Here is a 142,292-nt window from a genome sequence, read left to right as displayed (position 1 = left end):
GCATGCTATGCTACAATGTATATTCAGTTCATGAACATTTTCTGTGTAATCAACTTGTGCTAATAGTTTGGTGTTGATAAGTTTTCAGTCATGAACATCTTTATGTATACTCTATTAAACAATCATGTGTTTTTAAGTATTGCTTCAGCAATTTTCAAAATTTTCAAAGATTTAATATATAGTAATTTAGATCTATATAGTTTAGGTTTAGTAATCGTGTGGATCAAGGTGGACAGTTTTGTTTTCAAGTTGAAATCCAAACTTTGGTTTTAGTGAAGTTACTAGCAAAATGTGTATATATCGAATTTAGAGAGAACAAAAATTTAAGGAGAAATAAAGTGCCAGGAATGGGAACATAATCTGTGGAGAACATCAAAATAGATCAGCAAACTCCTTAGTCTTTTTGTCACCAGTCGATTTAATTATTTATTTCATAATTTTATTGCAGCATTAAATCCAGTTTATGTGTACTGGAGTTTGTATCATAAATTCAGAATTGTTAAATTCTTGTAGCATATTTAACTATGATAGTGTGCTTAGATGGTTTAAAAAAAAAACCAAACTCATGTGATTCTAACATAATACTAACTGAGCGTCCTACCATATATTATTCAACAAATTTAACGTGAAATTATTCATCACTGTACAGCACTGGTTTCATCACCAGATTCATATGATTTTTAAATAATATTCATACTAATATTCTCGCATTGTTTCATCACCATTCTGCTTTTCTACTGATATTACTCTGTTACACGCCACTAATCATACATGTAATAGTAACTTAATATCCAAAATGCAAATTCCCACGCTGCATCACAAATGGTTGGTCTGATTAATTAAAAATGTATGCAACGGTAAAGTTCGAGATCGTGATATCAAAACACGGAACCACTAAAGAAACTGGTGGCCATATAGACACAAATCTTTTCGAAAAGATAAAAGAATTACGTAGTTTGGATGTATTAACAAATAATTTGCAATAAAAACTCAAATGTTATAAATCAGGGGGGAAAAAGTAATACAAAATTTAAAATGTATTACAACTTTACATGGCGTTTTATTTATATGTATCTAAATAAAATAAATAAAAAGGAAGAATAAATTAAAGAAAGACCACTTTAAAAAGATGCTCTTTCCCTCCTCCCAACCTCCCATGAGCTCTTTCTCAGTCTCTCTTGAAGTAAGTAACCACACAAAGACAGAGAGAGAGAGATTTTCAGACACATATACACAGATACATACACCGTTACATACACACACTATGGATTTGCATGGAACCGAATCAAGAACACAAGCTATGTCCAGCGATTGCGACGACGATTACATAGACATGGAGGTCAACCTCTCCTCGTCCTCTTCTTCTCGCTTCATCAGCTTCGCCGTCACCTCCTCTCCGCCGCACAGCAGAGAGTTCGAGTTCCAAATGTGCTCCTCCGCCGCAGCTTCCGGCGAGTCCACCACATCTCCGGCCGACGAGCTCTTCTACAAAGGTCAGCTCCTCCCTCTCCACCTCCCTCCTCGTCTCCAAATGGTCCAAAAGCTCCTCGCCTCCTCCGCCGCCGTGGCAGTATCCGCTCCCATCTCCCCACGCGCCGCCGCATCCGCATCCTCGCCGAGGAGATTCAGCAGCAGCGAGATCGACGTCAGCGGGGGAAACGAGAACTGTTACATCGAGATTTCGACGGAGCTGAAGAGCAAAAAGATCAAACAGTCGTCGATCACTCAAAAGCTCAAAGCTTCACGCGCTTACATAAGATCTCTCTTCTCGAGACCAGGATGCTCAGATCCATCGGAGATCCACCCAAACCTCAAGAACTCCAAATCGTCGAAAAAGAAGAACCCTCTTGTCAAAACAGAGTCTTTAAACAAGAACAATCCTCCGTTGATTCACAGGAGATCGTTCTCCGGTGTGATGATACAGAGACACTCTCAGCCAAAGTGTTCTGTTTCTTCGTCTTCTTCGTCTTCTTCCTCCTCTTCGGCGTCTTCGCTTTCGTCTTCGTTTAGTTTCGGATCAAACGGGTCTTTGGATCTGCAGACGCTGATGAGAAGCAGCAACGCGTGGTCGGAGATAGATAACTCCATCGAAGGAGCGATTGAGCATTGTAAGCAGTCTTTTACGACGAGGAAGAGCAATGTTGGGGACTCTGAGAACTCTTCTTCGAGAACATCTGTTTCTACTTGTGGTGATATTGAAAAAGGTTGAGACTTTTCAAGAAACGTGACGTTCTTTGGCTCTGATTCTCATTCCAAAATGAAAAAGGACATAGAAAGTTCAAAAAAGGGAACTTTTTTCTTACACTCTGTTTTTTTTTTCCTTTTTGTATTTTTAGATTCTTTTGTGTGCTTTTTTTCTTTGTAGAAGTTTGCTGAAACTGAGGCTTCTTTCTGTGTTAATGCTATAAAAATTTACTAATTTTAATGTTCTTGGATTTAAATTTGGCTTGTGAACAGATTCTTCTTCGTTTGAGACGTTAATTCGTTAACTTTAGTAATTACATACCTGGTTAGTGACAATTTTCTCGTTTTTTGTAACTTTGTTCTTAATATAAACTATTTAATATTATTCAAAAGATAATGACAGTTACCAAAAACATTCTATGAAGGAAATTTTGACTTAAGATGAACTGTTTTGACTGTTAAAAAAACTATTTTGCGTTTGGATGAGATTGTAGAAAATCTCCAATATAAAAATATGCTAAAAGATATTTTACAACTAAAATATTATTATTTTAAAAAATATTTTATTTAATCATCAAATTTAATTTTAAAAAGAATTATAATTTGATACATTGAAAAAGAGTTTCTAGTATCTCATGGATTTTCATTTGAAATAATCTTCCTTTTTCTGCTTTAATATTGGAAAAACTCTTTGATATGTTTTCATAGAGTTGCTTTTATGTTCCGTTAATGCATTTATGACATAGTGGAAGATTTTAGGTAAACATCATTGCACCAACGTGTTATTACCAATTGAACCAATTTCAATCCCCTGGATGGATTCAATTTCAATTATTTCGGATTTATTAGCAATAGTAATTTCGTGTTCTGCTTGATCTATGGTGCTAAACTCTACGACCTTCTGCATTTATGTAACTCATCAGCTAGAGCGTAGAGATCACATGTCACTAGTTTTCCTTTGGCATTTATTATGCTATTATTGTATAAACCATTGCAAATGCAATAAATTCTTATCGAATTATACAATTAGTATAATCTAATGGTTTGACTCAGTAATTAATTAATTATTTAAAAAATAATATACGAAAAAATAAATTTATATAAAAATTATTATAAAAAATAATATACGAAAAAATAAATTTATATTCTTGATTGAATTAATATTTTGGTCTTTAAACAAATTTTTTTAACTTTTTGTTAATTACATAATTTGTTTACTGATGAGTTGATTCTAATTTTTTTTAAAAAAAATAGGTCAAAAATCACTTACCGTATAAAAACCTAACATTTAGGTTGAAAAATTTCGGGTCTATTTGATTACAATGAAACTATGCCAGCTCGGTATTATATCATGAATTAGTAATTTAAAAATTAGTCATGGTTATGAGAAGTTTACGTTCATGTGTCAATCCTATTTATCTTCAATATTTTTTTCTTTTTCATTTTGGTTATTGTTCGATATAAATATTGATTTTGAAGTTTATTCTCATTTCGTTTGTTTGTTTTGACCTGAGATTTAGAAAATGCTTATGATTTAAAATAATTAAAAAGATACATACTTAGGTTAAGATATGTACCTTTTGCTGAATAAATATTATATATTTTATATTTATTTTATATTTTTCTGCATATTATGAAATAATAAAATAACAAGTATATATATTAAATAACTAAGAAATTAATTACTATTATGTAATAAATTGGCGTGTGCATATAAATCAAATTATCATTCTTGTTTATTCGCAATCATTTTAGGGTAAATAAATCAAAACAATCAATCTTATCTATTGTATATGATATATAATTAAATTTAAATGATATTAACATATATATATAGTACACTTTAAATATGGATTAAATAAAGTTTCTACTCATATGATTTTATGATTATTTGCATATTTGTGTAACAAAATTTTACACCAACGAATTTTTTTAATGTGGGATAATTTCAATAATTTATAATCATTAAAAAACAATGAAGATTTCAAAATTAAAATATTAACTTTTCAATATATGTTCAATGCAAATATCAAAATATAAGTATACATTTTCATACGATGTATAGTTTAATTTAAACGATACGAAATATATATATATATATATATATATAACCTATTAAAATAAAATTATTTCTTCATATGGTCTTATAATCTTTGTACCTTAATATAGAAAAAAAATTAAACCTTAATCATAAAATTTTATGTGAGACTTTTAGCAGTTTTAGTAATTTATACTCGTTTTGAAAAATTCAAAATACAACATATACAAAAAAATCTAGATTTTTAATATATGATTAATGTAATTATGTAATTTATTTTAATAATAAAGAAATAAACAAAAATGATAAAAGTATACAAATTGTTATCAAATCTTTATTGTTTAAAATCATTAATTGCTATATATATATTTTAATCACATTAGGTAATTCCGTATGTTTTATTTAAGGAAAGCATGCGAAACAATAAATAGTTGATATATGCGATCAACTATAGCCTGCGAAATATTATTTTGCTAGAGAGTATAATTTTTAGACTATAGTTTATATAAAGTGCTCTAGAATTCTTTAAAATAGGATTTAGAAGGCATACACAAATGCCACATAAGATGAGATTTTTTTTAATTTTTACAAAATTTAGGTTATAACTTTTAAAAAGATCCTCAATTAATATATAGAGGATACCACCATTCGAGTTTAGATTTAGTATAAAAAGTCTTGCCAAACAAACAAAAACGTCACCAAAATAATAGTATGTGCTACTGAATATTTACAACCAAAAAAAATTACAACCAATTTGCGATTCATCACCAAAATAATGATACGAAATAGTTGTGTATTGTGATGGTCACCAATCACTATAAAAAAAAAAGTCTCTATCAAATGCAAAATTAAGTAAAATAAGTACATTTGTTATCTTATAAACTAATTTATATGTACGTTCACTCATTGCTCAAATATTTCAAACGAGTTATGCTTCTCAACCCAAAATCGGGAAATCCTACACTATCTAATTTATGGCTTTGAATAAATCATGAATGGGACCATATCTCTTGTAGTGCAAAACTTCAAGAAGCCATTGAAATATTTATACATATTTGGCCTGTTAAGAAAATATTTATATTTTTGACCCAAAAAAAAGAAATATTTATATTTGAAATTATTATTTTTTTAATAAAAGATTCTTTTAAGTTTGTTTGTGGGGTTAGATTTAAGATTTATATGAATGTAAAGCTGGACCCTAAAAAAATGGGCCTGTTTTCTCTTTTTTCCTTCTATATGTACTCACTAGACCATTTAAATAACGATTTATTAAAATAATTATAGTATATGGCCTATATTTTTAAGAATATTTTCAGAGAGAGATTGAGATAGAGAGAGTCCTCACTATTGCTGTAAAGTCACTTTTATTCAGTTTGCTTCCTCCTTTTTCTTTTGAGTCCACTCATTTTGACAAATTGATGAGAGGAAAGAACACAAAAAAGTTATATTAGACTCTCATAAAAATAATGTTACAAGATGCATGGTTTATATAGAAAATAAATCAACTTAATTTTCTAAACTAATATGGAATAGTATATATTATAGATAATGATAAATTTCTTATTCTAATATATTAATGTATATCCTAATATTGACCGTTGGATTAGGTCAATCTTCTAGATCTCCCAATACCCTCCCTCAAGCTCATACGTGGTAACACGTATAAGATTGAACAATCTTAAAATTGGGAGGTAGAAGTAGCTCATGCACTAGTCATTGCGGAAGCTTGATGAATGTCCCATAACTTGCGATTTTGCAAGCAGAGATAGATGATCTGATTTTTGGTTTGAATGTTTGTTTTATCTATCCTATAATGAGATGATTTTTTGCTGTCCAATCTTCACGGTAGGGTGAATCGGCTGCCGGTAGACTGCCGTCAAGAAATCTGAATCTTCGTGAGCTAATAGCCATACGAAAGTTGATGAATGAATGCTTGAATTGTTGAATGAATTTTTCTTGCTTCAAACTGAGAAACAAAGGAATAGAGAATAAGTTTGCTGATTTGCGATTTTGCAAAGACAACAAGACTACGATTGAAGGAAAATCTTCTTCTTCAAATCGTGAATAAAGAAGTTATGAATGAAGTTATTGTTCTGTGATTTTTGCAAAGCAGCACGAGAATAAAGATTTTAAAAGTGTTTAATGTTTTTAGTTTTGTTCTTGCTCTGATACCATGACAAATTGATGGGAGTAAAGAACACAAAAGTGTTTATGCAAGAATTATATTAGACTCTCGTGAAAATAATGTTACAAGATGCATAGTTTATATAGAGAATAAATCAACGTAATTTCCTAAACTAATATTGAATAGTATATATTATAGATACTGATAAATTTCGTATTTTAATATATTAATTAATGTATATCCTAATATTGACCGTTGGATTATGTCGATCTTCTAGATCTCCCAATACATTTATAACTTATACCCCAAAAACAAACTCCAGTTCAATGTCAAAATTTTCATGGAATATGTTAATGGAGGTACAACTATTGAAATAAATGATAATCTTAAGTTTCAATACCATAAACCATAAAACCTTATATGATGTTTTTTGTCATTCAAAGCTTTCTAGCTATGCTGTTAAACAGTAAAAAGGTGATAATATCATTATATCGTGAAACTTAAACTGATATAGTGATGTATCATGAAGGTAGACAATGATTTATTCTGAAACCTCACTATTGTTTATTCAGTTCATTGAATTCATAACGTAAAATTGTATTCCATCTCTTTCAAAATTTTATGTGTTTTGGATTTTTTTGTTTTGCTTCACAAAGTTATACTTTCTGTTTTCTATCTATAAGTAAACATATTTTCAACATATCTCTATAGTGATTTTTAAAACTCAAAAACTTCAAATTATTATGTAGCACAGTCGGTAATGTGTCGTGGTTGATAATTCATCAGGTCGAGGCTATAAAAAAAAGCTCAAAACTTCAATAAAATTAATATATATGAGATTCTTTAATATGAGTGGAGAAATTACATCTATAATTAGAAACTTGAAGAGAATAAATGTTATTAAACAGAAAAAGTGTTACCAGAATTTCCAATTTTCACAAAGAAAAAAATGCTAGGTACCACACATAAATAGATTGCAAAAGTTGCTTTAAAGTCTAAAGTTTACCCAACGCTATAAAAGCTTGAATTTTCTAATATACTTCGATTTCACTCGATCATTGGAGACATTCCGGTCTGCTAATCTATTATTTGTTCATTTGTTTCCACAACTGGTATCTGCTTTCCATATTTTAAGTTTTGATATTAAGCCCAAAATTGCTCGTCGAACTAAAGTAACATCGGGGACTTAATATTAAACCCTAATTTCTCAAACCTAGCATTCCACTTATATTCAAAATTTAATATATCCAAGTTGTATCCTCTGATGTCGCCTTTTGTAATTCGCTCGACAAGTTTAGAGATAGCCAGAATTATTAGCATACCATATTAAAGGTGCGGTCCTTGCAGTGCCGTGCCACTGTACACAAAAAATGAAACCTGCGCTTTGGGCATCAAAAAAATATTTAAAGATCAAAGGCATCATCTATTACTTTAGAGGCATAATATAATTATAAGAACTTGAGTTTATACATGAAAACACTATGCTAATTAGGATTAAAAAGTTGGGTTTATTGTGAAAACAAGGATTTACTAAGTAACAAACAATGTAGATAATTTTTAATTGTTAATGAATTTGAGTAAGATATCGGTGATTATAGTTTTGAATACATTTTTGAAATATTAAAAATAGAAAATTTATCTTTATTCAATTATGAAAAAAAAATTGAGTAATTTGTTTTATCGTATCTTAAAAAATAGTTACAAAATTGAATGATAAATACTTTATTAATATTTTATTTTTACAAAAATAAACTTCTTATATAATTAATATATTTGTAAGTTATATCATCTATATGTTTATTTTCTATTGAAATATGTATTATTATTTTTATTGAAGAAATTTTATGATTCGCTTTGGGCAACCATAAACGCTCGCACAGCTCTGGGTCCTTGCCTCCTTGGTCCTTAGCCAGTTGGCCTTGCTACCATATTTGAGTTTTATAGGATGGCTTTGGGAAATGCATGGGTCTACGTTATTCAATCCAACTTCACCAAGTAATATACAACATTTTATGTGTTAAATATTCCTATTTAAATTGCGAAAAGAGAATAAAATACACACCACTCTTACTTACACTCGTAGCAACAAAAACGAATCTTCGCAGCAAAAAGATCATAGTGTACTGTATTTTTGAATAATCAAATAGATTAATAGAACTCCGCATGGTGAAAAAATCTCGTTGAAAATCTTAAGAGTCCATGGAAAGCATGATGAGTGTCAGCTGCCTGAAAGTGAGTATTTTTCGTTTTCCATGCATCAAAGTTATAATATGTCACTGAAACGATTAAAGTAGCTTGTAATTATCAAAAACACATGACTTTAATTGCTACTAACGTGCGACTAATTATTAACAAACTCAAAAACACTAATTCCTTAACCAAAAAACAACATAAATAGTATTATAAACTTCCAGCTCAAGATCGATGACTATGAGTCCCTAGAATTTAAACCATAAAACAAAACAGACACTATATTATACCATAAAATTCATTAAACCAAAAAACATATTAACAATACACATTTTCGAAATCATTGTATAATATAATTTGTAAGTTTTATAAGTATGTTAAACAAAACAATCATTTACAACTTAAAATAAAATACAATTTCATGATAATATTAATACTAAAGTACCATTCGTATCCCTGCATATCAGTAAATTGTTCCCCTCGTAGTAAAGTCCAAAATCCACATGATATGATCTACAACAGGTGTCAGAAGGTGAAGTGAGCCTTTCCACAGTTTGAGCTTTGACCCATTCTAAAGTTTCAGTTGACGACTAAATCTTGTCAGTCTATAGTACGATTAATATAAATAAAATAAAATTACAAGATTCAGAACATGTGACATAGAACTGTAGAAACTACGATAAATGAATCTAATAATTAAATCTATTTTGGGGACAATTCAGAAAAGCTAAGACTCAAAGAGTTATCCTGTGTCTCCAACTAAAATGGAAACAAAGCAAGAACATTAGAGCAACCTTATTGGAGATTTCTTGTTCCTAGGTTCTTAAAATACATGTATGTGTATGTATATATTATATATGTATATGTATATATTATATATGTGTATGTAATTGCGGGGTTCTAAGCTTTACGGGAAACCTAACCGAAATAAGAAACTTTCGGTTGGAGTTCTAAGAAACTTTCGGTTGGGTTTCCCGTAAAGTTTAGAATCCCGCAATTACATACACATATATAATATATACATACACATACATGTATTTTAAGAACCTAGGAGCAGGAAACTCCAATGAGGTTGCTCTAATCCACTACAAGAAAACATCAAGGATACTGAGGGAAAAAATCGTCGGAATTTCGTCGGAATAACGTTATTCCGACGACATACCGACGAAACAAGTCCTCGGAAATAATTCCTCGGAATTCCTTCTTTCTTCGGAAATCCCTCGGAATTTTCCGACGGAATTCCGAGGAAACAAATTTCCGAGGAAATTCCGAGGATCACTAGTTTGTCGGAAATCTCCTCGGAATATACCGAGGGAGAACTTTGTCGGGATATTTCCTCGGAAGTTCATCGATCGATGTGTTTTTGGACATATATCCATCGATCGATCCGTTTATAAAAAAACGTTCGGAATATACCGAGGGACATCTTCCTCGGAATATTCCGAGGAACATGTCCCTTGGAATAGGTGTCCCTCGGTATATTTCGAGGAAGATGTCCCTCGGTATATTCCGAAAGTTTTTTTATAAATAGATCGATCGATGGATATATGTCCAAAAACGCATCGATCGATCGAGTAAAAAATATAATTAATTTCCTCGGAATGTAAAAAATATTAATTATTTTTAAAAAATAAAATTTTTGAAATTTAAATTCGAAAATATAAAATTTAAATTTAAATTGAAATCATATTAATTAATATTCAAAGTTTCACAAATAAAAATAAAACATTGCGAGTTTTTGGAAAAAAAAAACTACGGGTCTGGCACGTCCGGGAACACCTCGTTCGGGTACATCTTCTGCATCATCTCCATCATTTGCTGGCGAAGGGGAATCCTGAAAATGGCTGGAATCCCGAGACTGGCTCCCCGTACCACCACGACCACGACGCTATCGAGGCCGGGTCTGATCATCATGAGACATGTAAATTAAAAAAATATATTTAATAAATACAGAAATATATAAATTAATTTTTTTTTTAAATCCTAAATAATAGTTTTTAATCACAAAAAAAGATTTATAGATATTAAAAATATTTAATAAATATATAAAAATAGTTATAATAAACAAAAAATAGTTTTAATAAATAAAAAATAGTTTAATAATTACAAAAAATAGTTTTAATAATATATATATATATATTAAAAATATTTTTAAATCCTAAATAATAGTTTTTAATCACAAAAAAAGTTTTATAGATATTAAAAATGTTTTGTAAAATCCAAAAAATCGAATTTATATATAAAAATCGTTTTGTGAAATACAAAAATCGATTTTATATACAAAAATCGATTTTATAAATACAAAAAAATAAAAAAATTATAAAAAATTCTAAATCAATTCAACAAAACAAATTATTCAACCAAATCACAATTCTAAACCTATTATACAACCAAATCACAATCCTAACCAATCACACTAACAAAAATCTATCAAAACTACACAAAAACCTAACAAATAGAACCTAAGAGAGTGGGATATGGTCCTTACATGATTTGTGTAAGAGAAGGGGGAGATCGCCGGAGATATCGTCGGATTTCAGGGGGAAATCGCCGGAGAGAAGAGAGGAGTCGCGTAGAGGAAGAAGAGAGAAATGAGGAAGAAGAAGGGGCTCGTGGTTATAAAACCTAGGGTCCGACGGATATTATCCGTCGGAATTCCGTCGGAATTTTAATTTCAATTTTCGCGAAATATTTGCCCGGTAAAATGAAAATATTCCGAGGAAATTCCGACGGATAGTAAAATATCCGTCGGAATTTCCTCGGAATATTCCGAAGAAATACCGAGGAACTAGTGTTTGGGGTTTCAAAATATCAATTTTTTTTGCCGTATTTCATTTCTTATACAATTGTAATGCATACCATTGAGGATTCTTTGTATAGATGAGCATAAACCATGAAATAACAAATTTCAAAACTAATTGAAAGTATTCCCTTTACCGTTCATTAAAATGTATAAGTGTTTCTCTTATGTTGTGGGATTTCGTTCATACAATCGGAAAAGTGTTAATTATACGGTAAGGAACAAATTTTTGACTTCATAATGAACGTAAGACACTTAATAAGGGTTATATAGGTGTTATTCAAACCGCAAAACGTTGTTTTCGGTTTAAAAACCCTATTTCCTCGGAATTTCCTCGGATTATTCCGAGGGAATTCCGAGGAATCCCTTTTCTTCCTCGGAACTCCGTCGGAATATTCCGAGGAAATTTTGAGGAACTAGTGTTTGGGGTTTCAATACGTCAATTTTTTTTTAAACGGATCGATCGATGGATATATGTACCAAAACGCATCGATCGATAGAGTATATCAGGTGTTCCTCGGAATTTCCTCGGAATATTCTGAGGCTTTTCCGAGGAAACAGGGTTTGGGGTAACAATGTGATCGATCGAGAACAAAATCTCGTACGTTTTTTTATAAACGGATCGATCGATGTATATATATCCAAAAACGCATCGATCGATCACTAAGATGGACGAAAGCGTAACAATGTGAACGATCGATTAGATTATCCCATCGATCGATCGAGAATCTCAAGCGTTCCTCGGAATGTCCTCGGTAAATCTTGTAAGTTTTGGTATAAAAGGATCGATCGATGGATATATGTCAGAAAACACATCGATCGATCACTAAGATGGACCAAAGCGTAACAATGTGATCGATCGATTAGATTATCCCATCGATCGATCGAGAATCTCAAGCGTTCCTCGTAATGTCCTCGGAAAATCTTGTAAGTTTTTGTATAAACGGATCGATCGATGGATATATGTCAGAAAACGCATCGATCGATCACTAAGATGGACCAAAGCGTAACAATGTGATCGATCGATTAGATTATCCCATCGATCGATCGAGAATCTCAAGCGTTCCTCGGAATGTCCTCGGAAAATCTTGTAAGTTTTTGTATAAACGGATCGATCGATGGATATATGTCAGAAAACGCATCGATCGATCATCTTGGGGCTTGGTATACACTAGGTTCGCTAGTACTACCATGTTCATAATCAGTTTCCCCATGATGATACCAAATTTTGTAACTTCGTGTAAACCCACTCAAATATAGATGAGTCCAAACATCCTACTCTTTAATAACCTTTCTATTTTTACAATTAGAGCAAGGACATCTTAACAAACCTGTTTTTGCTTCCGGTTGTCGGTGAACCAACCCCATGAATTCAGTTATACCTCGTTGGTATTCTTCCGTAAGCAATCTCATGTTCGGATCCAAATGAGGTCGATCGATCCAAGAACGAAAATAATTTGAAGAAGACATATTTTTTATGAATCAAATTCGTGTGTAAATAGAGTAAGAGGGAGGATAAAGATATGGAGTGAATGAAGAGGAAGAGGACTGCTTGTATTTATAGTTTAAATCCTGCCGACAGACCGAGGAAATTCCGACGGAATTCCGACGCCAACGGCTAGTTCGTCTGAATTTCCTCGGAATTTTGTAAAATTCCCCAACGGCTCTCCAACGGCTATAATATTTCCTCGGAATTCATCGGTTTTTTCCGAGAAACACATTTTTCCTCAGAATTTCCTCGGAATATTCCGACGGATTGATATTTCCTCGGAATTCCGTCGGTATATTTCCGAGGAAATTCCGAGGAAACCAAATTTTGTGTTTCCTCGGAATTTCCTCGGAAATTCCTCGGGATATTCCGAGAATTTCATTTTCCGTCGGAATGTCCGTCAGAATACCGCTGTTTTCTTGTAGTGATCTGTACATGAAACCCACTTCGCTTATCACATAACTGGTTTCAATTGTTTATATTCTCAACTCTCTGAATAGTAAACGCTAACTACAAAAATCCATCTCATTTTGTACAATAACTCTTTGTGTACTCCTTCTCATCAATCAAGCATTCATCCAACAAGCATGAACCTAACTCTTTAGATCAATTCACTACAAGAAAACGCATAAATAACGACGATGGATTTCGTAGTTAATTCGTCGTAAAACAAGTTTTACGACGAATTAACTACGAAATCCGTTTCCTCGTTAATCGTTTCGTAACATATATTTCCTCGCTAATTCGTCGTAAACTTACGAGGAAATAATTCGTCGTAAAGTGGTATCAGTAGATTCGTCGTAAAAGACACGTAAACACTTTCCTCGTAAAATACACGTAAACAATTTCCTCGTAAACTACATGTAATATATTTCCTCGTAAAGTACACGTAAACTATTTCCTCGTAAAGTGCACGTAAACATTTCCTCGTAAAGTGAACGCTAAATTTCGTCGTTGTTTACACGTATTGTTTACGAGGAATCTCCGTGCCTTTCGTAGTAAATTCTTCAGTAATATTTATTCAGTTTCTTCGTTAAGTTGACATAATTTAGCTACGAATTTGCTTCGATTCTTTATTTTTTACAAAAAAAAATATAATGAAATTAAAATATTTTTTAATTATTTCGAAAATATTAAAAACATAAATAATAGATCCATACAAAAATATTTTATAAATATTTAAGTTTTGAATTTAATATTATACAATAAAAAGATGGGAAAAAACTAAGGGTTGTTGTTGTTGTTGTCGTAAAATCTTCGTTATTTAACGAGAAAATAACAAGTTCATTTTCGTCGTAAAATCGTCGTAAATTTACGAGGAAATAACAAGGCCCGTGTTTTTATTTACGAGGAAATAGCAAGGCCCGTGTTTTCATTTTCGTCGTAAAATCGTCGTAAATTAACGAGGAAATAACAAGGCCCGTGCTTTTATTAACGAGGAAATAACAAGGCCCGTGTTTTCATTTTCGTCGTAAAATCGTCGTAAATTAACGAGGAAATAACAAGGCCCGTGCTTTTATTAACGAGGAAATAACAAGGCCCATATTTTTTTACGAGGAAGGTATGCAAATCCCTATCACCCGAAACCGCAAACCCCAAACCCCAAGTTCCTTAAATTCATCTAACACTCAATCTCTTCTTTCTAAACCCCAAACCCTCAATTGAGTTACACAAAATCAAATTATATAATTTAATTTTCATGATTAAACAAACTAAACACATGCATTAACTCTGAAAATAAATCATATTTAAGAAAATTACATCATCATTCGGATACATCATTGACATTCTCGTCATCACTAGAAACATCATCATTTTCATTAAACTCGTCTTCAACAGCTTCGTCCGTCGTATCGTCGGGAAGATCTTTGTACTCACGATTATGTTGATCAATAAGAAGGATGCCATCAGTTTGTTGTTCAGGTTCCTCGACATCATTGATGTGTTCTTCTTGCAATGGTTGTTCTTCTCCACCGATTATTCGTCCACAAGGTGTAACTTTGACAACGTCAAACCAATTGATTCCTGATTCTCTCATCCAAGGGTAAGGAAGCTGACTTGGTCTACTTGCGAAGCTAATATGAAAGGCTCGAATTTGTTGTACCTTCATCCACCATTGACATCAACTACACCGAATTTGTTAAATCGAACACCTCGGTTGACGACGGGGTTGAACCAGTCACATTTGAAGAGGACACATTTCAGCTTCAATAACCCTGGGAATTCCACTTCAATAATCTCCTGCAAGATCTCGTAGAAATATGTTTCGCCTTTCACACATATACCATAATTACTTGTCGTCTGATGTCTACCATACTCATATGTATGAAAAGTAAAGCCTCGTGTGAAATACATTGGTGATATGGTGACCTTTGCAACTAGACCTTGAATTAATTTATGAAACCATGTGGCGTAATCTGGATCGTTATAATCAACCTGCAGAAATAAAGAGAACGTTAAAATTAATTAATCATAAATTTCGACACGAAGTAGACGTAAAATATTTCGTCGTAAATTCCTTGTTATATTTACGTCTACTTTACGACGAAATCTTGTTTCCTCGTAAAAACCACGTCAAATTGCGTCGTTTTTACGACGAAACTTTATTGTCGTTATTTTACGACGAAATTACGTTGATTTGTTTTTTCCTCGTAATGTTCCCATAAATAAGACGTACATTTACGAGGACTTATTTTTTCGTCGCTTTTACAAGCCATATTCTCGTAAATGAGACACAAGTGAGATGGAAGCAAATGGACAGAGAGACAATGACAAAAAGAGAGTCTTTTCGTAATCACAAGCAAGCATGAATCTTCGGACCACTTAACTTGTCTGTGGATAGCTTGTCTTCTTCCCTAACTCGGAAAGCTTTTCGGAGATTACTCCGTTTGATACTGTTTGCATGTAGCTTTTGTCAAGAGTCCCGACCCAACACATACCTAACTAAAGAAAGAACATTGAACATGGATTGCAATCATAAGGTTTCCATTTGATCTTGTTATCCTCAACGCTGTATTGTGAAAGCAACCAATTGAATATCACTAAGGTCTAATGTCTTCAATAATGCATTGACAAAATTAATTGTCTGTAGGCAAACATTCCTCAACAAGGGATGTATTGGGGGCAAAGAAGAGATATAAAAGATTCAAAGTAACACGATGCTTAACGTCACATCATTTCTTTTTCTTTTTTCGCCAAAAAATATGCATCAATAAGCTATCCAAAAAGAACAAACATACTACGTGAATGTAGGTGTTGATTGAATATTTGCCTAACATTTTCTGTTGCCATCACAAGTACAAGCAAACCTGGTGCTTTGTGAGCTGTTTGAATGTAGATCAAAGAGAACATACTTTTGCTTCAGATGAAACATTACAGTTATCAGTGGTTAGGTTGTTCAAAAACCACAAAAATCATTATGCAAAACCTATAAGATCAAGTTGCATGGCTTGAAAGAGAGATCATCACTTTTTCAAAAAAAAAGAAGAGAGATCATCTCCACGATACCAAGTTTAGCTCTCAAATCAAAGTTTATAATGAGCATTCAAAATCAAATGTATGTAATGAAACGCTTTAACAAAAATTCAAAAACTATACAAATGATGGAGCTATATGGAATCAAAAACGCAAACTTTACCACTTAAATGCATTAAATCTACAGAGAGAAAACAACTTATTTCAAGAAACCAAGAGGCAGCTTTAATTGGAAACATCACTCCTGGAGTCCTACAAGAACTGTTATCATTGGCTCCGGCGCCGACCGACGAGGTCTCTTTTCTCCGGCGCCGACGAGGTCTCTTTTCTCTGGACTAAGTTCTCGTATGGCCTAAATGGCCAAAAACAAATCTATAGCATCCTAAAAAAATCTATATGGCCTCTTTCAAGTTAATTTACTTATCTAGCCTTAATGAAATGAATTAAAAAAAAAAATATGGATAATTTTTCAAAACGGAAACGAGCTCGAGACCGCCGGACCTCCTCGTCCTCGAGACCGCCGGACCTCCTCTCCCTCGAGACCGTCGGACCTCCTCGTCGCTGCTCCGCCGTCTCGAACCATCTGCACCGTCATCTTTTCTCATCACCGTCGAGCTCATCCTCATCATCTTTGTGTCGTCACGTTCAATGGGCCGGTGTACACGATCGAGCTCATCAATCTTTCCAGAAACGATTGATTCATGTTGGTCAGGAAGAAGATTAGATCGAGAACAAACAAATCGAACGAATCAAGCTTGCAAATTGGGAAGTGGTCGCTTCCACTCTCACGGATCGAAAGATCCAAAGCTTTGCTCAACTTTGAGCTTTTTGTAAAATTGGTCCGTCCACTTTGGATATTTTCGTTTGTGACCTCAAACTTTTAAAAGTTATAGTTTTCTCCTCTATTTCGCCCTAGAACTTCTGATTATACAACCAGACCCATGTGTATGCAAAATATACAAATGCAACTCCTAATAATGCCTAAATGTAATATTTAAACACTAAAATGATCAAAAATAATAGCTAAAAACCTATAAAACTAATATACATCAGATCAACATTACACTTTTGATATTTATTTACTTGTTTTACCATAATATTTTGGAAAACATTCAATGGACATATTTTACAACTTTTATGATTCTAGAACATGGTAAATATAGTATGGACACATAAATAAGTGACACATAAATATAGTATCAAACATAATTTTTGTTAAATTATTGCATTACACTTAATTTTATATTATATATTTTATACTTTTAAGGTTATTAACTATATTAGCCATATTTTTATGATAATCAAACATCAAACATATTTTATAAAGCTATGATGTGAAAATATTGGTACAACCCTTATAACTAGACATATAAACAATATATATATATATATATATATATATATATATATATATATAACTTTTATTATATATTAGACGAGTATTACTAGTATAACTAGTACAACTTCGACGTTTCAGAAATTAACAAAACCAATTTGGTATTTCATATGAGAAAAACAATCATATATCCCAGTTAGTATGTACTCATAAAGTTTTTCTTAATTTAATTTGAAGTTTTAAAAAAATATATAAAAATTATTACACAATTCCATAAGTTTACATGATCTATCTTATACTTTTAATGTTTGTTAACTTGTTTGTCCACATAAATTTTGGAAAACATACATGGAATGTAGTTTTACAAAATTGATGATTTCATTGTAAGCGGGCAAAGACATGTAAACATAAATAAGTGGTACAACTGAGGTAAATGTATTTATTATGTGGTACAACTAATATTTATGATTTCACTGCCAAAGTACAACTATGCACAAACTGGTACAACTCAAAAACAAGTACAACTATGTACAGTCGGTACAACTAGAAAACTGGTACAACTACTTGTTATTTTATTTAGTATTATTTTAAATATGCATCATGTTGTAACTTAAATATATCATCCCATTTAAATATGTAATTATAGATTAAAATTATGCTATGAATATATTTGATATCTTTTTTAAAAGTAAAAATAATTTTATGTATTATTTGCATTAATATATTTTCTTGCAATATACTTGACTTAATATTATTTACTAGTTATTATTTAATAACTTTTCATTATATATTAAACGTTTACTACTAGTACAACTCATATAACTAAAAATATAATCATATACTAGACATGTAATACTGGTACTACTGGTTTAACATTTTAATTATAGAAATTTTAAAATTAAATTAAAAAATATTTCCAAAAATTTTGAGGCGAGAAACCTACCAACCAGCACTAGAAAAACGCAAATCAAGTGATGTGACAATTAAACTAGTAATAGTACTAGTTAAACTATTATTGTTGTAGTCCAAATATCAAACATTAATGCTTATGCATTTTTTTTCAAACTCGTGATGGCGTATGCATTATATTTTGGAGTATACTCTTCCAGATCATAAGAAAATCACTTCTCAAATAACGTCTAGGTTATACTTAATATATTTATACTAGTTATACTCGTTTTAGTTGTACTAGTTGTACTACTTGGAGTGGTACTAGTTGTACTAGTTGAAGTTGTACTAGTTGTACTAGTAATACTCTGCGTTCTTCTTTATCTTGAATCTCGTATGTAAACGATGAAATTTGATTTTGGATAATATATAATTGACTAAATCTTTCTATGGGTTGATCGATTTGAGATAAGAAAGTGAAAATTAGTGGATGGTTGAAGAAATGTTTTGATTTTGTTTTATGGTGAAAGAACTAATAATGGGGAAGAAAAGGGGAAGAAGAAGAAACTTTAGGTTAAAGTTGGGTTGAATTTCGGGTCTGAAACCGGGTCGGATTCTGGGTAGGATAGTAATGGCATATGTTAGTAAATATGTTTAAGTCTTTAGGCTTTTTAGTTATTTTAGTTAGATTTCTATTTAAATTTAAATGTAAAAGAAAAGAAAAAAGGGATGGGTCTAATTCAGATTTTTTGGAACCCAAGTGGTCCATACTAGCATTTGTTCCCTTTTCTCTTGGGGAAAGTCTCAAGTAGTTTAATGGGCGTAACTCGAAGGTTAGCCCTAACTGTGAATAACCATTGTGTCCAACAAATAAAGCTCATATTTATAAAGCCCATATGTATAAAGCCTGGTAGGATTCTGTAGAAAGAAAAACTTGAAACTCAAAATGTCTGCATTCCTTCATAAAAAGGAAACAAGTGACAGTTAAGATATCATTACCATGTCAGGTTTAACAATGATAGTTTGGTAACCAAAACATTAATAGTTGACAGGGATAACTGAGAAAAGAAAAGAAAATTATTTTATCTGCAATCATATGATAATACGGTTTTAGGTAACACAATACACTTCAATTTTGATCCAACCTAATTAATCTAAATTACATAAGATGATAGATGTCGAAAGATTGATCTAAAGTTCTTCCGATTAACATATATATCCTAGAGTATCATGTTAAACTTGATTTTAGCTAAGGATGTTCCAAACGTAGAATATTCCTTGTGATCCTAATTGTTACAAATCTCAATAAAAGATCAATACAATTTTGGGAAAATTTGGAAAAATAAACCTATATAAGATTTTAATTTGAAAACTACACCATTATTTAAGTTTTTTGAAAAATGCACTTTTGCATATATGAATTTACTAAATTATCCAATCTGAATATTTATCATCTGAATTATTCAATATTTAAATAAACAGTTTCAACAAGAATATAAAATTGTTTGAAAAAATCTTTACAATATATACACAATATCTTAATTTAAAAAAAAAAACAAGTTAGAGATGTCTCGTTTTTTTCAAAAAAAAAAGATATTGCTTTTATTCAGAAGTTTGTTTCTTCACCTGTCCTTAGTGTAATTCAATTTAGTAAATTTACGTTTTCTTCCGATTCTGTCATACACAGGTGAAGTAATCTCAAACAACAACATTTTTTTCCTTTGATTTCCTATGTCTATCTAACAACTTGAATGAAACATTAATGGAATATTGGTAGCACATATGTTTAATTTTGTCCATTGACACCCGAAAAAACCTGAGTTCGATACCTCCTTACACAGTTACACTCTTTTTGTCAAAAAATAAAAAACTTGAATGGAACATTCATAAAAAGATCAAACAATCACTTTCTTTTTTTCTAAAAGCTTTTAACATAAACTAAACAGTTATGTAGCCGTCTCGTGGATTGGCGATTCTCAACATAGTGGGTCTTGATCGTGTGTGACTTCAGAGGAGTTGCTCGAGTAATCAGAGTGCAATGGTAACAGAGCTTCAAGCCATTGGTTGGGCGGCTGATATCTTTTCAGTTTACATTAGAATAGAGTTGTAGTGGAAATGTCCTCAGCCCAAGTTCAGAGTGCTTTCCAAAATCTTTTTGACTACCCGGACTTGCACAATGAGATCTTCAAGACAGTTAGCTCTCTTGACCGGTTTCAAGAGTGCCGTCTGGAAGTGGTTACACAGTCTGCTAATTTAGTAGCAACGGAGATCGCTCTTAGTAAAACGAGAGGTAGACGCTACCAATCGTATGTTGCCCATGGTGGTCTGCGTTGGCTGTCCTCTCTAATCGAAGCTGAAGCAGGGACATCAAGGTCTACAGCTCAAGTCTGTGGGGTCCCTCGTACTAGTACGGATCTTGACAGTATGGGTTCTGTTCTCACTTCTTCATTCCACTGTGGGAATCGTTTTTTGTTTGGCACCTACTGGTCACCAGAAAAATGAATATGTTTGGAGAGAAGGACGTGAATTTTTTGTATGAAGAATGAGTGGTTGAACAACTTATCTATCTATACTAATAAAGTAGAGTTTTTTCTCTCATTGGGGCATTTTATGACACTTGTCAATTTATCATTTGCTGAAGGATGTTTTAGATTTGGGCTTTGTTTTTTGATTTGGACTTCCGTATTGTGTTTATATTGTTTTCGATTTGGGTATGTTATGTTTTACTAAAGATTTCAGGCCCAGTGAGAATAAGTTTGGCTTTCTTCTGGCGGTATTCCTTTGCAACCTCAGCCAACAAGTTGCAGAGATTAGAGATGACGATCACCTATCTGTAACGTCTCAATTTCGCATTGACGCCTAATTTGCTCTTAGCCTCTACGTAATGAACCCACTCTCCCAATCTGCAGCATTCAATTAATCTCATCAAATCCTCAAAGTAACCTACAAAAGCTTCGGGTATAAATATCTCCACTTCCAGCCATGGACATTACAACTTCAACTCCGAAACTTATTCAAGGAGTTATCTTCCTGGCATAGGCCTGAGAGAGAGATAAGTAGATTTGCTTTTACGCTTTGGTATTTCTGAAGAAGTTAGCTCTTATTCTTCGAAACTCTTCATTGTTCTTAATATGATATGAATATGGTGATAAAGTGAGAATTTTTAAGGAATCAATAGACGAATTTCATAAATTTTTATGTTTTTTTGTTGGGTTTGTGGTTTGATGATTGTCAGATTCATTGACATAAGATTGATTGGGTTGCTTTGAACCAATCGCTTTTCTTTTAGGTTACAGGTGAGTATGTTCTTACTAAAGCAAGAAGAAGAAGAAGACGGGATCAAAAACTCCTTCAATATCGACTAATGAAGCCAATGCTTCTGTAGATGAAAGGCGTGAGAATCTTCTGACATTGAAAATTTGTTTTTTTCTGTTGATTGATTTACCTTTTGTGTATAATAAGATTTGTTCATCTTCCTTCATCTTTTTGCTGCAACATGCCTAGAAAAGGTAAAGTACTCAAAAGGATTAACAAGGCTGTTAGGGAGAGGATTATATGCGAGCATTTGAATGAGCTTTTCATCGAATTAGCTAATTCTCTTGGTATATTTTCTATTGATTTTGAATGAACAAGTTGCGAGGCTGTAGCTGGTTACATTTTGAATAAGATGGTGCTAGCTTTAGTCTTAACCATGAACGTTTTTTTCTTCTCATAACTGAATCAGCAGAACAGTGGCAGAGTTTCGGTACTGTGTGAAGCTACTCAGTTCTTGAAGGACGTGTTTGGTCAGATTGAGTCCCTTATAAATGGGCACACTTGTCTCCTCTCTGATTCTAACTACGTAAGCCACTTTCTAAGATGCTATTGGACATTACAGGCAGATGATGATGCTTCAACAGTCGTTAGTTTTATATGTTTTGTCTCAATGGTTTTATTAGTTTTTTTGCGTGTAATGGAAACTGTGTAGGTAGCCACAGAGAAGAATGAGCTCCAAGGAAGAAACATCAGTGCTCGAGACCGAGATATCTAGACTACAATCCGAGATAGAAGCAAGAGTGAATCAGTCCAAACCAGACTTGAACACCTCTCCTGCGCCTGAGTACCATCATCACTATCAACAACATTATTATATTTCGTTTACTTTTCTTCACAATAGATTACACAATTTTCGAGTTAAGAATACTCTGTTTCATGCATGTGTAGCTTCAATTATAGTTACTCCACACCACAATGTTAAAAGGAATCTCAATAGTTACCGTTACAAAATAAAACCCCTACAGACACTCATTAGTCATAGCTTTTACTGGAACTGGATACAGCACCAAGTTAAAGATAGGACAAAAAGTATGGACTTACTAATATTGTATACTCAGAAATCTTCAACAACCTACAGACACACAATTATTTATTTCTGAAACATTCACTCTATAGCACACTAAACACTACAAGTTTATTTACAGAGATTTGCAGCAAGATACCATTTCTGCCCGCGTCGTACTCCGCTAATAACCAGCTCAACATGACCATTCAGTCAAGTGGGGTAAGAGAAGCATCAAACAAGCATACTTATCTTGATGTTGTGTCTGAACTGATTTCGAGTTTGTGTTTAAGTTAGATTTTATGTATCTTGACTCATTTTGTAAAATGATATGTGCTTATTTAAAACACACATGCATAATAAACAATTTTAATCAGGATGAAGAAACCAGATCTGATTTTGTCATTTGGTTGTCGTTTCTATCTTGTGTTTCTGCAAAGCTTACTTGATGAGGTTTAGTGCATGTAGTTTAGTTTACAATTTGTCTTTTAATTCCAACGACTTTTTTTTGTTACAAGGTTAAGACTTCGGCTTCACTTCCTAAATCATTACGTGGGCCTAAAAGCAATATGCAAAATATGTAAAAACAAATACGTAATATTCAATACAAAGTATAACAAGACGTTTGACAAAAAAAAGCTATAAGAACCCGAAAGATTTACTTGATAAAAATAGGTTTCAGTTGAACTTAAAATTTATGATCAAAAATCTATATTATATAAAAGTAACTAAAATAGCGTTCCAAAAAAATAACATATATATATAAGTAACAATTTTTTTATATTCTTAAGCTGTCAAGATTATATAAAGGGAATATAACAAACAAATTTATTATGTCAAACTCATTTCTAAAATTGTTTCACTATTATAGGCAAACCATTGCTCTCCGCAACACCACTTTTTTTGTTTAGATTAATCTATTTATATTTGATGTTCTCTTTAACCAAAAAAAATATATTTGATGTTCTCATACCAATGAGTATTTTGACTGAGAATGAATTGATTGAATGGAATATGCAATCTTCTATGAAGGAGGTCATGCACATGACTCAAAGAGACATGATGCTCATGATATATATATAAACAAGGGAGATTGATGGTTCCATTTATTTCTCTGAATTTGAACCTCTGTCTTGGGCCTCAAAGATCAAAGATCAAAGCTTCATTTCACCGCCTTACAATTCAATTTCAAAGCCGGACCTGAGTCCACCAGCAGTTTAAAGATCTTCATTTCTCAAAAAAATCTATATATTAGTTTTTAAAAAAAATTGAGATATTACACAATAAAACATAATTTTTTATATAATAGTTAACATATTAAATATGGTATAAATAAATATAATGTGGAATTATATAATATATGTATAATAAAATTTTAAAAATGTTCTTATTTGATTGTATAAAGAATTTTGAATGGGGCCGCTCTCGGCTGAACTACATCCAAGAAATATGTAACCCCACATATCACGCTCATTACCGCCGTCAAACAACAACCGTAACCAAAACACCACCACTCAAAACACAACATAACACATCTCTATTTAGTATGGCAAAGAACACAACAATATCATAAGCCATATAACCAATAACCAAAGCAACAACCCGCGCGAAGCGCGGGCAAACCACTAGTATTATTAAAACTTAAGTACCTTTTGGTACTGTTTGAAAACTTAGATACTAGATTAAATGAAAGTTGTTTGGAAACAAGGATAGCAAATTAAATATTTTTTTTATTTACATATTTAGTCACTGTATTTATTTCTCATTTACAGATTATGTCGTTTGGAAACTTGGATAGCAGATTAAATGAGAATTGTTTGGAAATACAGATAGCAGATTAAATATTTCGTTTTATTTACACATTTAGCCATTGCATTTCTTTCTTATTTACAAATCTGCCACTTCATTTAAAATCAAAAATTTGAATTAATTAATTACAATAAATTGTTATTTCTTTTTGCTGAAAATAAAAACACAAACTGTAATATATAGTATATATTAATCTGCTACAATACAATTTTCAAGAAAACCAAATATCATAAAATTAATAATAATTCATAAAAACCTACAGTAAAAAATTAAATCATTTTTAAATAAATAAACAAAAAAATCAATAGGTTAATATATGAATATTATAATTACATCAAATTGCATCAAGTTATAAAATTATAAATATAATATTACGTACAGATAAAAAATTATTATCAAACATCTATATTATAATATAATATATTCTACTCTAAATATATTTTACAAAACACAAAAATATAAATGGACATTTTATAAAAAAAATGGTTTATAAATTTACGTTGAACGCAAGTTAAATCCAACATTCGCGCGGAGATGCGGGTCAAGATCTAGTTTCTATTATGTTACGAAATCTAAAAAGTTATGCATAGAAACTTCATGATAAAATCAAAACAAATCATAATTTGTTTCTTTCATAATATCCTTGTTATTCTAAAAAGTTATTGTAAAATAATATATCTATCTCAAGATATGTTTTTCTTAAACATATGTAATTATATTATTACTAATTTCGAATATATTTAATTATTGAAATATCTAATTTGGATAAAAATGTTTTTTTATATTTAACAAAGTGTAGTTTTCCAAAAATAAAAAAGAAGATGCATTTATCAAAATTTAAACTAATTATCAGTGAAAAGCTGAACGAAAGTTAGATGAATTGTTGTAATGATACAAAAGCTCTGTCCGGCTCTAACATTCAAGCATCACGTTGTCCATCTACAAGGAAAAGATCTCCATTACTACGCTTTTCTCAAGATTTTATTTTCTTATGTTTTTCTCGACCGTTGGCCATATGTCTCGTCTCTTTCTGACACAGATTCAGCGTTTCATTTATCATATAAATAAACAAAACAGACAAACAAACAAAAATGAAATAAATAAGATTGAAGTAGGATTTGGAAAATGTCTCGTGAAGAGGATGTCCCACGGTCCACGCCCGGCATTATGCATCCAGTGACAGTGAGCATGCAATAAATTAACAAATAATAATTGTGCTCAACTGTTGCCTTCAGAGAATATGTGTTTATTGTGTTAATGTATAAAATTTGTCTAGATACTAGTTTTTTCTCATAGAATTCAGTAGCGATATATACTAACATAAGTTGTTGGAATGCAAATAGTTAAACAAACGTACACTCTCTAAACTCCCACGTGAAAAGTATCTTATTATAAGTTTCTAATAGTAATTTATTATCCCAAGTTGTGCTTCGGGCTACGATCATATCATCATGCCATGAAATGAAACAAGCCATTGAGTATTATATAAATTGTTAATGTATTATACTTTGCAAAACTACTATTACCCTTGTTCATATTGAATTTTGAAAAATGCATTAATATCCCTATTGTTATCAGGAATCCGAGCCTGTAAGTTTAAAGTGAAATAGAATCTAAAATAACACAAAACAAGAACCATTCGCTAATTGTTAATTGAATTTGTGCTGGAAATTCATAAAATTGACAATGGTGAAAGATAATAAAAAACCAGAATATAGGAGATTCCATTTAACTTTGAAATAAAAGGACGCTTGGTAAGTTTTTTTGTTCAGTTTAGATTATACTGTGTTTTTTGTTTAGATTATATAATGTAGTAGTATTCCAAGACATATTTGCAATTTTGATATGAAAGGTTCCATCCAAATATAAATAGTCTTTTGTTTTTATCCAGATATGTAACCAATTAATGGCTTGTCTCTAACATGTTTGGTCACGTAGTTATCATAATTAGTGAACTAAGTATTGGCTGCGGCTTGATCCGAACACTAGAACACACATAATCTTAGGGCTCAACCATGGAAATTATAATACAACAACTCTAGTATTGCTGATGTAACCAAGTATAAACATTTGAGTAGTATTGCTTTTTTATTTTTTTAGTTATAATGATCGGTGAATGCAACGCAGTATATATATTTTAAAAAGACAAAATGTAAGATATATAGGGAAATGAAAAAGTAGAACATGAGTTGTATATAACTAATGTCTCAACAACTATAGATTATACATATATATGGACAAATAACTCGTATATATGAACGTTACACTCCTTATAACTCCTTTTGTCTCTATTCCAATCCAATCATCTCTCTATATGAGTGAAGAAGATATCATCATATGATATGATGCACATATACACATTCTAGTTTCAACGTTTCCTTCAAGTTCTTACAACATTTCTATACTTTTTATTTCTTTAAAAACAAAATGAAGGGACCTATGTTCTGCGCTTCTCAAGCATCAACAGCCATATGTTCAAGCATGGACCACATTCACAAACCAACCACCGTCACCGTCGCCGACAAAGATGACAAAAGCAGCGGCCGAGCTATCGACCGTCACAACCCCATTATTAAAGATGGGCGGAGATCCACTGCGGACGACTACATCAGAATACCTGCTTCCCCCGCAGACGGAGAGATCAGTAACAAAGCACTCGAAAACTCCAAGGGAAGGAGGAGCTTCACTGGCCGTACAAGCACTGGCGGTGGAGGTGGAGCGGCGGCGTTGTTGAAGCTCATAACAAGTGACATGAGCTTGGCGAGGAAGAGTTTCAGCTGTGTTGCGAGACCCGCATGTGATCTTACCAAAACCCCTCCCGGTTCTACAAGGTATCTTTTGGGATCCGACCCGGTTTCTCTTACCGGGTCTGCGGGTCAGGATCCGGTTAAGGCAGTAGCTCCTAGTCCTAAACCTCCTGCTAGTGAAGAGATAATGCCGGTGTCGTCATTGACGGAAGAGAAGACTAGTGGTGAAGGTGGTTCAGACCAGGTAAGTTGTTTTTGTTGGCATGACAACTAACAAGTGGCATAAGTGTAATAAATGGTGATATGAGGGTAATGATTAGAGTTGCATTATCAGGAGGAGAAGCAGGTTGTTGTTCTCAAAGTGTCTCTCCATTGCAGAGGTTGTGAAGCAAAAGTTAGGAAACATTTGTCCAGAATGCAAGGTAGATTTGATTATTCCTTTATTTACGGAAATGCCACTTTGTTCTTCCGTATTTGGTTAAAGACCGGTTTATTTTCAAATAGTTCCGGTTTATAAATCAAATTTGGTTCACATTTTGTTTAGAAAAAACCATCTAAGAGAGCTTAGATGAGATGATCTTCCAATACATAGACATAAATAGTTATAAAATAATCAAATCATAATAAATAATTAATGTTATTTTGCGTTTACTTGATTTGGTTATTTTGTCTGGTATACCTGAGCATGTCTAGTTTCATCAATGGACCGGTTTAGGTCTAAAGCTGGTTAGTAAGTGCTAATGAATATTGATTCATTTGTAGGTGTGACATCATTCAACATAGATTTTGCTGCAAAGAAAGTGACAGTGACTGGAGACATCACTCCCTTGGAAATATTGGATAGCATCTCAAAGGTTAAAAATGCTCAGTTTTGGACTACTCCAACAGTACTCCCATTGCCAAATCTGCAAACTCCAAAGCCTTAATTTACCCTCTTTTTTTACCGTCTTACCTCTCTCTCTCTCTCTCTGTTGTTGTAAAAATCAGTCGGTAAAGTTTCAGAATTTACCGCACCTAGAGTCCACTTTAAACTTATGATATAATATAACTCTCATCTCAGCTGAAACTCTATATCCAACAGCATCTTATGAATTATGATAAATTAAACTTGTTAGAAACGTTTGCATTTTTTTTTCTCACAAATGTTTTAGTATAACTGATAGATATTATATACTATGTAAGTTTTGAAGAGCAATCAAAGAACTCTGCTATGAGTTCATCTGTCAACATTTCTTCAATCTCCTTGCCTATCACTTCAATGCCATCTTCCAAGCTTGGCAACTGCGACTCCTTATCCTTTGTATCTCTACTTTGTTTCTTGTATTTTCTAGTGACGAACTCTTGCAGAGTTTCATGCATCATGGTTATATCCCATTTTGGGCAGACCTTTGTTGGTTTGAGATCAGTGAACTGCTCAAAGAACTCGAGAATCTCACTGTTGACCCTATCAAACACAAACTTCCTTTCCAACCGGGTTGAGGTTTTCAGACCGGAGTACTTCTTCTCAAGGTCCTTAAACAAGGATGGATCTAGAGGTGATTCAGAAGAGTGCCATGACGCGATGAAGCTTGCCGGGTTCAAGTCACTGAACCTGGAGTTTGCTAAGATATCAGCCAAGTATAGAGACTTCCAGTTCTCTACTAGCTCATGGATGATCATCGTCTCATCTGTTACTATGTATGATGATTCCTCTTCTTCTTCTTCACTTGAAACGAGCATGTCGCCTTCGTTGTAAGTATCTGACTCACATTTGAGTAGCTGAAGTTTCATTCTGAGCCCTGGAAAATAAAGAGAACTCCTTAAACATTTTTGCAGTTATTGAAACAAAGTATTAGGTGTTTTCATTAAGAGGAAAAAAAAAAACAACTCAAACTGTGAAAGAATCAAAAGATAATCAAATAAGATATGATTGAGATACCTTGGAGATCAGCGCTGAGACTCTCAAAGCACTCGGAGTTAGATGAAAACTCATCGTGTAAAGAAGTTTGAGGACTTGGTTGATCTCCTTCCTCTGCACTCTCCTGAGCCTGTGGTTGGAGGACAGAAGAGTAGAACATCTGTCAGTACAACATCCTATAGAGTGGGATCTAGAACACAAACTAATGATGTTGTAGCGTTACTTCACAGTTTACACTTACATGGTGAGTTAACGAGGTAACTGCTGACAAATCGAGTTGTTCCAAGGATGGATTACTCTTGGCATCTTCATAGTCTTCTGAACAACTTTCAGTGTCTGAATCTGCATGAACTGATACGCTTCTCTGTGTTTTAAGAGCGGGAAGCTTCTCTTTTGATAACTCACCATCCAGTTTAAGACTTTTACTTGAACTTGGCCTGCTGTGGAAAGAAGTCTCCTTCACTAATCCATCTCGAGTGGTTAACTTCTTAGGAAGCACAATGGTGTGACTACAAGCTCTCTCCTTATGCATGGTAGCTCTACTTCTACCAGTACCTTTCCAGCCATCTCTACTACTAATCCCAAGCGGATCTAGCAACTCAGACTCTCCAACATTGCTCTCAAACCTTTTACTGCTCCCATTAAAACTTGCTAGTCTCGCTTCTCTATCTGAAGTTGCAAGCATATCAGCCAATGTGTTTCTTCTTCTAATCTCTATTTCTCTCTCAGAATTGTGTGCCAGCTTCCACCTCTCCGACATTCTCCTCATGGCCTCCTTACTCGCAGACTCCGGTGACCTGGAAGACAGAGAGCGAGTGTGATTCTTGCGGCTAAAGTCAGTTCTTGGTCTTGAAGAATCACTCCCAGACGAGCTTTCATCTCCTGCGTAACCTCTAAACCTTGACATATCAAAGTTTGTGAAACTCTCACTGCCACAACTTGCCTTTAACTGTCTAGATACTATTCTAGCAATCTCTCTGGAATCTCTTAAAGGAAAGACATCTTCATTACCTAACGAACTTCCAAATGCTTTAGACAGTTTGAGATCTTCCCTGGCCTCATCACAAGAAGAGCTCTGTGCACAAGTCTGTGGCTTACCAAGATTAGGTTTCAGAACAACAATCTCGGTTGGTTTCAAACCACTTCTCTTTTTGCACTGCTTCCTTGATAGGCCATCACCATCACCATACCATTGAGGTGATCTGTGACTGCACTGTGGTTTTGTAGCTATGCTTTGAAGATCAGAGAAATGTTTTGTGAACAATGAATCTGGCTGATGAAGAAACTTGAACAAGAGGTCCTTGTTGGAGTCTAGAGCGTCAAGAGTCTCATTAAACTCTTGAGAGTAACGGAGTTTCTCATCAGTGGATAGACGTTTAGCCTCCATGAACTTGTGGCGTATAAAAGCCATCTCTGCCTCAGTTAAGTTAGCATTCACAATCCTCCTCTTCTGATACAAACTTGTACTGCTGCTCTTCCCTTCATCTGCGTCCAAAACTTCAAAGACGTCTTTGAATCTCTGCTCATCCATTGACCTCTTCCTAAGAGATTTTTCACTATATGTTTGTTTCCCACGAGCTTTATCAGATGCAGTCTCCCCGCGTTGTTGATTCTCCAAAGGCTTGAGTTCTCTGTGAGGAGGAGGGAGCACATCAAGACCCATCAATCTTGCTATGATGCTAGGTGATCTCCTTTGAGATCCATTTTGCATTGGCATTTCTTGTGTTATCAAACTTTTCATTGGGGAACTCCAACGGGTTTAACACCGACCTTAACTACAAACGATAACAACATGAAGCGAGTCAAGACATGGTGTGTATGTGGAGTGGATGCAATGTCTATATGACCCTTGTCTTAAAGAAAATGGTTACCTGGTCTACACCACTACACTCAAAAAGCGTCACAGCGGCAAGAGCTGTAATCTATAAGATGCCCTTAGAGACTCGTGCTTGTGTGCTTTCCTGGAAATGGATTTAGCAATCAGAATGGCGTTTGACATTTTTTTAGCACAGGAATTCGAAGGAGGAGAGCAATAAAGCAAAAGGTTACGTGTAGTTTAGATTAAAAGCTGTTGAAAAATAAAAAAGTAACAAAGAAGCAAAGCCAAATCAAAGACACTACCAAACAAATAAAGACATGAGCTTTCTCAACAGAAACAAAATTTCTAACAACTGGGTTTATCTGTGAGTTTTACTTTTAACTCAAAAGAAACAAGACAAGAGAGAGAGAGATATGTTTGTGTCTGTTCTCCAGAATCCAAGCTTATCAACAAAAGTAAATTTGAGTAGCAGAAAAAAAAAAAACAATGAAGGCAATTAGATTAGATAATGAGGCTACATTATTCAGAAAAGAGAGAAAAATTTCGCATGAGTTTCTAACCTTGACAAGAAGTGGATGGTTACTGTGTGGAAACGAATCGGTCCTAAATTAGATTCGCTAGAGACGAAAAGACTTCATCTTTCACTCAGGATAAGATATTATGAAAGAGGGTCAACTAGATCGGAAGCAGATACGTTTCCACACAGTAACCATTAAGGAAGAGAGAGAGAAGCAGCGAGACTCCTGCGTGAGAGAGAGACTGAGTGAAGAGAAGAGTGGGTTGGTTGATTTACTCTTTTTCATTTTGAAATTTCAAACTAAATAAAATAATAATAATATTTTTTTTTTTTTTGTCTTCTTTATATGCCTTCCCCAATAATAGCCTACTGAACCGGCCGGTACATTTTGGAATTATAATACCATTGTACTCCCTATATTAACGACATTATTACTAGTACTAGATTTCCTGGCAGATACGTAATAGAGATGCAGACAACCTGTTACTATTACAGTCCCAAAGAAATCAAAAGAGATCCCTAAGCACTATTGCCATTAAATTTCAACTAACAAGACAAGAGGTATAACTTGTTTATAACACTCAAAACAACAAATACATCATGTTCCCTACTTATTTCATTCAAAGTAATACTCCCTCCGTTTCACAATATAAGTAGTTTAGACTAAAAACACTAATATTAAGAAAGTTGGTATTTTAAGAAAAATAATATTTAATTAATTAGTTCAACCAATTATAAAAAAAAATTGATATTATTTGATTGATTACACTATATCCAATAAATGTAAAAATTATCTAGATATTTGAAAATTACTTACATTTTGAAACAAAAGAATTTTCCTTAAACTACGTCGCCTCTCTTTAACCTATAAAAAACAAAGAGGACTGAAATAAAGACGTCCTCGAATTGAAGAATAAGCTTTGGCAAATCACTGTGCTTTTGTGCTTTTGTCTAGCAGCCTCCAGGTAAAATCTTGTTCTTACACACTTTGATGAGGTTTCCAAGAGGTAACAGTATCAACTACATTAGTAATACTGTTTTGAGTTGTTGCCTAAAGAAAACTCTTAAAAGAGTGACTCTAAGAATAGACAGAGAGTGCTTCATTTTCGTTACTCCAACATTCCCACCATGAAAGTCTAATACTACTACATTATTCAAAAACCCAACAATAAATAGTTGCGTGAATGGTTTCACAGTAGTAAGCACAAATAACGTTAAAAACATAAAACTTTAAGCCAAAGAAGAGAGATTCATTCTTCCAGGAACAAGTATATAATTCTGCTGAAAACAAATGAGGATAGATCGACTACCACAAAACAGAACAGACTGCTAAACACCAGTAGACAACGATTGGAGGATCCGATCCACACAAGCTTTTACTTGTACTCAAATGATGGCACCGGAGGCGCATCAAAACTCTCCAACACCTTTGTTTCACTTCCGCTACTCGTTTGCCCCTGCGCCTCATCATTCTTCTTACCAAATAGCCCTCCCAACCATGACGATGGTGACGATGAAGAAGTATCCTCCGGTATGGCCTGCGCCTGTACCTGACTCGGCATCTGCATCCCAGGCATTCCAGGCATCCCAGGCATCATCCCCTCCTCCATCTGCATATGCTGAGGCTGAGCCAACATCTTATTCAACGCAATCCCCGCTCCTTCGATCAACGCAAGCAAAACCCCGCCGAAAAGGGCAGACCTCACAGCCGAGCTAGGCCCCTGACGCATAGCCAGAAACCCACCAGTCGCAGCGCCTGCGAAGATCGAGTTCCAAGGATCCTCCTTCTGCCTAAGGTACACCATGGAGCAATCAAACGTCGAGAATAAGCCTCCCCAAACGGCGAAGCTACCTCCCAAGCGAGGAGCGTTCATGGTCACCGCTTGTCTCCCTCCCATAAAGCGACTTCCTTTGGGAGAGTTGTAAGTTCCTTTGATGAAATGAAAGGCTCCTCCTCCGACAGCTCCCATTCCGAAGGCGCCGCCGATGTCGTCGAGGATACGGTCAGGGCAGGGCTCTCGAGATGATTCTGGAGTTCCCATCAGACCTGTTTAAGAGGAAGATTGGTTGATCGTTGACTGATTCAGTTCAGATTGGATCTATAGAGTTGTAAAGGTTTAACCTTTTTTTTAACGATCGAACAGAGGCGATTAGGGTTTATCAAAACTTAGAAAAAGTTGAGAACTTTGTGGATTGGAAATGAATCTACGAGAAAGGTTTAACGAGAGGAACATCGAAGCTTACCTGGGGAATCGATAAGATGGGCGAGTTTGAGAGAGAGAGAGAGTGAAGGAACCGTGACGGAGGCGCGAGCGAGGAAGAGGAAGAAGAAGAGGAGACGGCGTTTTATTAGGGTTGTGCGGAAAATAGAAAAAAAAAAATAGAAACTTTAGTTGCGTTGCGTCTTTAGCGTTTTTCTATTTTCCAGACACAGTTAACGTTTTATTAAGTCGGTTAGACCCGGTTGACCGATGACCAGACATAGGGATATTATAATACTATCATTTAGAATATATTTTGAATTTGAACTTAGAAGTTAATAATATTTCGAAATTTTTTAGATCTCATCTAGAAATTTAGTATTTGAAATAAGAAGTAAGTTTCAGTCTTTTTTTTTTTACAACAAGTAAGTTTCGGTTAAATTATTTATAAAACATGTAATTAAAAATCTGAAATAATTGCTTACGTTTAAAATATTTATTTCATTTACTAATTTGGATTATTGAACTTTGTTGAATTATTCGATTTATTGTTTTTTTAATACCTTTTAGAATTTTACTAACAATATTTCAGATTTAGGTACATTTTAAATCATTTTACCAATTTCATTCATGTATTTCTTACAATTCAAATCGGATATAGATTTATAAGTTTTTCGGTTTGATTCTTGGTTTCTGATTTTTATTTGCTCAACCTAGAAGTATCTTAAAGCTTTTTTTTGTTTGTGGAGTTGCGTTTTAAACGTTTTTTATTTGCACGTTGAGACCCGGTCGACCCGTGATCCGAAAGGCCAAAGAGGCAGACTCTCTTACAGAATTCAGACAAGAAACAAACAAAAAGAAAGCCGAAGAAGCATCGATGGAGATAGCCGCCACGCGCACCCTCACTCTTTCCCCGCCGCAATCACGTCAGTTCTCACATACCTTCTTCTCCAAAAACCTCGTATCGTTACCTTCTCTTCGTTTCAACCCCTCCGGTAGAAGAAACTTCTCCTTCAAAAGCACTAACCTTCGCGTCTCAGCGACCTCCATGAGCGCCTTCGCCGCCGAGAAACTCTCGCCCGAAACCTTCCTCGACAAAAAGGAAAGCGGGATCCTCCACTTCGTCAAGTACCACGGCCTTGGAAACGATTTCATTCTGATAGACAACAGGGACTCCTCAGAGCCTAAGATTGCTCAGGAGCAAGCTGTGAAGCTCTGTGATCGAAACTTCGGCGTTGGTGCTGATGGAGTCATCTTTGCGATGCCTGGCGTTAATGGCACTGATTACACTATGAGGATATTCAACTCAGATGGTAGTGAACCTGAGGTACAAAGCCTTTGGCAGTGTTTTGATTAATGCTCTGTTTCTGTTAGAAAAGACTCTGTTTTTGGTATTAAAGACTCTGTTTTTATTAGAAAAGACTCTGTTTTTTGGATAGAAAGCTATAAAGACTCCGTTTTTTTTTTTGTTAGATGTGTGGAAATGGAGTTAGATGCTTTGCAAGATTCATTGCTGAGATTGAGAATCTACAAGGAAACCATAGGTATTGTAATCAGAAATAATGATTAAAAAGGGTCACACTTGCTCATGCTTTTGTTCATTGCAGTTTTACAATACATACTGGTGCTGGCCTGATTATTCCAGAGATTCAAGATGATGGGCAGGTAAAAAGTTACCACCTTTCGTTATATTCCTAATAAAGTTTTGTTTTTTTTTTTCTCTGTTGAAATGGATTGGTGTTGATACAGGTTAAGGTTGATATGGGGGAACCGATACTTAGAGCAGAGGATGTGCCTACGAGGTTGCAAGGGAACAAAGGTGAGTCTGTTGTTGCGGCGGAGCTGGTAGTTGATGGAGTGAGCTGGAATGTGACGTGTGTAAGCATGGGGAACCCTCACTGTATCACTTTTGGCACTAAGGACGGACAGGTACATACTTAGAAAGAAGGACATTCTGTATGTAAGCAAATTGAGTTTGTGATTTGCTCTTTTGCTTGGGACCAGGATCTGAGAGTTGATGAGCTGAAGTTGTCAGAGATTGGTCCTAAGTTCGAGCACCATGAGATGTTCCCTGCTAGAACCAACACAGGTTGGTGGAGATTTACATAGAAGTTTCACTGGCGGTTACAGCGATATCGCTTTGCCATTGTCTGTTCTCATATCGGTTTAAACTTTATCTGCAGAGTTCGTGGAGGTATTGTCACGTTCACATTTAAAAATGCGTGTCTGGGAGCGTGGGGCAGGTTAGCCAAGTCCAAAATCTATTACTTAGTTATATATCCTTATCATATAGTACTAAAATGTATTCAAACTGCAGGAGCAACTTTGGCTTGTGGAACAGGAGCTTGTGCTCTGGTTGTTGCAGCAGTCCTTGAAGGTCGAACAGACAGGGTAAGTTTGAATAACTTCCTTCATTTTAAAATATGATGATGAATCCCATAGTTATTAATTACAATTTTGGTTCAGTAGCAATATCTCATACATGTTTGTATTTATGGTGGAACAGAAATGCACGGTGGATCTACCTGGTGGACCGTTGGAGATAGAGTGGAAAGAGGAAGACAACCATATTTACATGACCGGTCCTGCTGATTTGGTGTTCTACGGTTCAGCTCTTCTTTAATGGAAGAGGTAGCTACTGTGTTGTTGTGATCTTGAGTCTTAATATGCCCATCTTGGTCTCTGTTGTCTTCTGCATGGATGACATGAAACATTTGATGCACTTCTCTTATTGTTTCTGCTAATTGTGTTTTCCTTTTGCTAAAACAGATTACTCTATATGGTTTGGTATAAACACACCACAAAGATTGTTTTGTGTATTATGTGTTTCTTAAAACGAAACCACTTTTCATTTCATGTTAAATCCTTAACTAATGGAGAATTATAACAACTCGATTTTTGGACATTTCTTCAATAATATGTATATATATAAGTAAAGCTTTTCAATACAGCATGGAGAAAATATCAACTAAATAGGGACAAGAATCTAACAACAGAACAGCATTCTTGGAAGTAAACATGTGATTGGTTAGACACAAGAAAAATTAGCTTCACGCTTTGGGAGTTAAATTCATTAACCAGATTAGCCTAGAAGATTAAGAGTGTGACTGGTTTTCCCGCTATCACTCGAAAACGAAGCTTTTGCAGTTGGTAGCGGTTGTTGGCGTTTTGCAACAATCACTCAAACCGCTCTAAATCGCTTCAAAATGCTCTAAACCTCATAAATTCAAGCTGGTTCCAGCTAGCGTTTCCGGTTGTGGACGGTTGCGGGAGAATAATTTTTTTTTCTTAAATAAAAATAAATACAAAAATAAAAATATTCAATACAAAATTGAAATTGGAATTATAAAATAGTAAAATATATCTATTATATTTTAATTAATATTATAAATTTTAAAAATAAAAATATTTTCTATAATTTTACAAAATTTAAAACTATAACTTTCTAAATATAATTTTTATATTTATTACTCCTTCTGTTCCCAAAAGTAGGATTTTCTAGAGTTAGTTTTTGTTCCTAAATAATAGATTTTCTATAATTTTAAGGTACTTTTAGTAGTTAATGTTGATAAGTTGTATACTTTCAAGAAACATTAACTGAAAATATTTGAATTGATTAAATATTATTGGTTGATAATTATTGGAAAATATATAGTGAAATAAACAATAAATTTAATTGTAAACATTTATTATATTCTTAATATACGTGAATATTATACAAAATCTTTCTTTCCAGAACAGAGGGAGTATAATATTATGATTTTTAAAAAATTTATAATTATATAAAATGTAAATATTGTTAATTTAGTATTTAAGCGTTGCTGCATTTGGTAGTTAACCAGTCATAAGTATCCCGTAAACTACCAATTTTTAACAGTAAAAACAGTGGTACAAATATTTTAAAACCATTGAAAACCGCATTCACCCGCATCCGCAAACTTCCGTAACTGCAATCGCAACCACTGCGTTTGAACCAGTCAGGCCCTAAAAATGTGAAGGTTATATGCCGTACGCAACCTTATGTCGCTATGGATTAGTTGGTTACCTATATTCTTGCATAAGACCGATCAACCAAATATGAAAAGGAAAAGTAAAGAGAGAGACAGAACGAAAACACCCAAGAATCCAAGACTTTGTTTGCTTTTCCAGAAAACATAATAAAGTCAAAATAAGCACATGTGGATATATATCTAATCCACCACTTTTGCTTTGACTTGCTCATATCTCTCACGTACTATTTGATGTCATCACACCATTACATCACTGATGACGTTCTCAATGATAAAATTAAGTATAGAGAGAAAATTATTGAACTCTTACCATCTAGATAGACAATGACTAAATAGTTAATACAATGTATCCAAGGATCTAAACTGGTCTCCATACTCCAGTGCATGTGTTTGAACAAATGAATTTTCTCTTCAAATATAGTTATGATGATTGTATTCAAACTTTGATCTGACTTTAGATTAACTTGTTTACGTAATTAAACGTCATCCAAGTTTAAAACAATATAAGCAAATTCCATTGGATGTATTTTTAACTTCAACCATTGTATTAATATACATGACGGCTGGATTTTCCAATGATTACTCTATGTTTCTTCTTGGAAACCTTAGATTATAGAAAACAGAAGATAATGAGTGTGTGTTAAAGTATGTATTAATATGGTAAGATGTTCATATTAAATTCATGACCGTGGCAAGCAAGTCCATGAGAAACCAAGTTGCTGGATTTATTCTGTGTTGTGTATATTTGTTGACTAACTCTTTTTTTTTTTTAAATAAGGTTCACATTTTTAGTAGCAGTTTCTAAGAACCACGTATGTGATGATACATCACTAAAGACAATACTACCCTTGATGTTCAACCTTCGTGGTATGCATTGCGTCCGGCGGTCAAAGGGTGAAACTGAAAATGTCAATTTGCCCTAAAGTCAAACAATCAGTGCTGCTTGTTGTTAGAATATTGGTTTAGTAGACAACTTCTTTTGTTCAAAGTTCAAACTACAAAAAAGTCGAACTTTTAGGTATAGCGTTTGTATATATATATATACGTGACTCCTATGTTCTTAACGTTCATTACAAACTCTCTCAATCCATTTTCCTTTTTTTCTAACAAACAAAAATATACTTTTGATTTCTTATTCTCAAAAGCTTACCAACCCAAAAAAAGTATGAAGAGAGAAAGATCTGAGTTCGAAGAATCCATCAAGATGTCTGATGACATTGCTAGATGTCTGATGATATTATCACAGACCTCCATGGTCAAACAAGTCGATGTGAACCAATATACCGAGCGCAATACAAGTAACCGGTTCGAATGCAAAACGTGTAACAAGAGATTCTCTTCGTTTCAAGCCCTAGGTGGCCACCGGGCAAGCCATAAGAAGCCAAAGCTATCCGTTGAGCAGAAAGAGGTGAAACATGTTACCAACAATTATAATGGAACTCATATGCACGAGTGTACGATATGCGGTCAGAGTTTTGGGACCGGACAAGCTTTAGGTGGTCACATGAGACGACATAGGTCAAGCATGAAGGTGGAGCCATCGCAGCTCATCTCTCCCGTGATTTCTAACGTACCGGTTCTGAAACGATGCAGTAGTAGCAAGAGGGTTTTGTCTTTGGATTTGAATCTAACTCCCTTAGAGAATGATCTTGAAACTATTTTTGGGAAGACGTTTTTCCCGAACATAGATATGAAGTTCGTTGTTTAGTTTTTTTTTTTTGTTTTTTCGATCGTTTAGGTTATCGTAATTCTTTTGTATCGTAAGCCTCCATTCTTTTTATTAATTCTTTCAAACGTTATGTTCATTGTTGGTTGTCATGTATGAGAAATATTTAGCTGAATTGTTTCACTTTCTGCAACGAGTACAAAATAATGATTACTGGGCCAAAAGGTAGGCTCAACCAACCCAAGTAGGAATAAGAAACGTTGGTCCATCCACCCAAATTGTGATGAACAAATACTGATTTTGTCATTCACAATTTCTTATTTTAGGAGAAACTTTTCGTTTTTGGAAGAGTATTCAATCATTCTTTTTTTTTGTTCGTATTATATTATACTTGTAGATTTATTTCATCCAAACATACCTATATACATCGAATCATACTTGTTAACTTTTATTTCCAAACCATCATGTATTCCGCTCTCTAACACGACAAAACGAATCCATTTTATGTAAAAACAAAAAAAAAATGATAAAATTTTCAGTTATATTACAAATATTAATATTAGCTTTTACCGGATCCTAATGTGACCAGATGAATTCGATTAACAATAGAGCCTTAATATTAGTTATAGCTCAATCAGTATATATGTACCCAGAGTTTTTTTTTTTTTTGATAAAATGTACCCAGAGTTTTCTCTATAAATTCATTATAGAGCTCTCTCTCTCTCTATGGAGAGACATCAAAAGAGAACAAAATAAATTTGTGGTTAACCTTCAAGTTAAGAAATAAGGAAGATAATCGTTGTAGTATTAGCATAATGACTTTTTTAAATTATTCAGTTTCGCTCCTAGACAAATCCTGCGTATATATACTAGTTTCAGAGATTATTAGTTGTTGTTTTTTTTGTCAAGTGAGATTATTAATTGTTTTGCTACAAGTTCATAAGGTAATATCCAAATTCTGAAATATTTAATTAATTCCATATTTGTTTCAATGGTGTTCAGGGTTTGAATTGGCACGATGAACATAAACAAAATCAAGCATAGTCCACGACGTTTCGCACTCCATACAAAGGATAGACATTTCTTCATTCCTAAAGATTGGACTTGGTTTGGTTTTGACTTCTTCTTTTCTAAATTTCAACCGACATTATTATAAGCAAATGTTAACTCACCCCTAAATATGACGGTGGTATGTAATAGAAAGCATTACAATAAGTAGTACTGTAATAAGAATAAAAGAGCACTGACTCACTGTTATATTTTTTGAGAAAAGAAAACTCACTAATATAGTTGACTCTGAATCTGTAAAGGTCTTCTAATTTAGCGAGCGCAAACAATTAATTGCTAATCCTAGCGACCAATTAAAAAGAGCTTTGATAACATGTGCTAGCAACCACTTGTCATCGACCACCACCATCACATGATTCACATGGTCCACATCTGCAGTTTACAAAATATATTCATGCGAACAAGTACAAACATATATATAAAAGACAAACATGTAGTATATGCATGCGCGCCTTTAAACATGAACAATACTTTAAATTTTTATAATAATGTAGAATTTAGTTCGATGTATCCAATTTTGGTTCTGAAAATTGGGAGACTGTATTTGAAAGTCTATATTTTGCATGTGACCTATCGGTTCAGTTCAGCATATATATGTAAGTAAATGCGGATGAATGCATTAATCGGGGCATTGGGTACTCGCTAAATTTGGGCACTCCATTCTATGTTTTAACCTAATAAATTACTGAGGGATATACAATTCCAAGATCATTTTATCGCAGATTAGTTTCATGATGAAATATATATATATATATATATATATATATATATATACTCCATTGATTAATTGTACATATATAGCCAAACATGGTGGATTCATCGTCCATGCATATGGGATAACACATTTGCTTTCTCAGCATCCTATGCATAAAGCACTATTTGGGATGAGTATATTCTCCACTCATCTATCATATGCTGGTTATTGCTCAACTCTATTGGCGCTATTAATGGGAGAGTTTTGCGTTTGATCACTAAAATTGCAATTTTAAACTAGTTAAAGGTATATGATGCATGATAATGATATCACATTAACGTGATATACTATTAGTATTTTTGGGGGAGAAACATACTTAGCGTGCATGTATATCAACACGTATTGGAATGAATAGGTCGTATCAACTAGTACGCGATATATTCCTTTTAGTTGAGCAAATCATTGGTTAAACAATTAACTAATTGGTTCATAGAAAACAAATTAATATGTTTTGGTTGTATTCTTCTGTAATTTGGGCCGGTGGTGGTGCTTTCCAACATTTTAGGACACTAAAAAAGACTGAAATTAATACCAACGAACCCGATGGTCCAAATTCGACTAATATCAGCATTTATAGATCGTAAAAGCATTAATTATTGGTCTAAGTGGAATGTTGAGTCATCAAAAGAGTTAAATTAATGAGATCAATGTCATGTCATTTACTAAGTGTAATACTCTATATATGATTAATATCAGTATAATGCGTAATTATGTTAATAATAAGACAGTTTCACATTCTGCTACGGCTTGAAGTGCAGCATTGCACCAATAGATTATTCACGTCATTGCTTAGCTAATTACTAGTATTAAGCAAATGTCAAATTATGTCTTATTAAAACTCCTAAAATTATCTTGCCAAATCAATAGAATCGGTAATCGTGCATGATATATTCAACAAACGCTGGAATGATCTAATATGTGTGATATATAATATGTCATTTGACAAAAAAATATAATATGTATGTATATAGGCTTATATAATATAGTATATAGTATGTGTTGTGTGAAATATTTTCTATACTAGAAACTTCTAAGAAAAAGGTGAACTAGACTCTTAATTCATTGTTGTCAACAAGGAAAAATATTAACCAATTATCATTACGAAAACACCGCTAATTATTTTCAGATGGAAACTTCTAACAATATCTTGGATTAAGAATTAATATCGTAATTAACTATAATGAGATCGATATTCCACGCAGATTAAAAAGAGCATAATTATAGTTAAGAATCATGGGCCACTTGCCTGCCAAAGCTGGCCATATGAGAGCACTTTCTAGGAGAGTAGTGGTACCAACTTCCCCTCTTCATACAATATTACGATCCAAATCATTGATCTCTCGACTATATCATCCAAAGTAACATTCATAAATTAGCTTTGTTTAGGAAAACGATAAGAATTGGAAATTATGAGCTTTACAGAAATGTTACGAAGCTTTTAACAGCGAAAATCAAACTAAATAAGAGATTGCATTATTCTTTCAAAGGAAAAGAAAACGAAAAGATTTGGAACAAAGTATTCGTGTTAAGATTAGAAAAGATAGAACGAGAGTATTGCGAGTATGCATGTATTTCGAATGATTACTTAGTTTAGCAATCATTTGCTAGAATTTATTTCTAACAAGAAGTCAAAACTAGTATTCATTGGTTGTTTAGTTTGTGTCCGGTTAAACTCTCAAATTTATTGATCAACAAAAGTACTCATTAACAAGAAAATGAAAAGTTCATCAAAGAATAAATCAAATTTGTAGGAAACTGAAAAAAAAACAGCCATGTCCTCAAGTTCAGAACCATTTTTTGAAATGTTTTTTTTTTTTGACAGCAATAAATTTACATACTCATGTTGACTCTGTAAACCAAGTTGGTAACTCCGCATCCATGTGAACGACAAATGATAGTTGCTTCCTTGCACTACGTGCTAATCTATCCGCCCGAAGATTCGCCGTCCGAGGTACATGGACAATGTCTGAGTTGAGAAAACTTCCTTTGAGGAGCTTGATATCTTCCAAATAGCTTTCAAATGCTGGCCATTCTTCTGGTTCCGAAACTATCTTCACCAATTGAGAACAATCCGTTGTAAACGTAACCTGGAACTGTCTTAAGTTCTTCATACATTCCATAGTCCAAATAAAAACCTCCACCTCTACCTCCGAATAAAAAGGAGAGAGGCATGCCCTTACATTCCTTGCCCCTAATAAACCAATCAAACCATGTATTTGCACACAAAGGTGAGTTCTGATATTTGCAAGCAAATCATTACATACATCTAGTTAACTGTGTATATATAAAATAATATAGTAAAATCAAGTCTTATTCTTTTTTTTTTCAGATACTGAGTTCCATGTTCACATCGTCAACATTGATTTACAATATACTACCAAGTCTATATATGATGCATGCATAGAATGTTATATAAGTATTTGATATTTCCCTTTTTTGTGCACAATATATTTGATATATCCCAAGATCATCATTACTATTGATTAATGTTTTTTCATTCTCTCGTTTAAAGAATATAGATGTGCATGTGCATCTTTTGGGAACTTAGCTTTTCGCAAGTGAGTTTAATTATTAGAACACTTGATTGTACTCACTAATTAGTAATCACTAAATCACTAATGACTAATCATATCGTTACAACTCAAATAATATGACAACACTTTAGTTCTTTAGCCTTTTCTGATTTTTATTCGCCGTTTTTAGATTAACTAACCAACTCCACTTACATTGTTCCATTCCATCTCAAGGGATCGTTGGCTTTTTCGATATTTAATTCATTAACTTATTCTTCCAATCATATTTTAATAGATTTCGTTGATGTATCAAAATAAACAAATAGATTTGGTAGTGTCTTAAGAAAACTGGAGTACTCCTAATTTAGAAGTCGAGTGCAAGAATCGTTTTAATACCCAATTCAGTGTCACCGAATGGCTTTTCCAGTTTCCTTAATGATTGATATCGAGTTTTAATCTTTTACCAATTAGATTAATATATGGAAATTAAATCACTGAACATAAAATATACTAGATGATAATTAACTCAAGTTTATGAATCATTTAAGAATTCAACTGAGCTTAATTTCAGAAACGCATTCCCTTTATATTACGAGTGTGTGTACCATTTTCACTTGATCTCATTTCTAATTAAGTATTCTATCGATCTGTAATAGAATTTTTTAATTTTACGAGTTCAAGATCTTCTTCATATAGCCTACTAAAGAGAGTACAAAGCTCACATATTTATCAAAATATAATTGAGCGGATCCATTAACATTTTATCTAGTCCTTTTTCTAACCAACATTATTAAAATGTGTTAAACTATAACCCTGGAGCCATTTCATGATTTAATCAGCATAAGCTCACAATCTATTGTTTTTAACTCTATGATTCCGTGTGTTTATTAATGGCCTACTTATGTAGTCTTGTAACTCGGAAACGTAACCTGGAGTGTGACTCAAAACTTGCCAACTCAAAACTTGGAGTCAAATCCAAAACAATACCCCAACTTGGGTCAAAGGCAAAAGTAACCTAAAATGCTATTGAAATTACAACTATCCCCTTGTGACCAAACAAAAAAATGGAATTTTTTTTACGTTTCTACCCCTCGCAAGTCGTCTGTTTAGACGACTTGAAAATAAGTCGTCCAGACGACTTAACTGAAAGTCGTCTGGACAGTTAGTCTTAAACATAATTTAAAAATTTTGTAAAAAATATTTTGATAAATGAAAAATGGGAATTATGTAATTAACATATGTCTTAGGAGGTATAAATTAAGATATAACAAATTTCAATTGTTTTCAGCATAGATGAATGAAAGTAGTGAGTCATGATATTCTTTAGTTTATGTTTCATCAACATATGTTGTAGTATTGTATGTGTTCTTAGGGTTAGATTTTGGAAAGCATTAAAACCGTTTTTGAAAATTTTTAAAATTACTTATGCGTGTTCATTTCTGTGTATAGTAAACACTATTTAAGTATAATTTGATTTTATAACGTGGTTAGTTAGTTAATCTAGTCATTTTAGTTTAGGGGTTCATTTTAGGGTCTAGGACGACTTAATATTTTGTCGTCTGAAAACAGACGACTAAATATTAAGTCGTCTGTTGTACATTATCAGCCAGAATAAGTCGTCTAAACCGGACCAAACCTTAAAGTTTACCAATGTACTTTTAAAGCTAACCGGATTATTTACCCAATATATAAGGTGATTTTTATTTTTTTTTGTTTCATTTTTCGCGAAATTCAGAAACCCTAACAGTTCTCTCTCAAAGGCGATTTCGAATTCCCACGATTTCCGAACAAACCATCGTTCTCAACGTCAGCTATCTATCTCACTTCATTCTCACCGTTGTCGCCGCAGCTTCTTCTAACCCTAGCGCCGCCGATTCCTCTAAACCCTAGCGCCGCCGATTCCTCTAAACCCTAGCGCCGCCGCTTCCACTATTTCCGAACAAACCGTCGCCCTCGCCACCGTGGTCACCAACGTTCTCACCGCCGCTTCCTCTAAACACTAGCGCCGCCGCTTCTTCTAAACCCTAGCGCCGCCGCTTCTTCTCTGTAAACCTTAGCGCCGTTTCTCTGTAAACCCTAACGCCGCTAAGTCATCAATCTCGAGGAAAAGATGAACATAAAACGTTGTCTCTATCAATTTACTCATTCTCACCGTTTCACGTTTATTTTTTCAGATCAATAACCGCAATGACGAGTACTCCAACTCCTTCTGCGACTGGAAGACTTGTAAGTAATTTAAGTCGTCTGGAAAGTCTTCCAACTGGACGACTTAGTAGATGACTTAAATATAAGTCGTCCATTTGGAAGACTTTCCAGACGACTTAAATTTAAGTCGTCTACTAAGTCGTCTGGACTTATATTGTTGTCTTTGATTATTTTGCAGACAAAAAGGATGGATATTCCAGAACTCCCCCGTAGGTTATACACATCAGGGGAAGAGCCAGAAGCCCACAATAGCATTTCGTATCATACGGATAACAGCAAGTTGCATACTGCTCTTAGGAAAGCTCTTACTGATGACGAATTTGAAGAGCTCAAGGAGTCGAGTTTGGGAGTTTTCATCAAGTTCAAGGAGCAGGGATTTGGTTGGGCTTCAAGGCTGGTTCACTACATGCTCAGTTTCAAGCTGGACATTAAGAAGAAGTATGAGATGTGGTCTCTCGTTGGTCCAGAACCTTTGAGGTTTTCACTGTTAGAGTTTGAAAACCTCACTGGTCTAAACTGCGAGTACATCGAGGACCTTGAGACACCAAAATGTGACGTTACCCCAGAGATGGTTTCTTTCTGGGGGATGCTGGGAGTTCATCTGGAAGCTGGGCCAACTACTGATCAGATAATAGCAGCACTGAAGAGATGCGGGGATTGGTCCAGGGAAGATCGCAAGCGGCTCGCGTACCTCTCCATCTTCACTGGATTCATTGAAGGGAGAAAGTTTTCAACCGCTACACGATCTACTCTGGCAAGGCTAGTGATGGATTTAGAACGGTTTGAGAATTATCCATGGGGGAGAGTCGCGTTTAAGGTGCTGATGGACTCTTTGTGGAACAAAGAAATTGCTGGCTGTTACACCGTGGATGGGTTTATACAAGTTCTTCAGGTCTGGACGTACACAGCTATGCCGGAATTGGGTGCTAGTATTGGTGGTCCCAGAGCAGACAGTCCGTCTCCACCGATACTGGCTTACGAGGGCAGCAGAGGCCGCAGATCAATGAAAGCTGCTATCTTGAGTCAGGTATTTACTTCAATCCAAAAGACTGCGCAGACGACTTATTATAAGTCGTCTGGAAGGTCGTCCAGCTGGACGACTTATCGGACGACTTATCGGACGACTTATAATAAGTCGTCTGGAAAGTCTTCCCAGCTGGACGACTTATCGGACGACTTAATTAAGTCGTCTGGAAAGTCTTCCATCTGGACGACTTATTAGACGACTTATTATAAGTCGTCTGGAAGGTCTTCCAGCTGGACGACTTAGTAGACGACTTATAATTAAGTCGTCTATTTAGTATTTTTTTTCAAATATCTAACTCGATTCTTCTATTTACTGCAGACCCGCGTGATCAACTTTGTTGAGAAGGACATTAGTGAAATGTGGCCAAAATGGGACTCTGAGGTTGAGGACCTGCCCGCGGAGAACATCATTAAAGTCATGTATGAGCGGAGACCATGGATTGCTGGGAAGTCACTGGTACTAAGGTCAATACAAAACCTAAGGTTGTGACTCCATCGAAGAAGGCCAAAGAGATGGTTGTGTTGGAGGAGGAGGAGGAGGAGGAGGAAGACAATCCAAGACCTCGGAAGAAAGCTCGTAAAGAGGCTCCTAAAGTGGCTAGTGAAGAGGCTAGAGAAGAGGCTAGAGGGGTGACCAGAGAGGAGTTGGAAATTATGTTCAAGGGCGTAGCTGACTGCATGAAAAAAGGGTTTAATAAGTGCATGAGGGAGTTTAGGAAGTTGTCCGATAGATTGGAAGCTGTGGAGAAGAAGGTTGGTGTCACCAATCAGGCTACCCCTCCACCTCTAACCAATCAGGCTACCCCTCAAGATAAACAGCCTACCCCTCTTGCCAAAGAAACCGGGGGTAGAAACAAACAGGCTACCCCTCATGCCAATGAAACCGTGGTTAGTAACCAGCCTCCTCCTCATCAAACCAAACAACAGCCTCCTCCTCCTCAAAAGAAACAGCAGCAGCCTCCTCCTCCTCATCAAACCAAACAGCAGCCTCCTCCTCCTCAAAAGAAACAGCAGCAGCCTCCTCCTCCTCAAAAGAAACAGCCTCCTCCTCAAAAGAAACAGCCTCCTCAAATCAAAGAGGTTAGTATCAAATCCAGGGTTAACTAGTTGTCCAGACGACTGTAAAAGTTGTCTGGACGACTAGTTGACCCTGGACGACTTAAACGTAAGTTGTCTGGACGACTAGTTGACCACGGAAGACTTAATTTTAAGTCGTCCAGGGTTAACTAGTCGTCCAGACAACTTTTATTTAAGTCGTCCAGGGTTAACTTGTGTGCAACTTTTATTGCAGAGATGGTTGCCGGAGGATACAGCAACCGAGGCGAACTCGGTAAATAAGATCTTGCCGGAGGATAAAGCAGATGGTGTCACCTCCAAAGAGATTGTTGCTGTCACTTCCACCGATCACCAACCGAGCCTCGCTTCCACCGATCAACAACCGAGCCTCGCTTCCACCGAGCCAAGCGATCCAGTTTCAGAACCGAGCCTGGTTGTATTGGACAAGCGTGCAAAGAGTAAACGAGCGAAGAAACCTGCTCCCACTGTGAGATCTCCTTATACGGCAGAGAAAAAAAAAGATAAAGTGGCAGCCTATAATCCATTTCCGCCAGTAAACAAAGATAAGTTGAAGGAACTCGCTGATTGGTTGAAAACTGATCCGTAAGTGATTGCTTTACCCATAATAGCTTGATTTAGTCGTCCAAAACTGATTGGTTTTTTGTTTGCAGTCATTATTTAACTAAGACCGAGGACAAACCACGTACATCACCAACAAGGTGGTACCACTTCCTCCGGACAGCCAGAGGGTGGCTGGAAGACTGCGTAAGTCTTCTGCACACGACTTATATTTAAGTCGTCTGGTAACTTCTAACTTGTTATATTTAATATGCAGCATGTAGATGCTTGGATTAATGTGCTAAAGCAGAGGTATCAGGAGAACCCACAAGCTTTCAGGAGCGAGCGAATGTGCTTCCTGGATCACAACTTTTCCCAGTCTTGGAGAGAGCAGTATCAGCTCTTCAAAACATCGGAACCTGATCACAAAGGTTTAGGAAGAGTTCTACCTGGTGGGGCGTCGTATTTTTATGACGGATCAATACATTCATTTTGCCAATCAAACAAGAAGTGGGGGGAGGACATTGATGATATCTATGCGCCAGTGAACTTGGACGACAAGCATTGGGTTGCTATTTGGATATCGATCCCTAAGAGGCACATAGTCGTCTGGGACAGCATACCTTCATCTAGTGTACCAGACGCATGGGATGCGATAATGGAGCCTTTTCTCCAGATGGTCCCTTATCTGCTTGTTGAGTGCGCAGCCACCGACGAAATACGGGTCAAATACGGGTTGGAGCCATACACATATGAGAGACCGCTGAAAGGTGTACCCACGGCCAACAATGGTGATTGTGGCGTGTACGCTGTAAAGTACATTGAATGTCATGCTCTTGGGGTCTCCTTTGACCCTAAAGACTTTGCTAGGTGCAACGCGAAGAAAATGAGGGATAATATGGCGGTGGATATATGGAAGGAGCTTGTTGATCAGCATCTGAAAGAAAATGTGGATGGTGATAAGTTCGTGGGCATGTATGATTAGATTTGTGTTTGTATTTGAACTTGTCTTTGTATTTGAACATGATTTTTTAACGAGCGAAGTATTTGTATTTCAGCTTGTCTTTGTATAGATTTGTAAATATATAAGTTGTCTGGAAGAAATAAGTCGTCTGGAAGGTTTTCCAACTGGACGACTTACAAATAAGTCGTCTAGAAGGTTTGGACGACTTATTATAAGTCGTCTGGAAGGTTTTCCAACTGGACGACTTACAAATAAGTCGTCTAGAAGGTTTGGACGACTTGAAGGGATAGTAGAAGGTAGTCTAAAAATAAAATACACTTGAAGGGATAGTAGAAGGTCGTCTAAAAATAAAATACACTGGACGACTTAGTAGAAGGTCGTCTAAAAATAAAATACACTGGACGACTAAAATTTTAGTCGTCTGGACGGGTAATCAAGACTGGACGACTTAAATTTAGGTCGTCTGGACAACTAGTCAACTGGTTGTGTACATTGTGGTTTCGTATGGCCAGTTTCCTTGCAGTTTGAGCATCTCCGTGCCCTGTGTTTCTTCCTGGGTTTGTGTCCTCTCATCCTAGATAGCTCCAACCAAGATTGCCATCTTGATTTCTTCGGTCTCCCCCGACCACGCTTTAGTTCTGGAGGAAAGCATTCTCGTTCCTCAATATGTTGTGACACGATAGGATATATATTCTCTGAGTATCCTGCATACAGATAATTCTTTGAGTACAGTGGACATACAAGTGTGGAGATATGCAAACCAGCATGTATTCCAGCAGCTATAGCATGAGAGCAAGGTATTTTCTCCACTCCATAGACACCACAATCACACTTTGCATGTTCCAAATCAACCACACAGTCCATTTTGCCACCTTTGACAAAGAAATGCCATCCATCAATTGGTTCGACCGTCATCGTACCCGCTATCTCTTCTCGAACAGCAAGCAAGTATTCAACACCCCCGCTATGTTCAGTTGTGAGACTCAAAGCATCTTGTCTCCTTTTCCAATACCATTTTCCTAACTTCTGCCTTATGAACTCCAGCAGGAACGTAATCGGAAATCCTCTTGCTCGCTTCAGTGCGGAATTAATAGATTCAGCAATGTTGCTTGTTTTTATGTTGAACCTGTTCCCCTTACAATAAACCCTTGACCATAGCCTGACGTCGGCTTTCTCCAAATACGTTGCAAGTTCCGGGTTTGCACTCCGTATCTCAGCCATGTACCGGTCAAAATCGTAAACCGTGTGAGCATAAGCAGCCCCTTTCACCAAGTACATGAGATGTTTCCCTTTAAACTTTTTGACAATGTTATCTTGAAGGTGATAATAACATATTCCTCGGGTTGCCCAAGGAAACACCTTATCACACGCACTTTTAATGGCCTTGTGCCGGTCGGAGACTATCACCAGAGGCTTGTCATGAGATATACAACTAGCCAATTTTGTGAAAAACCATTCCCAAGAAGGTATATCTTCCTCATCCACGATCCCAAAAGCCAATGGGAATATCTGAAAATTGCCATCTTGTGCGGCTGCAACTAACATAGTTCCTCCATACTTTCCACTTAGGTGAGTTCCATCCACCACAATGACCCTTCTCTGATACTTAAAACCTTTGATAGAAGCTCCAAAAGAGAGAAATAGATACTTAAATCTTTTCATAGAATCAAGTTCTATCGCCGTGATAGAATCAGGATTTGCAATGGAGATTTGCTCGAGATATGATGCCAGACGCGAATACCCTTCTTCTGCTGATCCTCTCACCAATCTTTGTGCATATAATAGTGCTCTGTATGAAGTGGTGTAATCAAGCGCCATGCCAAACATGTTCCTCATTGCATCAGTGATATGCTGCGGAGTTATCCCATCAATGATTCCAACACGATCAATGAAAAGACTACCTACATACTTCGGAGTACAGTGTCTCCGCTGAGCGATTCGGTCTCCCGCTGAGCATAAATGTTTTTCCACATACTTTGTTACCCAAAACGTGTTTGACACTCGCTCTGACCTTCCATCCACAATAGCTAACCGGACATGTTGCCACAACGAGAGTTTTCGTTGATTTGTATAATCTGAAAGAAAACTTGCCCCTCACTGCTGCCAACCGCAGCTCTGAAAGCAGTGCACCCTTGCTAACAAAACTCTGGTTGACATAGATACTGGTACCATTCGATTTTCCTCCTTCAATAGCATTTGTCTTAGCATATGTCTTTTGGATTTCTTCAAAACAAATATTATCATCATCTTCCTCGTCCTCATCTGGAACCTTTCCATAAAGACTGTAATCCCCACCATTCTGATCCGTTTCACCAACAATAGAATTATCAGCATCCTCCTCCCCATTTTCCTCCTCCCCATCTTGATTTTCATCTTCAACAAACTCATTATCACCAACATCTTCAAAACATTCATCAGCTTCATCATCATCACCAACATCTTCTTCCCATTCACCAGCTTCATCATCATCACCAACATCTTCTTCCCATTCACCAGCTTCATCATTATCACCAACATCTTTTTCCCATTCACCAGCTTCATCAATATCCCTTTTCTCTGAAACCGTTTCGACCTTGCTGCGGCTTGATACACAAAGACATACTCTATGGGTTTTGAGTATCTCCAGCAAGTTTCGAACTTGTCTATCACTTGTAACATGAATGGGAAGACTGCCTGGAGCCATCATCATTTCTGCTGGTAATGAGTAGCTAATCTCCACACTCACTGTTCTCATGTCCAGGTTATAATCTTCTTGAGCCATTGCAACAAGTTCAGCATGTGTTGAATCTTCATTCAATAAAAACAATCTTGCTCCTTTGAGATCATCAACCACAAAATCCCAACGAAAATCTCTCAACAACCATTCTCCATACACTGCATGTAACTGAAAAATCATCTGCAAATATTCAAAATAAAACACATTAGTAAACATAGAGAAAATGAAGAAGTTCAATAAACATTGCCGCAGACGACTTAGCATTAAGTCGTCCAGAAGACTTAAAGGTAAGTCGTCTAAAGAGGTCACTTTTGCAATTGAAAATTAAAAGGGACGACTTAATTCTAAGTCGTCCGGCTTTGTTTGTTAAAAAAAAAACTTCAGACGACTTATATATAAGTCGTCTACGAGAAACGGGCTAGTTTTGCATTTGACCGAATCGTGTCAGATCTTTGACTATTTCTGGACGACTTATAATTCAGTCGTCTCTGGGAAAGTTAAAATTTCAATATTTTATGAAAACTTGACGACTTACGTGTAAGTCGTCCTAGGTTAGTTTTGTAATTGAAAAATAAAACTTGAAATTTAACTTTCTCCAGACGACTTAGATGAAAGTCGTCCAGCTAAACGACTTAATTTAAGGTCGTCCGGGATAAGCAAGGTTTGACCAGAAAATTGGGAAAAATTCTGGACGACTTTGCTTTCCCCGGACGACTTTAAATTAAGTCTTCTGGAGGGACGACTTTATATTAAGTCGTCTGGTTAAAGTTAAATTATGAAGTTTTATTTTTCAATTACAAAACTAACCTAGGACGACTTACACGTAAGTCGTCAAGTTTTCATAAAATATTGAAATTTTAACTTTCCCAGAGACGACTGAATTATAAGTCGTCCAGAAATAGTCAAAGATCTGACACGATTCGGTCAAATGCAAAACTAGCCCGTTTCTCGTAGACGACTTATATATAAGTCGTCTGGAGTGTTTTTTTTTAACAAACAAAGCTGGACGACTTAATTTAAGTCGTCCGTTTGACCAGAAGACTCATCAGTAAGTCTTCTACATACAGATGACTTACTAGTAAGTCTTCTACGCGAACAGATCTTGAAAAAAAATTCAAATTCGTACCTTAAACTAGGTGAGATGACTTCGTTTGCACACAGGGTCTTCTCCAACCACCCAGAACCTCAAACGAAAGCAACCGTAAGTCAAAACGAAAGAAATATGGCTCTGTCAACCATAGCCCATATTTTGAATCAAAAGCTTGAGTTTTTTGGATGAATATAGAGAGAAAGTGAAAGAAATGTTGTTTTTAGTTCATAACAATTGAAACAGAGAGAGTGTAAAGAGATTTACGTGCATTAAAGGGCATTAAAAGCTCCAAACAGTTCGTACAAGGTTGTTGCCACTATTCATTGCAGTGGCAATATTGTAAATACTTGAAGAAGATGAGGTTGAGACAGTAAAGAAGCCATTTTCGAAAAAAAGAAAAAAAAAATGTTAATGGCATTTTCGTAGATAAAATGCAGGTGTGGGGTTAAAATCTCAAAAAAAAGGAGTCAAAAGAAAATGTTAGTTTTCTGTTTGACTTCAAGTTTTGAGTCACTTTTGCAAAAAGCCATATTTTTATAGATTTCGTTGATGTATCAAAATAAACAAATAGATTTGGTAGTGTCTTAAGAAAACTGGAGTACTCCTAATTTAGAAGTCGAGTGCAAGAATCGTTTTAATACCCAATTCAGTGTCACCGAATGGCTTTTCCAGTTTCCTTAATGATTGATATCGAGTTTTAATCTTTTACCAATTAGATTAATATATGGAAATTAAATCACTGAACATAAAATATACTAGATGATAATTAACTCAAGTTTATGAATCATTTAAGAATTCAACTGAGCTTAATTTCAGAAACGCATTCCCTTTATATTACGAGTGTGTGTACCATTTTCACTTGATCTCATTTCTAATTAAGTATTCTATCGATCTGTAATAGAATTTTTTAATTTTACGAGTTCAAGATCTTCTTCATATAGCCTACTAAAGAGAGTACAAAGCTCACATATTTATCAAAATATAATTGAGCGGATCCATTAACATTTTATCTAGTCCTTTTTCTAACCAACATTATTAAAATGTGTTAAACTATAACCCTGGAGCCATTTCATGATTTAATCAGCATAAGCTCACAATCTATTGTTTTTAACTCTATGATTCCGTGTGTTTATTAATGGCCAACTTATGTAGTCTTGTAACTCGGATCTAAAATTTCGTTTGAAATTTAGGACTAGATGACACCTAGGTGAAATCTGTGATCACGACTCAATATCTTCCCTAAATTGTAAACTTGAGTAATCCTCAACTAAGCTTGTAGTATTAATTTGACTTATTATGAACTTTACGTGTTTAATCCCTTTTCTTTTTATTAGGCCTAGGCGTTCGGGTCTTCGGGTCGGGTTCGGGCCGGTTCCTTTCGGGTCTAGATCTTTTCGGGTCCTAAATATTTAGATCCAATAGGTACTTAGAAATTTTCGGTTCGGGTTCGGGTCGGTTCTTCTCGGGTCTGGGTCGGTTCGGGTCTATAATTAAAATGCCCATAAAATACCCGTAATTTTTCGGGTCCATATCGGGTCCGGGTATTTAAGTTCTGAAAAGGACATGATATACTCAATTCCATCAACTTTAGTTGAATATTTGTCATATATATCTAAAATTTTACAAAACAACTTAAGTGAAACTATTAATAATAAAAATAAAACGTTTTAAAACTCTAAATTTTACATTTTAAAGCTTTATATTACTTTAAAAATATTAAAAAATAATAACAAATGTTGTTAACAAAAGATATTTCAACTAAATCATAAAATAATATATATAAAATAGAACACAAAAACATCATAGTTTTAGATATACATGTTTTTAAGTCGGGTACAAATCGATTCTTATCGGATCAGGTATATTCGGATCGGTTCTTTTCGGGTCCGGATCTATTCGGATCTGTTCCTTTTCGGTTTCGGTTCTTTCGGGTAAAAAAAATTTAGATCCAAAAGGTACTTGTAAATTTTCGGTTCAGTTCCGGGGCAGGTATTTTTGGATCGGTTCCAGTTCGGGTCTTCGGGTCCGGGTTAAAATGCCTAGGCCTACTTTTTATGCACAGCTACTTTGTGTTTATTACTTAATGGCCGAAAGTATGACTTTATTGACACATCACACATGTTAGTATAATATTTAACTTTTCTTACTAAGCTTATAATATTAAAATCATTTTCTTATCAAATTTCATGTATGTACGTTAAGGACAGCTAAATTATTCACACGACGTTGTTATCCGCATAAAGTCAATTACAAATTATAGATAATTACAAACATTATATCTAATAATAAATGTACATAAGATCATGACCGATGCTTTTTGAATTATTCGAAAATATGAATCTTTATTTGCAATTCTAACGTTGCAAGTGAAAAATTCACTAATGTATCCTGATGAGAAGAAAACATTATTTATTATTAGAACATGTTATAATCTCTGATAAGTTAGGGTAGATCCATAAGTCAGTTTATAAAACATTACCTTTGTTATAGTTTTGCGGGGGAGATAACTCAGATAAGGGGTGTATTAGATTGTGTTTAAATATATAGTGATACGGCTTAGGTCATTTTGATTTTTCACGATAACCTTATTTATACGTTGGATTAAAATGTAAATATTTATTAAAAACCACTTTTAAGTCAATATATAGCATATATACATACATTTGCATTTTTATAAAGAAAATAAAATTTCATCGGTATTTATAGATGTTAGATGTCTTAATCCTTTACCTCGAAAATGTCCGGTGAAAAGTAAACTAATACACTTTCTAAAGATAACGGGCATCATAGTCATATCTAATCTTTCTTTTATTCTTGCGAGTCATTGTATTACTGAGCCTCGGATGAAAACGAAATGTCCGTGTATGTAATGATTTGTAGAATTGCTCTAATTAGAGAAATATGTCTAGTGATGACATTTACAATAATCTAATTCTAAGAATCAAAATTTGGACAATGTGACGTAAAGGATTCCAAGAGGTTTAAGACAACTAAACATTACTCACTTGTCGTTTGTTGTGAGTCTAAATTTCGACGTGCATGTTAGGCCGCCCGTATTTTTTTCAATTAGTATACGTACGTAGACCCGTAAAAATAAGCCAGAGATGCAAAAGGCTAAAATCTTCTAATAGTTGATTAACCAAAGGGAGATATAAATAAGCGATAAAATCATTGGAAGCTTCTTCGACTAGTCAAACATCTAAAACTCCGAAAGAAGAAAATAGAATAATAAGAACATGATTAATCCCGGATTCTTAGGACGTGGTTCTTAGCGGAAGTTAAGAAACTGTTTCTTAACTTTTAACTAAAAAAGCTAAGAATCGATTCTTAAATAAGGACTTTAAGAACCGGTTCTTAGTTTTTTTAGTTAAAAGTTAAGAAACCGTTTTTTAACTTTCTCTAAGAACCCCGAGTTAATCATGGTCTAAACTAATCCGCATTAGAGGAGAGGTTACCTTGGGGAACATGAATCTTCATCTTTCCTTTTAAATGGATCGGTAAGATCATATGATTCATCTCAATGGGTGAAAAGGACATGAGATCAAGAAATGCGAGAATTTAACCTACCTCATCTATATATGTTGGGTTAACATTCGGACCGTGGATAAACCAGGACGTGTCGTCTGAGATTATGTGATTTTGTTATATTAAAATGCTTATTTTGTGGGATTCTGATTTGTACTCGAGACTTATAATAATAAAGGAGTGGAACACATGTCTGAGTTTGAAGCACGATGACGATTAATTCGTAGGTTTTTTCTGTGGGTTAGTCAAAAAGGGGCCTTCAAAGTTATTATTTCTCCGAGGTATTTCTATCAACACACACATATAGCTGTTTGTGAATGGCTCTAATAAAATTTAACAATAAAACGTTCTAATTAATATCATTCTTTTTATTTTTGTTGTTAATGGTGCATAACTATACATATTAACGTTATTATTTATGAAAGACAGTCCACTAGCATCGTATATTGGGTGTAAAGATAATAATTGGCTTAACCTAAAAATTCCTTAAGATTGTTGTTCGTACACGTTTTAAGTATGCAAACAATCCCATAATGTGATTTACTTCTTCTACTTAAACTACTCCTTATTTTATTGAACACTTAAACAATTTTATCAGAGATGGAGCTCATTAGAGCTATCAACTCTGAAGACTTGTCCTATGGAACTTTATGGAGTTCTCAAGGATATCGAGTTCCTATCCTTATCTTTTATGTTTGTTTGTTTTTTCTCTCATGTTTCGAGAACCTTTTCAAGAACATGTAATGTTAAAGCAGACTCCATAACGAGAAACGCTCGTCTACTTGAATTTCCTATTCTGTACTAAACTTTTTCCTGCAATGAAGTATTTGTTGTCCAAAAAAAAAATCATCAAAGATGATAATATTTTTCCGTTTGTATATAATCAATGCAGTTCTTTTTTTCAGTCCTCAACTAACAATGGTTCCAGTTCTATTGAATGTCACAAATGAACACTTTTACTACGGTATACCTCTTAACTTTTAGTCACTTATGTCAGTAAATACGTGAATATTGTATGCTGATTGCTGAGTAAGTTAAAAGAAAATCTTTGTAGACAAAGTGGTTCTATTTGGAAAAAAATGGTTCTAATTGTTATCATTTATGGAAAAATAGCAAGTTGCAAGTTTCATTTTGTTTTTGCAACAGCAAGTTTGAAGATAAAGGTAGAATATAACACATTTTCAAAAGAACTTAACTGATTTGACCAAGACATGTACCGTGCCAAATTTCAGTTTTATTTGAGGTTTTTTACCACGTCAGAAAAAAGCATCTTGTTTTCTTTTCTTTTTTTTTGAGTAAAACAAAAACTAAAGATTTGTTCGTATTTGGAAATCCAAATTTTGTGAGTCAAAATGTCACATGTTAGATTGTGCTAAAAGGGTTAGCTAACTCTTTTGATCTCTGTTTTCATCTATTCAAATCTCTAGTTTCGAAAGAGTACTTGAGCTCATAGTTAGTCGTAGAACTAGTTAATTTCTTATTTTAAGTAAATTCATATAGTTTTATTATATTCATAAATTCAATGCTAAAACAAAACCGTGGGCTTAATGTGAAACTTATTCTAAGAAGTCAACCATACAAACCGCTGCTCAATACTTTAGGAGATCTACTCTATTACATAAGTAGATTCCTACATAAGTAGATTCCTAATATTTATTTCATATTACGATAAAAATGTATGCACGCTAGAAATAACTTAGGTTCTGTGATTTTAAGCGACTCACAATCACGCATTATTCACGAATTGAAACTTACTAGCCATTGACCTTTCATTTAAGACTATTAGCTTTTTAATTATTTTTTCATATATGATTCAATTATTAGGTCAATATTTTGTATCCAAACCATGCTGCTAATACTTTGTGAAACTCAAAGTAGTACCGAAAAAGCCTACAAGCTTTTAAAATACAAAGTGATTTTTTAATCGGCTAGGGCTTACCGTGCCAAGATATTATTATAAATCAATAGGGTACATACATATGTAAGCTAATTTCCTTTATTTTCCACAGCTTAGTTATCTTTCTTAATCATAGCCTGTTTTGTGGATTTTTTTCTTATCTTCACGTTAATGACAGCCTATTTTGAAACCTCTAGATATAAATCTCTTTACAAATAATTTTTTTAAACAAATATTTGAGAACAAACTGCATTTTCCTGAAAGCATTCTAATTCAAATTTGAATTAGTAAGTTTTTCAAAGATAAATTTTACAAAGGGCAGCTAATTTTGTCTGATACAACTTTTTATCATTAAATCTACGAGTATATCAAAATTAAGCTTTCAAACTTGAATTGATGGATGCATTACAGTTGTAGTCTGGTCAATATCTCAAAAGGATTTATATTTTCTTATCCATTTTCATATTTATACAAATAATTGCTTCTTATCTATATTTTTTCTTTCTTTCTTTTTTTTTTTTCAACTAAGAGAAAACAATTATTTTTTCTTTCTTTCTAAACCTGATTTTGCAAATATATTTTGTAAATTATGATTTTACAAATTTACCCCAACCAATACAAACTTTAAGATGCAATATGCATTCAGTTAATTTTCGTAAAAGTCGGCAAATAAAAGAAGATATGGAAGCTTGGAATAATCAATATATCATGGGAGTACATAAGTAGTACTTAACTTCTTCTTGATTCACACAATATAGATCTCCCAAAAGCTATATATATACTCTCTGTTCCCGAAAGTAAGATTTTTTAAATTTTTTTCTTGTTCCACAAAGATAGATTTTCTATATTATTAAAGTATTTTTTTATACTTTTGAGGAACGAAAATATTTGATTTGATTAAATTTTATTGGTGGAAAGTTATTGGAAAGTGTATAATAAAATAAAAAAATAAATTAAATTATAAACATTTATTAAATTTTTGATAAGCGTGTATACTTTAGAAAATCTTACTTTTGGAAACGGAAGGAATATATATGGGTATCCAAATCCAATGCAAAATTGCCTCGCCAGCTAATGTAGTTAGATCTATATTTGAACCAATATAAAATTTAAAATTTAAAAAAATTTGCATAAGATTTTTTCTTGCAACCTTGCTAATTAACACAATTACCATAACTCTCTTCTATTCATCCCATCCCTTTTCACTTTTGTATAAACCTTGTTTAGGTTGTTAATGTAAAGTATCATTAAATATTAAAATATCACATATTAAATATTGAATAAATTGGTCCAATCAGTCCACCTCGCACCATAACACATCTTTTTTATAAATTCCATAGACAGACGCCCATTTGCACTCGTTCTTCTCCTCCACAGACCACGACCCCTCAAAACGTCGCCGTATAAGTGCATAACGTCTCTCTATCATCCTTCACAACTTTTCTCTGACAACTTTCTCTTTTTCAAAAGATAAAACACCCAAAGTTAAACTGGCCCTTCTCCATTTCCGTTCACAAAATCTTGCTTTATATAGCACATACTCATGTAAGTATAGCCTTTCACTTCAAGCGTACAATTATTTACTGCGGCTTATAACTCGTGCAGTTTTGGATTTTGTTCGTTGACGAAGTCGTTTTCAGACAAGCTGTTTCTTGTCTGAACTCACTAATGTCTTCGCTTGAATTTTCAGCGTGCTTTCGTCTACCTTACTTGCTCTGTTTTTTCCTTCTTCATGACAGTTCTGTTTCCTTATTTTCTCCTTCACCACCTTACCACATAAAAGTGACTTTAAACAAGTGTTTTTCATTTCATTATTCTTCCCTCTCATTTATCAAAATGATCAAATTCATCTCGTTATTGCAAATATGAGTTCTTCCTATTATACTTAGGTACACACACATGTGAACATGGCTTCTTCCTCTTCTTGACATGTGTTTATTATATTATACAACATGGTTCTATAATTTTCTCCTTAATTAAGAGTTTAAGACTTCACAACATGATTATTTTTCTGGTTGTTTAATATGTGTCTCAGATTCTCCTGCAACTAGGTTTTTTTCTATTTCCCGTTGAACTTCTTCGCTACTAGTATTATTTTTGGGTTCATTTTGTCTGTGTTTTCTTATTTTATGATTTGGTTTTTGTCTTTTTTGATATTTGATTGGATCCAAATTGCACAACAAGTAATATTCTTATTTTTCAGTCATTATTTTTCGTTTAATTTCGCTTTCTCTTACGCGTACTAATATCTTGCTTGTCTTTTAATTACCAGATCCTCATCCTATATCATCCTCGGATTCTGGCTCTTGACTTTGTACAAACAACGGTGGCGCAAAAAACGGCAGACCGTTCGTTTATAGAAATATGGGGAAGATCTTGAAATCTAAGGTAGGTTCTTGAACTACCTTTGGTCTTCTTTATGACTCTTATCGTGTATCGCTTTTGCTAAAAACGGCTGTGTTTTACAGTCTTCTTGGCCAAGAACCGTCGTTAGGAAGTGGCTAAACTTACGTAGCGGCGCTTACGAGTTTCACTCCGATTACCCAGTCAAAGGTCAGAGATTGACTCATGCCGTTTTGGATCTTTGACTCTGAACACCGTGACGTTTTAGATCTTTGTTTCTAGACATCCCGCCGTTTTTTTAATTTCTGATGGACTTAACGGAGGTTTCTATTTGTTCCAGGGAAGATGGAGCCAACTCAATCGAGGAGGAAAAGTTGCTCCGACGGGGATTATTACAAGATCATGCCGGCGAAGTTTCCAGGTAAAAATAGTTATTAATATTAAACAGCTCATGAATTTTATTTTTAATATAGTTTTGGGGCATCGAAAATGGCGTCGTATTTATTGTACTCGACTTGGTACAGTCTCCGTACCAAGGCCTTGGTTCATTGCTAGCCGTAGGATTAGTCATCTGTGTTAAACAACGAGGGCATATAAACGTTGAAAAGGAACCGAGATTTCCCCTTGAAAATCGTGGTAGAAAGTAAGTAAAAAATGAGATTAGTTGTAACGTGTAGTGTAAGAGATTAGGTTTAGGATGTTAAGTTAAAAAAGTCTTCAGTTTTAGGTGTACTTGCTATTATCAATTCACCAGTTTCTGTTTTATACATACCTATCTTTGTTTGATTATAATTTTTTTTAAAGACTAATTATTCACGTAATTAATTGATTTTGTTTATGTTGTATGGTTGGAATAGGTTTGTTGGGACAAGGAAATGGGGATTTAAAACAATCAACCGGTGAACAGCATGTGACACGTGTCGATGACAAACTTGATCTCAAGTAATAAATAATTTTAATGTTAACCGATATATACCTTTATGTTCATAATTAGCTATGGTTATTCACTTTGTTATTTTTAATTGTTGATGATTAGAATGTTCGTCGGGACATGGAACGTGGGAGGGAAGTCGCCACATGATGGATTAGACTTAAAAGATTGGCTTCAATCTCCCGCAGATGCCGACATTTACGTGCTAGGGTATGCATATAATCATGATAATTAAACTTTTCTTACCTTTAATGTATTGTTAGTTTTATATAATCAATTAATATCATCTTTTATTTGTTTTGTTTAGGTTTCAAGAAATCGTCCCGCTAAATGCTGGTAACGTACTAGGCGCCGAGGATAATGGTCCTGTGGCCAAGTGGCTGTCTCTTATCCGAGAAGCCTTGAACAATAACAACCACAACTTATCACAAAATGACCTCCAACTTTCTAAAAACTACAGAACCTCCTTCGAACTTACGAAATCATCACAACAGCCCCGTCTCAGCTTCTCCAATATTTCGGATGATAACCCAGTTTCATGCAACTCGACCACGCCTCAAGGATATTCCCTTGCAGCGAGTAAACAGATGGTGGGGATCTTTTTGTGTGTGTGGGTTAGAGATGATCTCCGGAAACATATTACCAATCTCAAGGTTTCATGCGTTGGTCGTGGCATCATGGGATATCTTGGAAACAAGGTTAGTCTAATATATGCATATAAGAAATTTAAATTATAACGCTGATTTTATAATATTTCCATGCTCAATAGCTAACGATGCAACCTTGTGTAGGGCTCGATATCCATCAGCATGTCAGTGCATGAGACGAGTCTATGCTTTGTTTGTACGCATCTTACGTCTGGAGAAAAAGAAGGCGACGAGGTCAGAAGAAACTTAGATGTGACCGAGATATTAAAGAGGACAAGATTTTCGCGCTCTTCTAAAGATTCTCGACCCGAGACAATAATGGACCATGAGTAAGTAAAGTCCAAAATGAATTTTTAATTTATTTTTAACATGAAGTTCCATTATTAACTTGTTTATTGCTTTGTGTTACAGTAAAGTAATATGGCTAGGCGATTTGAATTATCGGCTAAGGGCCAGCAGTGACGTGCATGAACAGCTTAATAATAATGATTGGGAAGCACTTCTAGAGAAAGATCAGGTTAATAATTATTATTTTTTGTTTATATAATTACTTGTTTAATTAAGAGGAGTTGAGCTAACACATGTTACTTTCTTTTTTCCTTTGCAGCTAAAGATAGAACAAAGAGCTGGTAGAGTTTTTCAAGGATGGGAAGAAGGAAGGATTTATTTCGCACCAACCTATAAGTACCTTATAAATTCTGATAATTACGTTGCCCAGACCGAAAAATCAAAAGAAAAACGAAGAACACCAGCGTGGTAAGCTTCTATCATCGAAATAAATGAATTTGATAATGTTGTGATTTAACCTTAAGTTGGTGTAGTTTTTTTTCTCTAACGTTATTTCCCTTAATCATTTATTTCAGGTGTGATCGAATATTGTGGAAAGGTGACGGGATGAAACAAATTTGGTACACTAGGGGAGAGTCGAGATTCTCGGACCACAGACCGGTTCAATCTCTCTTTTCAGTTCATATCGATTTAACTCTAAATCAATCAAACCGGAAGACTAAACCGAACAACCAGAACCATCGTCCCAACCCGGTGTTGCCATACACATGCCACGGGAAAGTCCAGGCTGAAGAGATCTTATTGCTCACACGAGCACAAAGTTGTATAGACACACAACCTAGACTTATATCATGTGTTTCTTGATTTATTATTTACCCTTTGGACGTTTTCATGTTGCCAAAGAAGAGATGACACGTGGACTTCTACGATTGGATGATGGAGCTTTCATATTGGCAAAAGCAAGATTTTTAATTTAATTTTAATATTGGGTTAACTTTGCTTTATAGTTTCCCTATATCAGCTAAATTTTGTGTAAAAGAATAGAGCGCTTACACAAAAGTTACAAAAAGGAATATAATAATATTAATTTTCTCTTCTAAGACAATTAGCGAAACTTCATGATGGGCCTATATAAGAAAGCCCAAATCACTTGAGCTTTCTCTAATAGTCGTGCAGAGCAGTTAATAAATATCTCCAGAGCCAAAAAAAATAAAGTCAAAAAGGTTATTATTCCGAGACGACTTCATCGAAAATTATAAAAACTATTTAAAATCGCAGTGGTGGTTTTGGTCACACTTCGCCGGCGATATTTCCGATCGCTCTCTCTCTCTCTCTCTCCAGTGAACTTTCGCGATAACAAAGGTCTTACTGATAGACCACAGGTGTCTAAAATATTGCAGTGTGTATTGGTCTTTAGTTCTTTTGTTTCGCTTTTTAGGGTTGCTCAACTCTTGTCACTGTTTCGCGATTTCCAAGTTCTAAAAGAGTCGGTATGAGTTGTTGATATCTGGTTATATATATATTTTCTGTATAATCTTTCTCTTAAAAATGTTAACTTTGATTATATTCTCTATGTTAGCCGCACGTGCTTCAACTCCAATTTCGATTCTGAAGGTCTGCATTGCTGCTTCGAGGATAGGCTTGAAGTGTTCATTAGAAGTAAACCTCGGAGAACAATTGAGAAACATGGTATGGCTTTTTTTATAGTCAAGTTTGTTGTAGCTTCTTGTTAAAGATATTTTACTTCTGTGGGGGCAGAAACTTTACTGAAAATGAATAATAATATACTCCAGAGAGAAGCTCTTTATGATTCATGTGGGTATCAGAGTTTCACCCGGGGTCCACAGTTCGTAGTTTTATTTTTATTTTGCTCTTTGCATCATCAATTTCAAAACAAAGCTGTATTCTACTTATGATAATATCTGATAAAGCTCTTTTATCTATCTTTGTTTACAGTCTTTTCCAAATCAAAGTTTTTGGATGGGCAAGAGCTCTGAGATTCCTAGTGATGGGAAGACGGCTTCTTATGATAATGCTTCTAAGCGTCCTCATCAGTGGCTTTTGGATGGCTCTGAGTCTGACTTGCTTCCTAACAAGAAACATGCAATGGAAGTTCCTACCAGCAACTTGTTCTCTGGAGTGATCAACTCGAATGTCCCTGCTTGGGGAAACAGCTTCTGTTTCCAGTCTAGTCCTCCTGGTCTGTTTACTGAAAGGTTGTTTGACATTGAAACTACCAGATCAGCAGATATTCATGATGGAAGCGCTCATCCCATTAACACTGAGCACTCTTTTGGTTTGTCAATGGCACACACACTCGAGGAGGATCCACAGAGTGGAGTTAGCTACGGTGGAATCAGAAAAGTGAAAGTTAGCCAGGTGAAGGACTCTGATAGTTTTGTATCCACGACTAATGCGTATAGGGTTGATGAGGACGCCATGTGCATGGGTCTTGCATTTGGTAAAGAAGAGGAGAATATGATCGCTGAAAGGTACGAGAGGGAGAACAGCGTCTTTATGTCAATGGGGCAACCATATAGTAAGGGAAATGATGAGAATATATACAATGATAATAACAGTTTTGCTTCTGATCTTGCTTTCGACAAGGTTGACACTAATTTAGTATCCATGGGTCAAGGTAGCATAAGCACACTAGTAGGTAGGGATGGTGTATATAACAGGAGCAGCAACGTTGTGCAAGAGTCTTGTAACAAGGGACTGAGTAGAATCATATCTTTTGGTGGTTCCAATGATGTTGTTGATGCTAATAACTCTGGCTACGAGTTCTTGATGTCTCACTCCACGCCTCAGTTATCTGAAACTCCAACCAACGTGCTTGGTAAAGATGCTACCTTCACTAGCATTGATGTCTCCGTGAAGAAAGAAGAAACAAAAGTGTCAAAGAAACTTCAGAGCAATAGTTTTCCTTCTAATGTAAGGAGTCTGCTCTCTACCGGTATGCTTGATGGAGTTCCAGTGAAATACATTGCTTGGTCACGTGAGGTAGTAGCTGATTCACTTATTATTGCTATCAAGGGGCATTGGATTATAGTTCTTGTTACCCTGTTTTCAGAAGGAGCTTAATGGTGTTATCAAGGGCTCTGGGTATCAATGTGGATGCGACTCGTGTAACTCCTCTAAGGTGAGCTACATTTATTGGACTATGCAGATTGCAAATGGTTCCTGCCTCTTGATAGAGAAAATGTTTTTATTTGACTCCAGGTGGTGAATGCATATGAGTTTGAACGGCACGCTGGTTGCAAGACAAAGCATCCTAATAACCATATATACTTTGAGAATGGTAAAACAATATACGGGATAGTTCAAGAGCTCCGAAACACACCACAAGATTTGCTGTTCAATGTTATCCCAACAATGACTGGCTCGACCATCAACCAAAAGTCTTTCCGTCTATGGAAAGGTATATATTTCAATTGCTTAAACTAAAGCAGCTGGTCTTCTTGATTCTAATCCTATGTGATTACATCTTTATCTTCAGAATCCTATTTAGCTGCTACACGGGAACTTCGGCGTATCTACGGGAAGGAAGAAGGATACCTGCTCTGAACAGGCTTTGCAAGGTCTTGCACTCATTGTTGGTAAATTCAAAACCAATGGAGAATTAATGTTTTTTTCCCCTTTCCATTGGATAAATAATATGAGAACTGTTTCTATTATATATTTCACATTCATCATAAACTAAAAAGATGAATGAATATATATGTATATATTCACAACTAATCAGCATCATCATCATCATCCTAGAGATGAAGTTAATTTTCAGTTCTCATAGATAGTATGTCAGAGTCTTTACTCTGTTTCTTAGTGTGATTATCACGTCTTGTTTAGATAACATTGTAGGCCATCAAGTCAGCTCCAAAGCAACTATTGTGTTCTTATTCGTAGACAATGGTAACCAGAATGATGGTGTCTAGTATGTGCTGACTTTTGCGATTATTAATCTCTTTAGTGAAATAGTCAAGCACTAAGTTCCTTTTTAGGATAGTGGTAACTTCATGATTTGTAGTGAAGACACTGTAACAAATCATATTTTTCATTGTCTATTGCATGAATCCAATAGTTCCATCATTTTTTTTTCCAACTCTATGACAATTATTTTCCTCCCATGGTAGTTAGCAAATTCTATTCTACAATTGATCTGGAAACATAGTGGATACCATCTGAAACTGGTGAGCGTTCTAACTCCTCCAAGCAAAACATCTGTGTCACCATATAGTACAGTTAGACTGTTTCTACAAACGTTCTTCTTTGCTCTCCTTGATTGTTGATTGTAATGGCTTCATGACCAACACTATCCTTCACGTTTCTGCTTAGTTCCAATTTTGGTTGTGTTGATTCATCACCTACTTGTGGCGTGGAAGGATATTCAATATCTTTGCCTTTGCCCCATATCACAAGGTAGAGTCCTGCACATATAACCACCGCACCAAGAACCCTGCCAAAGAAAAAGATTATAGTTAAATCCTGATTAGTAAAACTAGTGCCTGGTGTCATTGTTTGGTGTCTTGCTTACCTTCCCAAGTACATCTGCTCAGCAAAGATGACGGTCGACATAATCGCCACTATGATCATGCAGAGAGGACTAAAAGCTGTTACAAACACTGGACCTCTAGTTTTCATCACCATTCCTCCAACATAGTAAGCGATTGCTGAGCAAACTATCCCCTGCATCCATTTTATTACCATAATTAATTTACAAGACAATCTGGGAGTCACTGAGTTACTTAGACATGTCTGAATCTTACACTGTATGCGGCCGTAAGAAGTTCAGTGTCCCAACCAATGGCCCACGCGCCAGGGTTTCCTTTCTCCATCACTAGTGCCACGGCTGTTCCTTCTATTGTTCCCATTAGGCATATCCAAGCTGTGAGTGACAGTTCTGCTTGGTAAGTCCTCAACGTGACAGCCTGAAAAGAAATAACTTATTTGTAAAAATCAATCGATAAATATCTTATTATTATTATTTTTAAAGATTGCCTTTACTTGGAGAATCATGAAACATGCATAGCTGAAACAACCAATAGTGACCAGAACTGCGCCTTTGATGGCACTGTGAATATCAGTCCCAGTTGTGTTTGGTGCAGAGACTCCTTTGGTCCAGAAAAGGTCAAGAACCGGGCCTTTTACAAGAGTCATGATCATAGCTCCTCCTACTGTAGCCAATGTCCCAATTATCTTACCCGCGCTCCTGATGCAACGTAGGTTCACTCTTTCAAGCCCAAATAAATAGGCAAGGACGAACGTGATTGCAGGTAGGACATTGTACATGGCGGTTGCAAATGTAGCCGTCGTGTATTTCATCCCTAAGTAGTATAAGTTCTGATCGATCACTGGCCTATTATATTGCAAAAATACATGATACGAAATATAAATCAGATTCAAGTGAATAAGAAGATAGATTTGTGGGACAATTAAAGAATAAAATAAAGTTATTACTCGAGTAATCCAAGAAGTGTTATCTTGCCAAATATCATCCACGTCATCTTTGGTCTCACCTTCCTGTTTTTCACATCATAACCATTAAATTACATTAGAAAGTTGCAATTTTTTTCAATCATGAAAACAATATTTTTAACCATTTTGACACATTTTGTATCATTGTTATCTTTTTAAGAAGGGACTTGTGCTTATTTGAGAATCGTGGTAAAAAAATATATCTCATACGAAGTGGTTTCTGTCAAAGTTACGCGTTTACAATCATAATCACTGAAGCATTCATGTCCAAGAGAGACATTAAAATAAATGGGAAGTACTCACATTCTATGCATGACAGTGACAGAAGCCACAAAAAAAAAAAAAAAGATAGAACCGTTACAAGTGTGTTGTCTTTGACACCATCTTATCGTATAGTTACGTCACAAACCTCATTCTTTCTTTTACTACTTTCATCTTTTCAACACACTAAACGTCTATGCACAACCACACAAATAATATTAAATAGGTATCATATAGCATGGAAACACAAACGTTAAAAAACTTTTGTAATGCATTGCAGACTCGATTTCCATTTTCCAATATAGATAAAACTAGATGATAATTTATTACCATGGTTTTAAAACTATTACCATGATAATTTATTACCATGGTTTTGCCCAAAAAAAAAAATTATTACCATGGTTTTAAAACTACAAGTTTAAAACTACAAGCCAAACGTTTGTGTTTGTCAAATAAGCTGATCTAAAGAAGGGAAAGTAGAAAGTACTTGTCGAAATAGAAGGCGAAAGGGGCCATAACCACGGTAGCAACCGCATGACGGTAAACAACAAGGACGTAATTGCTCATGCCTTTGTTTAGGACAGCTTTTGAGAGAATGTCCATTCCTGCTAACCCTACTTGCAGCAATACTACTGAAATGAATGGTCTTGCCTTCTCCATACAATCTCTCTTCCTTATTTCCTCCATCTTAATAACTTAAGATCAACAATCTCGCTCTTTCTCTCTTTTGATTATGTTTAAAAGTAGTAGCAATAGAGAAACAGGAAGGTTTGTTTTCAATTGAATGATGTGTTATGATGGTCTTGGTTATCTCTATTTATATAGGCCTAACAATAAAGGATGTGATGTGAACATTCTTCTCTCTACGGAAACTTATACGTGTATGTTTGTGTAAATATTTATGATATAAATATGTGTATAAATTTTTTTGTTTTTTGTTTGTTAAGTCAAGTTGTCATACCCTACCCTGAATTCATGGGCCCTATTTCTCTATCTTATCAACTAGAACCAAAGAGGATGCACAAAAGATTTACAAATTTGAGAATATGCGTATGATCTTCACATAATCTAACTAAATGAACAAAACACTTTTATATTTATGGTTGCCTAACTCCAGGAGAGGTGTTGATGCATCGAGTTCTTTCCAAATGTAAATTACTATAAAGTATAAACTATGTAAATGATTAATGAGTCACGATATACCGACACTGTTGAGTAGATAGACTATTGGTTAGATTTTTACTTTTTCCATTTTATTAAGTAATTTTATTATTTGTTTTAGTTCATGGAATAATTATTGATGTAAGTGCGTATAATTGCCAATATTTTGGGTCCTTTGCAGTGTTCCCATTTGCCACCTTGTTTCTGGTGGACTTGCTTTCATTATTTTCTTTGCTATAATTTTGTTTTCAAAAGAGAAGGATCGGTTCTCTGTCAACATAATGTTCTGATTCATTATTCTGTATTTGGCATTTGGCAGGTATGAATATCTCACGATATCAGTAAGGATCACAAAATAATATACACATCTACATCTAAGTATTCCCTATCATTTTCATGTAATTATTGGCTGGCTCCAAATGGGAATTGAACACAACAAAAGCCATCCAAACCTCTAAGCTTAGGGATGCGAAATTAATTTGAAAATTAAAAGACTAAATGAAATCTTTTTACATATTTATTTCTAACCGAAGAATAAAACATGAAAGTACAAAAGGAAGAGATGAGTTATAAATCCAATATAATCAATTGTGGATCAATTTTTTTTTATGAACCTAAATTGAAAATATGAAAAACGAGCGAGGAGCCCGAGTGAATGCTTTCAGACATACAAACATCCTTTATATGACACCTTGGTTTGCGCTCGCTTCACTGGGCGAGGTTTGCCTCTCAGACTCGTGGCTAATGGCATGAGTACAGGATAAAATTCATGTGAGCTGTATACGTGGGGGAGAATTATTAGGATGAAAGAATTTGGGAATAGCAATCTGAACAGTTTCTTTCCTCCTAAAGTTAGCTATGTTGGTTTGATTGACCATGTGGGCCTACGTAGTTGATTACTCTCTTATAAAAAATATCGTCCCCAAAAATATATCTCCAACTATACAAATTTTAATTAATTACAATCATAAAATAAAGTAACTCAACATAGAATAAGCATGTCCTAATTAAATACATAATTTGTAACATCTTTTTATTGATCAACCGTAATTAAACATTGAAATATATTATAGTCATGAAATGACATAACTTATTTCTTCACTGGATTTGAATTTCTAGTTAAAAAGAATGGACTCCTAATTTCAAAGTTGAGTCAAGCAACCACTTACATAAATATATATGTTAATAAGCTACTATCTGCATACATATACGATAACATATACATAATATTTGATCAAAAAAAAAAAATACATAATATTCTATACATTTGTGACGTATGCTTATGAAACAGATCTTATTCATATAATTATAGTTTCAATTAGACCAAAACCTTAAATGTGCTTTGTAAGAGCCAATAGGAGACGTGCAAGATAGCATTGGGAATTCTATAAATACATCTTCTTTCCCTTTTGGGCTGACAAAAAGTAAATTCCGTGTGGTGCACCATTTTTTTTCTTTAAAAAGGCAAGAGATTGGGGATGAATTACTTGCAATGATTTTAAAGAAAATTCGTGCATGAGCGCTTCCATTATTAAAGGTAATATGATTTTTGATGAGTGTAAATAAATATGGTTCAATTTTATTGATTGGGGCTATCTGGACCGAAGCCAAACTAAGCTTCTAGAAAGACAATAGTTTTTTTGCTGTAAATCAGAAAGACAATATTGGCATCTAGTCCGATCCAGATTATTAATGAGGTCTAAGATATGGATCCAACTTCATCTAGCCAAACAACAGTAACTTGATTTATAACTGAACTTGAATATAGAACCGACAAATTTATGTCTATCACCCAAAATTTTCTTTTTATCAACATACTACGTACTACAATTTAACTCATACACAGGGGCGGACGTATGTATACGGGTGCGGGGTCACGCTACTGTTTTTAATTTTTTTCTTGAATAAGTTAGAGTTAATTTGATGAAATTGTTTGTAGTTTGATGAATAAGCATAAAAGTGCCCCCAATTCAAGGTTGTTTTTGTTATTTTTAGTAGTTTGCCCCCAACTGAAACTGTGTCTAGATCCGCCACTGCTCATACAGTTTAGTTTTAGAAGAAACTAGAATGCATGTAAGACTCAATTTGTTTTGAAAATTACTAACAAGCTAATAAGAATGTTATCTTAATGACCAAACCTTAACAAGGACACAAATCCCATGAACCAAAGTTCATTTTCTAAACTTTTAAAACATGGATTATCTTGCAAAAATCTACAAGAAACAAGATAAGAACTCATAAGATGCTATACATAACTCAATATAGGATTGTAAAATCTAAATGCGAGTTTTGTCCACCAAACCACACATGTCTAAAATCTACAACGACCTATAATATCTACTAGATATATATATGTGTGGACGTACGATACGAAACCGCTTATTTTAGGCTTTTTGAAAGCTCCATATTGAACGTAGTCGTCGAAAGAAAAGGTGAAGAATGGGATCCATTAATTTATATGGTCAAAGATACAACAAACGAAAAGACGTAGTGATCGTCTTCTTCTGATTAAGTTTCCCAATTGCTCCTTTTCTTTTAACTTATTTTCCAATGCTTTCTTTCGCATTATTGTCTATTAATGCTTTTCTCTGCATTATTGTGTGCTAATGCTTTGGGCGGTCCTCATTTTAATACATATGTGCAGTGTCTTTTATTTAAATACTTTCTCTTTAAATTATACAATGATTATGAGTTTTGTATTCTTCTAAAAATGAATTTTGTGAACATCTATTTAATTAGTGGAGTTATATTAAGTATTTTCTCATTGCCCAAAGTTATACGTACATAGGTATCAGGAATATATATATATTTGGAGGGCCATGCTTTAGTGCGATTATATATGGTGTTCTTGGAGAGTATCAGAATATAGAACTCTCAAATAGTGCTTTCGAAGTTTCGAGTGCGATTGTAACGATTAGCCTTTTATTCAACCTTTTCTTTATTAGTTTTTTTCCTTAGATAGGAATTTTTAAAGATACTAATCTGCAATTATTGATCATAATCTTCTTAGTTTGTGTTGAAACATACATGAAAATATGTACCACCTTTTTTTGTTTACATTTTCCTGGTGTAATCTATAAACAGCTTTTCTGATTCTTGTCTTGTTGTCAACTTGTTTCATATTCTTGCAATTATAAGGAATTTGACATATGATACAATAACATATTCTAGTTCACATAATTCCATTTAGTTTGAATTGAAAAATTAAGTACATTAACATAGTGTTGAAATCCAATTACCTTACTACGTGTATGTTGCATTTGATGGCATAGTTAATTTGTCCAATAATAGCATTCGGTCGATATCAAACGATAAATATATCATCTAAAAATGCATGTTAGAAACATCACATCTAATGATATAATAAGGTATCAAGGAAATATGTGGGCATAAGACAAGACTAAGAGGAGAGCCCGAAACATACTGAGCTTTGAGACTGCCAGATGCTAGATGTTGCAGCTATGGAGATAATGACTTATGAGATGGTCTGTGAGTAGCTCAAGACTTACTTTTATATATAATATAAGGAGAAACATCTACAATACTGCTCTGCCACTGCCATATTTTTCATAATTATTTATCTTCATAAAATTCGTCGAGTTTAAAAACCCTCTAGTCTCTAGAAACTAGTACTTTCCTAATAAAATGAAGTTATTTAAAAGGAGTAGTTGAAATGAAGTTACTAATTAAAATACCGTAGAAAAAAGCCCAATTTTACTAAGTAGAAGGATGAGAGAAGACGAAAATGTGTGAGATATGGCGAACAGATCTAAGTGAAGTAGTTGGTGATTGGTCGGAACACTACTTTGGAATGTGTCTGTCGATATATATATATGGTGTAAGTCGACTCAGACATCAGTCTTATGGCCACTTGCAGCTTTATTTCTTCGGTGCGTTCTTTATCAGATGTAATTAACCTTTTTTTTTTTTTTTTTTTTTTTTTTTCAGATGTAATTAACCTTCATGCTTCTTTCGCTCTTATCTATAATCACCACGCATTATCGTTTTTGATAAATAATAAATAGTCTTAATTATGACACAAGAGATTCCTTATAGATTTATGTTGTAGCACTAATCATGAGAAAAGCTCATTCATAATTTTTTAAGATATATAGATTCTAATTGGTTTATTCGTGTTTAAAAAGAAATGGATATTGTGTGAAAGTAATGTATGCTCATCTAAATGCTAATAAATATTTGGCTTTGCTTTATAAATATATATATATAGAATTGGCAAAAATTAAGGAGAATTAGGAGATGCAAGTAAGTCAAGATCTTCGGGGTCTTGATCTAGGAACTATAAAGCAAAGAATAGGCATCACTTGTTTATGCATTGTGACAAAATTAAAAGGTGAACCCATTACAGGAGACGTGCAAATCATTTCCAATCACATACCAAAAGAAGTTTCAACAATCCTAACCTGTCTTCTTTTTATTTTTTACTGAATCGTTAGGTATGGTTAAAGAAAAACATAGATATGTAGATATCTATCAGTCACATTTGATAAGAATCAGGGACGAAACTAGTAATTGTTATCGCAATCCCCAACGCATCTAGGTGAATAAATTGGCACAAGGGTGATTTATGGATCGTCTGATTTTTGCTTGGATGTCAACTAACACAATTAAAGAAAATAGTTGTAATAATACTTATGGGAAACAAAAATCTTAGCAAAACATATTTGTTTGGTTCATATACACGAATTGCCTATACTACTTTTAGGCATCACTCATCAGCGAGGATGAGAGAGACTCGTATAGGTTTAAACACAGTAAGAATAGTTGATAATATTCCAAGACTTATCCTGAGTAAAAGACGTCCTCTAGATATTGGCTGCTTTAAAACCTCCATGAGCCTTAATTGTACCGCATGATAATAAGTGAGCCGGTCCTGAGGGGAATCTTAATCATTTTGATAATTTTTCTTTGTTTTCTTTTAACTTTTATAAATTTATTAGGCCCAAATTTTATTTAGCTTATGGCCTATATAATGTCAGGACCGGCAATGCGTCCATATCATAATTGCTAACTAATCATAATAGAAGTAAAGAAAACATAGAAAATAATGAAATCATAATGGAAGTTAAAAAAAAAGAGTACTCGTTGCACCCAAAAGTTCCTTAGGTCATGTTTATTTCAGTTTGTCAGGGAAGTATCTTAGTATAATTAGGAATTAGAAGAAAAAAAAGAAGAAAAAAACAGTTTTTAACTAAGAGATGTCAAGAAATATCTTTTAAATAAGGTACATAAAAAACGTTCCTTAATGCTTTTACACTATTTTGCTTAATTTTATTAATTAAATATTTACTAAGAACCTAACTAGGGCCTTCTCCATTACACATGGCCTTACGTTGCACATGAGCTCAGAATCCACTAAAAAAACCACTAGAAAGAGTGTTGCTGACAAAAAAAAAATACTCTTTTTTTTTTGATCAACTGAAATTATATTAAGAGAGAAATTAGGGAAGGGTTCAGCCCATTACAAAGCCCATTACAAAGCCCATTTCGTTGGGTGAAATTGCATTTAAACTTAAACTTAAACGGCCCAAGGAGAAGCCCATGGCAGATGATGGGTCGAGCAAGACTGACTTGCAAAGACTATCTGCCTCTAAGTTCCTTGAGCGAGAGATATGGAAGAAGGAGATCGCGTGAAACGAAGCTGCGAGAACTTTGATATCGGAGACAATACCGAAGATCTCTTTGTGTGCAAGCTTGCTATTTAGAGCTCTGATGAGCGTTTGATTATCCGAGAAGACGTTGAGGTCCTCGATACCGATAGAGATTGCATGGCGTAGGCTAGATCGACAAGCAAGCGCCTCTGCTAAGATGGGGGAGCTAATGGAGTTTATGGCCTCAGAGCCCTTGCAGATTATGACTCTCTGCTCCTTGAAGATCCAACCCAGTCCTGCTTTTTGGGTTTCTTTGTTCCAGGCGGCGTCCGTGAAACAGCAGGTAAGGTTCTGTTGCATAGATTCAGAGAGAAGTAGATCCGTTGGTGGTGTTTTTGATGGTTGATTTGGTTCTTTTGTTGTTTGTGCAGCCATCCATTCCTTGATTGCTGTTATTGTTCGGGAGGCTACTTCATCGGTTGTAAGGGTCTTTCCTTCGAAGATGAGAAGATTTCGCGATAACCATATCTGCCAACATGCCCAAGGGAGGATGTTTATAGTGATACCTGAGGGTGGAAGGCAAGGTTTCTGTCGAAACTCTAGGATAGCCGATTCGAAGCTTTGGACTGTAGCTAGGTGAGCTACATTTGCAACAGGTAGTATACTTCAGACTCTTTTTGCGAAGGTACATGAGAAGAAGATATGTGTTGTTGATTCTTGACCTCCACATCTTGGACAGGTGACAGCCGCTGTGATACCTCTGCGTTGAAGATTTACTCCTGTTGGCAGGGCTCGTTGTACGATGGACCATAGGAAAACCTTCAGCTTTGGTGAGCATTTGGTTGACCAGACGTCTTTATACCAATCAATGATGGTGACTGTTCGTGCGTGGGAGCTTGGGTGATTTCTTGAAGTCATGGCTGAGTGGTATCCAAATTTGGTTGAGTAAATACCGGATGTTAATGGTTGCCAGATGAAGGCGTCCTCCACTCCCATTTGACTCGGCTGCAAGCGTTGAATTGTAGCTGCCAATTCAGGTAAGAGTTCCTTGATTCTCTTAACGTTCCACTTTAGGTCATATGTGAGAAGGTCTGATACCCGTAGATCTCTTGCATCCTCTGTTATTGGTCCATAGGGTTTGACGTCTGCTGAGAGTGATATCCAAGAGTCTTGCCAGACACGTGTTGTTAGTCCATTCCCTATGGCTTTCCCCAGGTTCTGTGTGAGGAGGTCTCTGCCGTGGAAGATACTTCTCCATCCATGTGAGCATGATGTTGGGAGTTCGACTTGGAGAAATGGTTTCTTATGGCAGTATTTCCCTGTGAGTATTCTTGCCAAGAGACAAGAGGGAGCAGTGAGTATCCTCCATGCAATCTTAGCTAGGAGAGCCTGGTTAAAGGCTTGGATATCTCTAAATCCCAAGCCACCTGCCGCTTTTGGTTTTGAAAGGTTTGTCCATGACACCCAACATAGTTTTTTCTTCTCATCAATTCCTCCCCACCAAAACCTTGTTAGCTCTGATTGTATGCATTTGCATAAGCTGACTGGAATTTGAAAACACGACATAGAGTGAGATGGCATTGCTGTGAGAACTGATTTAACCATGACCATTTTCCCTGCTTTCGATAGGTGGCGTGATGACCAGCTCTGGGCTCTCTGACGGATTCTATCCACCACCGAGGTGAAGAGATCCTTTTTCCTCCTTCTGAAGTGCTCCGGTAACCCAAGATACTTCCCTGTACCCCCCTCTTTGGTTATAGCTAAGATAGCCTTTGCGCGCCCCTTCATTTCGGTGGGGGTCTTAGAGGAGAAAGTTATCGAGGATTTGGTTTTGTTGATCTGCTGACCTGATGCTCTTTCATATTCCAGAAGTATATCTTTCAGAGCTTGACATGCCTCGGGTGTAGAGTAGCAGAAGAACATCGTATCATCTGCAAAAAGCAGATGGTTCAGTCGTGGGGCTCCTCTAGCCACTCTGATGTCTTGGAAAGAACCCGTTCTCTCAGCTTCCTTGCACAAACCGGTAAGAACCTCTCCGCACAGGATAAATAGATATGGGGAGATGGGATCACCCTGCCTAATTCCTCTTTGTGGGGTTACCGAGCCGTAGACTGCTTCGTTTATTAGGAATGAATATGACACTGTAGTGACACATTGCATTACTAGGTGTATCAGTTTCTCATGAAAGCCTAGCCTCTGTAGAACTTGTTGTATAAAATCCCATTCGACTCTGTCATACGCCTTGCTCATGTCGGTTTTAACCGCCATTGGGCACTTCTTTTCTGCTGTTGATGATTTCAGGTAGTGGAGCACTTCATGGGTAATGAGGACGTTGTCAGTGATAGCTCTTCCAGGAATGAAGGCAGACTGGTTTTCGGAGATGATAGAACCCAAGACAGGCTTCAAGCGTAAGGATAAGATCTTTGAGATGATTTTGTAGAAGAAATTACACAGAGCTATAGGTCGGTACTCTGTGACTTTTTTCGGTCCTGTTACCTTTGGAATGAGCCTGACATGTGTGACATTTATGGTAGCAGGGAGGATGCCCGTTGTGAAGAAGCTTTGTATCTCTGACACTATTGCTGGTCCCACAATCTCCCAGTTGGACTGGAAGAAACTCGCTGAGAATCCGTCGGGTCCAGGTGCCTTATCAGCATAAATTGCAAATAACGCTCTCTTTACTTCCTCATAAGTTGGATCACTAATCAGGTTCGCGTTCATTTGTTCTGAAACGCAGGGTCTTAGAGCTTTTGAGACTGTGGCTCTCCCGTCAAATGTACAAGCCGTGAAGAGTTCATCATAATATTGTGAGACCACTTTGGCGATCTGCTCTTCTTCATGCCATGGTACGCCATTAGCATCTTCAATTATAGCCAGCTTCTTCTTTGCTCGACGCATCTTGGTAACTGCATGAAAGTACCCAGTGTTGGAGTCCCCCAGTGAGAGCCAGAGCTGACGGCTCTTTTGTTTCCAGAAGGCTTCTTCAGCCTTATAGGCCTTCAACAGGTTTAAGTTCAGCTCCTGAATCTTGCTTTCGTTTTGATTTTGGGAGGTGTCTGACATTGCAATGTCCAGTTGCAGCTTGATGGATGTGATTTCCTTTTGGCTATTTATCTGAGTTTCTATACTCCCTTTTGAGATGGCCTTTCTACAGAGAGTCAGGCGCGTGTCTACGCTGAGGTGGGAGTAGATAGACCAAATGTCTTGTATGATTTTCTTGACTTCATCGTTCTCTTTGAGCCTTCTGTCATATCTGAAGATGCGTGTGCCTTTCTTCCTTGTAGTATCTAGGAAAGACAGTAGAGGGTGGTGATATGAACCTTCAAAGTGGAGGTATTGGGTTCTACAGGAGGGATAGAGCTCTGTCCAGTCGGGGTTACTTAAGACTCTGTCTAGGCGGCAGTGTACGACGTGTGACCTTCTCTTTCCTCGCCAAGACAGAAAGTTACCAGAGTGTTTTAGGTCAAACAGGTTATTCTGAGAGAGAAAGGAGCGGAATGAGCAAAAAGTGCCTTCAGCTCTATCAGGTCCTCCTTGTTTCTCGCTATTCTCAATAATTTCATTAAAATCCTCCGTTAAAAACCAGGCCTCTCCCCGTTAAAAGACTCTAGTGTTAGATAAAAGAGTCTTCTATTAAGACCAAACCAATGAATAAATAACACAACATATCAACAAGTACCGATTGCATTAACAACAAGCATACCAAAAGTATGATGGCCTAGTGATTAGTGCATGAATACTCTGTTTCAAAACGTCAAGTTATATAAATAAATAACTAAATTATCGCTACTTAATAACTACATAGCAATAAGTGGATTCTTCCCGGGATCGACTATATCAGTCGATAGTGCAGCAATGGTGTAGCAATTTATTTCAAAAAAAAAAAAATCATGCTGGTAATGTAGCAATTGCTGATATTTATTTCAAAAATGGTGTAAATTTATCCTCCCGGGGCACATAAAAAAAAAAGGGTGTAGCAATTTATTTCCTCCGATGGCCCATTAGTGTATAACATGCCTTAAGACCCAATATAAAAATATCAAGGCCCATAAAGAAAAGTCTTCACTCAGGACGCGTGTACGGTCGTGATTTAGTCTAAACACATCAATCAACCGTTGATTCAACTTTTCTATTTAAGACGTCATCTTCTTCGTCTTCTCAGATTAGCTTCTCTTCCTTGTCGTCTTCCTCATCACACGCAAAATCCGTTGTCCTCCATGATCCGATTCTAAGGCTTATTGGGTATATCTGTTAGGAGAATCATCCCTCTCTCTTTTTTTTTTTTTTGGGTGTTTCCTTCTCGCATCAAAGCTTCTGAGAACTCTTCTGGATTCGAGATTAGAGAATTAGGGCATTTCCGTTGGGTTAAAAGGGTTACGAAGAGCATAAGATATAATGCCTTCGGTGCCCTCTAAGCTTCTCCTTTTGGTTCCTTCTCTGACTCCTTGTCATTCCGGTTTGTCTTCTTATCGTCTTAAACCTCTTGAAAAGTCTGATTGGCGTGGTAATCTTAGTTAACATCTCTCTTTCTCCTTCTCCTTCTTCTTCTTCTTCTGCCTCCTCCTCTCTTCTCTCTCTTTTCATCGAAAGACAAAAACTTTACTTGATCTTTGGTGTGCTCGATTCGCAAACCCACGAAGGTACGAACGTTTCTGTAGCTTTTTTTTTTTTTTTTTTATCTCAAAGGTGATAACTTTGAGCTTGTTTGTGGCAGTTACGACTACTAGTTTGAATATTTATCTGCTGCTTTAGTTGGATATGAGCTCTGTTTCGGGTAAAGATTCAGACTTTGAGATCTCGGCTTCTTCGAGTCCCACGCAATGCTCTAATGGCTTGAAGCATTCATCTCATGCTGGTTCTGAAGATTCTCTGGAACCCGATGGAGATGAAACTGGTTTTATAAACCAAACTGTGAATGATGAATCAGCTACCAAATCCACTTTAGGTTCTTTACCTCTCAAGTCTTCAGATGATGAAGACGAGGATGAGAACCTTACTACTGTAAGTCACCCTGTGTTACTGGTTCATTGTTTATACTTCAATAAGAGTCTCAAGTGTCCTTGGGATTGAGCTGTGTCATTTTCAACAGGCTCCGGTTGTTCTCATCCCTGCTATAAAAGGCAGCCGGGAGAAGCATGGCTTGACACTGAAGAAGACGAGTGTTTCATGGGCGGCTGACGTGTATGATCCTCCTCCCTCCATAGCCTCCCACACAAGAAACAAGAAACAGCAGCAGAAATCAAAGAGCAAAGATAGCCACAGGAAGAACGGAAAGAAAGGACAGAAGAGCAAAGACAACTCTAATTCCTCTCGTAGTGGCAAGGACAACAAGAAGCAAGCTTCTCGCAAACACAGTCGCGAGAAGTTTGATTGGGTTACTCAGATGCCTATCGTTGCTGCATCTTCTTGAATGGCACTGGCTGTTAATAATGACCAAGGCACATCTTCACACATCAATGAGATGTGCTCTCCCTCTTTGTCTAATAAATAATCACTTCACTTTGTGTGTGTGTGTTCTCTTTCTTATGTGTAATGGTTGATCCTAAGTACTTGTTGTGAAGAACTCAATGAAGCTTTGTTATTTGAAATGATGTTTTGTTATTTGAAGCAAATGTAGTTTATAAATTGAGAACATAACACAACATTACATGAATCTCTGCATCTTGGTCTCAGGAGGTATACTCAGCGTTGATCTTGACATAGTCATAGCTAAGATCACACCCCCACGCCTTTCCTGTGGCTGCATCTTCACCTACGGATAAATCGATTGTGACAGTTCCATGAACCTCGCCAGCTATCTTGAGGTAGTTACTGGCTCCATCCCTGTTACATTTGTGTAAGAACATGGTTTAACCTCATTTTGCCATTGAGACAATAGCAGTTGTAAGATAAGAAACCTGTCAAAAGGAAGAGGTTGACCACTCTCCATGAGTGAAAACTCGCCGAGTGATATCTCAAGCTTATCCATCTGGAAAGAAACCCCAGCGTAGCCAGCAGCTGCAGCTATGCGTCCCCAGTTAGGATCTCTTCCATAAACAGCTGCCTGTCACAACCAGCAACGACAGACCTTAGAAACAAGAAGAATGATCTCTTTGATCATTCATAGTCTCTATCTCCGCTCACATACTTTAACTAGTGAAGAGGAAGCCACCGAGCGTGCAATTTTCGCTGCTTCTGCTTCAGTTTCTGTTCCTTTTACCGTAACCTCAATGAGACATGTTGCGCCCTCGCCATCCCAAGCTATTGATTTGGCAAGTCCTTGCATCACCTATTAGTTTTAGAGTTCAATGTTAAGTCCAGCTTATGAGCCACTGTTAGATAGATAGCAAAAACATACATACATACCGCATCAAGGCATGTCTGAAGCTGTAGAGCTTCTTCACAGTTCAAAGAAGATATAAAAGGTGATCCAGATAGCCCGCTCGCCAGAGCAATGACTGTGTCGTTAGTACTCGTGTCCCCATCTACCTATAAGACCATGTTTTCAATCAATCAGAGCCTGGAGACTGAAAAAATAATCAATGTTTGAAATTGTTTTAACTTACAGTGATCTGGTTAAAGCTTCGGTTTACTGCAACCTTTACCATCTTTCTCCAGATATCACTTTCAACCAGAGCGTCTGTTGTGATGACCTGAGAAACATAAATCAACATCAATGCCTATGTCTTCTATGCGGCCAAAAGAAAGGAACATACACCTAGCATAGTTGCCATATTTGGATGAATCATCCCTGAGCCCTTAGCCATACCACCAACTCGAATAGTGGTTCCTCCGACCTGAGCAGTTTTCAAATCATTGCAAGATATATGAAACAGTCTAAGGAAGAAACAGAACACAACTGTCTTTCTTGTACTTACCTGTGATTCAACTGCCACGCTCTTGCTTACAAGATCCGTTGTGGTGATTGCTATAGCAGCAGAATCTGCCCTGTTATATCAAATTAGATTTGGTTCCAGTGGCTGATATTTAAAGTGAAGATTGTAACATAAGAGACAAAGAAGATTACTGTTGAACAGAGTTTGACATCGAGTTGACTAGTGTTGGAAGTGCTTGGAGAAGCTCTTTCTGCAATATTGAGATCGTTGGGGTGAGAAACACAACAACACAAGTGATGCAAAGTTACTAAAACGAGAAATGTGTTGTACCTTTTTAATCCTGTGACCAATAACACCAGTTGATTCGATTAATACTTCCTCTGGTTTCACTTTAAGTAGCTGCAACAAAGGGAAAATACTGAAATACATATAAGGTTTGCGGGAGGGAGACAAGGGCTCATAAGAGAACATCAAGACGTACCGTTGCTAGTGAACCAACACAATCTAACGTATCTTGGTAACCAGCATCACCCTGAAATAGCAATGATCTCAGATTCTCAATCCTCCTAACATATAATGAGTGTTATTGAAAGCAACAGAGATATATCTTTACCGTAGCTGCATTGGCCTGACCGGCATTGATCAACACTGCACGCGCCTGAAACATTTCAAAGTCTCAGAAAGGCTACAAAATGCTTTGGTCAATTCAAACAAGGAGGTAGAGGATTTACCGTATTGGAAGTCTCAAGAACCTTTTTGCAGTAAACTACAGGAGCAGCAGCAACCACATTCATAGTAAACACTCCTGAAACCGAATCATCAAAGAAGAACATCATAATCTTTTTTGCCACTGATTAAGGACCACTAAAAGAAGCAAGAGCAAAGGACCTGCAGCAACAGCGTCGACATCACAGGTGACAAGAGCGAGATCAGGCTTCTTTCCTGAAGCACGCAATCCAGCATACATACCAGCAGCTTTAAACCCTTTCGCAGCTGTCACTCCACCACTTATCTAATCAACAAAATTCAAACTTTCAAACTTTGAAGCAAACTCAATAAGCCAAAACAATGCAAAGTTAAAGAAACCTGTTTCCATGAGCCTTCAGGTAGAGATATTGGAGCCGCTGGTATGTTACCAGACGCATCATCCATACTGGTTGCCACTGCGAACACTCTTGATTCTCTCCGTGAAGACGCCACAAAACTCTGATACATACAAAAAAAAAACTACAGTTTCAAACTTTTCTTCTTGGTCTCAGAGCTATCAGCTTATGATGGATAATGAGAGAAAGACCTTCGGCGCAAAGAAATGTGGAAGCTTGAGGGAGGAGAAGTGCGTATGATAACAAGAATGCATCTTTCTTGAGAACAATCGCCAAACTCGAGTTCAAGAAGCTGCAGATTTTGATTGGTTGTTCTTTTTGTACTTGTGTCTGAAAAAATCCAACTCCTTCAACCCTAGAGAGAGACCAAAAGGCTGTTTTGTCTGATTGTACAATGAAAACAGAATGGTTTGTTATCATGGTTTAGTCTTTTCCGGTTTTGTTAACCTATTGCATGATCTGATTGTCTCAAAAACAAATAAATTTGAAGAAGCTGTTTTTTTTTTTCATTTGGTACAAAGAAAAATAATGCAAAAGTGTGGCCTTTTTTTTTTGTTTTTGTGTTCATTTACACCACCCAATGGTTTTGTTGGTTGTGAAACCAGATCCAGAGGAAGAAGACTGAGGCTGATCTTGATGCAGAGGCCGTCTTGGTTCTCTAGGTCTTGCAGGATCAACGAAGATCACCCAGCCGTCCAAGAACTTTGCATTCATTCCTTCCTTAGCCTTCTCTGCATCTTGTACTGTTGCGTATGTCACAAATCCGAAACCCTTTGATCTTCCGGTCTCCCTGTCCGTGATCACTCTAGCTGCACACAAAAATATGTGGCCGAGTGGTTTGATGCTGTATATGTTGTTGGATCAGGAAGGAGAGAGAGAGAGTAGTGTTACCATCAACGAGCTCGCCAAAAGGAGCAAATGCATCCTGAAGCTTTTCATTTGTTGTGAGTCTGGAGAGACCTATTCAAATGCACAAAGATACAAAGAGTTTCATTCATATAATGGAATAACATTCTCTTCTTATCTATAAGCCATCCAGACAAATAAAAAGGAGGTCTTTAAAAGCAAGACACAACTCAAAGAAACATAGTAAGCTTTCATGTTGATTCTAGAGACACAAGTTGGATACCTATCAATCAGAACATGACAAAGATCACCAAAGCTTGCTTATCAAATCTATAGCATAACCCAATTCTTCTCTGAGTTTTGTTTCCTAAAGCTTATCTTTTTTTTATTTTTGGGTGAAACTGAATGAGAATTTGAATTCACAGAAAGAAATATACCGCTGACGAAGAGCTTGGGAGATGAAAGAGCTGAACAATGGCGAACCCAGGAGAATGATGACGACGAGAGGCTGTTGTTGTTGGATCCGGCTAAGATACGGCGGAAAGTGGAAACAAACGCCATTGTTGTAGCAGCAAGTGAGAGATGAAATCGGATTGAGAAAACACACCAGTGTGAGCCAGAGTATTAAGGGTTCGTACTTATTAGTCGAAAGGGAAGCCCAAATCAGAGCAAACAAAGCCCAATCGTTACCACCAAAACGATGTCGTTCTGGATCTACATCACTTGCACTTTTTTTCTAAAAAGAAAGCAATACTTTGAAATAGAGAAATTAGGCTGTATAACCTTCAAACAAATTATAATTCACATACTATCTAGAAGCCCTCGTTTATCGATATACTCTGTACATAATATACATTATTGCCATATTGCCTCCATATTCAACCGGTGAAATCTACCACAAAAAAAATTAAATAAATAATTAATTAATGTAACAAGTAAAATATGTGGCCACGTTGTATTCATTCTTACCTCTCAAGATAATTAGATAGCTTTCATGAAGATGAAGATGAACATAGTCTTTTACTATGCACACATCTTCTTGAACTGAATTTCTTCTCATGAGAAGAACAAAGAACAACGATGAAAGCGTATACGGTGAGCAAACATAACAACTCTTTTATTTCTTTTCTTCTTTTTCTTAAATCATCAATTCTCACATCATGCTTTTTTTTTCATACTTTGTTTTCGTTTCTTTTTTGTTTTAGTGATCCAATAGTGAAGAATAACGACGACGGACCGGTAAAAGCGAAGAAGATGATCTCTATATGGTAGTGAAGAATAACGACGGTGAACGAAGTGAAGGTGTATCCGCATGTTTGACAAAAGAAGAATTGAAAAAGATGAACTTATCGTATATACTATATTCGGAAAAAGAATAGTATAATATATATATTCTTTAGTGTAGTTATTTATGTAAAGTTACTATACTATTTGGGATATATATATATCTAAACAATCCCTTAAAAATGTAATCATCTTCATATTTACAATTTTGATAGTTTTCTTCTATGCCATTTTATGTAATTGATTGTAATATGAAATTCATACTATATTGGTTTAAGTGCAATGATTAAAACCAATTTTGGATAGATGACAAATAAACTCTTATATTAGTGTACTATTCTACATTTCTCAACTATAAATAATATTTATATAGTATAAATTAATATTATATAGTATTATGTATTATTTTAAATTTTGATATTTGGATTTAGAGTTTATATTTGAGTTTAGGATTTAGTAATTAGTGATTAAGGTTTAGTATTTAGAGTAATAGGGGTGAGTTTGAGGCTAGTATTAGATTTTGAGATTTGAGTTTAGAGTTTAGGGTTTATGGTTTATATTTGGCTTTAGGGTTTATACTTGGGTTTAGGGTTTAGCGATTAGGATTTAAGGTTTAGTATTTACGATTTAGTATTTAGAAGGGCGGGGTTGGGATTTGGGTTTAGTGAACATGTTGACAATTTATAAAGAGTATTCTATTTTGTTCACCAATATATACTATACTATTTATTTTATTCCATTCTATGTGGGTTTAGGGTCTATACTTGGGTTTAGGGTTTAGTGATTAGAGTTTAAAGTTTAGTATTTTGAAGGTGTGTGATCAAGGTTTGGGTTTAGTGATAGCAGTTTAAGGTTTAATATTTAAAATGTGGCTTCAAGTTTTCAATATTGGAAAAAAATTTATAGATTGAATTTGAGTTTATAGGTTCCTGCCTAGGGTTTAGATTTACTAAGTAGAAGTTTGGGTATAGTAAACCATATTATATATATACTACTTGGGTTTATGCTTCCTTAATTAGGGTTTAGCTTTAATAATTAATGGTGCATCTTGTAATGTTGTATTTTTGCGGGTGAAGAAGATTTACTATTTGCATTTCATAAATGGATACACCTTTGAAATTTTTTGATTATTTGAAACATTTGTGTACTATATTAGTTAGACTATATGGAATAGAAGATATGTAACATGCTAACCAAGTAAATGTGCCTTCAAGTGTCCAATATTGGAAAATAATTTATAGGTTCATGCATAGGTTTAGATTTAGTAAGTAGAGTTTTGAGTTTAGTAAACCATATTATATTTTTTGTTCCATTCTATCTGGGTTTAGGGTCTATACTTGAGTTTAGGGTTTAATGATTAGGATTTAGGGTTGAGTGATTAGTATTTAGAGTTTAGTATTTGGAAGGTGGGGATTGAAGTTTGGGTTTAGTGATAACAATTTAGGATTTAGTATTCAAAAGTTAGGTATGAGTTTAACATTTAAGAGTTGTGTGTTGGATTAGATTCATATACTATTTATCATATGAAATGAAACCATCATTTTATTTTTCATTATGCACTAAATTCGTTTCAGTTTCTACACCATTAATTCATTTATTTATTTCATGGAACCACATCACTAATCTAATTTAAAATTGTATGTGGTAATAAACACAAGTTACGTGGATGTCTTCCATATCTCTCATTCTGAAGAGTTAGCTATTAAGGTGACCACACCTTAAAACATTCAGACGTTATCTTTTTTTTTTCTTTTTTCACCGGTCACTTGTAATTAAAGAGGATATAACCGGATAAATTATAGCATAAATAATAGTTTCTTCATTATGTCAACATCAGTGTCATCCACCTAATTTTTATTATGAATTTGGTTATTGGGCAAATAAGCCCTTTGAAATAAGCCTGAAATAATCTTTCTTTTTTGTTTATATCCTCTATTAGCTTGATCTGATAGCATTACATAATGAACTATCTCGAAAGCGTACTGTCTAACTCAAATTTGAATATCTTCTAGCCAATGTTAAGAGGTGGATCGATTGTCTGATAGAACTTGGCATATTAACCATTTATGTCGACTAGTAATAATTTAGTTCCTAAAAAAGATCAAACTCCAAAACTGATGTGAATATCCATCTATTTTATATAAGTTAACAGTCTACAAATCCTCCTTATGTGTTATATATGGCTGTTCTATAAATATTTTTTAATTTCTCTTTGGTTTTATTTTACAAACGTAGAACTATTCTGGAACTCTTTTGGTATTTATTTGGATACTGCTTTAAATATTCAAAATCAATATGTTCAAGTATTTTAGTACTGATCCGAATTTGGATCAGGTTCGGATGATAAATATTATAGATTATAAATTGGTTAAGGATTAAGATTTTTCAGTTCATATGTTCGATTCAGACTTTGGGTTACATCACAAATTCTATTGTTTATAATATTAGGTGTTTTGTCCGCATATGCGGGCATAATTTTTTATAAATATTATTAATAAATGTATTATTAGATTAAAGATCAAATTTTTTAAATAAGACATTAAATTTATACTATGAATCTTTTAATTTCTTAACTTTTGACTTTTATAAATATAAAAACATTATTTTTGGATAACAACATTAATTATTATTTATTTTAAAATATGTTTTATCTTTAACCATTTTTATATTAATTTATAAACAATTATCTAATTAAATAAACAAATATATAATTTTTTAATATAAGTTGATGTTATTAGACAAATTTCTTAGAGTTACCAAAACCTACAAATCTCAAAATAAATAAAGCACAAAAATGTTAAACTGAACCTAACTTTACATATTATATTAATTAAAGTAAGTAAAACTATTGATATATGTATAATTATATTTTGAAATATCTCCAATAATATCTGAATAAACACTCAACAAACGAACCATATTGATAAACAAAACATTAATATGTAATATATAAAATAAGAACATTTCTTATCTATTGCTATATTCATGCTATAATAGAGAACAAAATAAGATATAGTCAATCTATATTTTTTACTTTAAAATAAAAATTGCTATTTTCCTATAAAATAATATTTCTATATTATGAAATCATAATTCGTTATTTTCAAATGGTCTCTCAAATTTTAATAAATATAACTAAAAAAATCATTATGGAAAATACAGTTTTTATAAAAAAATACAGAATCACGTTTTTCTTTATATAATAGTCTTTTAACGAAATTTTAATTTAAACAAAGTTATATTTCTGTGAAAATCTTTAAAAAAGAAGAAGTAAATATAGTTAATTTAAAACTTTTATAAATATAAGTTACTTGTTGTAAATAAAAAAATTAATATTTTAAAAATATTCTCCTCGGGAGGGAGATATTGTGAAAATATTTTTAAAAAGATAATTTGATTTCAAATAAAAATTATTTATAAAAATAAAAGCAAATAAATACTAAATTGGGGAATTGCAAAAAATAGCACTTTGGAGATACCACTTTTCATTTCTACCTTAATCAATTTTACTATTAAAATTTTAATTGGCAAAGTACCTTTATACCCCTAACTAATTAAACCTAAGACTAACTCTTTTCTCCTGCATCTCACGATAATTTTAAATCTCATCATCTCAGATTCAAATCGGCGTTGACGAATTCCGGCGGTGACGAGTTCTCCGGCAAGATCGGACGACGCTGCAGAGTTGTCCGGCGAGATCCGACGAAGCTGCGGCGAGATCCGACGAAGCTGCGGCGCGATCCGACGAAGCTACGGCGAAATCCGATTACTTTGCAAAGGCGCTCTCCGAAGTATCACTCCCATAGGTGAAGATGTTCAACGAGTCTCCTAATTTGTCCACTCTCATCGATGTGAGCACCAACTTTGCTTTGATTTTTGAATTAAAAAAAAAGTCTCAGTCTTTGATTTGATTCTCTCCGATCATCTCATCTCTTCTTGCAGGTTCCCTTATTTAATATTCCACTGATTCCACTTATTTCACTTGAGATCTTGGTGCTTCTCTCATTCCCTTCTAAATCCACAAGAGTTAAGGTAAGTAGTAGTATTTATAAAACTAAACCTTGAAATGAGTTTGTTTGATTCTGATCACAAGCATGGTCTCTGTACAGTCTACAGAGAGGGTGAGGCAATATATCCCTTGTTGAAGGACGTGGCTCTTTCACTAGATATGCCAGGAGGAAGTAACGCGATGAAACAAATGTTCACTTTTGCCTTGAGATCAGCTAGAAAGGGTATTGTTACAGGAAATCATGTTTTAGCCGAGGAAGCTACATCAATTGCTATCTTGTGTGTGCTACAATTTGTAAATACTTATAAATAATTATAAACTTTTATTAATGGATACAATTTTATAAGAGTTTATAAATAATACACAAAAGAGGTTCTTTGGTACAAAAGAGGTTCTTTCAGTTTTTATTAGAAATGATCTCCAAGTGGCCTCTTTTATGAGCAAACATAAAGAAATTGGAAGATTTCTTCGTTTTTGTGCAACAATTTCTGAGGTTAACTCTTTGGTCATGTTTTATTTATAAGGCTTTGTTATTTACTTTGACACAATCACAAAGTTTCGTGTTTTTATATTGCAAACATATATGTACACACTCTTTGATTGTGCGAAACAAGGTTGTCTATGGTAATGCCCTTGAGATATTTAGAACTCCTTTTACATTTTCATAAGAACTTAAAAAAATTATTGTATAGAAATTATTGAGTTCATGTTTTTATGTTACAAATGGAAAGGCATAGATCACAATTAATTATGTCAAACATGATACATACACGAATTGACGTTTCTAGTACTCAAGACTTCCTCATTGCTGGAAGTATCAAAATATTTGAGGTGTTTATTACAATTTAATACTTTCAAGGACTTATAAAATAATAGTCAAAACTTATTCATTTAATGTCTGAGATTTTATTACATTGTTTACATTTATAAAGACTTATAAAATAATTGTACAATCTTATTAGTTTCATGCTTTTATGTTGCAGATAGAAACACAGAGTCACCACTGATAGTACCAAATATGATAGAACCCGAGATGAAGTTTTTAGTACACAGATTTTCCTATTCTTGAAAGTAGTAATATTCTTGAGGCATGAAGAAGCAAATTATTTATAAGAGTATATAAACCATTTATAAGGACATGAAGAATTTAATGATAAGCCTTTATAAAGGTTTATAAAACATTTATAAAGTTCATCCAATTCAGCAAAATCAATAAGCCTTTATAAATGGTTTATATACTCTTACAAATAATTTATAAACATTTATGAATGATTTCTAAATTTATAAATGATTTACAAACTTTATAAACTGTTCTTTTATAAACTTCATGTCGGGGTTCTATTAGGGTTTACAAACTTTATAAGGGTCTATAAAACATTTACATACCCTTTATAAAACGTTTATAGACTCTTTATAAATGATTAATAAGTCGTTATAAATTGTTTCTAAACTTTATAAAACCTTTTTATGAACTTAATAAACATTTTATAAACCCTCATAAATTATTTACATACCTTTATAAACCTTATAAATGGTTTATATGCTCTTACAAATAATTTATAAACATTTATAAATGATTTAAAAACTTTGTAAATGATTTACAAACTTTATAAACTGTTAAAGAATGAAAGTTCCTCCAACGCCCCAATTTGAAATCATCTCCAACTTGAGTCTAAGAGAACTCATTTCCACTCCGAAAGCTGGAGACAAATGATGGAAGACGATAAAAAATGGATTATTTTTTAAGCTGTCGCAGCAATGGAAACATAATTCAAAAACTAAAAATTGATTTTTTTGTGTTAAATTTAGATTTGAAAACTCTAAAAGATTGATCGAGCAGCTTGTGGTAAAAGCAAACGATTCATAATTCAACGACTTTTTCCTAAAACTTAGATTTACAAAGGGTTATAAATTTTCAAAAACTCAATGTTCACTATCGGAAATCTTTCTCTCAGATCCGACTATTAATAGATAACTCTTTCTCTTAGATCGAAACAACAAAATCCGAGAAAATTACTTACAAGTTGTGATTCTTGCTCGATCTCATCGCCATCGTCGCTCGATCTCCCCGTCGTCGCTCGATCTCGTATGCTTCGTGAGAGAAGATACACTCGATCTCGTCGCCGTCGCTCGATCTCGTCGCCGTCGCTCGATCTCATCGCCGTCGCTCGATCTCGTCGCCGTCGGTCGATCTCGTCGCCGTCGCTCGATCTCGTCACCGTCGCTCGATCTCGCCGTTGCCGTCGCTCGATTGAAAATTTTTCTCGAGGGAGAAAGAGATAGGAAATTATGTTAGAATTGTGAGAGAGTTATTTTTGTCTTTTGCCTATTAATGATTTATGTATTTCTGAAAATGTCATCATTCTAAGAGTATATATGAATAGTGGTACTAAATAAAGTGTAAAATGAAAATTTCCCCTATTAAATTTGTCAACTTAAATAACAAATAAATGCTAGTCTTGCAACTGTATAATAAGAATAAAAATAAAATACCACAAAAAATCGTGTTAACAAAATAATATAAATCAAATTTATTGTTATTGCTTATATACCTCGTTTTAGTATTTTAATAATAAAATAAGCGTAATAATTTAAAAAGATATGCCATGATATATTTTTTTACAGAAAAAATAAATAAATAATTTTCATTTATAAACAAATATAAATAATTTTCTTTTTACATTTTTATAAAACTATTTTAAATATATTAGTATAATGATAAATTTAATTATTATATGTGTTTATATACTATTAATTTTCAAAATTAACAAATAAGAAAGAAAGATGTAGATAAACACAAATAAATATATGGAATTATCTTTTCTGTTTTCAAACATGTTTTCCATTTATTTTTTGAGATCGTTTTTATTATATTAATTTTTAAACAGTTAAATAATGAACTATATAGTTATTCATTAAAGATATCAAAAATCTAATAAGACTAGTTAAAATTGTTTAATAAAACTACGACTCAGCCTATAATCATGAAGAACATGACAAATAAGCATATTTATTTCTTAAATAATAGTATAGATTATGTTTAAAAATATATTTTTATGCAAAACTATTTTTGTTGCCAAATATTTTATTAATATCTCACTCCACCTAGGGTGCGAGTTATTACATAGTATATGGTACTGATGTGAAACTAATAAATTTATTTTAATCTATTATATATATATATATATATATATATATATAAATATTGAAATGATTAAAACAACTTCTCTTTATCAAATAATATTAATCTCATTTTTTATTTTGTCATTGTGTAACAAACAACAATTAAAAAATATGAACGGAACTTCCGCTAACATTTTCTTTTACTTAGGGCCTGACTGGTGTAACTGCAGCTGTTGCGGTTGCAGTTGCGGGAGTTTGCGGATGCGGGTGGTTGCGGTTTTAAGTGGTTTTAAGAGATTTGTATGACTGATACTGTGGTTAGAAATTGGTGCGTTTGCGGGATACTTATGACTGGTAAACCACCAAATACAACATCAGTTAAATAATAAATTAACAATTTTTACATTTTATATAATTATAAAAATATTAAAAACATAATACTATAATAAATATAAAATTATATTTATAGAATTATATTTTTAATTAAAAAAATAAAAAAATATTTTTATTTTATAAATTTATAATATAAACTAAAATATAATAGATATATTTTAGTACTCATATTATTTCAATTTAAAATTTTTATTTTTATTTTTGTATTTATATTGTTTTTAAAATAAATAAAAATTTACCCTCCCGCAACCGCAAATGCTAGCTGGAATCAACTTTTGAATTTAAGAGGTTTACATCGGTTTGAAGCGGTTTAGAGTTGTTTGAATGATTGTTGCAAAACGCCAACAACCACAACCAACCGCAACCGCAAAAGCTACGTTTGAGGGTGGCAGCGGGAAAACCAGTCATGCCCTTAATCCCAAAGTTTCACCAAAGGAGACAACTTCCACAAACATGATCAACAAACACAATCTGATGTTCATATATATACCTTACATCCCACCATACACTCACGCCCCTCTCACGGCCTTGTAGAAAAAAAATCATGAACTCCTAGATAACACTGGAAAAAAACTACATTACCTAACAACTCATAAAGAGTTTGCTACTATCATACTAACAATTTTCTTATGAAGCAAGCCAAATTGTACAAAATCAAAATATTGAAGAATGATGACTATTCTCTCCGGATACTTTGAACAATGAAATGCCCCTCTACTTGAGGATTAAATTTTCAACACTAACCAACCTTTACTTTTGAATAAATCTTACAACATCCATTCAAAGAAGGGATGTATTTACTTGTATTCGGATTTTAGGTTCTCATGAAATTAGATTTGTTGTATATTGATGAAGTTAAGATCTTTGGCGTGTCTACTTAGTTTTTAAAGTAAGATTTGGCCACTTTATTTTATCTTGGCATGATGATTCACCATACCAAATGAACCTCGAGTCACAAGAACTTCTTCTCTCTCAATTGTTTTACAAGCTTGTTCTGAAAGAATTCGGTTTTTGTTGAAAAGTAGACACCCGTATTATTTATTTGCCAACTTCATCAGATTTCGTGACTAATCATTCTCTTCTTGCCGAAAACCTTTAATCTAGCCTCAAAAGCGCTTTCTATTTCCCAAAATGATCTCCTCCTATGCAACATTACCTTCTCTTCCTCTTATTGAAACAATTATGCAATCAATCGTTCCCTCATAATTTGCTACATTGCAATTTGCTATATTGCAACTGATTATTGCAATTGATTATATAGCATAACCGTCTAAGTATTAAGAAACGATCATAGCAATTAAGTTTAGACGTAATCTATCTATCTATCTCTATTACTATAAAAGAGAGTTTTCTCTCTCCATAGGGTAAAATAGTGAAACGTGGCATCATATTTCGTTGCAGAAGTTATGATTATTTCTAATTGAGCTCTTATCGTTGGGCTCTTTTCATTTGTGACTTTACTGAGCTACTAGGATAAGACCCGCGCCTTGCGCGGAATTAAGTTATTATTTTTATTATATTTTGGAGAATGAAACAATAGTTTGGCTTCATTTGGATTAGGGGTGTTCAATCCAGATATCGGATTGGTTTCGGTTCGGTTCAGTTTTTTTTGGTATTTTAGTTAGTAAAATATAACTACTATTCTAAATCCATATTTACTTTGACTTTAACCTTTCACATACTTTTGAAAGATTTCAACTGGACAACTAAATTGATCAGCCAATCTTGTTGCTTTAAATCATTAGTATTTATATATATATATATATATATATTATTTAGTTTGAATATTTATTAAATAAAAAAAGTAAAATTTAGATTTTTTCGTATATGTTATATTTTGAACTTTTAAAAACGACAATAAATGACTAAAACTATTAAAATTATTATGTTAAAAATTAATGATCAATGGTTTAACATTTTTATTATAAGAAGATACACATGATTTTAAAACCAAATGAGTAAAAAATATCATTTAATAATAAAATAAATATATATATATATATATATATATATATATAGATTAAACACTATATACCATAAGATTACATAAATATTTTAATATTAAAACTTTCAATGAATTTTCAAGAACATTTATAAATTATAAACTTATTAAAGATTTCATATTGAAAATTTTGTTATCGATGTTTTAAATATTTTGTTATAAAATGATATGAATGATCATAGAACCGTATGATTATAAATTCTTATTTAATAAATAACTATATAAAATATACTATTCTTAGAAAAATAGGTTGATCCATCTTAACTTAGATTACACTTTTTATTAAACTAACTATAGAATTGATAAATAATGTACCAAAAAATGTTTTGCACTTTCCTTAAATAAAAGCTACGAAATTACCTAATATGATTAACATATATGTGAAAATTAATTATTATGAATAATAAATATTTGATAACAATTTTTGTATCTTATTTCTTTTTTAAAATTTTATATTATTAAAAGATATTAAAAATCACATTAAATATATAATAAAAAACATTTACATTTTTTATATGTTATATTTTGAATTTTTCAAAACGTCTATAAATTATTAGAAATTTGAAGATCCCCACTCTTAAAATTTTGTGATCAATAGATTATTTTTTTTGTCATAATAAGTTACAAATGATCATAAAATTGTATTAATATGAACTTTTATTTAATATTATAAGAAGATACACATGATTTTAAAACCATATGAGTAAAAAATATCATTTAATAATAAAACATATATATATATATATATAGATTAAACTATATACCATAAGATTACATCAATATTTTAATATTAAAACTTTCAATGAATTTTCAAAAACATTTATAAATTATAAACTTATTAAAGATTTCACATTGAAAATTTTGTTAGCGATGATTTAAATATTCAGTTATAAAACGATATGAATGATCATAGAACTGTATGATTATAAAATCTCATTTAATAAATGACTATATAAAATATACTATTCTTAAAAAAAATAGGTTGGTCCATCTTAACTTACATTATATTTTTTATTAAACTAACTATCGAATATTCGAATTGATAAATAATCTACCAAATTTTGTTTTTGCACTTTCCTTAATTAGAAGCTACGAAATTACTTAATATGATTAACGTATATATGAAAATTAATTATTATGAATAATAAATATTTGATAACAATTTTGGTATCTTAGTTCTTTTTTTAAATTTTATATTATTAAAAGATATTAAAAAATCACATTAAATATATAATAAAAACATTTATATTTTTTCTTATATGTTATATTTTGAATTTTTCAAAACGTCTATATATTATTAGAAATTTGAAGATTCTCACTCTGAAAATTTTGTGATCAATAGATTATTTTTTTTTGTTATAATAAGTTACAAATGATCATAAAATATAACGCATATGAATTTAGCTAATTTGATTGTTTAATTTATTTTAATAATATAAAATTAAACAAAAAATGACGGAGGAGATATAAATTGTTATCAAATCTTTATTATTAAAATCATTAATTGTCATATATATATTAGTCATTTATGGTAATTCCGTAGGTTTTATTTAAGGAAAAAAAATATCATATCATATCATTATATCATATAGTTTGACCAACTTATGTATCTAACAACATATAAAAATCGAATGTGGACCTACTTATTTTTCAATTGAATGTAATTGACTACCTAATTGAGTGTCACCTATGCATTGGAGCCTATTTTAATTAATACAAAATTGAGGTTACATCTTTTCAAATGTTTCTTAATTAATATATAGGGGATTATTCTGCCTAGATGTGTTCATGGTCCTCATGTACCTCTGTGACTTTGACCAGCATGTTTCAATTTGGACTTAACAATATAAGCCCAACATTCTATCCCCTATATATTATTTATGAAACATTACAACTTTTTTTTGTAGCCACATGTCATCACTATGATGATTCTTAGAATTATTAGAGAAATAGGTTGGTCCATCTAATTATATAATAAGTTTTTTATTAAACTAACCATAAATTCATTATTAATGTCATTTATTATTTCCTTAAATAAAGATTACGCAATTGCCTAATGTGGGTAAAATATATATGACAATTAATTATTTTGAATAATAAAGATCTGATAAAAAATATGTATCTTCTATCAAATTTGTTTAATTTAAAACTATTAAAATAATTTAAAAAAAAACACAATAACCATATTATAAAAATTTAAATTTTTCTGTATATTTTATATTTTGAATTTTAAAAAATGACTATAAATTACTAAAACTGTTAAAAGTCTCACATTCAAATTTTGCGATCCATGGTTTTAAATTTTTTATTATGACAAAATACAAATGATTACAAAATCATATAAATAAAAGTCTGATTTAATTAATCATTAAGATTTAAAATATATATGTATATATATCATTCTAAATTAAACTATAAACCATATTGAATAAATAAATATTTTAGTTTCAAAATTTACTTTGAATAATTTTTTTTAAATTATCAATTACTAAAATTATTAATCCCACAATGAAAATTTTGTTATCAGTAATTTAAAGTTTTTGCTATTAAAAATACACATGATAAAAAAACATATGAGTAGAAAGCATCATTTAAAATAAAATAGACATTAATATTAAAAATATACTATGTATGTTAATATCATTTAAATTTAATTACATATCCTATCAATTTTTTTTAAAAAAATGTTTGGGTTAATAAAATTGATTTATACGTTCGCACCAATTTAATTATATATGTAATAGTTACTGACTTTTAATTATTCAATATATATTTATTATTTCATAATATGTAAGAAAATATAATACATAAAATAATTTATATATATAATGTTTATCCCGGGCAAGGTGCGGATCTTAATCTAGTGTAACTAATAAACAGTCCGACTTTTGGACTATCTCTGTGGAAGACGACGCCGACGCTGTGGTGATGCCAATGCTCAATCCACAGCCTCTGAAGGACTGGTGGCGTTACGATCAAGATCTACGGTAATCAATCTCTTGTCCTTTTGATTTTTTCTGTGTGTTTTGTTTTGTTTTGGAATCTGAGTTCTACATGATTGCTTTCATGGCACTAAGTTTGTAAGCGCTTTTTGTTGGATTTGTGGAGTAGCTAAGAGAGCTAATTAAGTTTAATCAATCATCTGATTGCAGCAGATCATTTCAAAACAGAGAGAAGTTAAAGGAGTTAAAGCACTCATAAAGACAACTTGAATTGCTCTAAGTTCTGGGTGAGACATGGTGAAAAGTTTAAGGAGCTTTGACCAAATACAATGGTGATACTCCCACATGAGTCCTTAATCATATTTTAAGCTTATTTTTTTTCAATAGTTAAGGATTCGGATCTAAAATACTCGTCCAATGGTGATCCCGAAGAAGGAGTTCTTAGGAATAAAATAATATTTTTTTTAAAAAAAAATTAAAATTGAAATTTTATTAATTGCATTATTAAAAAAAAAGATACAATGATTGAATAATATTCCAAAGAGAACTAATTATTAATCTTGATTACCAAATTTATTCCAAATGTTTTCGATCAAATCATTCTTCAATCGATCAAGAGTTTGCCTATCACGAAGATCATTGCGGTCGTGAAATGTATCATTGAACAATGTAGGAATTTCGTTTAGGACCTCCGAGGTTCTGGAAGATTCTCCTTCTTGAAAATCTGAAATATTAACACGGTTTGTATAACCATCTCGTTCATCTTCAACTATCATATTGTGTAGTATGATACATGCTCTCATAATCTTCCATATCTTCTCTATGTCCAATGTACGAACCGGGTTTTTCACAATCGTAAACCGAGCTTGCAATACTCCAAATGCCCGCTCAACATCTTTTCGGGCTGCTTCTTGCCATTTAGCAAATAACGCTTGTTTGGGACATTGAGGGAGTGTGATAGATTGGATAAATGTTGACCATTTTGGATATATACCGTCTGTGAGATAGTATGCCAACTTATACATGTGTCCGTTGACCATGTACCTTACCCTCGGAGCTCGACCTTCTAAAATATCGTCAAAAACAGGAGACCGATCGAGGACATTAATATCGTTTAAGGTACCTGAAAGACCGAAGAAAGCGTGCCATATCCAAAGATCTTGTGAAGCTACAGCCTCTAAAACAATCGTCGGTTTTCCGGATCCACGTGTGTATTGTCCTTTCCAAGCGGTTGGGCAGTTTTTCCACTCCTAATGCATACAGTCAATGCTCCCGACCATCCCTGGAAAACCGCGTTGCTCTCCAATATAGAGTAGTCGTTGAAGATCCTCCTTTGTGGGTCGTCGTAGATACTCCTCGCCAAATAACTGTATAACTGCGTGAGTGAAATGATGTAAACAAGAGTGTGCTGTGGTGTCAGCAAGTCGGAGATATTCGTCAACCGAGTCAGCCGCTGTACCATAAGCAAGCAGACGAATAGCCGCCGTACACTTTTGTAGTGATGATAGACCCCACCTCCCGGTTGCATCTTTTCTCTGCTGAAAGAATATAAAGTTCTGCTTGAGGGCTCTGACAATACGCAGGAATAAATTCTTTTTCATGCGGAAACGTCTTCTAAATATTTGTGCCGAGTATGTCGGGTCTTCACTGAAGTAGTCATTCCATAACTGATCATCTCCTCCTTCACGGTCTCGTTCAATATAAGCACGGTTCCCCTCATCATCGGGTTGGTCCTCCACTATGTCGTTGTAGTAATCTTCAACGATTTCATCAACAAGTTCGTCTATTCTTTCGTCTAGACCATCGGATGAAGATGATGACATTTTAAGAAGTCCTAATATGTTAAATATCAAAATAATTAATTTAGAAATATTAGGAATATTATAAAACTTTAATTTTAATAAAATTTATCATATTTATCATATTATAAAACTTTAATTTTGAACTTTTTTTTAAAAAAATTGTCATATTAGGAATATAATAGAACTTTAATTTTGAACTTTTTTTTAAAAAAAATTGTCATATTAGGAATATTATAAAACTTTAATTTTGAACCTTTTTTTATAAAACTTGTCATATTAGCTAAGTATCGATGTAATCTAGGATTGATTATTTTTGTTTGTTTTTTTTACAAAGAACAGATATGCTGATGTGTTTCATGTTGGATCAATATTATAAAGCCCATGGCTTTTATTGGAAGGTGAAAAGAATATAACTTGGGCTAAGTATATAAATCCCAGAATACTAATAATGTCAAGTTGACATAATGCTAAAGTCCCACATCGGGGAACAAGGCATGAGAGAGGAATATATATATGGTGTGACATACAGCATTGTTTAAACTAGTTAGAGAAGGAGGAGATTCCCCACCTGTGCCGTCCGGCTTGACATAATTAAAAAAATAAGAAATTTTTTTTGGGGATTAAGTTTCGCAACTTCAACTTCTCTCGATCTCCCTCTCGCCCACGTGAAGCAGTGTTGCGGGAAATGGGTCTTCTCCTTCTCTTAAAATATTGCTTCTCCTTTTCATTCATTTCTAACCTTTTTCACAGCGAGAAACATCCAGCAAAAATCCTTTAGCGTAAGTAGTTCAAAAGTGTTTCGTAGCTCAATAGTTCGTAGAGGTTCTTCACGAGTGCCGCGTGATACCCTATCGTGGTTTAATCATGGGACTCATATTCGTACAGATCTGTCGCACTAACAGAGCTAATATTAAGAGTTAAGAAAAGAGATTCGTCTCGACACCGTGGTTCATTTTCATTTCGTTTTTGAATCGTCTATATTTTCCTTAACATCGTTTTTTATTATATCGTTGTTTCGATCCGGTTTTCCGGCTTCTACATTTCGTTGGTCTCTTAAAGTCACAAGGATTTGTTATTATTATTTTTAAGGTGATATTCATGGACAGTATTCGGGTCTGTTGAGGCTATTTGAATACAGAGGCTTCCCTCCTACAGCTAACTATTTATTCTTAGGAGATTATGTGGACTGAAGGTAGCAGAGTTTGGAGACGATCTGTCTTCTACTTGCCTACAAAATCAAATACCTGAGAACCTTTTCCTTATAAGAGGAAACCACGAATGAGCTTCCATCAAGCATCAACAGAATCTACGGATTCTAGGATGGATTCAACCGTCGATTCAGTGTGAGAATCTGGAAAGTGGTTACAGATTCTTTTAAATACCTCTCGTAGCTGCTGCAATAGCGCTAAGATATTATGCATAGTGGCCTTTTCTCCTGATTTGACAGCCGCAGATTACGACCATCAAGCGACCTACTGATGTTCCATACTTTGGTCAGCTCTGTGATCTGCTTTGGTCTGATCAAGCAAAGATGTCAAAGTCTGTTGGATGAACCACCGTGGAATATCTTACACATTTGGATCTCAAAAAGTCGTTGAGTTTCTAATAAAGAACGATATGGCTCTCATCTGTAATGCTCAACAGGTTAGTCTACTTCACAATGTTCATGTTTCTTTTTCACTAAACAAGTTGCATAATTTATAATATAAACCTTTTTTTTTCATTTCTCACGCAGGTTGTAGAGGATGGTTATGATTTTTTCCTGATCGACAGCTTTTGCTATTATATTTTCTGCTCCTAACTACTGTGGTGACTTCGACAATGCTGGTGCAACGATAAGTGTTGCTGAAAGTTTAATGTACTCTTTCCAAATTCTCAAGCATGTGGATTGGAGGCCCTGAATTTAATGATGAATAGAGGTACACTCTTGATTCGGTCTTTCAGATTCGCAGGTTGCATTAGTATTTCATCTAAACTAACGTAGTAAAGCTGTCACAACCTCATAGACAAGCTGCTGTATATTAATTCTCAGTTTGCGTAGACTATGACACCAGCTCTCACCATTTGCGTACACGCAATATTTTTGATTGATTAAAAAAGAAACTGGATTTGTTTTTATGCTTAAAGTTTTGAACTTAATGTTTTGTATTCACTTACAAAAGGATTCTTTCATTTTGCAATTTTTAGTTTGAAACTCTCTGGGGAAAGAAGAAGAAATTGGCAGCATGAATCCGGGGAAGAGACATTTGACGCTATTTGAGACTTTGTCATGAGCCTTGAAGGGAGGCTTAAATGCATGTTACATGTTATATCATATCTTCATGAACACTCGCCATTTATTTTCTCAAAACTTTATGTTTTTATGTTCTTCTCTGACTCATGTTGGACAGTAAAAAGTCTATTCTTCCGTCAACCGAATTACTTAGTTATTTACAACTTCTATTACTGTATCACACACGCTCAGGATTCGGTTATTACATAGAGTATGATAAACCCCAAAAGAATGATTCAGCGAACTAACTGTGAATGAATGTAAGTTAATTACTTGACAGACTGAACTTACAACCCTAATATGCACTCAAAGAGGTCAGTGGTTACATTTGAAGCTGTTAAACTCTAAAAGTGAGTGGAAACACAAAGCTTTTCTGTTAATTTACATCCTAAATTTAAGGTTAACCAGCCGGGAGCTTATAATATGCAAAGTGTAGTATACTCTTGAGTCCTCTCCTCCATATAAAGATCACTATTTTTCCTTGCTTTTCACAAGAACCACCACAAATATTTTTACTATCGTTTGTGGCCGCTGTATATACAATAGTAATCTATAGGATGACATTACTTTCGGTTATTATTTCTGGTCCTGTAATTTAGTCTCTGAGAAGTCATACCACTGCTGCTTCATCCATTCCAGCCTCTGTGTCACCATTGTCTAATCTTGAGATTTTTCTTGACGTTGCATGAATAAATGGTGCAGTCATATCACATATGTATCTTCTCTCACTGCGTTCTTAAACTCCTACAATAGAGAAAAGATAAATAAAATGATGATTTTTTTTGCCCATAAATATATGATATTTATTGAAAGGAAACATATGTCTTGATATGTTGAAGGTAAGTCAGTGCAAGTCATGGCTTCAATGATTCTTTCTAAGACAATGTTCTGTCTAAACAAAATCATGGCTTCAATGATTATGTTGGAGAATAGGCTTGAGAACACGATCATGTTTCCTTAAACAACTTAAAGAGACAGGAAACAAATCAAAGGATTTCAAGCTCAAAATAAAAAATCATACTTGGCGGCACTGATCATCATTTAAGATGCACATGACTTTTAAGTATCTCTTGATATTCAAAAGACGTTGTCAAGAGCACCAAAACAAAGAGTGGCATGAGACTAACATCATTTATTAAAAATAACAAGCAACGATGATATCAGCAGTTACTGAATTTGGACAAAATATATATAATAAAACTCAAACCATCTGCCTAAACAAACCCAGAAATTATCAAACAGAGTACAAATGTTGTAAGTTTTTCAGTTTTCTATATCCGAAATACGAAAATTCAAACCTTGAGAAAGGACTTTATTTATATTTACTATGCAAAATTCGAGAATCATAAATAATACAATTATTTTACAAACAAATAATTGTTTGAAATGATTCCAAAATTTCACCTAAAATTAACGTGTTCACAACTTCTTCATAAGCAAATGACCGTTTTGTACATAAGTCAAACCATCATATAAGTACTTCTAAGTAAGCATCAAAGCTAACCACCATTTCAGTACCACAAAATCAGAGTCGAGTACTCACTTCTAATATCAACATCAAACACATACCAAGCATTCGATTACACAATTAACACATACATCCGGCGGTATCGGCAAAACCACTAGTTTACTAAAAAAGCTGATATTTGAATTGCATATTATGTTTTCTAATTAATAGTTAATTACATCTTAGCATGGCTGTGTAAATATGTTATACAATGAGATATTATATATGAGATATTTACTCACATAAAACTTAGGTTGGGTGAAAATATGTTGGGTAAAAAACAAAAAAAGTAGAGTCAAATTCAAGATCTTCTTAAAATCCATCAAATATTTTTAATTATGAAATAGTATAGATAACATATTTAAAAAATATATCATTAACCAAACATATATTCTCAATAACCAGTTAACAAGGATATAAGAGATAAGATAGAATATTATATGTTTTTAGAGTAATTAACATGATGAAGAATTACATCATAAGTATTAGCGAAAACAGAAACATTCTAAGTGTCGGCAATGACCTCCTGCGAAATGCTCATTAAAAATGCATGCATGGTTGCATCCTGTTTCGTCCACGCATAAACGTCTGTAAGTCTTGCTTTTTTCCTCGTGAGTTTTTGCTTCCACCAGATCCATCTCTAGAAAATAAACACGCATTTGGTTATATGATTGTGTACGTTCTTATACTTCAAATGTAGAATACTTTAACACATGACATATGATATATGTTTACATACACTCACATATATATATATAACAAGTACTAAAATTTAATACTTGTAAACATTAGAAGCCGTACATACACTATATGTTATTATAAGATGGATGTATACAGGTTATACACTTAAAATGTACTTGTTTTCCATATGTATATATACATATATGTGTGTGTGTAAGAAATTTGAATTACTATGATATAAATAATGAACCTGTGGCAAAGAAAAGCATGAAAGAAATCACGAGAATGGATGAGACAAAACACCAAGAGTATTTCATTTTTCAAGAGAGTTAGAAAGATTATTATATGTTCCCGAGAAAGATAGAGAGATAAGAGTTATGATGGAAGCTAATGTGGAAGAAGAGGGACTCTATATAGACTCATTATATACATACAATAAGGTAATGTTGGCTGAGATATTTGGTTACTTTGTTTTATATAATAATTAAATTTTAGATAAGTTTTGTTTTTCAATAATCTTTAATTTAATTAAGGGAAACTTGAACTAATTGACAATGTAATCTCTTATATATTAATAAAAAATCATTACAATATGTGAGCTATGCCATGTAAATGGAATGTAAATCTGAATTGGAATCCAGTGTTATTCAAAAGAAGGTTACACAAAAGGACACTTTATGAGTTTTGTTTGCTGTAGAAGACACATTGTGGATTTGGACACTGTTGTGACAACTGTATCATTCTGGACCAAAATATCCATCCACTTGTGTAAGTGAGATAATGTTGCTTTTAAAGAGGCAACCATAAGAGAACCAGATTCTTTTCTTGTTGCAATAAATGAAAGTTTGGAATTGAAAAGTAGGTATATGGGTTTTTGGGATTGTGTTTGGGATGTTGTATTAGCTTATAATTAGAAGATCTAATGGCTTAGAAACTTCCATCACTGTAAAGAGTGGATATAACTTTTTCAATCTTATTAATCATCTATCGCTACATGTCCACGACCACAACTATTAGCTATATACACACGATCAAAATTGATATTGTTATCCATCCATAACTATATGTACACGACCGCAACCATTAGATATACACACGAATCCAGCACCACAACCTAATATCATTAACAATCCACCACTACATATCCACGACCACAACTATTACATATACACACGAACAGCCACTACTATCATTAACCATCCACCGATATATGTCCACTTCCACAACTATAAGATATGCACACGCATCCAGCAAACATCCAAAGCTTCATGTCCACGACCACAACTGCAGTCAAACGCAGCGTTTTGTGTCTTCATGTCGGAGATTGTCTGTGAACCAAATCGGTAAAAACGAACACAACGGCTGAGGCGGACAAAGCGGCAGAAGCGGAGAAATAGGCGAAAAGGGGTTAGGGTTTCGTCATAGCAGACTTTTCTCGATTTGGAGATTTGGTTTGAAACTGAAGAGATAACCACAACAAGTTGTTTTTAACGGAGAAGATATTTTAATTTAATTTGTTTTAAATTTCGAAAATCGTTTATATATTTACATAGTTAGAAAGTCTAACTAAAAAGAGAGACCTATTAGTTGGAGGTCAGCTTGGTAAATTTGTAAGGGGAAATTGTCTTCTATGTTGAATATGTCTATTAAGGTAATTGAGAACTTAGAAAGTGTCTCCCAACGTAAATTTTCGTTATTCAATTAGGTATTTGATGAAAATGGATTAAAATCCACTGTTATTCAATTTGGTATTTGATGTAAGTGAATTAAAATCAAGTGGAAACCGTTGTTACTCAATATCCAGTGGCTTTTTTTATTAGAATTGAATTTTAATGGATTTTGCTTAAATTTTTATTAAAAATACAGTATACAAAATCTGAGACTTTTTGTTTGGCCTTTGAAATACTTTATGCTACTTCGTTTATGGTTCGTTTACAACGACAACAACTTCTCTCGTCTTGGTTCTTATGATCCTCATTCAAGAGGCCCTTTGTGAATTCAAAACCAGATAATCGGAAACCATACCAAGACACTCTATGTCCTCAAACTCAGAGTTGTTCCCTCCGTAGCTTTCGCCAGTTTAGAGTCTCATGATTCAGTGCGACGTTTGCAAAGCGTCGGTGTTATGTTGCGACGATGAAGTTGTGTTCCATGATTGCACGATATTTTGACTCTTTCTTATAAAAGGTGAATCTTTTTAGGTTTTTTTTTTTTTTTTTTTTTTTTTTTTGATGAAATTTTAAATTGATTGATCATCTGAGAAAAGAAAGGTTACATACAAACAATCTTCAGCAATCTAAAGCAAAGAACCCCAAAGAAACTCCAAATAAACTAACAGATCTAACTTCTTCCTATGCGAGTACCGAACCAGCATTGAAACTCCAAATAATCTTTTTAGGTTTAGAAGGGCCACTAACCAATTTCTTAGTTATTTACTGTGTTTGTTTGCAATTATCTTAGCTATGCGCTCTGCTTCATATTTGGAATTTAACATGAAGCTTATGGATTCTTCTTTTGCCTGCAAGATAGAGCTTTACCGCCCAATGGTTCCTTCAAAGAGACTTGATGTCTTAAAAGCATCACCTTCTAGCTAAAACCTTTAAATGTCATGAATCTAAACAAGAACACGTGCATTTGCTACTTGTTACTATTAATAATGTGATATGGTCAAGACCTTGGATTTTAAAAGACAACATCTGATTTACATAACTTGATCATGGCTTGGAGACATTGTGAAAGAGATCTTTCTTGCAGCGAGTTCTCCTTTATTTTTCTAAAACTAAGAATTCCATTAAAATCCATCATTAGAATTAAAGTATAATATAATCAAAACCGGCAGAATCCATCATGTTTTTTTTTTAAGTTTCAGTTAAATCCATTAAGGAGGTGTTATTGAATAGGGTAATTTGATAGAATTGAGTATAATTTAATTACAGAACAAAATCGAGTGTTATTAGATTGAGTATTTGGTAGATAGAATTTAAATCCACTAAAAACTCTTGTTATTCAATGTTTTTAGGATTTTGTTAGAATTTAGTTATGATGAATTTTAGTGGAATATAATGTATCTTTTTAACTAAAAGACTAAAAACAAATCATAGAATTTTTATCAGTATTTTGATGGTAACAGGACTGATTATAAAAAATAGAAACACATAAAAAAAAAACAGATTGATCCTTCACGTAAAGAAAACTGAAGATTACGCTGGGATCCATGTCCCTGGAAAAAAAATTATCATTCCAAGGTAAAAAGTCTCAATTTGATTCAGTTGTGTTAGCCATTAATTTGATTTGATTTAATACAAGGACCTGCACAAAAGGACATATTTTGTAAAAAGTTTGCAAATCATAACACCTTCAGAGACTTAATAAATTAATGAGAATTTGAAAAAGATTTTGTCAATTCAATAACACCCCCTAAAATACTTCAAATTTCAATTGATCCAAATTTCAATGAATTTTTAGATTCAATCATCTCTTATATACTAAAGCACAAATCAGCTTACCAATAAAAATTTGCCACAAAATATTTTTACAAAATTAATTAAAAATCAATTAAAACAAAATAATATTTAAGAAAAAAATTGTAGCAACAATTTCTTTTGCACGAACCCTAACCCACTTACCACGATCCTCCTCTTTCCACAATATACTAGAGTTAAACCCGTCCTATGGGCGGGTAAGAAATTTCAAAAACAACTAAAAATATTTCAAAATTTTAGTATATATTTTAATATACCTTTTATATATGAGTGTTTTGCAATCTTTTGCATTAGTTTTTAATGCTGCAAAATATTATAATTATAGGATATTATGTTTCACACTGTGGAAAAAGATACAAATGATTATTTGATAGTGATATCTCATTTAACTCATTATACACTTTTCAAAAATGAAAAGTAATTTTGTTTTGTTATTTTGAATCTCTAAAATGGATAATAAACCAAATAATTATTAAAAACATATAACTAATCTCTATTTTTATTAATAATTAATTTTATTTCTAAATTATCAATATCTAATAATACAGAATTTTGTGTTTGTGAAAATATAATTTTAACCTACTTTGTTTATATTTAAAACAACATATATGAAAAATGTAACTATAACTATCATATTTACCATAGTTTAAGAATGAAAGGTTAAACTCAACGGAACATCAGTTCAGCTTAATGAAGAAAATAACATTATATTCATATTTTACTGATAAATTTTATTAGATAAATTTCTTCACTTGATTATGTGTTTTCATGAGAAAAACAAAACTCTACATTATTAATATAAATTTATTTATTATATTTTATTAAAAAAAATTATAAATTGTTTTGATTGTGTAATAATTACTGTTGTGTTTTTTTCTCAATTTTATGTGAATATCTTTAAGATTGAGCTTGGTAACCACAAAAAAAAAGTTTATCCTTGATATTTCTTTCATTTTTATTTCCAATGGTCGGGTTTTGATGAAACATCAAAAATAATATTGTAAATGAATTTTCTTATTTTTCGTTCTTATAAATTTTTTCTAGTTTTTCTATATTTCTATATTTTTGGATTTGATCATGTAAATTTTTAAATAAACGATTACTTGTTAATAAGTTTTCACCAAATTCAAGTTATACAATGTTTTTTACAAAAACAAAATTATTGTTTTAATTTATTATATCTTATTAATTTTCAAACTGATTTTAATAAGATATTTGTTTTGATTACTTACTAAATCCTCATATTATTTCACCTAGTTACTCCTTTTGCAACTAAAAACGTATATTCCTCCTACAATATTTTTTGTGCAGGAAAACAAACCAATCATTTACAAAGATTGAAGGAGAAAGTCAAGACACCTGAAGATGTTCCACGCCTCTTTGATCTGATTAAAGATAATGATGGAAGGATGAAACGTCCATTCTAAGCAGCATTGGGAAACGTCCATTTTTAATTTCTCTTTGTTTTTTTTTACAAACGTAGAACTATTCAGGAACTCTTTTGGTATTTATTTGGATACTACTTTAAATATTCAAAATCAATATGTTCAAGTATTTTAGTACTGATCCGAATTTGGATCAGGTTCGGATGATAAATATTATACATTATAAATTGGTTAAGGATTAAGGTTGTTCAGTTCATATGTTCGATTCAGACTTTGGGTTACATCACAAATGCTCTTGTTTATAATACTAGGTGTTTTTCCCGCACATGCGAGCATAATTCTTTTATAAATATTATTAATAAATGTATTATAAGCATAAATATCAAAATTTTCAAATAAGAAATTAAATTTATACTATGAATCTTTTAATTTCTTAACTTTTGACTTTTATAAAAATAAAAAAATTATTTTTGGATAACAACATTAATTATTATTTATTTTAAAATATGTTTTATCTTTAGCCATTTATATTAATTTATAAACAATTATCTATTTACATAAACAAATATATAATTGTTTAATATAAGTTGATGTTATTAAACAAAATTCTTAGAGTTACCAAAACCTACAAAACTCAAAATAAATAAAGGACAAAAATGTTAAACTGAACCTAACTTTACATGTTATATTAATCAAAGTAAGTAAAACTATTGATATATGTATAATTATAATATGAAATATCTCCCATAATATCTGAATAAACACTCAATAGACGAACCATATTGATAAACAAAACATTAATATGTAATATATAAAATAGGAACATTTCTTATTTATTGCTATATTAATGCTATAATAGAGAACATAATAAGATATAGTCAATCTATATTTTTTACTTTAAAATAAAAATTGCTATTTTCCTATAAAATAATGTTTCTATATTATAAAATCATAATTTGTTATTTTCAAATGGTCTCTCAAACTTTAATAAATATAACTAAAAAAACTATTATGGAAAATACAGTTTTTATAAAAAAAATACAGAATCACGTTTTTCCTTATATAATAGTCTTTTAACGAAATTTTAATTTAAGCAAAGTTATATTCTGTGAAAATCTTTTAAAAAAAAATTAAATATAGTTAATTTAAAACTTTTATAAATATAAGTTACTTGTTGTAAATAAGAAAATTAATATTTTAAAATTATTCTCCTTGGGAGGCGGATATTTTGAAAATATTTTTAAACAGATAATTTAATTTCAAATAAAAATTATTTATAAAAATAAAAGAAAATAAATATTAAATTTGTCAACTTAAATAACAAATAAATTTTAGTCTTGCAACTGTATAATAAGAATAAAAATAAAATACCACAAAAAATCGTGTTAACAAACTAATATAAATCAAATTTATAGTTATTGCTTATATACCTCGTTTTAGGATTTTAATAATAAAATAAACATAGTAATTTAAAAAGATATGCCATGATATATTTCATTTATTAACAAATATAAATAATTTTCTTTTTACATTTTTATAAAACTATTTTAAATATATTAGTATAATGATAAATGTAATTATTATATGTGTATATATACTATTAATTTTCAAAATTGATAAATAAGAAAGAAAGATGTAGATAAACACAAATAAATATATGGAATTATATTTTCTGTTTTCAAACATGTTTTCCATTTATTTTTTGAGATTGTTCTTATAATATTAATTTTTAAACAGTTAAATAATGAACTATATAGTTCATTAAAGATATCAAAAATCTAATAAGTCTAGTTAAAATTGTTTAATAAAACTATGACTTAGCCTATAATCATGAAGAACATGACAAATAAGCAAATTTACTTCTCAAATATAGTATAGATTATGTTTAAAAATATATTTTTCTGCAAAACTATTTATGTTACCAAATATTTTATTAATATCTCACTCCACCTAGGATGCGAGTTATTCATAGTATATGGTACTGATGTCAAACTAATAAATTTATTTCAAACTATTATATATATATATATAAATATTTAAATGATTAAAACAACTTCTCTTTATCAAAAAATATTAATCTCATTTTTTATTTTGTCATTGTGGAACTTTTAAACACCTCAATATAACAAACAACAATTAAAAAATATGAACGGAACTTCCACTAACATTTTTTTTTACTTAATCCCAAAGTTTCACCAAAGGAGACAACTTCCACAAACATGATCAACAAACACAATCTGATGTTCATATATATACCTTACATCTCACCATACACTCACGCCCCTCTCACGGCCCTGTAGAAAAAAAATCATGAACTCCTAGATAACACTGGAAAAAACCTACATTACCTAACAACTCATAAAGAGTTTGCTACTATCATACTAACAATTTTCTTATGAAGCAAGCCAAATTGTACAAAATCAAAATATTGAAGAATGATGATTATTCCCTCCGGATACTTTGAACAATGAAATGCCCCTCTACTTGAGGATTAAATTTTTAATACTAACCAACCTTTACTTTTGAATAAATCTTACAACATCCATTCAAAGAAGGGATGTATTTACTTGTATTCGGATTTTAGGTTCTCATGAAATTAGATTTGTTGTATATTGATGAAGTTAAGATCTTTGGCGTGTCTACTTAGTTTTTAAAGTAAGATTTGGCCACTTTATTTTATCTTGGCATGATGATTCACCATACCAAATGAACCTCGAGTCACAAGAACTTCTTCTCTCTCAATGTTTTACAATCTTGTTCTGAAAGAATTCGGTTTTTGTTGAAAAGTAGACACCCGTATTATTTCTTCGTCAACTTCATCAGACTTCGTGACTAATCATTCTCTTCTTGCCGAAAACCTTTAATCTAGCCTCAAAAGCGCTTTCTATTTCCCAAAATGATCTCCGCCTATGCAACATTACCTTCTCTTCCTCTCATTGAAACAATTATGCAATAATCGTTCCCTCATAATTTGCTACATTGCAATTTGCTACATTGTAATTGATTATTGCAATTGATTATAGCATAACCGTCTAAGTATTCAGAAACGATCATAGCAATTAAGTTAAGACGTAATCTATCTATCTATCTCTATTACTATAAAAGAGAGTTTTCTCTCTCCATAAGGTAAAATAGTGATACGCGGCATCATATTTCGTTGCAGAATTTATAATTATTTATAATTGAGCTCTTATCGTTGGGCTCTTTTCATTTGTGACTTTACTGAGCTATTATTCTGCCTAGATGTGTTCATGGTCCTCATGTACCTCTGTGGCTTTAACCAGCATGTTTCAATTTGGGCTTAACAATATACATCAACAAGCCCAACATTCTATGTAACTAATAAACAGTCCGACTTTTGGACTATCTCTGTGGAAGACGACGCCGACGCTGTGGTGATGCCAATGCTCAATCCACAGCCTCTGAAGGACTGGTGGCGTTACGATCAAGATCTACGGTAATCAATCTCTTGTCCTTTTGATATTTTCTGTGTGTTTGGTTTTGTTTTGGAATCTGAGTTCTACATGATTGCTTTCATGGCACTAAGTTTGTAAGCGCTTTTTGTTGGATTTGTAGAGTAGCTTTTTTTTTTTTTTTTTTGTCACTGAAGGATTTGTGGAGTAGCTAAGAGAGCTAATTAAGTTTAATCAATCATCTGATTGCAGCAGATCATTTCAAAACAGAGAGAAGTTAAAGGAGTTAAAGCACTCATAAAGACAACTTGAATTGCTCTAAGTTCTGGGTGAGACATGGTGAAAAGTTTAAGGAGCTTAAACTATGTTTTGTAAGGATTTTTTTAGGGGTTAAATACAGGGAGAATTGGAAAAACAAGACGCTTTCGAAGTTTGTTTGTCAAAATAAGATTTTGGTCGTTTTGGACTGATTTTGCCCTTGTGTTGTGGAAAAAATAGTAAACTTTGGTAAAAAAATATAAAAAAATGTAGAATCATTAGAAACCAAAGTATATATACTTTTATGTTTAAATTTAATTTTTAAAAATTGTGGAACTATGTTTTATTTAATATCAAAGCTATAACAGCATACTTATTCTAGCCATCTACGTAGTCTACAAATCGAATATAAAGTATTGTACATAGGTTTACCTTGGATAGAAAATATAAACTACAATTTCTTCAATAGTTTACCTTAGCTAGATTTTTTGTCGTAATATTCTATCTTGATATCTTCAGTCTACCTACGGCTTTTTTACAAGTTCTATCCTAGAGTCAGTGAAATACCTTTTCTTTTTTACAAGTCATACCTTGTTCTGCCTTTTACTATATAATAGCCTAAGGCAGAATGTAGTTTTCATTCTCTCTACATATTTATGCCTTACGTATGACGTATATCCTTGCCAAATAAAGTAAAAATGGAAACTTCCAAATTTCGTGATCATATCTTTCCTAAATATATCCTAACTAAATATTTCCTAAATATCTCCCCCCCACCCCCACGATTTTCTCCCTTTTCTCTTCACACGATATCTATCTCCCTCGTTCCTTGTTCCTCTCTCTTCTTCATCGACAAAAATCTCTTCTATCAACCAACACAAGATGGTTCTAATCTACGTTAAATCTGGTGTATGGATGTCAAGTTTCAGTGACGAGTGGAGTTTCTTGGCAGACAAACAAAGGTGTGGTCGAATGGTGACATTAGAAACTACTACTTTACTGGAGGAACTCAAGATCATGGTGTGTGAAGATTATGGGGTCGACCCTAATTTGGTTAATGTCGAGTTCAGTTATGAGATGGTCAATCAAAGAGGAAATCCTCCCATTAGTATCAGTAATGATCGACAAGTGTGTAACTTTGTGGGCTACGCAAAGAAGTGTTCCTCTACAACCTTGTGTGTCACGTTCTCTGGTACTGGTACTGGTGTAAAGGAAAAGGAACGAGTCAATATCGATCTGAATAAGGAACCGTGTGATTCAAGTAATGTTGAGGAAGGTGAAGTTCCTGACATAAATCTGGGAGATTTTGCAGAACCATCAACAAAGTGTTGTGATAAAAGGAAGAATCATGTCGTTGAGGATGGTTCCGGTCATGCTGGTTCAAAGAGTGAAAAGTATGGCGATAGTGAAAAGGAAAGCCGAGCTGGGAACACAGATTTCGTGAAGAAAGATCAACTTTTGAAGAAGTAAACGTGTCCTAAAGGCAACAATGGAAATTTGGGCGATGAAGAATAATTACGATTTCCTTGTTACCAAATCAACGAAAAAGTGGTGGTCTATACGATGTAAGGATAATACGTGCAACTGGACTGTGCGTGCGGAATGTGTTGATGGGTCTACATATTTCATGATCAATAAGTGTGTGGGTATACACTCATGTGCTCCTTCAAAGAAAAGCAACTTCGGAAAAACGGCGTCGGCAAGAACTATTGGAAAGCTGATACAACATCGATTTGATGATGCCAATGATGGCCCCAAAGCAAACGACATCATTCAGTTTATGAGGCTAGAACATAGCTGCGAAATTACTTATTGGCACGCTTGGGAAGCTCGTGAGTATGCAATTGCAGCTGTTAGAGGTATACCAGACGAAAGTTATGCAAAGATACCAAAATATTTGCATATGATTAAAGAAGCTAATCCTGGTACACACACTCACTATGAAACTAAGAAGGATGGTAGATTCATGTATCTATTTATGTCGTTTGGGCAATCAGTTAGAGGATTTCACAGTCATATGCGTAGGGTGATTGTTGTTGATGGAACTTTTCTGAAAAATAAATATAAAGGAGTTCTACTTGTTGCTACAGCTGTAGATGGTAACTCCAACTTGTATCCAATTGCATTTGGAGTTGCTGATTCAGAGAATGAAGAATCATGGGAGTGGTTCTTCAGACAGTTGAGTGTGGTTATTCCTGACTGTAAAGACTTAGCTTTTGTGTCAGATAGACATGCGTCAATTGCTAAAGCAATCAGGGATGTCTACCCACGATCAAAGCACGGAATTTGTATACACCACTTGCTGACCAATGTGGTTAAATTCTTCAGGACAAAGGGGTTCACTGCCTTGGTCGAGAAGGCTTCAAAGGCATATAGGTATAGTGAATTTCAGGAACGTTTCACAGAAATTGTTGATATCAGTCCGGCACTTGGAAGATATCTACAAGAGGCTGATGTGAGAAAATGGGCTCGTTCTCTCTTCCCTGGATCCAGGTATGACATCAGGACCAATAACCCAGCCGAGTCGATTAATTCAGCTCTGAGATCTCCTAGACAATATCCAGTAATTCCTTTGCTAGATAGTATAAGAGAAATGATGACCCGATGGTTCTATGAGCGTCGCATGTTAAGCTCCAAACATATTGATCCTTTAACCGTTAAGGTGGAGAAAAAGATTTATAGGAGAATCGTGAAGGCTCGAGGGTTTCAGGTTCAGAAGGTTGACAACTTCAGATCACTTGTTAAAGGAGACATATATGATTGTCATGTTGATCTGGAAACCAGAACATGCACATGTGGGAAATTTGATTTAGGAAAAATTCCATGCAGACACGCCATTCCTGCAATTTATTCTCGAAGTATGGAAGTATATAAACATTATCTTGGTACCTATATATTCCAGCATTTTGCAGCGTTTAGACATTGGTCGGTCTTTTTTTTGACACAGGTATGGAAGTACACCGATTTACTGGGCGTCTATAGCACTGCAACGTGGAGAGCTGCCTACGCGGAATCCATTAATCCCATACCAGTTCCAAAGGCTGAATGGAATGTCCCAGATGAGGTTAAACTTGCGAAGATCTTACCACCAGAGTCAAGAAAGAGTGCTGGTAGACCAGTAAAGAGAAGGTATGAAACAATAGAAGACAAGATTAGATCTTCTCAAGGATCAACAAAGAAGAAAAAGCACAAGTGCAGCCGGTGTGGTATGGAGGGACACAAGAGAGGAACATGTGATAAACCTATCTAGTTTGTTGTGTGTGTTCTCTGTTATTTGCTTTTTGCTTACAACATTGTTGAGACAAATCAAATCTTCCTATTGACAGTTTGATTTTTGCAATTTTTTTTGTTATATTCGATGCAAATCACCAAAAACATCAAAGAACATAGTCTTACATTTATTTAGAAAAAACAGAACAAGAAATTGAACATCATGCATAGGTAAGGTACATGAAGACCATAGCAAAACAACACACAAACAAAGCTTTGATGATCCTTAACTCTCTAATGCATTCGATGGAATTTTCTTCACAACGAGCAATTGCATCTTCCATCTCTTCAAGTCTACTCTTATGTCGTTTCAGCATTGTCTCAGAAGCTCGTACTGATTTTTGAAACTCGGAATTGTCCACTAGTAGCACATCAAACAGATCCTGAAAGTCTTCAATTTCCTCAACAACTGACTTATCAGTCCATTTGAACAAGTGAGTTTTGTCCTTCATCATTAACATCAACAAACAGTTAGATTGGAGCGATGACAAGGTTATATGAATACAGACTAACCATCTCAGATCCCATCAGACAACAATGGAACAATCTTCCTGGATTTTTGACAGTTGTTGAAGTGAAAAGATGCACTGCCTTGCCGCAATTGCATCTTTTCGGAATTCCTCTTTGTTTGGTGTGCTGATATCTTGAATCGACAGAAGAACCGACCGAAGACATGATTGAGTTGATCTCCCAAGTTCTCTCCCCTTGATTTCTCTCTATCGTGAAAGAATGAGGAAGAAAAGGCATTAGGTCAAAAAATAATACAAAACTACGTCGTTTCATGACGTAGAAAACATGTTTTATACCTGAGGCAGATCTATTAAATATAATGAAAAACGATTTAGGGGTTCGTTAGGGATTAGTTAGGGTATGTAATTTCACCATATATCCACTAAAGTAGTGATTATACATGAAACAAAAAATACATTATTAGTGGCTATAAGAACTACAAATGGAATTATTAAACAAATACATGTCATTCTCAACACAAATGGTAAGAGTTTAGAGTAAAGAGTTCTTATGTATAAGGTTCATTTAGGCTTTAGGGTAAATATTGGGTTCGTTAGTGGTTTAGGGTAAAGATTGATAAGTTTAGTGGTTTAGTGTAATTGGAAATTTTAGTTGTAAATATTTCATGCAAAATCAAACCACAAATAACTAGTAAACTAAAATAGTGTCATGTCACATAATTTCTAGAAAACTCTAAAATAGAGTATTGTCACAACATTCCTGGTAAAACCTAAACAAACACACATAATCAGTCTTCTTCAAGGTCATAAAAAGTAGAACTCTCAAAATCCGAAGGGATGTGTTGTGCCATAAGATGGATTAAAATGGGATCATGGGCAGCCTCCCATATATCATAAGCAATTTTCTGTCGGCAACCAGGCATTATTCCGTCTTCCACTAAACTGAGGTCGAGACCAAGAAGGATGCACTCCAAGTGTTTGACTGCGAATGCCCCGCAATCAGCACAAGACTTGTTCAATCTTGTCTGCATAGGCATGTCTACAATCGAATAGGATGTGAGGAGTAACTTGCTCTTAGGTGGACCAACTGCCTTGACAATTCTAGGAATCATACAAGCAAACTTCTCTACGTATTGCCTATTCCTTCCCCGATTGCAATCATAGACTTCCACTTTCTTCTCAATCATGTTGGCGCATACAGCAACCCAATGATTACCTGCAACGGACATCACTTATTTTGTTAAAAAAAATACTTGAATAACGGAGACGTGTAGAGGAAGCATGGATAATTACCATTGACAAACAGAGGAAAGTAGAGACGATCAACATCGACACCCCAAACTCTATTAGTCCGCCCATGAGATGGAAGCTCTCCTCTCCCATAAGCAAGAAGAAGATCGGGTACTACGTAGCCTCTTTTGTCGTCTTTACACTTCTCGTATTCTTTCTCGATCTGGAGGCAGAACATGGCGTTCATGAAAGCAACACGGTCTATATTCCAACGCCTCAAAGATGTCTTCTCTCGCCATATATACATCATCGCATCCATTTCCTGAATATTCACATGGACAATTACCCAATGGACAATCAAATATATGTTACAAATATATGTTAAGAAAATAATACCTCGTTTCCAAGCCATTTTCCAGCACAAACTATTCTCTGTGCGAAGGTCAAATTAAAGACAAAGGGACCAATCCTCAAAGCTGTTGGATTCGTAGACCATTTCGTGAATCTATCCCACGATTCTTCGGTGAAATAATACAGTGACGCCTGTGGAGAACCGTCATCTGCCATTGGTGAGTCACTAAGCTGAAGCTTCTTGCTTGGTCCTCCAGTCCATCTATCCCACTTTGCCGATGTTAGAGGTGCATTTGATTGCTTTGATCCACCTTTTCGTAGTTTTCGGACAGTAGTCTTTGGAGTCCACCAATCACTTGCATCGTTGTCGTTATTGGTCTGTGATGGATCAAAATCGGGTACGTACGAGGCTTGAGAAAGTCCTTCAAGGCTTTGCGTACCTATTGGTTCGTCCATATCATCCGCTTGACTGAAATTTACATCCTGTTTCAAAGTACACAAGCAATTCATAAAAAACCCTGATTCAAAACACACAAGCAATTCATAAATCAGATTCAAAATACACAAGCAATTCATAAAAAACCAGTTATTAAGCATACACAAGGAATTCATAAAAAACATGATTTTATAAACTAATAAAATTCATATAAATATCTTACACATAGTTCACATAACAAAACACACATCATAATGCAAATACATAATTAAGCCTGATTTTGAACAACAATTACAAACCAAACACACTTCCAAAACGAGACAATGCAAAACACATCACAAGGCCGATAAACACATGAAACTAACACTAAAAGAAGTTAAGACACATTGCAGAGAGTTATGAATACTAGTGGTTGTTTACCAAGGGTTTGGACCTCCTCGGAGATGGCTTGCTAGGCGATGGCTTCGTAGGAGATGGCTTCCTAGGCGATGGGTTGCTAGGCGCTGGCTTGCTAGGCGCTGGCTTGCTAGGCGATGGGTGTCTAGGCGCTGGCTTGCTCGCAGATGGATCTCCATGCTCAGCTTGGATGGTTGAATCCCCACGGGAATTTTTAAGCTCAGACTGCACTCCCTCAAATTTTTCATCCATCTTTTTCTCTAGCCTCTCTTCCATCGCAGCAAAACCTTGCTGAAACAACTGCGTCACAAAAGTATTCATATCTTCATCAAAGGGCGCCTGTTGTGGTCTAGTATGTAGGACCTTATGCTTCCTTTTTTTCCATTCCACGATCAGGGAGCCTCTTCTTTCCCTTTGTATCTCTCGCCCTTACGGTTGCTGATCCTTTTGGAGTTTGAAACTCCTCATCGCTCCCACTTGCTTCATCGCTCCCAGCTGCTTCATCGCTCCCACCTTCACCATCCTTGTCGTTAGGCTCTTCATCACTCCCACCTTCTCCCTCATGCGTAGGTACTTTCTCCTTCTCACCTTCTTTGTTATCAACCCCAAAAGAAAAGACTGGTGTCTCTTCGTACTCCCAATTATGACCACTGAAGTCAAACTGCTTCATTATCATCTGCATGAGAAGCTTGACTCTATCATCCTCCACCTCATCTCGTCTGCTAAATTGAAGACTTTCACACACTGTATAATTCCCTGTCCACGAGATGTATGGATATATGTCATCCTATACAAGAAAGGTGAAAAGAGTCAATCATTAATACAAACATTTGTTTGTTTTTCTACTTGTTAAAATAAATATTTACCTTGGGTGTTAAGATGTTCTCCAACTTGTTGAGCTCCTCGTACGAAATCTTTGCAGCTCCCATCCAGTTTACACATCTAGGACCGTTCTTAAAACTTTTGTTCAGTTTTCTTCCACAGAGCTTTCCAAGCTTTGGTATTGCTTCCATAGCCCATATCTGAAGACCGTAGGTGAAGCCATCTAACACGTAACTCTTTGGATTCTCCTTCAGTTTATCTTGTTTTTCAGCTATTGACTCGCATAGAAGGTCAAAAGAAGCAACTCCCCAAGGGTAGTTTCGAACTTGCTCAAGATCCATCACCAACTTCACGTACTTGATGGGGATAGGTGCCTTCTCATCTCTCCCGCAAACCATACAAACAATGATGCAAAGATACACCAGCCTGATTCGATCAGCATTACTCCACTTCTTAACAGCTGCCCTGTGATGTTCCCACAGCTCGAAAATAGAAACCCCCTTATTTGTCCTGATCACTAAGCTCCAGAAACCACCATCATCATCCCAGTCAACCAACTCATTAAGTGAGAGACTAGTATCGCACTGAAGCCCGGTAACTGCATGGAACTCAAGCAATGAAAATCGGAGAGGTCCTCTCGCAAAGAGAAACCAAAGCTCATGATCTTTGTAAGTCAACAGCTCCCTACACAAGAAGCCGTGTATCACTCCCGCCGAGAATCCCAAACCATTATCGAACAGCTTAAAAATCTGAGCAAAAACAGGGATCTTTCTTCATTGTCTCCAACTCCTTTGGCAACCACTCCATCAATCTTTTGAAATAGTGTACCATCTTGCAGTTATTATTGATCTGATGCACTTGGGTCTCTTCACCCGGCTTTAACAAGCGCTTTGGTAACTCCTCAGACATACCTACAATCACAGAAAAGAAGTTTATAATCAGAGCACAAACAAAGAAAGAAGAAGATTTGACAAAAAACCAAACCTTTGAATCGGAAAACAACAAAAACGAATCTATTTGTCAATTTTCCCTCTTTCAAAAAAGGACCAAAATCGAAGATAAGAAACTAAAATCAAAACACCCAAACAATAACATCCATGAATTGCGTAATGTATAAGGAGATTAATCAACCCATTCAAGTAATTTAGATTAAGAAATAAGAGAAATTGGATTTAAGTGATGAGAAACTTTAAGAAATCTAGGGTTAAGAGAATCAAAACAAGTAATCGCAAACTCACCTTCTTAGAAACGTGAGATGTTGATGAAATTGATGGTGGAAGAAGAAGAAGAGCGTCCGACGATGTCGTAGAGTAAGAACAAATCTCCAATTCTTCAGGTTGATAACAAAGAGAAAGACGAAAATAACTAGATTGGAGATGAAAAATGAAAGTTAAAGAGTGAAGAAACGATTTGGCTTTGTTCTTACCCAAAATCGCCATTAGAGGAGCTTCAAGCTTTCGGCGGAGAAGATGAGAGAGGTTCGTTAATCTCTAGGGTAAATCGACTTTTGTTTCTACTTTTTTTTATTGTTTTTCCTTTATTTTTACTTTCTGTTTTTACTTTTTGTTTTTTTTGTTTTTTTAAAAGTGGTTAAATATATTTCGAAATATTAATATTAATTATATAAATCTTAACTATGCTAATTTGAGGGCAATATGGTATTTAGAAAATTATAAATCCTACTTACCTAAAGAATTTTCAAAAAGTCCTATTCTGACAAATCGAAGTATAAAATGTCTTTATTTTCCAATTTTCTCTTAGATATAAGGATTAGCTAAGTATCGATGTAACCTAGGATTGATTATTTTTGTTTGTTTTTTTACAAAGAACAGATATGCTGATGTGTTTCATGTTGTATCAATATTATAAAGCCCATGGCTTTTATTGGAAGGTGAAAAGAATATGACTTGGGCTAAGTATGTATATAAATCCCAGAATACTAATAATGTCAAGTTGACATAATGCTAAAGTCCCACATCGGGGAACAAAGGCATGAGAGAGGAGTATATATATGTTGTGACATACAGCATTGTTTAGATGAGTCAGAGAAGGAAGAGATTCCCCACCTGTGCCGTCCGGCTTGGCTTGGGTCTTCTTGAGATATTTAAAAGAGATAAGAAAAACGTTTTGGGGATTAAGTTTCGCAACTTCAACTTCTCTCGATCTCCGAGAGACTCTCAACCATGTGAAGCAGTTGTTGCGGAAAATGGGTCTTCTCCTTCTCTTAAAATATTGCTTCTCATTTTCATTCATTTCTAACCTTTTTCACAGCGAGAAACATCCAGCAAAAATCCTTTAGCGTAAGTAGTTCGAAAGTGTTTCGTAGCTCAATAGTTCGTAGAGGTTCTTCACGAGTGCCGCGTGATAACCTATCATGGTTTAATCATGAGACTCATATTCGTATAGATCTGTCGCACTAACAGAGCTAATATTAAGAGTTAAGAAAAGAGATTCGTCTCGACACCATGGTTCATTTTCATTTCGTTATTGAATCGTCTATATTTTCCTTAACATCGTTTTTTATTATATCGTTGTTTCGATCCGGTTTTCCGGCTACTACATTTCGTTGGTCTCTTAAAGTCACAAGGATTTGTTATTATTATTTTTAAGGTGATATTCATGGACAGTATTCGGGTCTGTTGAGGCTATTTGAATACAGAGGCTTCCCTCCTACAGCTAACTATTTATTCTTAGGAGATTATGTGGACTGAAGGTAGCAGAGTTTGGAGACGATCTGTCTTCTACTTGCCTACAAAATCAAATACCTGAGAACCTTTTCCTTATAAGAGGAAACCACGAATGAGCTTCCATCAAGCATCAACAGAATCTACGGATTCTACGATGGATTCTGTTGATAAAAAAAGAACACGTTTTTTTGGTTTTTGGTTGGTAAGTTTGGTTGTTACACCAACTCACCACCAACTCACAAATCCCCCTCCTATAAATACATGCATGAAGGAGAAGGGGAAATTCATCCCAAACAAGAAAAACAAAGTAAGAGAGAACAAGAGAAGAGAAGAAGAGAGAGTGCAAGAGAGAAAAAAAAAAAAAACTTTCTTGTGAGAATATCTTTCTCTTTAAGAAATTACGAATAATTTCTTGAGTGTATTTGGGATCGGGTGTGAGTTGAGAGTTTGTAAAATTTCCCGGGTTGATAATAAAAAGATCTGTAGCAGGTCCGGAGACGTAGGCAAAAGTTGGCCGAACTCCGTTAACAAAATTTGGTGTGTGTGCTCTTTTTTCCTGCTCCCATAAATTCTGGTTTTCCGCAAAATTTGACCGCGTATTTCCTAACAACTGGTATCAGAGCCTGAGTTACGGTGATCGGTCAAATTTTTTGCGGGGTTACTATTCACGTGAACAGTACTTCGTGAATAGTGAATTTTGTCGGTAACATCGGTTTGTCGACGAAGGTGTTCTAATACACGGTGGTTCCAGAAACGATGGGAGGCGAAGACGGTTTGGCGCACAGTATCGGGAAATTTGACGGTACAGATTATGCATTTTGGAGAATGCAAATTGAAGATTATCTGTACGGAAAGAAGCTTCATCAACCGCTGAGCAAGAAGCCTGAGAAGATGGATCAGGATGAGTGGGAGCTCCTTGACAGACAAGTTCTGGGTGTTATAAGGTTAACACTGTCGAAAAACGTTGCTCACAACGTTGCGAAGGAGAAGACCACGGAAGGGCTCATGAAAGTTCTCTCTGATATGTATGAGAAACCTTCGGCAAACAATAAGGTATTTCTCATGAAGAAACTCTTTCATTTGAAGATGGAAGAAGGTGGCCTGGTTGCCGCACATGTGAACGAGTTCAACACGATTGTCAACCAACTGTCATCGGTTGAAATCGAGTTTGATGATGAAGTGCGAGCACTGATTTTGTTGGCATCTCTGCCAAATAGTTGGGAGCCGATGAGGGCAGCGGTTAGTAACTCTGTGGGTACTCAAAAGCTCAAATTCAATGATGTTAGAGATCGTATCCTTGCTGAGGAAGTTCGAAGGATAGAGTCTGGGGAGGCATCAACGAGCTCTGCTTTCAACGTGGAAAACAGAGGGAGAAACCCAGATAGAAATAACCGGAGTAATGGCAGATCGAAGTCAAGGAATGGACGGGGTCAGTCTAAATTCCGACAGCCTGCAGAGTGCTGGAATTGTGGAAAGACAGGTCACATCAAGAAGAATTGTCGAGCACCACCGAAGGAGGAAGACAACACTAGAGGCGGAGCCAATGCAGTGACACGTGAAATCGCTGATGCATTGGTAGTGTCTGTTGATTCTCCGAGGAAAAGTGAAGCTCGTGGTGCAGCTGGAAATAACACCAAAGCGTCAATCTCCTATGTTGATAGCCCAGTCGATTCATGGGTTCTTGACTCAGGAGCGTCATTCCACACCACACCGCACCATAACATCATGGAAAATTATGTTGCGGGAAATTACGGAAAGGTATATCTTGCTGATGCATTACCTTTGGACATAGTTGGTATTGGAGATATCAACCTGAAGATGTCAGACGGATGTGTGTGGAAGATTACGAAGGTCAGACATGTGCCAAAGTTGATGCGAAATCTGATTTCAGTAGGTCAACTTGATGATACGGGGCACGATGTTAATTTTGGTGGTGGAGCCTGGAGAGTCAGAAAAGGTTCCATGGTGGTGGCTAGAGGTCATAAAAGAGGCACTCTTTATATGACGACGAGTTATCAAGACACTGTTGCTGTTGTCGAGAATGCCAAACATACCAAGTTGTGGCATTGTAGGTTGGGACACATGAGTGAGAAAGGGATGAAACTCATGGTGGAAAATGGTGCTCTTCCAGATCTGAAGACGGTGGATCATCAGATGTGTGAAAGTTGCATCCTTGGGAAACATAAACGAGTTAGTTTCTCTAAAGGAGGAAGAGAGCCAAAATCTGAGAAGTTAGAGCTGGTGCACACTGACGTGTGGGGACCCGCTCCTGTTGCATCGCTGGGAGGTTCATACTACTATGTGACCTTTATTGATGAATCCACAAGAAAAGTGTGGGTTTACTTCATGAAGAACAAGCATGAAGTGTTTTTGGTTTTCAAAATTTGGAAAGCCATGGTTGAGATTGAGACGAATCTCAAGTTGAAGTGTCTAAGGTCTGATAATGGTGGTGAGTACATCAGCGGCGAGTTCAAGAGATATTGCGCTGATAATGGGATCAAGTTGGAGAAGACTATTCCTGGAACGCCTCAACAGAATGGAATAGCGGAAAGGATGAACCGAACCTTGAATGAGCGTGCAAGGAGCATGAGATTGCACTGTGGATTGCCAAAGACGTTTTGGGCAGATGCAATCAATATCGCAGCCTTCTTAATAAACAGAGGACCGTCTGTACCGTTGGGATTTAAGATCCCTGAAGAAGTTTGGAGCGGAAAGAAAGTAAATCTTTCTTATCTAAAGGTGTTCGGATGCTTAGCTTATGTTCATATTGATGATGCTGCAAGAAGTAAACTTGACTCGAAGTCTAAGAAGTGTTACTTTATCGGTTATGGTAACGCGGAGTTTGGTTACCGGTTTTGGGATGATGAAAATCGGAAGATCATCCGCAGCAAGAATGTTGTGTTCAACGAAGAAGCATTGTACAAGGATAAGCTAAGAGAAGGCTCAGAGAAGAAAGAGCCTGGAGCTGTTGACTTAGAAGATATCCTGACACCGGAGTTGCCACAGGATACCGCAACAGCAGAAGAAGAAATCTCTCAAGACGAGAGTGGTGAGGCTGAAGAAAGTGATGATTCTGAAGTGGTCCCATATACACCAGTCACAGAGTTACGACGGTCAAGCAGAATCATCAGAAAGCCAGTAAAATTCTCTCCATCGCTCAACTACATTCTGCTCACAGACAGAGGCGAGCCTGAATGTTATGAGGAAGCTATGCAAGTTGATGAGTCGATCAAGTGGGAGCTTGCAATGAACGACGAGATGGACTCGTTGTTATCCAATCACACGTGGGAGTTAGCAGATTTGCCTAAGGAGAAAAAGGCATTGCATAACAAGTGGGTCTACCGAATAAAAGAAGAACCTGATGGGAATAAGCGCTATAAAGCGAGGCTTGTTGTGAAGGGATTCCAACAAAAAGAAGGCGTTGACTACACCGAAATCTTCTCTCCTGTAGTCAAGATGGTGACCATTAGAACGGTTCTTGGGCTGGTAGCACAAGAAGATCTGCATCTTCAACAGATGGATGTGAAGACGGCATTTCTTCACGGTGATTTGGATGAGGAAATTTATATGAAGCAACCCGAAGGCTTTGAGATCAAAGGGAAGGAAAGCCTTGTTTGCAAGCTGAAAAGGAGTTTGTACGGCTTAAAACAAGCTCCAAGACAGTGGTATAAACGGTTCGACAACTTTATTAAAGGCGTTGGTTTCTTGAGGTGTGAAGCTGACCACTGTTGTTACTTCAAGACGCTTGAAGAGTCCTACTTGATATTGCTCCTATATGTCGATGACATGCTGATAGTAGGAGCAGACTTGCACGAGATCAATAGCTTGAAGACGAAACTCTCAGAAGAGTTTGCGATGAAAGACCTTGGAGAAGCAAGACAGATTCTAGGGATGAGAATCAGTAGGAGCAAGGAAGGTCTTAAGCTATCACAAGAGGAGTATGTGAAGAAAGTCCTCAAGAGGTTTAACATGGATGACGCGAAGCCAGTTAGTACTCCCCTGGCAAGTCACTTTCGGTTATCCAGAGAACAGTCTCCAAAGACGGAAGATGAGATGGCATGTATGGATAAAGTTCCATATGCTTCTGCTATAGGAAGCCTGATGTACGCGATGATATGTACAAGGCCAGACATTGCACATGCAGTGGGAGTCGTTAGCAGATTTATGAGCAATCCAGGGAAGGAACATTGGGAAGCCGTTAAGTGGATTTTCAGATATCTAAAAGGAAATCCAAGTTTATCGCTACGTTTCACGAAGTCTAAGACGGGATTGCAGGGATATGTTGATGCTGACAATGGAGGTGACATTGACAGCACGAAGAGCACAACCGGGTATGTCTACACCTTTGGCGGTACTGCAATTTGTTGGGTTTCAAAGTTGCAGAAAATTGTATCTCTATCAAGCTGTGAAGCTGAGTATGTTGCGGTAACGGAGGCAACAAAAGAGATGATATGGCTACAGTCTTTTCTAGAGGAGCTAGGCCATGGCCAAGAGAAAAGTGTGTTGTACTGTGATAGTAAGAGTGCCATCGACTTGGCAAAGAATCCAGTTTACCATGCTCGGACGAAGCACATACATCGTCGATATCATTTCATCAGATCAGCGTTGGAAGATGAAATGTTGGTGCTTGAGAAGATCCCAGGAAGCAAGAATCCGGCAGACATGCTAACGAAGGTCGTGCCGTATGATAAGCTGAGGTTGTGTGTAACCTCAGTTGGCTTGTCAGAGTAGCAAGCTGAGAAGACCTGCTACATCGATCAAAGTGTGAAGACAGATTGAAATCAGTCTTCAAGTGGGAGATTGTTGATCAAAAAAGAACACGTTTTTTTGGTTTTTGGTTGGTAAGTTTGGTTGTTACACCAACTCACCACCAACTCACAAATCCCCCTCCTATAAATACATGCATGAAGGAGAAGGGGAAATTCATCCCAAACAAGAAAAACAAAGTAAGAGAGAACAAGAGAAGAGAAGAAGAGAGAGTGCAAGAGAGAAAAAAAAAAAAACTTTCTTGTGAGAATATCTTTCTCTTTAAGAAGTTACGAATAATTTCTTGAGTGTATTTGGGATCGGGTGTGAGTTGAGAGTTTGTAAAATTTCCCGGGTTGATAATAAAAAGATCTGTAGCAGGTCCGGAGACGTAGGCAAAAGTTGGCCGAACTCCGTTAACAATTTTGTGTGTGTTTTCCCGCTCCCATAAATTCCGCAAATTCTGGTTTTCCTCAAAATTTGACCGCGTATTTCCTAACAGATTCAACCGTCGATTCAGTGTGAGACTCTGGAAAGTGGTTACAGATTCTTTTAAATATCTCTCGTAGCTGCTTCAATAGCGCTAAGATATTATACATAGTGGCCTATTCTCCTGATTTGACAGCCGCAGATTACGACCATTAAGCGACCTACTGATGTTCCAGACTTTGGTCAGCTTTGTGATCTGCTTTGGTCTGATCAAGCAAAGATGTCAAAGTCTGTTGGATGAACCACCGTGGAATATCTTACACATTTGGATCTCAAAAAGTCGTTGAGTTTCTAATAAAGAACGATATGGCTCTCATCTGTAATGCTCAACAGGTTAGTCTACTACACAATGTTCATGTTTCTTTTTCACTAAACAAGTTGCATAATTTATAATATAAACCCTTTTTTTTCCATTTCTCACGCAGGTTGTAGAGGATGGTTATGATTTTTTCCTGATCGACAGCTTTTGCTATTATATTCTCTGCTCCTAACTACTGTGGTGACTTCAACAATGCTGGTGCAACGATAAGTGTTACTGAAAGTTTAATGTACTCTTTCCAAATTCTCAAGCATGTGGATTGGAGGCCCTGAATTTAATGATGAATAGAGGTACACTCTTGATTCGGTCTTTCAGATTCGCAGGTTGCATTAGTATTTCATCTAAACTAACGTAGTAAAGCTGTCACAACCTCATAGACAAGCTGCTGTATATTAATTCTCAGTTTGCGTAGACTATGACACCAGCTCTCACAATTTGCGTACACGCAATATTTTTGATTGATTAAAAAAGAAACTGGATTTGTTTTTATGCTTAAAGTTTTGAACTTAATGTTTTGTATTCACTTACAAAAGGATTCTTTCATTTTGCAATTTTTAGTTTGAAACTCTCTGGGGAAAGAAGAAGAAATTGGCAGCATGAATCCGGGGAAGAGACATTTGACGCTATTTGAGACTTTGTCACGAGCCTTGAAGGGAGGCTTAAATGCATGTTACATGTTATATCATATCTTCATGAACACTCGCCATTTATTTTCTCAAAACTTTATGTTTTTATGTTCTTCTCTGACTCATGTTGGACAGTAAAAAGTCTATTCTTCCGTCAACCGAATTACTTAGTTATTTACAACTTCTATTACTGTATCACACACGCTCAGGATTCGGTTATTACATAGAGTATGATAAACCCCAAAAGAATGATTCAGCGAACTAACTGTGAATGAATGTAAGTTAATTACTTGACAGACTGAACTTACAACCCTAATATGCACTCAAAGAGGTCAGTGGTTACATTTGAAGCTGTTAAACTCTAAAAGTGAGTGGAAACACAAAGCTTTTCTGTTAATTTACATCCTAAATTTAAGGTTAACCAGCCGGGAGCTTATAATATGCAAAGTGTAGTATACTCTTGAGTCCTCTCCTCCATATAAAGATCACTATTTTTCCTTGCTTTTCACAAGAACCACCACAAATATTTTTACTATCGTTTGTGGCCGCTGTATATACAATAGTAATCTATAGGATGACATTACTTTCGGTTATTATTTCTGGTCCTGTAATTTAGTCTCTGAGAAGTCATACCACTGCTGCTTCATCCATTCCAACCTCTGTCACCATTGTCTAATCTTGAGATTTTTCTTGACGTTGCATGAATAAATGGTGCAGTCATATCACATATGTATCTTCTCTCACTGCGTTCTTAAACTCCTACAATAGAGAAAAGATAAATAAAATGATGATTTTTTTTTCCCATAAATATATGATATTTATTGAAAGGAAACATATGTCTTGATATGTTGAAGGTAAGTCAGTGCAAGTCATGGCTTCAATGATTCTTTCTAAGACAATGTTCTGTCTAAACAAAATCATGGCTTCAATGATTATGTTGGAGAATAGGCTTGAGAACACGATCATGTTTCCTTAAACAACTTAAAGAGACAGGAAACAAATCAAAGGATTTCAAGCTCAAAATAAAAAATCATACTTGGCGGCACTGATCATCATTTAAGATGCACATGACTTTTAAGTATCTCTTGATATTCAAAAGACGTTGTCAAGAGCACCAAAACAAAGAGTGGCATGAGACTAACATCATTTATTAAAAATAACAAGCAACGATGATATCAGCAGTTACTGAATTTGGACAAAATATATATAATAAAACTCAAACCATCTGCCTAAACAAACCCAGAAATTATCAAACAGAGTACAAATGTTGTAAGTTTTTCAGTTTTCTATATCCGAAATACGAAAATTCAAACCTTGAGAAAGGACTTTATTTATATTTACTATGCAAAATTCGAGAATCATAAATAATACAATTATTTTACAAACAAATAATTGTTTGAAATGATTCCAAAATTTCACCTAAAATTAACGTGTTCACAACTTCTTCATAAGCAAATGACCGTTTTGTACATAAGTCAAACCATCATATAAGTACTTCTAAGTAAGCATCAAAGCTAACCACCATTTCAGTACCACAAAATCAGAGTCGAGTACTCACTTCTAATATCAACATCAAACACATACCAAGCATTCGATTACACAATTAACACATACATCCGGCGGTATCGGCAAAACCACTAGTTTACTAAAAAAGCTGATATTTGAATTGCATATTATGTTTTCTAATTAATAGTTAATTACATCTTAGCATGGCTGTGTAAATATGTTATACAATGAGATATTATATATGAGATATTTACTCACATAAAACTTAGGTTGGGTGAAAATATGTTGGGTAAAAAACAAAAAAAGTAGAGTCAAATTCAAGATCTTCTTAAAATCCATCAAATATTTTTAATTATGAAATAGTATAGATAACATATTTAAAAAATATATCATTAACCAAACATATATTCTCAATAACCAGTTAACAAGGATATAAGAGATAAGATAGAATATTATATGTTTTTAGAGTAATTAACATGATGAAGAATTACATCATAAGTATTAGCGAAAACAGAAACATTCTAAGTGTCGGCAATGACCTCCTGCGAAATGCTCATTAAAAATGCATGCATGGTTGCATCCTGTTTCGTCCACGCATAAACGTCTGTAAGTCTTGCTTTTTTCCTCGTGAGTTTTTGCTTCCACCAGATCCATCTCTAGAAAATAAACACGCATTTGGTTATATGATTGTGTACGTTCTTATACTTCAAATGTAGAATACTTTAACACATATGATATATGTTTACATACACTCACATATATATATATAACAAGTACTAAAATTTAATACTTGTAAATATTAGAAGCCGTACATACACTATATGTTATTATAAGATGGATGTATACAGGTTATACACATAAAATGTACTTGTTTTCCATATGTATATACACATATATGTGTGTGTGTAAAAAATTTGAATTACTATGATATAAATAATGAACCTGTGGCAAAGAAAAGCATGAAAGAAATCATGAGAATGGATGAGACAAAACACCAAGAGTATTTCATTTTTCAAGAGATTTAGAAAGATTATTATACGTTCCCGAGAAAGATAGAGAGATAAGAGTTATGATGGAAGCTAATGTGGAAGAAGAGAGACTTTATATAGACTCGTTATATACATACAATAAGGTAATGTTGACTGAGATATTTGGTTACTTTGTTTTATATAATAATTAAATTTTAGATAAGTTTTGTTTTTCAATAATCTTTTAAGGGAAACTTGAAAAAATTGAGAATGTAATCTCTTATATATTAATAAAAAATCATTACAATATGTGAGCTATGTCATATAAATGGAATGTAAATCTGAATTGGAATCCAGTGTTATTCAAAAAAAGGCTACACAAAATGACACTTTATGAATTTTGTTTGCTGTAGATGACACATTGTGAATTTGGACACAATGTTGTGACAACTGTACCAAAATATCCATCCACTTGTGTAAGTGAGATAATGTTGCTTTTAAAGATGCAACCATAAGAGAACCAGATTCTTTTCTTGTTGCAATAAATGAAAGTTTCAAATTGAAAAGCAGGTATATGGGTTTTTAGGATTGTGTTTGGGACATTGGATTAGCTTATAATTAGAAGGTCTAATGGCTTAGAAACTTCCATCACTGTAAGATATGCACACGCATCCAGCAAACACAACCTTATATCAGCAACCATCCAAAGCTTCATGTCCACAACCACAACTGCAGTCAAACGCAGTGTTTTGTGTCTTCATGTTGGAGATTGTCTGTGAACCAAATCGGTGGAAGCGAACACAACGGCGGAGGCGGACAAAGCGGCATAAGCGGAGAAATTGGCGAAAAGGGGTTAGGGTTTCGTCATAGCAGACTTTTCTCGATTTGGAGATTTGGTTTGAAACTGACGAGATAACCACAATAAGTTGTTTTTAACAGAGAAGATATTTTAATTTAATTTGTTTTAAATTTCAAAAATCGTTTATATATTCACATAGTTAGAAAGTCTAAAGAGACCTATTAGTTGGAGGTCAGCTTGGTAAATTTGTAAGGGGAAATTGTCTTCTATGTTGAATATGTCTATTAGGGTAATTGAGAACTTAGAAAGTGTCTCCCAGCGTAAATTTTCGTTATTCATTTAGGTATTTGATGAAAATGGATTAAAATTCACTGTTATTCAATTTGGTATTTGATGTAAGTGAATTAAAATCCAGTGGAAACAGCTGTTATTCAATATCCAGTGGATTTTTTTATTAGAATTGAATTTTAATGGATTTTGCTTAACTTTTTATTAAAAATACAGTATACAAAATCTGAGACTTTTTGTTTGGCCTTTGAAGTACTTTATGCTACTTCGTCTATGGTTCGTTTACAACGACAACAACTTCTCTCATCTTGGTTCTTATGATCCTCATTCAAGAGGCCCTTTGTGAATTCAAAACCAGATAATCGGAAACCATACCAAAACACTCTATGTCCTCAAACTCAGAGTTGTTCCCTCCGTAGCTTTCGCCAGTTTAGAGTCTCATGATTCAGTGCGACGTTTGCAAAGCGTCGGTGTTATGTTGCGACGATGAAGTTGTGTTCCATGATTGGACGATATTTTGACTCTTTCTTATAAAAGGTGAATCTTTTTAGGTTTAGAAGGGCCACTAACCTGTTCCAAAAAAAAAAAAAAAAAAAAAAAAAAAGAAGGGCCACTAACCAATTTCTTAGTTAGTTACTGTCTTTCTTTGTTTACATTTAAAGGTTTTAGCTATGCTTTGTTAACATGAAGCTTATGGATTCTTCTTTTGCCTGCAAGATAGAGCTTTACCGCCCAATGGTTCCTTCAAAGAGACTTGATGTCTTAAAAGCATCACCTTCTAGCTAAAACCTTTAAATGTCATGAATCTAAACAAGAACACATGCATTTGCTACTTGTTACTATTAATAATGTGATATGGTGAAGGCCTTGGATTTTAAAAGACAACATTTGATTTACATAACTTGATCATGGCTTGGCGACATTGTGAAAGAGACCTTTCTTGCAGCGAGTTCTCCTTTATTTTTCTAAAACTAAGAATTCCATTAAAATCCATCATTAGAAATAAAGTATAATATAATCAAACCGGCAGAATCCATCATTTTTTTTTGAAGTTTCAGTTAAATCCATTAAGGAGGTGTTATTGAATAGGGTAATTTGATAGAACTGAGTATAATTTAATTCCAGAACAAAATCGAGTGTTATTAGATTGAGTATTTTGTAGATAGAATTTAAATCCACTAAAAACTCTTGTTATTCAATGTTTTTAGGATTTTTATAGAATTCAGTTATGATGAATTTTAGTGGAATTCAATGTATCTTTTTAACTAAAAGACTAAAACAAATCATAGACTTTTTATCAGTATTTTGAAGGTAACGGGACTGATTATAAAAAATAGAAACACACCAAAAAAACAGTTTGATCCTTCACGTAAAGAAAACTGAAGATTACGCTGGGATCATGTCCCTGGAAAAAAAAATTATCATTCCAAGGTAAAAAGTCTCAATTTGATTCAGTTGTGTTAGCCATTAATTTGATTTGATTTAATACAAGGACCTGCACAAAAGGACATATTTTGTAAAAAGTTTGCAAATCATAACACCTTCAGAGACTTAATAAATTAATGACAATTTGAAAAAGATTTTGTCGATTCAATAACACCCCCTAAAATACTTCTAATTTCAATTGATCCAAATTTCAATGAATTCTTCGATTCAATCATCTCTTATATACTAAAGCACAAATCAGCTTACCAATAAAAATTTGCCACAAAATATTTTTACAAAATTAATTAAAAATCAATTAAAACAAAATAATATTTAAGAAAAAAATTGTAGCAACAATTTCTTTTGCACGAACCCTAACCCACTTACCACGATCCTCCTCTTTCCACAATATACTAGAGTTAAACCCGTCCTATGGGCGGGTAAGAAATTTCAAAAACAACTAAAAATATTTCAAAATTTTAGTATATATTTTAATATACCTTTTATATATGAGTGTTTTGCAATCTTTTGCATTAGTTTTTAATGCTGCAAAATATTATAATTATAGGATATTATGTTTCACACTGTGGAAAAAGATACAAATGATTATTTGATAGTGATATCTCATTTAACTCATTATACACTTTTCAAAAATGAAAAGTAATTTTGTTTTGTTATTTTGAATCTCTAAAATGGATAATAAACCAAATAATTATTAAAAACATATAACTAATCTCTATTTTTATTAATAATTAATTTTATTTCTAAATTATCAATATCTAATAATACAGAATTTTGTGTTTGTGAAAATATAATTTTAACCTACTTTGTTTATATTTAAAACTATAGATTTGAAAAATGTAACTATAACTATCATATTTACCATAGTTTAAGAATGAAAGGTTAAACTCAACGGAACATCAGTTCAGCTTAATGAAGAAAATAACATTATATTCATATTTTACTGATAAATTTTATTAGATAAAGTTCTTCACTTGATTATGTGTTTTCATGAGAAAAACAAAACTCTACTTTATTAATATAAATTTATTTATTAGATTTTATTAAAAAAAAATTATAAATTGTTTTAATTGTGCAATAATTACTGTTGTGTTTTTTTTTTTTCAATTTTCATGTGAATATCTTTAAGATTGAGCTTGGTAACCACAAAAAAAAGTATATCCTTGATATTTCTTTCATTTTCATTTCCATTGGTCGGGTTTTGATGAAACATCAAAAATAATATCGTAAATGGATTTTCTTATTTTTCGTTCTTATAAATATTTTCTCGTTTTTCTATATTTCTATATTTTCGGATTTGATCATGTAAATTTTTAAATAAATGATTACTTGTTTATATTTTTTCACCAAATTCAAGTTATACAATGTTTTTTACAAAAACAAAATTATTGTTTTAATTTATTATATCTTATTAATTTTTCAAACTGATTTTAATAAGATATTTGTTTTGATTACTTACTAAATCCTCATATTATTTCGCCTAGTTACTCCTTTTGCAACTAAAAACGTATAATCCTCCTACAATATTTTTTGTGCAGGAAAACAAACCAATCATTTACAAAGATTGAAGGAGAAAGTCAAGACACCTGTAGATGTTCCACGCCTCTTTGATCTGATTAAAGATAATGATGGAAGGATGAAACGTCCATTCTAAGCAGCCTTGGGAAACATCCATTTTTAATTTCTCTTTGGTTTTTTTTACAAACGTAGAACTATTCTGGAACTCTTTTGGTATTTATTTGGATACTACTTTAAATATTCAAAATCAATATGTTCAAGTATTTTAGTACTGATCCGAATTTGGATCAGGTTCGGATGATAAATATTATAGATTATAAATTGGTTAAGGATTAAGATTGTTCAGTTCATATGTTCGATTCGGACTTTGGGTTACATCACAAATGCTATTGTTTATAATACTAGGTGTTTTTCCCGCACATGCGAGCATAATTCTTTTATAAATATTATTAATAAATGTATTATTAGCTTAAAGATCAAAATTTTCAATTAAGACATTAAATTTATACTATGAATCTTTTAATTTCTTAACTTTTGACTTTTATAAATATAAAAACATTATTTTTGGATAACAAATTAATTATTATTTATTTTAAAATATGTTTTATCTTTAACCATTTTATATTAATTTATAAACAATTATCTAATTAAATAAACAAATATATAATTGTTTAATATAAGTTGATGTTATTAAAGAAAATTCTTAGAGTTACCAAAACCTACAAATCTCAAAATAAATAAAGCACAAAAATGTTAAACTGAACCTAACTTTACATATTATATTAATCAAAATAAGTAAAACTATTGATATATGTATAATTATATTATGAAATATCTCCTATAATATCTGAATAAACACTCAACAGACAAACCATATTGATAAACAAAAAAATAATATGTAATATATAAAATAAGAAAATTTCTTATCTATTGCTATATTCATGCTATAATAGAGAACAAAATAAGATATAGTCAATCTATATTTTTCACTTTAAAATAAAAATTGCTATTTTCCTATAAAATAATGTTTCTATATTATAAAATCATAATTTGTTATTTTCAAATGGTCTCTCAAACTTTAATAAATATAACTAAAAAAATCATTATGGAAAATACAGTTTTTATAAAAAATACAGAATCACGTTTTTCTTTATATAATAGTCTTTTAACGAAATTTTAATTTAAACAAAGTTATATTTCTGTGAAAATATTTTTTTAAAAAGTAATTACAGTTAATTTAAAACTTTTATAAATATAAGTTACTTGTTGTAAATAAAAAAATTAATATTTTAAAAATATTCTCCTTGGGAGGCAGATATTTTGAAAATATTTTTAAAAAGATAATTTGATTTCAAATAAAAATTATTTATAAAAATAAAAGCAAATAAATATTAAATTTGTCAACTTAAATAACAAATAAATGTTAGTCTTGCAACTGTATAATAAGAATAAAAATAAAATACCACAAAAAATCGTGTTAACAAACTAATATAAATCAAATTTATTGTTATTGCTTATATACCTCATTTTAGTATTTTAATAATAAAATAAACATAGTAATTTAAAAAGATATGCCATGGTATATTTCATTTATAAACAAATATAAATAATTTTCTTTTTACATTTTTATAAAACTATTTTAAATATATTAGTATAATTATAAATGTAATTATTATATGTGTATATATACTATTAATTTTCAAAATTAACAAATAAGAAAGAAAGATGTAGATAAACACAAATAAATATATGGAATTATCTTTTCTGTTTTCAAACATGTTTTCCATTTATTTTTTGAGATCGTTCTTATAATATTAATTTTTAAACAGTTAAATAATGAACTATATAGTTCATTAAAGATATCAAAAATCTAATAAGTCTAGTTAAAATTGTTTAATAAAGCTATGACTCAGCCTATAATCATGAAGAACATGAAAAATAAGCAAATTTACTTTTCAAATATAGTATAGATTATGTTTAAGAATATATTTTTCTGCAAAACTGTTTATGTTACCAGATATTTTATTAATATTTCACTCCACCTAGGGTGCGAGTTATTACATAGTATATGGTACTGATATGAAACTAATAAATTTATTTCAAACTATTATATAGATATATACTAGGGCAAAACCCGCCCTACGGACGGGTATATACGGGCGGGTATACAAATGAAAAAAATATTTGCTATAAAATATGTTTAAAATTAAGATTAAAAATGCTATTTGAATTTAATATATATTACTGATTCTATAATATTTTAGACTATTAGATTTATTAGTACCAAAATTATTTAAATTATTACTTCTTATGAAATTACTTTGATTTTTTTATTCAAATGTTTATAACTGAGGTTGATTAAAAATGTCACTGATTATTAAAATGTTTGTGGACTATTAAGTGTTGTATTAATATATATGGTTTAGATAACTAATGAATAAGATATACGCTAAACTTCAAAACATTCAAAAAAATAATAAAGATGGTGTGTTTATTTGTGGTGCTTTAATTGATTATGTGGCAAATGGAAAAAAAAAAGAAATCTCAACTATATATGATAAACACAAAGAATTATGAAAAGAGAAAACAAAGAATCAGATGTATTAAATTTAAAAGCAACTAAAGTTAACAATTGCTAGATAAGATTTTACAATTAAGAAAATTACATGTAGAACTTCCTAAAATGGTGGTAAGGGGTTTCCTCGATCACCACGGCTCCCTCTAACCATGGTCCATTATATTTCTTGGAACTTTTGGGTTGGTTTTACTGGTCTTCTTACTCGATTCCTTTGAGAAGGAGCACCCATCTCAAATCTTAAATCCATGTCGAAGACAGCCAAAAATATTCCCATTAACTTCAATTACCAATGAACCATTGGTTATTGGTTAAAGAAGCTGGTTCATGTAAGTCATTATTTATTCAAAGCGCAAACACTTCAAACACATCTGCCTGGATCACTGAGAAAACAAAGAACCATCAATATCATAAAGAGGGAACAATTGTTGCGGTTATCAACGTTGATACCTCTTGGACTCTTAGTAGTAACTCAGAGCTTGCTCAATCTTGAGCTAAAGTGGACATGACCTTCGATTTAAGCTTGGAAAATGAACTGATTACTTCTTTCCCTACGCATAGTTTGAACAAAGACTATTATAAAAATCTGTAGTTTTAACTGGAGTGGTTAAAGAGTGAATCCCACCGTACTTCATATTCAGATAACCAAACCAAATAGGCTACACCGAAGTACATAAACAACTTAAACAACTCCAGCTAAATCCATACAGAGAAATCCAATGCGCATTTTCTTCCACCTTCGAAACGATTATCGATCCGCGTACCTGGCTGATTTTGTATCACCATATTTTGATTATAGCTCCTTTCCCCAGTGGAGATATCAAACACACACACACTTTAACACTTAAGTGTCTGCAATTTAGAAAGTTAAATTATATTAAGGCAAAAGCAAAATCTATCTAAATTTCTCTCTGTCGGTTGAGTGATTTCTTTGTAAAGTATTTCATTAAACGTACCAAAACTTTCAGCTCTTTGGCTAATATTTCGGTAGCTTTTGCTTTGTCATTCTGAAATAAACATACAAACAATATCATTAATTCAAAGAAGAACATAGCCAAATCATATAATCAGGAAAGAAATCAAAATAATAAATCATACTAATTGTTTGTGATGTTTGTATGAATATGTAACGATCTATGCTTGACTATCTAAACTGGCTCTCATAAAAAAAAAGATCATTATTTCACATTTCGCAACCAAAAAGAAAATTATATAAGTGATAGGAAACTTGAGTAAACTAATGAGGCGCACACAAAAGCCAAAGGCAGAGAAGCGAAGACGCAACGGTGACGTTAGAGTCTCGGTGGTTGTTGTATGAATAGCCATTTCCACCACCATGCCCCCTTCCTCTGCTGTTGTAGTAGCTCCTTTGGTAACTGTTTCCACCGGAATTATCATAAGATTCATACCACCCATTCGAGTAGCCACCATCACCAGCTCTACCTCCTCGGGCATTGGAATAGCCTCTTCGAGCACCTCGATGACCTCTTTGGTTCTGGAGGGATCCACGTGGCACATACTGTTGCTGGCAATCTCTCCTTGACTTCCCTCCTTCTACCTGAGTGTAGGCTTGTTCCTTCTGTTCATGAATCACATCTCTTTCCATCGCTAACTCATCCTTCAAACCAAAAACATCAAATTCAGCCTCGGGCAATTAATTCTTTAAAGATAATTTAGAACTTCACGTTTCACTGGATTACCTTCGGTTGCTCAAAATGATCATTAACAACATATTCTTCTTCTTTACGGTTTAATGTATATCTTCTTCCTGCGAACAAAACAACAATCAATTCCACAGAAAGAACGGGAAGTTGCTCAAGAGAACACATGGAAAGGTTGTATGTTTTCTAATTCACATAATGATACACTCAGAAACATGTCTATAAAGCTTAATCTAACCAGGACAGAGTTTTCAAAGAACCATAAGAACAATTCAATAATCAAACACGCAACCTGAGAATATCCAAACAACTTAGCTTACTCGATTTCAATCACAGCTCAACCTTAGACAAACTCAAACTCCTTGACAAATAAACTTCATCTCCTCCCTAGGACATCACATCACTAATGTCCTCCTTCAGATCAACTTAGAGCTTTGCATCACATAGGACCAGTCACTCGAGTAAAATCACAACTCAAGCGGAGGGCACGTAGATGCTTGTTGATGGAGAAGATGAAACTGAATCCAAAAACTGATCCAATAAAATCGAAAGCCTTAGTCAAACGCAAAAGCTAAGGCTAGAAGTCACTGAAATTTTAAACTTGGGCTACCTTGAATCTTTTAAAAGCGTACGATTGGGAGGATTAACCTGATTATTTTCACGGAAGAGAACATACCTTTTTATAGTGGTTGAAGCGAGTCGAAGAGTTAAGACGGCCGTTAATGTGATGGTTCAATGCATTTCGTAACGGTTTGAAGAAAAGAATCCCAGACGAAACGGACTGAAATGAGCTCGAGCAAGAGAGTCAACATGAAGATGCTTCGCAGTAAAACTTCTGGAAAACACCATCGTCGCTTGAGTTTCAGATGTAGAAGAGAAGGATGAACGAACCCTAGATTGGTTCTCTTGCGTAATTAAAGAAGCCCGGCACACAAAACACGAAGAAGCCCATCACGATCGCAGTTTAATGAAACGTTGAGTTTCGTCTGAACTGGACACGTGTCGCCGCGACAGAGAACGGCTTATCTACGTGGCATGCCTACGTGTATCAAGGAGAAGGATAGATAGATAGACTAGCTATTGATCCACCTTAGCTTATTATTATGTTTTTTAACCACAAGCCTATTATTATGTTATAAGTTACGAACTTCATATTATGTTACACGGACTTCATATTATGTTATAAATACATGAAAAAACAATAATCATGTATTGTTTAATTATCTCCTAAATTAAATACATATAAGCGTAAATATAAAATGTTAAAAAAAAAAATTCTAACAAGTACATTTAAGGCCCAACCAAGAAAAAAGTAAATGTAATGTAGATGAAGAGTTTCATCAACTCAACTATTCCAGCGGAAGTGGGTTGGATTCTAAGAAATGAGTATGGATGTTATAAAGAATCAGTTCAAGCTGCAGGGAAGATTGTTTAAAATGCGTTTGAAAGATATGATCAACAAACACAAACTGATGTTCATATATATACCTTACATCCCACCATACACTCACGCCCCTCTCACGGCCCTGTAGAAAAAAAATCATGAACTCCTAGATAACACTGGAAAAAAACTACATTACCTAACAACTCATAAAGAGTTTGCTACTATCATACTAACAATTTTCTTATGAAGCAAGCCAAATTGTACAAAATCAAAATATTGAAGAATGATGACTATTCTCTCCAGATACTTTGAACAATGAAATGCCCCTCTACTTCGAGGATTAAATTTTCAATGCTAACCAACCTTTACTTTCGAATAAATCTTACAACATCCATTCAAAGAAGGGATGTATTTACTTGTATTTGGATTTTAGGTTCTCATGAAATTAGATTTGTTGTATATTGATGAAGTTAAGATCTTTGGCGTGTCTACTTAGTTTTTAAAGTAAGATTTGGCCACTTTATTTTATCTCTGGCATGATGATTCACCATACCAAATGAACCTCGAGTCACAAGAACTTCTTCTCTCTCAATTGTTTTACAAGCTTGTTCTAAAAGAATTCGGTTTTTGTTGAGAAGTAGACACCCGTATTATTTCTTCGTCAACTTCATCAGACTTCGTGACTAATCATTCTCTTCTTGCCGAAAACCTTTAATCTAGCCTCAAAAGCGCTTTCTATTTCCCAAAATGATCTCCGCCTATGCAACATTACCTTCTCTTCCTCTTATTGAAACAATTATGCAATCAATCATTCCCTCATAATTTGCTACATTGCAATTGATTATTGCAATTGATTATAGCATAACCGTCTAAGTATTCATAAATGATCATAGCAATTAAGTTAAGACGTAATCTATCTATCTATCTATATTACTATAAAAGAAAGTTTTCTCTCTCCATAGGGTAAAATAGTGATACGTGGCATCATATTTCGTTGCAGAAGTTATGATTATTTCTAATTGAGCTCTTATCGTTGGGCTCTTTTCATTTGTGACTTTACTGAGCTATTATTCTGCCTAGATGTGTTCATGGTCCTCATGTACCTCTGTGACTTTGACCAGCATGTTTCAATTTGGGCTTAACAATATACATCAACAAGCCCAACATTCTATGTAACTAATAAACAGTCCGACTTTTGGACTATCTCTGTGGAAGACGACGCCGACGCTGTGGTGATGCCAATGCTCAATCCACAGCCTCTGAAGGACTGGTGGCGTTAAGATCAAGATCTACGGTAATCAATCTCTTGTCCTTTTGATCTTTTCTGTGTGTTCTGTTTTGTTTTGGAATCTGAGTTCTACATGATTGCTTTCATGGCACTAAGTTTGTAAGC

General features: G+C 34.1%; 16 protein-coding genes and 3 long non-coding RNA genes across 29 annotated transcripts; 9 read left to right on the top strand and 10 right to left on the bottom strand.

Moving 5' to 3' along the window:
- Positions 1–910: 910 nt before the first annotated feature.
- LOC106394769 (probable membrane-associated kinase regulator 3) lies at positions 911–3,139 on the top strand. Its single transcript, XM_013835325.3, has one exon. It carries the CDS (start codon positions 1,130–1,132, stop codon positions 2,207–2,209), a length of 1,080 nt encoding a protein of 359 aa, XP_013690779.2. The 5' UTR covers positions 911–1,129; the 3' UTR covers positions 2,210–3,139.
- A 17,670-nt stretch (positions 3,140–20,809) lies between these two features.
- LOC125586412 lies at positions 20,810–22,773 on the top strand. Of its 6 annotated transcripts, none has more exons than XR_007322938.1 (4): positions 21,073–21,918; positions 22,029–22,126; positions 22,249–22,365; positions 22,492–22,773. It is a non-coding gene; the product is annotated as an uncharacterized LOC125586412 (long non-coding RNA). The 6 variants fall into 6 exon arrangements; XR_007322936.1 differs by having other exon boundaries at positions 21,115–21,918; positions 22,252–22,365; XR_007322937.1 differs by having other exon boundaries at positions 20,810–21,918; positions 22,034–22,365.
- A 4,108-nt stretch (positions 22,774–26,881) lies between these two features.
- Positions 26,882–28,516, top strand: LOC106390690 (protein SODIUM POTASSIUM ROOT DEFECTIVE 2-like). Its single transcript, XM_013831213.3, has 3 exons — positions 26,882–27,642; positions 27,733–27,820; positions 28,161–28,516. The coding sequence occupies exons 1-3, from the start codon at positions 27,079–27,081 to the stop codon at positions 28,322–28,324; spliced, it is 816 nt and encodes a 271-aa protein (XP_013686667.2). The 5' UTR covers positions 26,882–27,078; the 3' UTR covers positions 28,325–28,516.
- On the bottom strand, positions 28,507–31,914 carry BNAC04G07910D. The gene is made up of 5 exons (XM_013831212.3): positions 31,675–31,914; positions 31,167–31,256; positions 29,537–31,070; positions 29,317–29,425; positions 28,507–29,176 (listed from the first exon to the last, which is right to left on the bottom strand). Exons 3-5 carry the CDS (start codon positions 31,034–31,036, stop codon positions 28,572–28,574), a joined length of 2,214 nt encoding a protein of 737 aa, XP_013686666.2. The 5' UTR covers positions 31,037–31,070; positions 31,167–31,256; positions 31,675–31,914; the 3' UTR covers positions 28,507–28,571.
- Positions 31,915–32,760: 846 nt separating this feature from the next.
- LOC106396529 (mitochondrial import inner membrane translocase subunit TIM17-2) lies at positions 32,761–34,094 on the bottom strand. Its single transcript, XM_013836939.3, has 2 exons — positions 33,876–34,094; positions 32,761–33,678 (listed from the first exon to the last, which is right to left on the bottom strand). Exon 2 carries the CDS (start codon positions 33,671–33,673, stop codon positions 33,008–33,010), a length of 666 nt encoding a protein of 221 aa, XP_013692393.1. The 5' UTR covers positions 33,674–33,678; positions 33,876–34,094; the 3' UTR covers positions 32,761–33,007.
- Positions 34,095–34,576: 482 nt separating this feature from the next.
- On the top strand, positions 34,577–36,651 carry LOC106390801 (diaminopimelate epimerase, chloroplastic-like). Its single transcript, XM_048756517.1, has 8 exons — positions 34,577–35,159; positions 35,306–35,376; positions 35,440–35,497; positions 35,582–35,761; positions 35,837–35,921; positions 36,016–36,075; positions 36,150–36,223; positions 36,339–36,651. Exons 1-8 carry the CDS (start codon positions 34,710–34,712, stop codon positions 36,453–36,455), a joined length of 1,095 nt encoding a protein of 364 aa, XP_048612474.1. The 5' UTR covers positions 34,577–34,709; the 3' UTR covers positions 36,456–36,651.
- A 2,277-nt stretch (positions 36,652–38,928) lies between these two features.
- Positions 38,929–39,683, top strand: LOC106394989 (zinc finger protein ZAT11-like). Its single transcript, XM_013835529.3, has one exon. It carries the CDS (start codon positions 39,008–39,010, stop codon positions 39,548–39,550), a length of 543 nt encoding a protein of 180 aa, XP_013690983.2. The 5' UTR covers positions 38,929–39,007; the 3' UTR covers positions 39,551–39,683.
- Positions 39,684–60,242: 20,559 nt separating this feature from the next.
- Positions 60,243–64,066, top strand: LOC106391621 (type I inositol polyphosphate 5-phosphatase 8). Of its 2 annotated transcripts, none has more exons than XM_013832306.3 (11): positions 60,243–60,425; positions 61,153–61,268; positions 61,349–61,433; positions 61,564–61,644; positions 62,081–62,165; positions 62,260–62,364; positions 62,462–62,852; positions 62,946–63,130; positions 63,213–63,318; positions 63,409–63,557; positions 63,665–64,066. In XM_013832306.3, exons 2-11 carry the CDS (start codon positions 61,245–61,247, stop codon positions 63,951–63,953), a joined length of 1,500 nt encoding a protein of 499 aa, XP_013687760.2. In that variant the 5' UTR covers positions 60,243–60,425; positions 61,153–61,244; the 3' UTR covers positions 63,954–64,066. The 2 variants fall into 2 exon arrangements, with proteins under 2 accessions (XP_013687760.2, XP_013687759.2); XM_013832305.3 differs by lacking the exon at positions 60,243–60,425 and adding an exon at positions 60,471–60,769.
- A 252-nt stretch (positions 64,067–64,318) lies between these two features.
- On the top strand, positions 64,319–66,866 carry LOC106392305. 4 transcript variants are annotated; one of them, XM_048756511.1, is made up of 7 exons: positions 64,319–64,451; positions 64,528–64,579; positions 64,669–64,778; positions 65,046–66,092; positions 66,163–66,231; positions 66,312–66,510; positions 66,589–66,866. In XM_048756511.1, the coding sequence occupies exons 3-7, from the start codon at positions 64,776–64,778 to the stop codon at positions 66,654–66,656; spliced, it is 1,386 nt and encodes a 461-aa protein (XP_048612468.1). In that variant the 5' UTR covers positions 64,319–64,451; positions 64,528–64,579; positions 64,669–64,775; the 3' UTR covers positions 66,657–66,866. The 4 variants fall into 4 exon arrangements, with proteins under 4 accessions (XP_048612468.1, XP_048612471.1, XP_048612472.1 ...); XM_048756514.1 differs by lacking the exon at positions 64,528–64,579 and having other exon boundaries at positions 64,321–64,451; XM_048756515.1 differs by lacking the exon at positions 64,528–64,579 and having other exon boundaries at positions 64,322–64,451; positions 64,704–64,778.
- Positions 66,867–67,125: 259 nt separating this feature from the next.
- On the bottom strand, positions 67,126–69,630 carry LOC106396599 (WAT1-related protein At2g37460). Of its 2 annotated transcripts, none has more exons than XM_048756516.1 (6): positions 69,313–69,630; positions 68,547–68,609; positions 68,088–68,445; positions 67,856–68,017; positions 67,624–67,775; positions 67,126–67,545 (listed from the first exon to the last, which is right to left on the bottom strand). In XM_048756516.1, exons 1-6 carry the CDS (start codon positions 69,510–69,512, stop codon positions 67,332–67,334), a joined length of 1,149 nt encoding a protein of 382 aa, XP_048612473.1. In that variant the 5' UTR covers positions 69,513–69,630; the 3' UTR covers positions 67,126–67,331. The 2 variants fall into 2 exon arrangements, with proteins under 2 accessions (XP_048612473.1, XP_013692489.1); XM_013837035.3 differs by having other exon boundaries at positions 68,094–68,445; positions 69,313–69,628.
- A 5,827-nt stretch (positions 69,631–75,457) lies between these two features.
- On the bottom strand, positions 75,458–78,658 carry LOC111205592. Its single transcript, XM_022701677.2, has 2 exons — positions 76,285–78,658; positions 75,458–76,236 (listed from the first exon to the last, which is right to left on the bottom strand). Exons 1-2 carry the CDS (start codon positions 78,656–78,658, stop codon positions 75,458–75,460), a joined length of 3,153 nt encoding a protein of 1,050 aa, XP_022557398.2.
- Positions 78,659–79,759: 1,101 nt separating this feature from the next.
- Positions 79,760–81,196, top strand: LOC106396268. The gene is made up of 3 exons (XM_013836610.3): positions 79,760–80,235; positions 80,310–80,596; positions 80,685–81,196. The coding sequence occupies exons 2-3, from the start codon at positions 80,354–80,356 to the stop codon at positions 81,003–81,005; spliced, it is 564 nt and encodes a 187-aa protein (XP_013692064.2). The 5' UTR covers positions 79,760–80,235; positions 80,310–80,353; the 3' UTR covers positions 81,006–81,196.
- LOC106396267 (arginine biosynthesis bifunctional protein ArgJ, chloroplastic-like) lies at positions 81,154–83,945 on the bottom strand. Its single transcript, XM_013836609.3, has 15 exons — positions 83,705–83,945; positions 83,497–83,616; positions 83,299–83,422; positions 83,142–83,215; positions 83,024–83,068; positions 82,892–82,942; positions 82,741–82,809; positions 82,602–82,660; positions 82,453–82,522; positions 82,291–82,371; positions 82,141–82,227; positions 81,941–82,063; positions 81,723–81,863; positions 81,493–81,638; positions 81,154–81,418 (listed from the first exon to the last, which is right to left on the bottom strand). The coding sequence occupies exons 1-15, from the start codon at positions 83,765–83,767 to the stop codon at positions 81,265–81,267; spliced, it is 1,407 nt and encodes a 468-aa protein (XP_013692063.2). The 5' UTR covers positions 83,768–83,945; the 3' UTR covers positions 81,154–81,264.
- A 31-nt stretch (positions 83,946–83,976) lies between these two features.
- LOC106396269 (organelle RRM domain-containing protein 2, mitochondrial) lies at positions 83,977–84,984 on the bottom strand. Its single transcript, XM_013836611.3, has 3 exons — positions 84,797–84,984; positions 84,405–84,473; positions 83,977–84,322 (listed from the first exon to the last, which is right to left on the bottom strand). Exons 1-3 carry the CDS (start codon positions 84,918–84,920, stop codon positions 84,078–84,080), a joined length of 438 nt encoding a protein of 145 aa, XP_013692065.2. The 5' UTR covers positions 84,921–84,984; the 3' UTR covers positions 83,977–84,077.
- Positions 84,985–98,666: 13,682 nt separating this feature from the next.
- On the bottom strand, positions 98,667–99,935 carry LOC111203053. The gene is made up of 2 exons (XM_048755425.1): positions 99,374–99,935; positions 98,667–99,235 (listed from the first exon to the last, which is right to left on the bottom strand). The coding sequence occupies exons 1-2, from the start codon at positions 99,933–99,935 to the stop codon at positions 98,667–98,669; spliced, it is 1,131 nt and encodes a 376-aa protein (XP_048611382.1).
- A 4,134-nt stretch (positions 99,936–104,069) lies between these two features.
- On the bottom strand, positions 104,070–106,565 carry LOC125585553. The gene is made up of 2 exons (XR_007322539.1): positions 104,625–106,565; positions 104,070–104,333 (listed from the first exon to the last, which is right to left on the bottom strand). It is a non-coding gene; the product is annotated as an uncharacterized LOC125585553 (long non-coding RNA).
- Positions 106,566–114,401: 7,836 nt separating this feature from the next.
- On the top strand, positions 114,402–116,162 carry LOC125585768. The gene is made up of 2 exons (XM_048755424.1): positions 114,402–115,778; positions 115,860–116,162. The coding sequence occupies exons 1-2, from the start codon at positions 114,402–114,404 to the stop codon at positions 116,160–116,162; spliced, it is 1,680 nt and encodes a 559-aa protein (XP_048611381.1).
- A 1,278-nt stretch (positions 116,163–117,440) lies between these two features.
- On the bottom strand, positions 117,441–121,326 carry LOC125585767. Its single transcript, XM_048755423.1, has 8 exons — positions 121,314–121,326; positions 120,716–120,798; positions 119,932–120,636; positions 119,499–119,852; positions 119,090–119,365; positions 118,279–118,716; positions 117,946–118,204; positions 117,441–117,868 (listed from the first exon to the last, which is right to left on the bottom strand). Exons 1-8 carry the CDS (start codon positions 121,324–121,326, stop codon positions 117,441–117,443), a joined length of 2,556 nt encoding a protein of 851 aa, XP_048611380.1.
- A 9,326-nt stretch (positions 121,327–130,652) lies between these two features.
- Positions 130,653–131,595, bottom strand: LOC125585552. Its single transcript, XR_007322538.1, has 2 exons — positions 131,203–131,595; positions 130,653–130,916 (listed from the first exon to the last, which is right to left on the bottom strand). It is a non-coding gene; the product is annotated as an uncharacterized LOC125585552 (long non-coding RNA).
- Positions 131,596–142,292: the final 10,697 nt, after the last annotated feature.

The sequence above is a fragment of the Brassica napus genome, chromosome C4, assembly GCF_020379485.1.
Source record: "Brassica napus cultivar Da-Ae chromosome C4, Da-Ae, whole genome shotgun sequence".
In the NCBI taxonomy this organism is placed as follows: domain Eukaryota; kingdom Viridiplantae; phylum Streptophyta; class Magnoliopsida; order Brassicales; family Brassicaceae; genus Brassica; species Brassica napus.
The sequence above is the reverse complement of the archived record's forward strand: the minus strand, read 5'-3'. Positions and strand labels throughout refer to the sequence as shown.

Bases quoted from the DNA above. Each gene is read 5' to 3' on its own strand.
- LOC106394769 (XM_013835325.3), top strand. From the start codon at position 1,130: ATGCTCTTTCCCTCCTCCCAACCTCCCATGAGCTCTTTCTCAGTCTCT.
- LOC106390690 (XM_013831213.3), top strand. From the start codon at position 27,079: ATGAAGGGACCTATGTTCTGCGCTTCTCAAGCATCAACAGCCATATGT. The intron at 27,643-27,732 runs GTAAGTTGTTTT...TTGCATTATCAG, and splicing joins GTGAAGGTGGTTCAGACCAG to GAGGAGAAGCAGGTTGTTGT. The intron at 27,821-28,160 runs GTAGATTTGATT...ATTCATTTGTAG, and splicing joins ACATTTGTCCAGAATGCAAG to GTGTGACATCATTCAACATA.
- BNAC04G07910D (XM_013831212.3), bottom strand. From the start codon at position 31,036: ATGAAAAGTTTGATAACACAAGAAATGCCAATGCAAAATGGATCTCAA. The intron at 29,426-29,536 runs GTAAGTGTAAAC...CTCCAACCACAG, and splicing joins TTACCTCGTTAACTCACCAT to GCTCAGGAGAGTGCAGAGGA. The intron at 29,177-29,316 runs GTATCTCAATCA...TTTATTTTCCAG, and splicing joins TCTCAGCGCTGATCTCCAAG to GGCTCAGAATGAAACTTCAG.
- LOC106396529 (XM_013836939.3), bottom strand. From the start codon at position 33,673: ATGGGAACTCCAGAATCATCTCGAGAGCCCTGCCCTGACCGTATCCTC.
- LOC106390801 (XM_048756517.1), top strand. From the start codon at position 34,710: ATGGAGATAGCCGCCACGCGCACCCTCACTCTTTCCCCGCCGCAATCA. The intron at 36,076-36,149 runs GTTAGCCAAGTC...TTCAAACTGCAG, and splicing joins TGTCTGGGAGCGTGGGGCAG to GAGCAACTTTGGCTTGTGGA. The intron at 36,224-36,338 runs GTAAGTTTGAAT...ATGGTGGAACAG, and splicing joins TTGAAGGTCGAACAGACAGG to AAATGCACGGTGGATCTACC.
- LOC106394989 (XM_013835529.3), top strand. From the start codon at position 39,008: ATGAAGAGAGAAAGATCTGAGTTCGAAGAATCCATCAAGATGTCTGAT.
- LOC106391621 (XM_013832306.3), top strand. From the start codon at position 61,245: ATGGGGAAGATCTTGAAATCTAAG. The intron at 62,853-62,945 runs GTTAGTCTAATA...AACCTTGTGTAG, and splicing joins TGGGATATCTTGGAAACAAG to GGCTCGATATCCATCAGCAT. The intron at 63,558-63,664 runs GTAAGCTTCTAT...CATTTATTTCAG, and splicing joins AAACGAAGAACACCAGCGTG to GTGTGATCGAATATTGTGGA.
- LOC106392305 (XM_048756511.1), top strand. The intron at 66,093-66,162 runs GTAGTAGCTGAT...CCCTGTTTTCAG, and splicing joins ACATTGCTTGGTCACGTGAG to AAGGAGCTTAATGGTGTTAT. The intron at 66,511-66,588 runs GTATATATTTCA...CTTTATCTTCAG, and splicing joins GTCTTTCCGTCTATGGAAAG to AATCCTATTTAGCTGCTACA.
- LOC106396599 (XM_048756516.1), bottom strand. From the start codon at position 69,512: ATGGAGGAAATAAGGAAGAGAGATTGTATGGAGAAGGCAAGACCATTC. The intron at 68,446-68,546 runs GTAATAACTTTA...GCAATATAATAG, and splicing joins ACACTTCTTGGATTACTCGA to GCCAGTGATCGATCAGAACT. The intron at 67,546-67,623 runs GTAAGCAAGACA...TTTCTTTGGCAG, and splicing joins GAGCAGATGTACTTGGGAAG to GGTTCTTGGTGCGGTGGTTA.
- LOC111205592 (XM_022701677.2), bottom strand. From the start codon at position 78,658: ATGTCAGACACCTCCCAAAATCAAAACGAAAGCAAGATTCAGGAGCTG. The intron at 76,237-76,284 runs GTACCTTCGCAA...TTGCAAATGTAG, and splicing joins AACACATATCTTCTTCTCAT to CTCACCTAGCTACAGTCCAA.
- LOC106396268 (XM_013836610.3), top strand. From the start codon at position 80,354: ATGAGCTCTGTTTCGGGTAAAGATTCAGACTTTGAGATCTCGGCTTCT. The intron at 80,597-80,684 runs GTAAGTCACCCT...CATTTTCAACAG, and splicing joins AGGATGAGAACCTTACTACT to GCTCCGGTTGTTCTCATCCC.
- LOC106396267 (XM_013836609.3), bottom strand. From the start codon at position 83,767: ATGCATTCTTGTTATCATACGCACTTCTCCTCCCTCAAGCTTCCACAT. The intron at 82,661-82,740 runs GTACAACACATT...TCAATATTGCAG, and splicing joins TTGGTCACAGGATTAAAAAG to AAAGAGCTTCTCCAAGCACT. The intron at 82,372-82,452 runs GTAAGTACAAGA...AAAACTGCTCAG, and splicing joins GCGTGGCAGTTGAATCACAG to GTCGGAGGAACCACTATTCG.
- LOC106396269 (XM_013836611.3), bottom strand. From the start codon at position 84,920: ATGGCGTTTGTTTCCACTTTCCGCCGTATCTTAGCCGGATCCAACAAC. The intron at 84,474-84,796 runs GTATATTTCTTT...GCATTTGAATAG, and splicing joins TCCCAAGCTCTTCGTCAGCG to GTCTCTCCAGACTCACAACA. The intron at 84,323-84,404 runs GTAACACTACTC...TTTTGTGTGCAG, and splicing joins TTTTGGCGAGCTCGTTGATG to CTAGAGTGATCACGGACAGG.
- LOC111203053 (XM_048755425.1), bottom strand. From the start codon at position 99,935: ATGTCATCATCTTCATCCGATGGTCTAGACGAAAGAATAGACGAACTT. The intron at 99,236-99,373 runs GTATGCATTAGG...TCGGTCTTTCAG, and splicing joins GATGGTCGGGAGCATTGACT to GTACCTTAAACGATATTAAT.
- LOC125585768 (XM_048755424.1), top strand. From the start codon at position 114,402: ATGGAAATTTGGGCGATGAAGAATAATTACGATTTCCTTGTTACCAAA. The intron at 115,779-115,859 runs GTATATAAACAT...TTTTTGACACAG, and splicing joins TTTATTCTCGAAGTATGGAA to GTATGGAAGTACACCGATTT.
- LOC125585767 (XM_048755423.1), bottom strand. The intron at 120,637-120,715 runs GTACACTATTTC...GTTTTTGCTCAG, and splicing joins TCAATAATAACTGCAAGATG to ATTTTTAAGCTGTTCGATAA. The intron at 119,853-119,931 runs GTAAATATTTAT...TTTCTTGTATAG, and splicing joins AGAACATCTTAACACCCAAG to GATGACATATATCCATACAT.